Source organism: Thermochaetoides thermophila, assembly GCF_000221225.1.
Source record: "Thermochaetoides thermophila DSM 1495 unplaced genomic scaffold scf7180000011818, whole genome shotgun sequence".
NCBI classification, from domain to species: domain Eukaryota; kingdom Fungi; phylum Ascomycota; class Sordariomycetes; order Sordariales; family Chaetomiaceae; genus Thermochaetoides; species Thermochaetoides thermophila.
The window spans coordinates 1,181,853-1,290,989 of NW_006383034.1; the positions used below are offsets into that span (position 1 = coordinate 1,181,853).

The following is a 109,137-nucleotide window of genomic DNA, read 5'->3' on the forward strand; positions in this document are numbered from 1 at the left end:
CTTTTGCCTTGAAATATTTTCTGGCCGTTCTCTTCTCTTTTCCCAGTGTCTTGCATGCGAAACGTTGAAAGCTGACCCACGGTTTTGAACCTTAGAAAAGTTATCAAGAGTGTCACAAGATGTACAAACAAGCAGTCAGAGCATGGTAAACAAGACATATTCAGTTCATCGCAAAACACTTGACAATGTTTTACACTCCTTTTTTGGACTGAAGTCATACAGATTGTCACCTGCTCTCAACTCTCCCGAAACGTTCTATTTGTTTTCATATGCCCCCTAGCCGATCTCTTCTCCGTCTTTTTTTCAGACAAAGGCAGTTTGCACGAGGTTAAAACAATTGTTCCTCACATGACCCATATCAGGCACTCTGGCTGGTCACTTAAACAAGTTATACTGATGGTACAAATGACGTCTCTCTATGGGCAGCATTCTAGTCACAAGTTACTTCTACATAATGGCGGGCATTGTTGCTTACCTCTCGCCAGCAACGGGAGGAAAGACATTAGTATTTGCACGGCAGTCAGGAGTAGATAAGAGTCACAAGGCTACTTGTGCTGAAGCCAAGACAGCCAACTGTTGATGAGCCGCCGGAAGGATGCCCCAGATCTGACTGTTTTAGGGATATGTTGACAAGCTGAAGATGCCACTCAAATCAGGAGTAGAAGTCACAGTTCATTAAAGGACCAAACTTTTGTTTTTGAAGCTACAACTTTATTCAAAACGAAACAATGCTACAGCTAACTTAAACCTTCCACTCGATCCAAAAAAAAAAAGCTTGCTGCCGAACGCTGGGTATGTATCATGCGGCAATATGTACACAAGAAACCTTGCTTTCCAACTCATCAACTCAGACACTCATCACGAGTTTTTTGGTGGTTGTCAGTCATCAATGCACGAGGACACATCTTCTCCCCCCTTTAGTTCTTGGGCTTGTAACCCTTGGGAACCAGGTTGACGTTGTACTCGAGCTCGAGGACGGCGCCGTTCTCGTCAGAGAAGGGTTTGAACTCGACAACGAGATCATCCTTGACAGCGAAGACAGTGTCGCTCTTGACCCAGGGGTCGTCCTTGGGGTAGAGCTGGGAGGTGCAGCCGAGGTAATCCGGGTGGGTGACCATGATGTGGATGTGCGCAGGGCGCATGGGGTGGCGGTCCATGAGCTGCAGGAGCTGCCACGAGGGACCGTCGCGGGGCAGGCTGTAGGCAGTCGGGTGCAGGCAGTAGAACCAGTAGCGGCCCTCCTCGTCGGCGCGGAATTTGCCGCGGAGGTTGTTGGGAGTCTGGTTCTCAGGGTCCTGGAAGTCGTACTTGCCGTTGGCGGAAGCCTGCCAGATGTCGAAGACGGCACCGGGGATGCCCTTGCCGGTGGTGATGTCACGGATGACACCGTGCATCTTGACGACGCGGCCGTTGGGAGGAACGCCATCTTGGAAGATGACGCCGCCGAGAGGGCGGAAGGGAGCATTGGGGGACCAGAAGGGTCCCAGGATGGACGAGGAGGTAGGGTCAATGCCAGTGTCAGAGACGATCTTGTGGGCGATCTCGTCGATGAGGCTATTGTCTGTTAGTAAAGGGCACGGAAAAAGGGCGGATAGAAGCCAGGAGGGAAAGACATACGACTCGAAGCCCAGGATATCACAGATGCGGTGAGTCTCATTGCGAGTCTTGTTGCTGGTGAGGTAGATAGCGCCCAGCTCGTTGATGAACTTCATGCCAGCCATCCACTCGTCGACGGTGAGCTCAACCTCGCGGGCGAAGTCGTGCAGATGGCGGATGAGGGCACCCAGGACCTGGCGGTTGCGAGGAGTGGTGTTGGGGCCCATGCCGTTGATCACCATGTCGGTGAAGTTGGGGTCAAAGCGGCTCTTCTGCTCGGCGGCCATTGTGACGGTGTTGTTTGTGTAAGTTGTAAGTGATAAGTTAAGGGATGGTGGAAGCAGAGATGTTCAAGAGCGAGCTGAGTGAAGCTGGCGATGCTGATGATCGAGAGTGAGATTGGGAGCAGATCCGGGGAAGGACCGGCGTCTTATATAGAGAGAAGGAGGGAGGGAGAACGCTTGCTCGGAGAAGACATGTTACGGTGTTGCCTTTGCCTCTGTCTCTCGGCCAGCAGTCCATCCGAGCCTCTCCCGCAATCCCCAGTTTCGCGGCTGACCCAGGAAGATCCATGGCCCCTCCATGGGAACCCCAGACGGTCAGCCATCCCGTCTCATCCACAGCCTCGCAGCCTGGAGATGCCAATTGCGGCACCAGTGATAGGTCGCTAGCATCATTTTTTTTTCCCGCTGGCGGGCAATCGGGGAGCTGTCACGGCATATCACCGCACCGGTGCAACGTGCGTTGCCCCGGACGGCTGGTGAGGGCGCACAAGCGCAAGAGGGCTGTTTGCGTTGTGGAAGTGGGGTCGGCTAAGGGAGAATCTCTGTGACGCTCTATGTCCAGCGGGACAAATTTAGCCCTGTGGCCCCGCTGCTCCCCGCGGTTTTCAGCGATGTGCCCGCCAAGACCGCAGACCAAGACCCCGCCGTGGTTCCACGACAGTCCCACGCGTCTGGGGTCGCAAGGATTGCATCCAACAGCCTTCCTGGTTGTGATACCGCGCTCCCACTTCTACTCCGGCAGAGGGGTCCCAGACCAACTCCAGATGGTCCCTAAAATGCTCTAGATGCTCCAGACGGCGCTCGTCTGGCGAGTCTCATGAGTCGCCATCACCATCCTGGCAGCTCACGGGGTTCACGAGTTGTCTGCTCGATCTGTGTGCGCTCTCATACAGATCGGCGCTTCTTGCAATTCCTGGTCGGGCCGTCCGTCCACCTGGCATAGCAGTTTATTGAAGTCCATCCACTTTCCCCTCAGGGTTTCCGCCGTGCATGTGCACGGGGCTGGGTGATGGCACCATGTCTGCAATAGGAATGGATGAAAGGGCTGGATAGAGCTCGGCCTCGCGGCGGCGTGGGGCGTTCGACGGCAGATTGCGATGGCGTTGTTGCCGGGATGAGCGTTTCCCCTGCCATCGGCCCCATTCAGCCCGGCAGCTAGCCATCGCCCCTCCATTGAATCGCCCCAATCACAACGAACCTGCATCTGGGCTTGGAACAAGGTTTTGCGACATCCAGCCGCCAGCCAACCATTTGTGCTCCCAATTCATCTCCCGCTGCCGCTTCCGAGACCCCCCTGTGGCCCGAAAGTATGCCCCGGCTGCCATCTGGAGCGATCAGGCCGGTTGGTTTGACCTGCAGTGCCCATCTGCAAACCCCACATCGCAATCCGACCGCTGGGACGCCAAGGGCGGCGGGCTCATCATGGCCGTGCCCGGGGCCAAACACACGGCATGAGGAGAAACGTTTGTAGATAGACCCGTGGAAAATTATCCTGGATCTCAATTGCGCCTCTCTCGGCCATCTACACCAAGATCTGACATCGTACGATCTCGATATCGCTTCTGCGCTTCTCCCTCTGTGTTGCTCTGTCTCGTCTCCCACACACTCCCGTCACATCCAGCCGACGTCATCTGCAGTCTAACCGACAGCCACAATGCCCCTCCACCACTTGATGTGCGGCACCTGGACCCCTCCGGGTGCCATCTTCACCGTCGTCTTCGACGATGAGAACCTAACGCTTGAGCTGGTTAAGCGCACGGAGATCCCCTATGATGAGCCCATCTCGTGGATGACCTTTGACGTACGCCTGCCACTTTCACTTAGACCAATTGGCCTTCCGTCATGACATGAGCAAAGCTCACCCACAACGCACACAGCATGCCAAGAAGAACCTCTACGGCGCGGCCATGAAAAAATGGTCCAGCTTCGCCGTCCGCAGCCCGACTGAGATCGTCCATGAGGTGTCACACCCCATGGGCGGCGATCGTAAGCTCTCCTCAACGCTCCAGAGGTGATATCATCCCTAACTTAGCTCTCCTCCAGCCCAAGCCAACAGCCCCGACACCAACACTCGTGCCATCTTCCTCCTTGCCGCCAAACAGCCCCCCTACTGTGTCTACGCCAACCCCTTCTACAACCACGCCGGCTACGGCAATGTCTTCTCCGTCTCTGAGACGGGAAAGCTCGACAAGAACATTCAAAATTACCCTTACCTCCCCAACACCGGTATCCATGGCATGGTCTTCGACCCAACTGAGACTTACCTCTACTCAGCCGATCTAACCGCCAACAAGCTGTGGTGCCACCGCAAACTCCCCTCTGGTGAGGTCGAGCTCGTCGGCAGTATCGATGCCCCCTCCCCTGACGATCACCCACGTTGGGTCGCCATGCACCCCTCGGGCAACTACCTCTACGCGCTGATGGAAGCCGGCAACCGCCTGTGTGAGTACGTCATCGACCCGATCACACACATGCCGGTGTACACACACCACAGCTACCCCTTGATTCCGCCGGGCATCCCGCGCAAGGACAAGGAGACAGGCAAGGGCCTGTACCGGGCCGACGTCGTCGCGCTGACCTTCAGCGGCAAGTACATGTTTGCGTCGTCGCGCGCCAACAAATTTGAACTGCAGGGTTACATCAGCGCGTTCAAGCTACGCGACTGCGGCAGCATCGAAAAGCAACTTTGCCTGCAGCCGACGCCGACGAGCGGCGGTCATAGCAACTGCGTGTCGCCTTGTGACTTTAGCGATGAGTGGGTTGCCATCACGGATGATCAGGAGGGCTGGCTAGAAATCTATAGGTGGCAGGAGGAGTGCCTGCATCGGGTTGCCAGGGTGAGGATTCCCGAGCCAGGGTTCGGGATGAATGCCATTTGGTATGATTAAGTTGCGTGGTAGGAGAGATAGAACGAAAAAAATATTGGCCCGTCAAGGTCACAGACGAATCACTGCGCTTGATGAGAATCCAAAAAAATTATCGTTGATTGTGACGTAGTCGTTAGAAAGCTGCAAAAAAATGGCACTTCAGTGTAAGAAACAGAGCATTTGGCAGTTAGAGCACTAGAAATCTCGCTATCGCTGGTTGTGCCTCCCTATGATTTATGGTAATTATCTTTGAAATATAGTGACGAAAGTCCGCTCTCAAATGTATGTGACTATGGACACTTATCCTCAAAACATGACCCCCAGTGTTTAACACGTTGAGCCACCCACCTTCCAACTCTTCCCTCTCCTGGCACGCTTTAGCCCCCCCCCCCCCGGTAAGACCGCCGCACTTCTATCCAGCCCGGCCCAAAAGAATATGGGAAAAAGTAAAAATTTGGGCGTTCCCGGAATCGAACCGGGGTTTCTTCGGTTCTGTTGTGATGCCCCAAACTTTCTTCAGAATTCCAAGCCAAGCAACCACAACGAAGCGTCCTGACCACTAGACTAAACACCCGTGAAGTGTGTGAATTGATATCAGCCACGACGGTTCTGTCATCTTTGTTCGAGTGCATATCCAGTAGATGGGAAAGTTTAACAGAAAACGGGAAAGTTTGTGGCATCAAATTTAGGTGTTGGAAAGATCGAGAACGGCTGACAGTCCATAGGCAAGACTGCGCTTGGTAGAAGTTCGTTCTGGGAGCTTTGTAGAAGGAAAATGATAACTGTAACCCAGTCATGTATTGCGGTGTGGCGTTTTTCTAGCTGTGCGTATGCTTTGTCCTAAACCGTTTTGTTTTCCTGTTCCTCAAGCCAGACTAGGAACGAAGCAAACCTCAGCAAATGAAACAGAAAAGAAATGTCGTAAGAAATTTAGCAAGAGCCTCCCTTAAATCCCCAAACTCCCAACTCCGTCCGTCATGCAAATACCCGATCATGATTTAGGTGTGAGTACCACCAATTTCCTTCCTCATTAGTCTCATGGCCAATGACAATTGACCCAATGATTAATCAGGCCAATGGTCAGGACATATCGGCCCTCAGAGTGAGCCAGTAATGGATACGTTTGCTACAGCCTGTTGTGCCTGCGCAAAACTCAAGAGCTCACTCAACCGGCTGTAAGAGGAGAACGCCAACCCGATCATCTCGCCTAGCGCGAGTAACCCGATGTTCCGCAGCACACTTGGCGCAAGCCCATATGAGCCCATGATTAAGGAAGCGGTGGGAAAGACAACGAGTGGCCACCAGCTATGTGCAGTAGCCCGTGAAAGAAACGACTCATTCATGGACGACGCCAACTTCGCGGTCTCCTCGAGAGCGTCCAGGATATCATTGGTGATATTGTTCGCCTGTAAGAGCAGGGAGGACTGGTCCTCAAACTTGGTCGAAAGGGCTTCGGTTGTCGCGAGAAGTCGGTCCATCCCTTGCTCGAGGGCATCTTGTCGCTGAGCAAGATGTGCGGTGTGGAGAAAAGATAGTTGCTGTGAATGTCAGATGCTGTTGGGCTGGAGAGTGGATGGGGTAACATACCAGTTGTTGTTGGAGGGAAGTCGAAGATGCAATGGCTGTCGAGACAACCGCCACAAAAGCCTCCATATTCTCTTGAACCTTCTCGGTTGCATGCTGGAGCGACTGTTCGTGAGCGAAAGCCAATTGCGACTGGCCTTGAATGACATTTGTGAGGAGGATGTTGAGCACCTGTTGAAGGTTCTCAGCATGCTCATGGCTGGCATGCATTGCTTCCGAGGTTTTTTTCATTGCCATATCCAAGTTGCCAGAGAAATAGTGCTCGATCCTTTGCAGCCCCTCATTGAGCAGACTGATTTTGGGAGCTAGTTCATCCAGCTTCTCCGCCGACTGCCGGGCACGATTGTCAAGATCGTCCATTAAGCGTTGCAGTTCGGCTTCGACACCGTCGGTCAATTTTGCGATAACTTTGGTCAGGCGTTGGTAGAGCAAGATATGCTGAGCTGTTGTTTGGTTAATCGACATGCGATCTCCCAAAATATAGAGAACAGAGAACACCTACCCTTCTCATTATCCGCCCGGGCCGCTTCACAAAACCTCAATGCCTTATGCCGATAGCTGACCCAAGTGCTCCACGCCGCATCCGAAGCCGCAAGCGCGGACAGGCAGAGACTAATCTCCTTTGAACTCACATGTAACTGGGGCGTATTGCGGATGGCGATCTGTGTGAGCGATGGCTCGCGGAATTTGGCACATTCATTTGGAATGATGAAGCTTCCGCGCTCAAGGTCGCATATAGCGAGGCTGGCAGCATAAGAGTCGACAAAGTCGCGAATCTGGCGGCCACTATCGGTGAGAATGGTCGTCTCATCCTTGCCGTCGACGAGTTGACAATTGTTGACAAGGAGACGAGCGGCCACACGATGACAAAGAGGTTCTTGTTCGAGTTCTTGAAGTTCACTGAGAGCGACGGCATAAATGTTAGGAAGGCGAGATTTTTGGAGGAGTTCGGAGGGTTTTTCGGGAACCGGCTCTGCGAGAGAGGTCAGTATGCGATTTAGTCTGGCTTGCCAGCCCAGACGTACCGACTCCTTGATCGCTAGCACCCCATGAGAAACCGTAGATCCTGGATACCAGGAGGTAACCCAGAAGAAGCTGGGCCTTCATCTTGGTCACAGCGTGTTTGATTATGAAGGCCTTTAACCCAAGCCACTCTCTTACAATGGCGTAGAAGTCTTGTGAAGGAACCTAAGTAAAAGAGTAAGAATGAGAGATTGTTGTTAAAGAAGCCAGGGTTCATGTGTGTGTGGTTTGTTGACTAGAGAAAGTACCAAAGGCAGAAATTGAGTGAGAAAATATTGGGAAAGAGAGAGGGCTAGGCAGATGGAATAGGAAAGAACAGACGTAAAGCGGCTGGCGTCCAGGGCAACACCACGATCTGCGAAATAATGCTTTCAGCTGAAGTTGGCATCGCGGTTCAAGAAGTGTCCTTGTCAATGGTGATGAAACTTATGGCATACTGCAATCACACTATATTATCGTTGGATGCTGAGGACATCAATAGGGGCACCACACAACAGTCCTTTCTGAGTTGGCCGAGAGACTTTGCAAGTCCATTTTGGAACTCTGTCCAAGTTTCCTAGCAGTATTGGAAAATTCATAGTGCTTTTCCTCCATGGACTCTGTGATATGTTCTCACACCTAAGTTCTGATAAGGAGCTCAAGAGGCTGCGCCCTGAGGAGTGAGGAAAAGTTACTGGGGCTAAACAAAGCGTTGGGGCTTTCATGGCAAGGCCCTGGTTCAAAGTGACCATGTGAGCTGTAGATTTAATGCACATTTGCTATTGAAACCATGAGTGTCGTAGCTTATCCAGAGAATTTGTTGACTGTCATGACTTTTAACGAGTTATCGTCTGCAGAGCTTCTGAGGGGCCGGGACTTGGGATGGTGGTGCTGGTTCCTTGGTTGTTGTTTATGCGCCAAGACGCCAAGATTGCTTAGTCGCTTGCTGACTAAGCAAAGCCCCACGAACCATTGACCGAAGCTTTCCCGGGCCCGATCTTTTTCAGATGATATCGCAGCCGCCGGGCATCGCACCACAAACCGAGACGGGTCGAGTGGGAGCAGTGCGCCAGCAGCCCGACCGCCAATTGCTGTCGAAGTCGATCCGATCCTCCCGACTGGAACTCTCCTCCATGATGCTGGCTCCCCGGACAACAGCCTCAGGGCTGCGCCAGGCCCTAGGGAGGATTTCCACACCCACTACCTCCTCGACGACCACCACACAGACACTCCTCCAGAGGACGACACCACTACTATCACAACGGCGCAACTTTTCTGTCACCAATGTGCAACAATCCAAGTTGGGGCGCACACCGATCACGGTGCCGCCGGGGGTCGAGTTGCAGGTCAGCGACCTGTATGTGAAGAAGGACATGACTTCGTATAAGAAGGAGTACAAGCGGAGGATTACAGTTAAGGGACCATTAGGTGAGCGGACCTGGCTTGGAAGAACTGGGCTTTTGAAGGAGGGATTGGAAGTGCGCTGACCATGTATGGTGCAGGGCAACTCGAGCTCGAAATCCCAGACTTTGTTAATGTCAACCAGGACCCGGAGACGCGACAGGTCCGGTTGACCGTCGCCGACCGCAATGAGAGGAGGCAGCGTGAGATGTGGGGTATGCAAGCACACAGCAACTACACCATTCGCATAGCGCAAGCAGAACGCTGACATACCCTTTAGGAACCACCTGGGCGTACCTCAACAACTACATCATGGGCGTATCAGAAGGTCACACGGCCGTCCTGCGGTTGGTTGGTATTGGTTACAGGGCAACGGTCGAGTCGCGGCCGGATCTGGAGGAGTATCCCGGGCAGCAGTTCGTGTCGCTCAAGCTGGGCTTCTCGCACCCGGTTGAAATGGGCCTGCCCAAAGGCATGAAGGCCAGTGCGCCTCAGCCGACGCGCGTGTTGCTTGAAGGCATCGACAAGGAGCAAATCATGCAATTCGCCGCCAACCTGCGCAAATGGCGTAAGCCCGAGCCGTACAAGGGCAAGGGTATCTTTATCAACGATGAGACTATCAAGCTGAAGCAGAAGAAGATCAAATAGACAGGAGAATACTGGATGGTTATGGCGGTGGTGTTGGTGTGCTTGTACGTTTAGCAGCGGCGTGGGTACATGGGATTGGGTTGCATATATGTGTATGTATTTGTACAGTACTTGTATCTTGAGGTAAGAGGGAAACATCAGCGGCCTTATTTCTTGAGCCCGAGAACCTCCTGAACGGCGTCGAGAACCTGACTGTGCACAGCTGATGGCGCGGCCACCACGCCGCTGTTGCTGGCCAGCGTTCGCCCGACGCCAAAGTCTAACCGGTTGCCTCGGGTGTCCGTGACCAGGCCTCCGGCTTCGCGGACAATCAAGTCACCTGCAGCATGGTCCCAGATCTTCTCCTGGTACGACTTGGACGTCGGCAGGCGAAGGTAGATATCACCCGCACCGCGGGCGATGGAGCCGTACTTGGCCTGAGAATCCATCCGCACACTGGGCTTTGTAATCCCCAACTTTTGCGCAATCTTCGCTGCCTCTGACTGGTTTGAGTGGCCAGCTTCGACGCTCTCACAGAAGCAGGCATTTTTCATGTCTATAAGCGGCTTCATGTGAATCTTGTGCCCCTCTGCGAGGGTCCCCGTCCCAAGCGGCCGACTTGTCGCACCCTCCCCCTTGACTGCAGCAAACAGCACACCCCTCCCCTTATCATTGCCTACTTCAAGACCAATATTCTCAGTCAGCGGTGCTGAGTCGTCCACAGGCAGGTTAGGGCACCCCAGCACGCCAACTTTGACGTCCCCATCCTCCAACAACGCCAGAGCCACCGCGTACTGTCCGCCGCGCAGGAAGCCTTTGGTGCCATCAATCGGGTCAATAGTCCACACACGCCCTATCCTGCCACCTTGACTCTGTCCCTGGTCCAGCAGGTGCAGCATGGAGTCGACGTCGGGCACCGCGCCGCCCAGCAGGCCCTCCGCACCTATATCAGAGAGCTTGGTGTCCCGGACCAGACCCCAGACCCGGTCGCGCAGGCGGGTGTCTTCGCGCAGCACGGATGCTTCCTCTTCGGCAACGATGGCGTCGCGCGGGAAGTTGTGGCGCAGCGCTGAGATAATGAGGGCTTGCGCGCCGAAGTCGCCTACTGTCACGGGGGAAGCATCGTCCTTGGAGACGGTGCCCTTTTGCTCGGCTGACTCGCGGAAGACGCGCCGTGTTAAAAGCGCCGCGCGCTGCACGGCCAGAAGAGCAATTTCGAGCTCTCTGGCGTAGAGTGTTGTCATGTTGTCGGTTGTAATCAGGGTTGTGGTTGGTGTGGCAGCTTTGGTGGTGACGTGGCTCAGTAGGAGGGTAAGGCGTGGTAGGATGTGTGATGGGCTGGCCAACTTGGTTGTTGTTGACAGTAAAACTGCAATGATGATTGGAAAACCAAGAAGAAGAGCAAGTGAACGGAGTCTATAATTCTGCAAGAGGGTCATGAAATCTCTGCTCGCTGCCCTCCGTTGTGGATGCCAATGAGCTTCTGCAGTTCCCCGCACTGAAGTTGCGATGTGTAAGTTGACGTCGTTCTTTCTCTGTTTTCATCCGAGTGCGGAGCATTGTGCAGCAGCCCCGCTGTGGGGCTATTGATTACAGGCTGCTCTTTTGTTAGTGTGACATCTTGCCCACAGCAGCTAGGTAGTTTGCTTAGACCTTTCATCTTTGTCCAGAACTTAATTAGGGGTTGGTTAAAGGAAATTATTAGGCCTAAGTATCTCATAAAACGTTATGAAATGTTCCTAAGTTGATTTTCGTTTATTCATATTTCCACTGTTTCATCTACAGTCTCAGCTCAAGTGTTCTACGTGAAAGCTAAGATACCAACGAAGTGACACAAGCTGAACGACAGGACTTGGGACCAGGGTTTTGAGGGGCGGCAACAGCTTGGCCGTTGCTTGGATCTGGCTCCTGACTCTCAATCTTTCTTCTAGAATATGAACAGAATCCATGGAACATCAGGACTTGTCATAGACCTACGTTTTGATAAGCAACCTCTCCAATCATGGCATGACAATGGCTTCAAGAAGTACTTCAGGAAGACCGGATTTGTCACCGAACAATCAGCCCCCCCCCCGGCACTTTAATGGCTGAATGCATGAGAATGCATGAGAACGGCTGAAGAAGCCCCGATGATGCGCGACCATTCGGCTGAGGCGATCTGTGGCTGGAGTCAGCCTTGCTGTTCTAACGACATGCCAGCATGCAAAGTGGGACTGGACATTACTAAGGTTGGCCAACACCGCGATGCTGATAACAAAAAAAAACCCCACGGTGTGGCTAATCGTACGGCAGGGTGCAGTCTCCCTGCCCTTCGATGTGTGTTCCATGGGAGTTCTCGAACCCAGCTACATGCATCTCTGTTTAGATGCCACAGTTCCCCACGTCATATGGACCATCTCGTTATCTGTTACCGGCTCTTGATCCCTCAGTCATTCATGCTCGTTCTGCTTCATTAGAAAGTATCCTTGAACGCTTGATGTCCAGCGGATGCTGTTATAGCGAGTGTGGGATTGTTTCGCTTTGGAAAAACTTGCAGGTTGTCAGTCGAGGTGAGGCCGAATGGCTTTTGGGGGAGTCGAGCATTCAGCTTCTCGCAGCTGGTCAGCCTATCACTCTCGACCAGGGATCCTTACGGCAGGCGTCGCAATGGTCGACCTATTCCATGAGAGGTGACAAATGGAGAGGAAAAGAGGCAGGCAGAAAGTCTACAAATACTGCCGTTGACTCCCCTCTGCTATCATGATGAAGGAGCAGGAGTGCTCTACACATCAGCGAGTTCATGACTTCCTTAGCAACGTACACAATGCTGTCTTTTAAGGGGCTCTCCTTGTTCCTGACTTTTGTACCAATTCTCTTCCCTGTCCCTGTCCAGGCCGAGGCTGAGGACAATGTTCAGTGTTACTTCCCTGGCGGCACCCCCGCGTATGGCTATGTTCCATGTGACGTGTCTGATACGCCAGTGAAGCTGTGCTGCCAACCAGGCTGGACCTGTTTTAGCAATTCCCTGTGTGTTCTCACCAATGAAACAAGCATCACTCCCAAATCACCCTTGGGTTCCGTCCAACGAGGAGCATGTACTGCGCCGGAATGGAACAACGCAATCTGCGGGGATGTTTGCTTAGGTATGCGCTTCTCCCATTACCATTATCAGTTTGTCCCGTTGCAACTAAGAAGACAAACTCTAACCTCTTCATAGAGCCTCCGTACGAGCAAGGCCACCTTGCATACTGTACCGACAGTCGCTATTGCTGCCTGGGTGCCTACCTAAAGGGTGACCGCAAGTGCTGGAAGAACACTCATGGTCACAATATCTCATGGGGATTGCCACAAACCATCATTTCAGCCACGGAAACTTTTAGTGGGACGAAGCCACCTCTTATCAAAGCGACAAAGACAAGATCATATCATGTCACTGATATCACGGCTATTCCGACAGTCACCCCCGCTCCATGGGAAGGGATGGAGACCTTCCAGGGAGATGTCTGTCCTAAGGTACCGGAAGGGTTTCCGGTTTGGGCGATAATAGTGTTGGTGATGCTGCCCATTGAGCTTCACATCTTACGTCTGTTATTGAGCTATGTGTTGTGGTGTCTCATGAACCGAATCTTTCCATGTTTCATGCATTTATTTCTCTCATTCACCAAGCTCTTCAAAAAGTTCGGAAAGAACAGGCAAAAAAGGCCAGAGAGCAGAGAGAAGAAGAACTCTAATCAATCTTGGGAGCTCGCGTCATCTACAGAAGCTCAAGACGCAGGCAGGGCGGCGAGACTCCCTGCCGCACCTCCTCCTGTTGCTACCCCACATAGTACCCGAGAGAGCTTGTCTAGGGCAGCGACTTTGGTCGAGTTTTAGGAGATCATGTTAGGTAGTGAGGGTAATCAATACACAAACACTCCACATAGCCTCCACGAAGCTTGACCATCAAAGTAAAGGACCCTACATACTGTACCTCTTCATGTCCCAACTCTAACCACTAAAACCAACAGGGTATCCACCCATACATTACAAACAACTCGCTACCCAACCCCCACACACTCATCTCCTCCGTCTCTCTTCAATCCTCTCGTGCAGCCATTTTCTCACCAACTCCCCCGTCTCCCCATCAAAAGGTTGATCCACTTCCCCTCCCTCGTCCTGCCCCCCCTCTCTCACGAAAACCTCCTCTGCCCTCACATCCTCCATCAACCGCGCCATGTTAATCTCCTGCTCCTCCAGAAATTTTCTTGCTTCTTCTGCCTCTGGCCCCACACTCGGCGTATTCAAGAATGTTCGCGCTTTTTCGATGCCTCTGCGTAGCTCGTACTCCCCGCCTGCGATTCGCAAAAGTGACGCCAGATCCTGTGCTTGGTGAGCGAATGAGTTAAGATAGTGCTTGCTGTGGTCGGGGGGTTTGGCTCTTTTCCGGCTCTTGCGGGCTTTCATGTGGGAGGGCGCTTGGACTGAGTAGAGGAGGAGGGTTGGCGGGAGGGAGAGATCGGATTCGGCCGGTGGATATTTGAGGAGCGATTTGCGGGCGGGTTTGGCAAGTTTCATGCGGGTAACAACCTTGCGGATGAGGCTGTGGAGGTCTTCGGAGATGTCTTCGGGGTTGAGCGGCGGTTGGGTTTTGTTGTCGGAGAGGATGTTGACGAGTTTGTTAAGGGACGGGGGAAGCTCGGTATCTTCGTCAGTCAACGGGGTATAGAAATCGTCGGGAACGTGGAGATTTGGTGTGTGGAAGAAGAAACAAACGGACGCAAATGGGTCGAAGAGGTTCTCGGGGTTGTCGCCGAACAGTCCAGGGATTTGGGACTTGATAGTTGTAAAGACACCCTCTTCCTCGTAGGGCGGGGGGCCATCTTCTGGGTTGGTTTTGCTAGTTGCCAATCGTTTTCTCTTGGCTGCCTTTGCGTGAAGAGGATGGTCGGGCAAAAATGTCGTCCAGTTGTAGATCCCATTGTATGCGATGAGCCCTTGGACAGACATATGATAATTATTTTCACCCATTGGCCGATGACACTCAGTCATCGCCAGCGCCGCGGCGAGGCTCGCGCCCAGGTAACTTCCTACAACATAGGCTGGGCGTGGAATCAGCTTGTCACCACCACTTGCAGGTTTGTAATTGGTAGATGCGCCAAGGTTCTCTGCCAGCCAGTTGTAGGCGAAGGTGACATCGTGGAGGGGGATTGGCCAGTATAGCGGTGTGCTTCCCGGCTCAAGTTTAGTGGTGAAGGGAGACCAACGGTAATTGATAACTGCGACGGGGTGGTCCTGCAGACACCTGGGCAAAGGGGCAACCGTGTTGGCGCCACGGTAGAAGGGAGGAAGGTAGATGGCAATCGGCGTGGTAGCAGAGTGGTTGGCAATGTTATGTAGACTATGGATATGTGAGGCTGATGAGTGTGCATTGATGTGAGAAGAAGAATACTCACCTCACAGTGATCTCGCCTGCTGAGGCACACGGCACCTTGATATGCTCAACGTAGCTGGAGCTCGAGCTGAAGCGTTGGCATTGTTGTTGCCATTGCCATTTGTAAGATGAGAGTCGTTGAGGTTGCACATGAGAAAACCGACAGACTCTTGCTGAGTAGAAGAGCTGTCTCATGGTCTGGGTACGATCACAATTGTCGGTTCATCACCATACTGAGAGGGATGAGGTTGAGGCTTGACAGAGGGTTTGGCGACAATCAAACCTGAAGCTCAAGGGCAAGGGACAATGCTGCGATTGCGAGGTGAGGTTTTGATCTAAGAGGCCGGCACGTATCGACGAATCAGGATTCACCAGTGGAGGGCTTATGGCTTGGCCAACGTCATGCTGGTCGTAATCTAACAAAGTCACTGTTGTGAGTGGATCCCCTCACCCCACTTGCAGAGACAGCCCAACCCTTTGCCGCCATCATATCCTACCGGACTTGGAAACCTTGCAACAGGCTTGCTCCTATCAATCCATCTGTAACTATAACATTATGCTAGTTGTTAAACTGCTTGCTCCACAGGCTTAATGTGAACCTCACACCTCTATCTTTAGGCCACTGCTAATGATAGGGTCTTATCAGAGTTGAGATTTTAATGTAGCATTTAGAGTCCACGTTTGGTATCAATCTTCTGATAGCTATCCAAACTATGTATTGTGCCGAGGAATGTTCACAACCTTTTCATACTTTTAAAGCACGCTCAGCCAATGTTTTCTACGATACCACCGTCCCCCATGATCAGCAAATTTGCAGAGACAACACGCTGGACTTCTGCAGAGGATGACATAGGCAAAGGCTGGTTGACGACAGAGACCTCTGCCTGTGGATTTTTTGTCCCGATTCCGATCACCCTTACGTTATCGCCCACTACTGCCGTGTTTCGAGCAACAGTACTTCCAACTCGAGAAGTGTGACCTGAGTACTCATCCCTCATAACCCCGGTGACGGCTTTGGTGCTGGTTTTGGTGGGCTCTGGATTGCTGGCTTCGTGTTCAGTAGGCGCGAACAATAATAGCAGCTCATTCAGCATTGCCTTGTACTTTGCATCCTCCCTGCTGGAGCATCTTGCCATCTCCCTGTGATCGGCACCGAGTTGCTTAACTTGCTCGATGTGATCTTCTAGGCCAAGTTTCGAGAATTGGTCGTCAACAACCTACAGCGAAAAAAGGTCAGTTACTTATCGTATCCATTGTTATAGACGAGTAACTTTACCTTCTTTTCTTATGACCCTGCTGTAAAAATACCATTAGTTTCCTGGAAGGAGCGAATTTGGATGCATTGCTTGGTTACAATATCTTTAAATGCTTGGTTGATCTCTTCAAGAAGCTTACTATTCACGAGCCCTTGAAAAAAGTCTTCTATCATCATCTGAAATCAACGCTAGGTTCTTTGCAATTCTTGACAAGATGACTTCCGGCCCATGGTGTGGTGTGCCAAGGAAGATGACAAGCTTAGTTCTGTTGTTGAAGGCCCCCGACTTATTGATTGCCTGCCATGCGTCATGAGTATGATTGACAAGTTACTCTTGTGGACACTCTCACATACGTGTTTGATGACAAGACCACCGACACTGTGTGCTATGAAAACGATCGGATCCTTGTTCTGAGACAGAACTCTCTGTTCCAGGCTGTGCTCGAGGTTCTCACCATGGTCCGTGATGATGTTTGGAATACGTTCCTTTGGGATTGAATTGTGGCCATACACCCAGATTCTTGCCTTGCCATTGACATCCATGGCAAGCAAATCCCGAGGCCAGAAGATTCCGGCATTCTTGTTCTCAGTCTGCCAAGTATATTGCGGGTGTCCATTCAATCCTGGAACAAAAACGATGCTAAGTCTAAGTTAGCCCCCGATGTTATCCAATGCACAATTAGCTTTAACATACTTAAGTTCAGCCTGAGTGTTTGCAGTAGAGCCATCTTCTGGGTATATCAATGTCAAGCCAGTTGGACTGACTGTTGAAAGGGGTGGTGTTTGGACCACAGTTTCAGAAGCCATCTCTGCCTGGGATTGCTTGCGAAACTTGGTTACGAAGGAGGACAAAGATTTTGAAGCGGAAGGCATGGTTTTATGTCTCATTGGAACCATGACATAGAAAGAGAGAATGCTGTGTTCCCTGAAAAGGGGGACCAGAGAGCATGAGAGGTGGAGATACTGTTGAGACAAGCGGCTACTGATATATAGCGCGTGTGAAGTCGGATGACTAAATGGAGTAGAATACATTCCCCAACTGGAAATGTTGACGAATCCACACCATTTCTGCCCAATGTCTCAGGAAGGCTAATGTGGCGGCAATGTGTGCATAGAGTCTTGGATTCCTGGCTACAGGATGATTGTTGTCTGCAATACAGTCTGAGTGGTCTTGCTTGGAATCATCTTCAGCCAACCACAGTTAACAGCCCACCTGCCTCAACTAGGGTTCGTTAGGGATAGTAAATCATCGACATGCAATGTACATCGGGCTCGAAAAGCCAGACTGCTGCTAGTGTATTGCATTTCAGCCATTTAAGCTCTAAAAAGGGGATTCCAAGACCTATCAGCGAGAGTCATCAAAGCTAAGCAACTGGAGTGCGCTCAACGTGCATTTGGGCGAAGACTCGATAGCAAATTATACATTCTGCTGAAGGTATCCCATGGAAACACGAGCATTGACACGGGGCAGAGGGTTGTTAGACTCAACGTCTATAGCTGACAAGGCTTAAGAGTAATGGGCGAGTATCTGCCACGAGATTAGAAAGATTGTTATGGTATCTCTTCTTTTGAGTTTTGACAACATGAAAAGAGCCTCACTCAGGTACTGCTTGGTACCTTAACCTTCGTTGCATATCTGTAGCAATCCGCTTCGAGTGATGTGAGGTGTGTAGCAACAGCCCCGATCATTGTTCGATTTCCATTTGTATCCAGTAGTTGCATTATGCTCCAATCAAGCCTTTGGACTTCCGAAGATAATAATGACCATTTTGGTGCCGCAATTCCCAAATCCTACCCATTCGTCGAGCTACCGTTTGTCTAGATGCTGCAGTGTAACTGTGAAGATTTAACTAAGTTGGTGCCTAATGGTTACGACAAGCACACATCAAGGCTTTAGATTTGTATCTGCCGCACTGGGGTCAGAGTGCAGCTTCAAAATGTCTTTTTTTGGGGGGGGGGGCGGGGGGAAGGAGTAATGTTTCCATACCTTTAGGATACGTGAAGTTTCTTACTACGTTACCAGGTAACTTTACGCTATCTACTTTGTCTCCACGATTGGTAGGTACAACCGAATGCATTTCTTTTCCTTTTTCTACTTCTGGAACTTTCCGGAGCAACCGCAGTTAAAGCTGATAACTGGATGACATGGTGAAGCAGGAAAATGCTCATTGTAAAAGTGTAGATCAATCGATGGATGAGGGCAAGGACTGATCTGGTCTCCATGGGGGGATATTGTAGGGCGCTGCTCTCTCCTCATCCTTTTGAGCACTCATCGTTAATAATCGGGCTACTGCGCATCACACTATGCCGGAAGTTAAATGCAAGCCTTTGCATCTGCGTGTTTGAGTGGATAAACAAAATTATCTCACATACTTGCCAGGCTATGCACCTTTTTGAGAGGGTTGACCTCCTTATGAACATCTAAGTCATCACCAGAATGCGAGCCAGAGCGGGTCACCAAATGCCAGGCCAGTCTTATTTGTTGTCCGTTTGTTTTATATTCGAAGCTTTTTTGCTGTTGTATACATACAAAGAAATGTCACAGAACAACACCAACAGCCTACCATTTGACTTGCATTCTGAACTATCCCTTTTTTATCAGTGTACGTTTGCATCCAGCAGACTATCCTTGTGACCAATGTGTTGCTCAATGATATCACATAATAGTGCAATGAAGATTGCTGCAACAGACCACGTTGTTTGTGATAACAGTACCACTACTACCGGAGTACTTTGTGGCTGTTCCTCCTTCAGGCATCATACTCTTTCTAGAATGCTGTTCCTCCCTGACACGGTCCCACTGGCCTGTATAGTTCCAGGGATATTCTCAAGTGCGTCGATTGTTTGCGTCAATGTATACTTTCCCTCCTTTCTCCTGAAAAACTATGTTGCGCCCAGTGGCTCTTCCAACCCGCCCTGCATAAGGGAACTGACATCCAGTTCCTCTCAATAGCGGGGGAGATTCTTGATTCGCTCTTTCCTCTGGGGGCTCAGACGTCTCTTTACACCATGCTCGACCTTTCGAAAGCTGACTCAGTTCATGCTAGTCCTGCTCTGCTGCATGAGTTGAACTCCTATGACTCTGGGTGGAGTAATATATACTAGATTCAGAAAAAGAGAGACTTCCAGTGTGCTGACGTGCCAGATGTGAACTCTCGGGTTGCTGAGCTACCCAGCTACCTGAAGACGGTTGTTCTCCACCCGGTACATGGTTTATTGAAGTTTCGCGCTGCAGAGTTTTGTTGGCGAAGAATTCTTGAAGAATCGATTTGATGTTAGCATAAACTGGATGCTGAGGTGTATCGATGTCGGTCACACGCCAATAATCAACATCTGAAAGTGCGGGAGCCTGTAAAGCTGTGCGGAAGGACAGATGGCGAGTGTTATAAGTCAGCATGCTTCGCCCCCAATGCTGAAATCCAGCATGTACATGCTTACGCGTACTACCATCATTTTAAACGGGCATTCCTCCTTTCCGTACGCACAAGCCATGCTACTACTTGTTGGGCACCTGTAATGGGTTTGGCGGCTGCCCTACAGATGGCAAAGGAGCGACCAATAGGAGGATTCCTAATGGGGGGAGGAGCATTATCACCGTCATCACCATCGTGATAATCTTGAATAGTGATAAACATGCCGAGTGCGCCTTCAAATCTACAGTAGGTATGCCAATGACCTGAGTATAGATACGTATATGAAAATTGCCAATCCATAGGACTACGATGAGGATCACCTTATTCAGCAATAGGAATGTGACGATTTCACAACCTCCTGCGATGGTTCAAAGGTAGTGGCTAAGTTGTAGAACCTGAGTGACTGGGGTCCTCACACAATAGTGTATGTGGCTTACTGCGGTCACCAGTTTTGGTTAACAACTTTTTCTATTGCTGACTAAGGAAATTTCTGTCATAACAGCCATTCAATATCTCATGTCGGTTTTTCTCCCACGTGGGTTTTCCTCCGGCGTCACCTATAGTTAATTTATCTTAGACAGCTCTTGCCCGCTGGCACCGTGGGTACGACTTAGCACCCTCAGTGGTGAAACAGTCGGAAAATATAAATGAATGGATAAATTAATAAATGGACCTTAAGTTGGCGGCAATCTACCAATAGCAGCCCGAGAAACCCTGGACTACTGCGAAGCATTCCTTCCTCGCTTCTGCTATGTAATGACACACTTGAAGGGTGTGATCAAATCTTTGCTCCAATATTCATTTAAGCCGCTAATCAAATAACATTCATGTCTTCCTTAAAGCTTCAAGAGACCATATGAACAATTCTTCATCAATATTCTTGATAATAATCTGTGAAATTGGTCACCTATGCTAGTAACAAATGTCGATTTATCTAGTAGCTTCCCACGCATATGCTTTCCTAAGTACGGGTTGACCTTGATGCATGGGGCCTGCACTGGATACAGCCTCAATCTTTGCATGTTAGGTGGACTCCTTGTTCTTTGTCTAGAGACGCATAGGATATCGGGCCTGACCCACGTTGAGTCAAAAGAAAGCCTCATTATCATCTTTTCTTAATCTCCCACTCTTTGTGTATGATCGACATTAGAAGTCTGCGCTTGCTTCATTTGCTGCCAGCGAGTACAGATTGCCGGGCTAAGAAACAAAATACCGAAGGAGCACAGGTCCGTCAGTTCACACCCTACACAAGCCCGCAAGCTGTCTCAAACAGGCTGGGGTAATCTCCAGCCAATAAGACGGCAACACACTCTTCCGCAATTTTGGATGCCTGACCATTAGGCAATCTTTCAGTGTTTGACTCATGTGGGATTTGGGGTGACGAACAAAGAAATTGTAACAACTCTTTGCCTGGTATTCCAACCATGCGAAGGTATTTGTCTCATGCTTTCAACTCATGGGGTTCTCGAGAACGTGATCCAAAGCAGGCGACAGATCAAGGCAAAGATGGGTCAAGCTCCTATCCCCGCTTCAGGAGACTCAGGCCTGGGTCCTGCTCAACAACAGCAAGAACAACCAGTTGGGCCGCCAAATCCCAGACTTTGCTAGGCACGGAAGAATCTGAAGTCAACAATGATAGCAACACTGGCTTGCTTCTGCTCACCACGGACGACAACATCAGCACGTGCGATGATGGCACTGAGTAAGAGATCTGGCATATGGAACCTCTACTGCGTCTTATTTCCTCTCATTACTAATGAACAAGTTTACAGCATAGTTTTTGTTCATGGTTTACGAGGTCATCGATTGCGCACGTGGCAATACCAGAAGTCCTCACAAACATTAATATGGCCCCGTGACCTTCCTGCAAAGGAGCTCTCTGGACAAGCACGGGTTTGGACATATGGCTACAATGCTGCTATATTTGAGAACGACGTGAAATGTGGGAACAATAAAAACACCATCACACAGCACGGTGAAGACCTCAAATTGCATCTGGAACGCGAGATGTTACAAAGACTTAGGGGGCATATAAATTTTGTTGCCCATAGCCTTGGCGGCCTGCTTGTTAAATGTGTATGTGTCTTTCTTCTTCGTGGACTTCTTCCACCATGAGCCAATGTTCCATCTGAGCAGTCGATAATCAGAAACTGATATGGAGGAGATAGGCCATCAACCAATCGTCGACCTGTGCTGACCGAACCATTGGAGTCATATTCCTAGGCACTCCTCATCGAGGTCCACAACAGGCTTGGTATACCATTGGCAAAAATCTAGCTCTTATATTTGCCACCAATCGAGAGCTCTTAAATGGGCTAGACAACAAGGAACTTCTGGATATGATACACAAAGACTTCGTCAAGAAACGCATCCCTGTGCATTCGTTTCAAGAGGGACGGTCTATCGTAGGAGCCCACGGATTAAACAGCAAGGTATGGATTTTGATATGTGCATCCAGCAGTAAAATCATAAACCAAACTCGGACGGAGATCGGTTATCTAATGTTTTTTAAGGTTGTTAATGATTCCTCTTCAACACTTGGTGTGGGGGAACCATTAGAGAAAGTGGAAACTCTCGACGCAAATCACGTAGATATGGTAAGGTGCTTCGGCAACGAAGATCCCAAGTACCGCGCAATATTCGGAGTTATTCAAGGGTTCATAGAATTTGCGAAGTCTAGACGTGGGATGTCGGCGCCTATCCATTCAACCACAGGCCTTACCCCATCCTGGAGACCTCAGTTACTCTCCATTTCCCCCACTCCATCCGTTTCAGCACCCCCATATGGCTGCGGTACCTCTACGCAAGACTACAATCATATGTCGCAGTCAGGACCAGCGCCTGGATATGGAAGAACTCAAGACCACAAGCACCAGGTGGGTTTTGCGCTGGTTCGAAGGGGAACACTGATGGGAAATGGGTCTTACGTTCATACCATTGCTCTACAAGATGGATCGGGATTCCCAGAGACTCTTCCTGAGGGATTGCCATCACCTGATGAGCTACCACCAGCGCAAGTAGGTGTGCTTGTGGGAGCTAATTTAGTGGTAATGGGATCTGATGTGGTGTTGAGAGGATTGGTTAGACAAGTCTCTGGAAATTTCAGGCATTTGAAAAAATGGCTTGGTGAAACTAACGCGAGTTGTAGTTTAACAATGAGGTTTGGAGAACCCTCTACATGCGGGTCAGCTAAGTTCATGATGGAGAAGGGGATAATAGGGGACGACTAAGCCTTTCCTTATGCAAAGATTGAGTAGAGACGAAATATGGAAATAAAGTGAGTTTTGAGCCTATTTCATGGTGTTATTGTTGTGGAAAAAAAAAGAACACCTAGTCCCTTCTTGATTAACCTGATTATGATATACTTCTTGAGTTGCTATAAAACACTATTATTAAAGGCAGATATAAAGAGCAGTGAGTAGCAAAAGGTTGACATTACAGTAATATGTAGGAAAGTATTGTCAAATCGTGCCATAATAAGATTTCTAAGGTGCCCAGGCTAATGGCATTAGGGCCTTTTTATGAAGGTTTATCAAATACCATATCTGACTGTAGGGTTGCCTGGCGTCAACTTATGCAACGCCTTTCCGAGACCTCTTTGAGAATTGCCTAGTTAGTGATATTTTCTCAACTTTCTCAAAGTTCCTGTTTCTATTAATCATTTTTCTGGCAAATAGTATCGTCATGAAATGTTGCTAAGCATCGACTTGATATGATATTCCAGTTACAATAAATTTTTAAGATTCTTCCACCAGATGTCCAATTCTAACGATCTCCTATTCAGCTTTGTATCTCACTGTACACAGCTGCACGAGCTCCAATCCCGAAACCTAGCAGCTTTGTAGAACATCATACACCTAATCCGCCGAGGTCAGCAGAACAAACCACAGTTCAAGATGAAGCTTGGGCATTGGTTGGGCAGCGTTGACTCTAACCTATAGAATTTGATGTCATTGATGCCCAAGAATTGTGCTTCAGACATGGAGCTGGATCAATGGTGCTTTTGGAAGCTCGTGAAAGATTACACAACTGAGGAATAGCGTAACACAAAACTCTTATTTTCACGATGATAGACTGGACGTATTGGTAATGAGGCCACACTCGAGAGAGAGATGAGCATGTATTAGCGTATTCTATCAAGACAATAGACAACTCTAAGTGTTTATTGTCATTCCGATGGTCAATAGACATCTTGAATCGTAAGAAAAAAAAGCATCGACCCGGAGCTGTATTCAAATCAGGTGCGCTCAGTGTCTTTCCTTCTTACCTGGGCCTGAAACTTCCGGTCTTATGAACTGATAATTCAGTGAATGCCTAGCCAAATTTGATACAGCACTCTCAGTGAACCTCTTGCCAAATGGAAGGACTGCGCTCTCCAGCTGCCTTGGCTAAAAGATAAAGCTTTGGTTGTGTGACCTTGACACAGAATGCGCAGCCAGTGGGGGGCTGACACCTACCATGCCAACAGAAATTTGCATAATTGAAAGGATCTAAGCTGTTCCTTCGCTGAAGCATGAAGTCTGGATGTTTCCTCAGGAAATGTCTCCCGGAGGGTTAGACAAATCTTATCTTTGGCATGAATATATTGATAACCTTGGAGAGCAACTTATAAAAGCAACCTGTCTCTACTTGGGCGAGCGTTTTTCCATAATGCCATCACTCAGTGTTCCTTTTTGTCCTCAAACAAAACAAACACAAGAAGCAGCACGAGGTAGAAGTGGAGAGAAGAGCAAGTCAATCAATCTAAGATCACTCAGGAGATTATTGAGAAAAGTCATGTCGAAAGCAACATCAGCACAGAAGGCTACACTAGAACATTCTGCCAAGAACGACAGGCTCGGATTCCAACTTCTGTCACCTCAAGATGGGTCTGATATATACGACCAGGGGAAAGCAAAGTATGATTATTAGCCAGATTTTCCTAAGATGCTGTAATAATACTCTTACTAACAGCTTCTTTAATCCAGCATTATCTTGATTCATGGATTGCGAGGCCATCGAATTCTTACCTGGAAGCACCCAGATTCGGAGATATTCTGGCCTAAAGAACTCCTTGCTAATGACCTTGTTGGTCAAGCCAGAGTCTGGACATACGGGTACAATGCGACTGTGTTTGCGAACACGGTGACCGGTGGAAACAGCAAAACAACGATCACACAACATGGAAGAGACTTAAAACACAAGCTGGAGCGTGAGATTCTTGATAAGTCAACTGGCCCAATCATCTTTGTTGCACATAGTCTTGGTGGTATCCTAGCCAAATTGGTATGCTGCCAAATCTCTTTAATGAGCCTTGTTATCTCTCGTTCTTCTGCCACTTGAAAGCTTACCAGTTAAGTGTAGGTCATTAATCATTCATGAAAATGCCGTGAAAGAACAGCTGGAATTATATTTCTCGGCACACCGCATCGAGGTCCTGCTCAAGCATGGACAAAGATAGCAAACAGCTTAGCCACCCTCCTTCCCACTAATTGTGAACTTCTCAGCGGGCTAGATAATGCTGAGCTTTTGGAACTGATCAATGAACAATTTGTGGGATTCGTAAAAAACCAGATACCAATTCACTCGTTCCAAGAGGGACGTGGAGCTTTGGGACAAATCGGTGTCCGAGAAATTGAAAACAAGGTACGTTACATACAACATGCTTAAGGTTGAAATGAAAGCATTCTCACACGAACTTACTTCAGGTAGTGGATGATTATTCATCCAAACTTGGCCTTGGTGAACCTTACGAAAAGGTTGAAACAATAGATGAAAACCATATGAATATGGTTCGGTGCTTCAGTCGAGAGGACGTGAAGTACAAGGCTATCTTGGGGGTGATCCAAGAGTTCTTGGGCATGCCCATAGGTGACACTGCTGTTGGAATAGCACATTACCCTGCGACATCTCCCCCGTCAATTGCAGCTGCTGAAACAGGGCTCCATCCTGATTCGGTGGTAGACATAATGGGGGATGGACCGACGTTCACTCAGCCTGCACATCAACCTAGAAACATCACGAGATCTTGCATGACCCACAAGGATCAAGATGACCTACAACGCAGGCACCAAGTGGCCCACGTGCATGCTAACAAAGCTGTAATCTTGGGAAATGAGGCACATATCAAGAATGTTTCCGTCACTAAAGTGCTGGAGGATCAAGCCCCCTATCTGTTCCCGCTCGATTGCCTCCCCCAAACATGGTGCAACCGTCGCAAGTTGGTGTCCTTGTCGCAAAGCAAGCCACCATAGCAGGGGACCGAACAGTGATTGACATAATCGAGTAGGGAATGTGCAAGACTCGGTTGAGATAATGGTGCAGCTACTTACATGGGGCACAAAGTTCTCTTGTCAAAGCGAGTTTTGAAGGCGTTGCTATGGAAACCGAATTAGTGAATTTGGTAGCATGAAATCCGAGCCTTTCCCTTCACTCTTATGCTTGTAGAACTTTCTCCGTTATTTCTTTCCCTCCCATCATTTACTCCTTCGCTGATGTTAGCCACGGTGTGGTCACCGTTGACCTACCTCGGTCAGCCCGGGCTCCACTGAGGTCCGGGGCATACTTGACCTTATATAAGAGCCATGATCATCCACCTTCACGCGTGTGTAGTTTAGAAAGTAGAGCGTTGTTATTCTGCGGCACCCATTGTGCTTGACAGTTTCCCCCAGGGCCGAGTGTTCTGCAGGGCAACGCCCAAGTAAATACTTCCATCCACATCCACCATTTTCCTTTACATCCAACAGCTGATGACAGTACTTCCTGGCTGGTGCTCTCGGAAAGAAGACTGCATTATAGAACTACCACCTTCTCGAATTCTCGATGTTATGTTATTGAAGTTTCTTTGATTCAATCCCTGGTTAATAATGTCTTCGACTCTTCCTTTGCCCCAGGCTTTCTTGGCATCTGTTTGACAGCAAAAGAATATTATACTCTCGCCTTCGCTAACGCCTTCGATACAGCCTAATCTCCTACTTTCGGTCATAAGAGCTGCAATAGTATTGTGAACTTCCATATTCTTCTCATCTCCTCGATACTTAATTTTCGGTCGTTCAACTGCAGTTGGTTCGCTTTCTGTTTATAGTTTTTCGATCTGAGTATAATAGCTTTTTCATTATAATCATTGTTGCTTTGGTTAAGAGGATGGAGGAGTCGGAGGGGAGATGGGCAAGGTAAGCCTTGTGCGCTAAGCGCGTTGCTTGCTGGATGTAGGGGTTGGTGTAACGGGTGACTTGGTCTGGTGCAGGCAGAGATCGACAATGGGTCAAATGGGTTAGATAATGGCCACTGACGATGCTGGGTGCACAGAAAAGTCAATTGATACGTGTAATAATCTTTCTTGGTCCTCAGTGTCCTTGTCTTAGGGAGAGGAGGAACCAAGAGAAGTCTATCATGACCGGGCAGCTTCCTTTACAGAATCTTCATTATGCCTCGGCCATATGGCTCATTCTTTTCGGTCATCCGGCTCTAGACATCTTCCGGGATCAATCACGTATTCGTGCCGCTCACAATCACCCTGTCTCTGGTGTCCCTTGTGTTGGCAGTCAGCGATTTCCCTTTCCTTGGACTGCCGTGTCTATGTGACAGTTGGAGTTTCATTGTGCGGCTTCGGCGTTGAAGAGGGCGTTGTTGGCGTCAGTCATGGTGGGGTTAGTGGGTGAGACGTGATAGGTACAGTGCTGGGTACATGTAAGTTGAAGGGAGGAAGATAACGTTTGCTGGCGAAGGGCATTGTTGGTTTTCAGGAAGAAAGAAGGGCAGTTGGTAAAAAGGTTTTGTCCTGGTGCAGAGGGTCTGAGAATGATTATCTCCACTGTTCAAGAGGGGCAGGTGTCGAGAGAAGCGTGACGTTGCGTTAGTAAGACGACATATCCGGCTGTCTGGAGCCGAAGGGCTACCTGCTAGCGGTGCACCATGTGGAAATTTATTTATTTATCTATTCATTTCAATCTCCTGAACGTTTCACCACTAGGGGTGCTAAGTCGTGCCTACAATACCGCCGGGCAAGAGCTATCTAAGTTGTATTAATTACAAGTGACGCCGGAGAAAAAAATCCGCGGGGAAGAAACCGACGCGAGATATTGAAGGGCTGTTATGTCGCATGGCTAAGGGGAGAGAGAGTAGTCCAGGGGGCCGTGTCCGGCCCCCGGGTTCGAAGGGGGTGTTTGAGGAAAAGGATGAATGTAGGGTGAGGGAGAGCCGTCACTAGACGGGATTCGCAGGCTGCCCCCCGAATTCGGCTCAGGAGACTCTAGATTCAAAGAGTTGGAAGGATGACCAGAAGATCCTAGGGTCCATCCTTCCCGCGAATGGGCTGTCAAGGAAAACAAGAGGGCAGGAGAAGAAGTGTCCCCTGGATACCACCGCCCCGCAGGGACACTTTTTGACAGCCTCCGGCGGGTGGTTGAAGCGCATATGGTGCTCTAAGAAATTACCGTGGCCTTGAGGCTTCAGCCAACCAGCCCAACAGGCATTGATGGGAGAACCTCTCAACGAATGGTTTAGCACTGTGGCTAGCCCAGCAGGCCGAGGGGGTTTTGTTAGTGCACCAGCAGCTACGCATATCCGGGGGAGGCACTCGTCGTTTCTTGGGAGGGACAGAGGGGAGGTCGAGCCACACCCTGATCCTTAGGTACCTTGGCTCCCATAAGGGCTTAGCCCTGAGCCCGATCATGTGGAAATGCGGAGAGGGAAAGTCTACTGGACCCCAAAACTCAAGCATAGGTAGGTACTTTCCATCACAAATGCCCATAGGGATCTTCTCAAACCATGTGCAAATGTTGCAAGATAATGCGAATTGAGAGTCCTGGTGCTGCTATGAACGACGTTTTGCCAGACGCAGAACCAAAGTCAACTTCCAATAAGAGGAGCACAGGACTTGGGATCGTGTGAGCTCGGTTTCTGATAATCTTAATCCCGTTGACTTACGGAGGTGCCTATTCATATCAATTATCAACACATATTTTCTTGGCCTGTAGGATCTATGCGTTTCGCTTCATGGACCTTTAGACGTGATCTTGACTCATGGTTATGATAGTGCACAGTGAAGCAACTTCATGTAGCACTATGGTTCATGTCATAATTTATCATTATTGTGGATGGCCATACAAAGTAACTAAGCAAGAGTTGGTGTGATCCAGAAGGGCTATCCCCGAAAAGCGAGAGCGGAGAGAAAGATGCGACAGTGGCGATGCCTGGCGAGCTGTCTTTCCATGAAGCGAGTGCCCATACTCGCCTTTAATGGCCCGATTTTCCAAGAGCTAAAAGCACCGAGACGATGGGCGGGTTAAGAACAACAACAAAAAGCAAGACGATTCGAAGTTTCAAGGATATAATAACAGTGTGAGATCTCGAGATACTAGCTAATCAAAATACCCATTTGATCCATCACATATGTAGCAGAATGGCAACATGGATCCGGTTGTAAGCAAAGAGAGATACGGCTTAAACCCGATGTGCCTGTTGATGACTGGATTTTTACTCTCGTTTTTAACTCAAAGACACGTCGCAAGACCATCTTGTCGAGAGTTTCACGTGGGATCGGAAGTTCGAACCGCTCTTCCTCTGGAGTGGCATAATGCTCCTGGAGGTAGAAGAAAGGAAAAAACTTCATTTTAGCACAGCGTTTTAAGAGCCATCCCAAGCCCTCGATATTTGGATTGCCGTTCTCGAACTTGCATTTGATTACGCCTAATAGAACTTGTCAGTGGCTCCCAGCACTGGAAAATGGTTTCAGGGGTTGAACATGCCGTAGCATGTGGGGCGCCCTTCGGCTCGATATTGTCCCTCTTTCTGAAAGTAGAAGCAACTTGCAATTAGTCTATGTGCCACTTCTTTGATCTCCGGGCTCCGACTAAAATAGCTTTGAGCATCCTTGGCCAACTGCAAGATTCTGTCCACATCATCAAGCTTGGGTGGTGTTCCCTTTAATGAAACATTGATCCGGACGTGCCGTCTCTTTGACTCCCTAGAAAGGGTTTCATTTCGCTGGAGACTAACTTTAGAGAAGTGTTCTCCCCAAGTTTGCTCACAGTCTATTTAGTTGTCGAGCATGCTGTTAACGGTCCTCCAGAGATACAAGATTCCCCCGACGCGTTTGACTGCTTTCTGGAGCTTCCTGCCGGCGCTCTTGAGATCCTGGTGGTCGCCACGTGCTTTATACCGAATTCCTGTTCCGATCGACAACAGAAGGTCGGGTTCGTGGTGCCGCATGTCAGCCCAAATCAGTTGATACTCCCTATCTGCCACATTGACTGGACAGTTATGATGGATAGCCCCGTCAATGAAGGACATTCCGGTTACTTCCTGGACAAAGGGCCTGAAGTATCGTGGGGCCGCGGATGTCGCTCGCGTCTTAGGACAATATTAGTTTTGCCATTGCATGGATTAACAGGAAGAATCTCACTAGGAGAGGATTTTCTTGACGTACGCTTCCCACACTTTCAACTCTTCTGAGGGATCTCGAGACCTCAAAAAGTAATAGGGTCCTTTGTCAAGTATAGATCTGTACGTAACTTTCTCTCTGCGATGCCTGCTTAATGACCAGTTGGAACGTACGAGTTCCACCAGTAACGTCAGGCCTGTTGTAATTTGCCAATACAATCGGTCGGTATTCTATCGCCTCAGTTGATGTAACAGCAACCTTTATGCGATTGCCTTGGAGTTCAGATTTCTGGAGGCTCCCATCGCTCGATGCAGAGTAAGACTTACCTCCAAAAGGGAGGCTTCACCCAACGCTTCCTTGAGAGTTTCTTCCAGAGGAGTTGACTTGTAATAGCTGTGGTGATTAACGAGGGCCAATGGTTTCAAGGGCTCGATATTGCGGGGTGTAAATGCTTCATTGCAGAGTTCTCAGAAGATTTTCCTGAACTGAGATACTGAACATGGTTAACACCTAAGCCGGGAGCAATAATCCCGCCAGAGCTTAAGAGCAACATACATAATCAGCATCTGCCCTGAACATACTTCAAGTTTGAGGACCACAAGATGAAGCTATACACTTACCTTGTGCCCACAATGGGGTCAAAGAGATGTTGTATTGGAATCAGATGGCCAAGTTGCTTTTCAATTTCTTGGAGGGCAACCAATTCGACAATGCCACGGATACCACCACTAAATAGATACATATCAGTCGGCTTTGAACTCAAAAAAGGAACATCCTTGAACTTATCGAAGTGACTTACCTATCAAGGCAGAGAATGCGAACCCCCGCACCCGTTGGCTTAAAATATATGCGGACTGGGGAGAAAGAATGTGACTCTTGATTGCAAGCGAATGGACAAGAGCATATTGCATAGATGTTGTCGTCCACTTGTTTTCCAAACACACCGACGCAAGAGGTGAATACAACATGTCCACAAGGTAGTGGGTGTTCTGGAATATTGCAAATGCAGCATAAGCAAGTCGAATTACTGAAGAATCTAGCATTTTCGCCGAACACCGCGGATAATTGTTGTAGTGATTCCAAATGCAACTGAGGGATATCCTTCTTTGGCTGATTGTGACTCTCCGGTTTCTGTAATTCTGATTCAAGTTTATCGAGACAATCAGCAATCATCTGTTCCCATTCGGTGTAGAAGATATCTTGCTGAAAATCTGACTGGAAGTCTCCATTGTCAAGGATTTTTCCACTCTCGGATTGATGACCTTTAGTGTGACAGTTTTTGACGTTGACACAAGTAACGTCCCCTATCCTGAATTTGCATGGAAGCTAATGTTCACAGAACTGATCAAAGGCCTCCTTGATTGGAATGGAAAATGCTTCCCTTGCGTAGGAAGGGTTAAGCGACCTTTACATAGATAGATAGATACTTTATTAATTCTAATTTTCGACCGGGTTCACCCCGAGGGTGCTGGGTCGTGCCCACGACGTCGGCGGGCAAAAGCTACCTGAGTTGAACTAAATACAGGTAACGCCGGGAAAAAGCCGCATAGGGTAAAACCGGCGTGGGTTAGAGGGAGTGCAGTGTACTATGTACAGGGGAAGGTTCTTGAAACCGGCCAGCCCTAGGTATGTACCTTGTTGGGACCTACCCCGGGTCGTTAGGCTCAGAGTCTAGATGATTAGCACGCGGGGCTTGGGGCGGGATTGCGAGAGGGGAGCGAGGGAGGCGTGGTAATGGGATAGGGTGCCCTGTGGAAGCGTCCTAGGCTTGCCAGATAGATACTTTATGAAATGGACGAGAATGTTTTCCTGCCTTGCAATAGAAAGTACCAGTCAAGTATAGCTGCAGCCCAATGCATCTCCATCCAGTAGACCACCCGCTATGGGGAAGGCTACAGACTTCCCAGCACAAAGGCTGGTCTCGTCTGCATCAGGCAGCTCAAGGCATCTAATCAGGCCCTCTGGGAGTCACGCCTTCCGGGGCCTAGAGCTTGGCTCGGACTTCCCCCAGCCTCGCCCAGGCCGCAAAAAGTCCCGCCTCCGGATATGGCATTATGGTGGAGGGCCAATAAACCACAATCCAGCCTATGGGACGGCCCTTTGGCCAAACCTTTCCTCTGCCTGTTTGACAGGCTGAGGTCCTGGAAGCTAAACCCGGGAACGTCCCGGATAACTTCAGCGAGCTTGAAGGCAGCAAGGTTGGTGCCGCCCGAGATGCCGTCAACCATAACTTCCAATGGACCAGCTCCGCATTGGTTGACCTGCATCACCGTGTTAGCTTGCATTGAACTACCAAGATCGTTCTTGGGGGCCTGTCTTTGCCGTAGCCCCAAGAACTGCGGTGAGAATTCCTCAGTCAGCAATACAAACAGTTATATACCTACAACTGGTGACTAGAGTAAGCAATTCATTCTGGTGTATGAGGACCTTAGTCCCTCAGATTCTACAGCCCGACCACTACCTTCGAACCCATTTCGGGAGGTTGTGGAATCGTCAGAGTTTCCTAGTCCTTTGGAAACTAAGCCATCAAAGCTGCACTGCTCAGGGAGGTAGGCAAGGGGTACAGCAACCTTACACCTTAGCCTTCGATAGTATCTAATATCGATAATGACTTAGATAATATAACGATGATATTACATCCTCCAAAAGCTCAGTTGTTTCTGAGCAAAGCAAGGATATGATGTGTTTCATCAGCAGGGCTGCGTACCTATACAGGAAAGGGCTTTTTTTTTGCAACATCAACCCTTTTGTAGAACTATCGTCTAAACTTTGCAGCCGCTACCAACCCCATGGCTCTGTTGGCTGGCTTGCCTGTACCCTGAGTACCTGCTCGAGAGGGAGAGGGCACGGTGGAAGAACCGTGTCGAGATGTTGCCGGCCAACCACCCCCTACAGGTCAGGCTGGCCCGACCCCCTACCACTGCTGGTCTCGTCTGCATCAAGCGGCCTCTAGTCTGGGGGCCAGACACTGATGAGAGCCTAAACGCCCAGGAACCATGGCGTGGCTCGCCCTGCCCCCCGATTCCCCTAGGAGACGACGCGTGCCCTTTCCAGATATGTGTGGGTGGTAGCAGGCTAATAAATCCCCTTCGGCGCGCTCGAATGGGCACACAGCAAAGCCCTTACTCGAGAGCTTCTCTCGACCGCGCCTCTCCTGCTGGCTAGCGGAGGCCTCGGGCCACGGCGATTTCCTGGAGTGCCTCTGCGGCAGGGTCGTGTCCAGGAGCCACTTCTTCTTCTGTCCCCTCACCACCTTCAACAACCCACTTTCTGGTAGGCTGGATCGAGGGCATTCTGGTCCTCCTTCCAATTTTTCAGGTCCAGGGCCTCCCAGATCGAGCTCAGGGCCAGGTCTGGGACACTGCTACAGGGCTCCCCATCCCGACGTGGCGCCCCTCCCGCTCCCCTCTACGTGCTCAACCCCGGCCCCATGTGGGCGGCGACCCCGATAGCGACTCGTCCGAGTTGGTGTCGGAGCTGGAGAGTCATATCCCGGGGATCGCGCGAGAGTGACCCCCGCCCGACCCACGACACACAACCCCTGCATTCCTTCCCTCTTATTCATAGCGGTTTTGCCCCGGCACGGGCCGTTCCCCGGTGTTACATGTGTGAAGGTTATTAGTTAACTATTGTCTGTCGTCTTCGTGAATATAACCTAACACCCTCAAGAGTGGGATCGGTCGAACATTAGAATTCAAATCAATTCTGTAGATACAAATTCTAAATCCACAATTTCCGGGTACTAGACCCTGACGCTGAGTCTACCTTGCAAGCCTACTACTTGTTCAATGCCTTAATGCAGTAGGCATCATATGAGTTGGGGATTCTCAGCTGCATCCTCTTATGTCTTCGTATCGCATGTATACTCAATGTAAACCAAAGTAAAGTCTTTAGTACCTTGAACCTTTGCTGATGCGTCATATTGCTCGCTAAAAGACTTCGTAGTTGTTGAGATGTTGTACGATCCGGTTACAAGGGTCTCCTACTTTACAATACAACCGTGTTATTTTTTTTCTTTTTTCTTTTTTTTTTTGGCGTGGAGACTTGAAATCTTTACATTGCGAGTCGTTGCTCAGTTCAGAGCCCATCCCAGAGACTTCCTCTTGGCTTATCGTAGCCGTACTGGCAGCCTTCAAACCTTCTCGAGACAGGCTAATGCCTCTCACTCGAGCACCGGATTCGATCAGCTTGATTCCCTGATAAATACCCTTGCTGTGGCTTGTAGAAAGTGCCGCGCTAATAAAGCAGTGCTGTATTACAGTATATATTGTAGCTTTAGTCATCACGGCATGTACACAGATAACCCATCTAATAGGAATCAACATCAAATGCCTGCAACTCTGACCATCATCCCTTGACCCTACCTCCTTTTCCAAATGGCCGAGAAATCCCACCACCTCTTCTCCTTCTCAGCTTCATACCCTTCCTCGCGTACATTATGCTTGCCCACAACCGCCAAGAACACCTCATCCAACGTCGCCGGACTAACACTGTAATGCTCGATACCTAACGCGGCACGCTGCTCCTCGAGCAGCACCACCATCCTGCCGATGACACTGCCGCTGCTTCCAACAGTATCATTTTGCTTCTCAGAGGACATGATTGCCTGAATCGGCACACTGAACCTAACCTGCCCCAGGAAACTCCTCTCCTCCATCTCCACACCATCACCAAACCTCTTCTTGACCCAGCTCCTGACCCTCTCAACATCAACGCCATCGGCACACACCACATGGCAGTACAACCTCTCACCCCACTTGCGTCTCAGGCCCTCCACGCTGCCCATAGCAAGCATCCTCCTCGCGAGGATACCCACCTTCGACGCGAGCGCATCTGCTTCTTCCATACTATGCGTGGTCAACAACAAACTGCGCCCCTTACCTGTCGCAGCCAGCGTGCGCCACATGACTCTCTTCGCGGCCGCGTCCAAGCCAGACGAGGGCTCATCCAGTAGGACAACAGCCGGATTACCCATGAGCGCGATGCCCAAGGATAACTTGCGCTTGTTACCCCCAGAAAGGGCGTGCGCAGCACGGGTACGGAACGGCTCGAGGCCGACGGCGCGAATGACGGCGTCCACGTTGTGCTTGACATCGGGCACGCCGCGGACGCGGGCGTAGAACTCGAGGTGTTCCTGGACAGTCATGAGATCGATGGCGTCGAACTGGGGGCAGACACCGAGATGGGCGCGCGCGGCGGCCAGGTTGCGCGTGACTGATTCGTTCTCGATCAGGATGTCGCCGGAGCCGGGGGACGGCGAGATGTCGCCGCGGATGAGAGAGATGGTGGTCGACTTGCCGGCGCCGTTGGGGCCGAGCAGGGCGAAAACTGTGTCGTGCGGGATGCCGAAGGTGACGTTGTCGACGGCAGTGAGGGCGCGAGCACCGCGGCCGAAGGTCTTGGTGATGTTGAGGACGCGGAGGCCGTCGGTTGGAGGGGCATTGGCGTCAGTGGCGGTCGTCGTCGACTTGATGCGGAGGAGCTCGGCGGCGACTTCCTCGTCGGAGGGGGGATCACGAGATGAGTCGTTGGCCAGGGAAGAGGGGGCGGACAGGGAGAAGATGCGACGTAGATTGTAGCCCGCGCTGCCGCCATCAAAGTAGACGAGGGTGAAGAACAGAACGATAGACTGGCCGATGAGGTAGACAATCGGGCCTCCGTAGTACATGATGCCGCCAGGGTTGGTAGAGAGTTCCCATTCGTTGCAAGCCGTCGAGAAGATATTGAGGCCAACGAAAAGAGTCCTGACCACAGAGGTGATCGGGGCAATCAAGGACATAGTGAAGTGTACGATAACCAGCTGCTCATCGACCTTGTGGACCGGGGCGTACGCGATGACACACATGTACGCGACGATATACAGGAGAAGCGCGACAACTTGACCGGCTGCGGTGAAGGCATAAGCGGCGAGTTGGGACCGAGTAAAGAGGGCGATGTTGTATGCGAGGAGGATCGACGCCAGACCGTAGAGGATGAGAACAAGAAAGAGATACCCAACGTGGTACCACACATCAGGGTTGATGCCGGCGAACAATGCAATCCCAATCACAGCACCAACCAGTACGAAGAGGAAGTCGAACAGGGTATATGCCAGCCACAGAGGAAGGGGCCTTACACCGTTAGAGTACTGCAGGCCACGGACAAAGCGGCGGCGTTCCAGATTCGGGTACAAGGCGAAGAAGGCCGGGTAGGCGCACAAGGCAAGACCGAGATAGACGAGCAGCTGCAGCGAGTTGCCGGTGCCGGGGGCGAAGGGAGTGTCGAAGACAACGAACGACGAAGCGATCGTGGTATTGGCAAGCATCATGTCCATGAGCCACTGACCGAGCCAAGCGTTGACCATTTGGGCACCATTACCGCGATAAGCAAGGAGAGGGGGAGAGCTGCCATCGCCGAGCCAGACGGCAGCCGGGGTGATGTTTTTGCGATAGTCGACAACGGCCTGGTTGAAAGCGTCAAGCGAGGGAACAGCTGTGATGTTGCGCAAGAAAGCCGTCGGGTCGATGGTGTCCCTGGCGAACAAGCTGCCGCCGGCAGAGTTGATAAAGATCGGAGCGAACAGCCGAGCCAGATTCTCCCTCGTAAATCTGTTATCCGGACCGCCGACCACAAAGAGCTCGAAGTCGCTGGCAAATATATTGACCGACTCTTCCTTGGACGACTGTTCAACCGGAGAGCATCCGACAGCCTTCTGGTCCTTGACAAACTGCATGACCAAGCCCGCAGCTATAACTGGAATGGCAAACGCCGCCAGGGTCGGGAACCAGTTCGACTTGAGAACAACAACCCTCTTGCGGAAAAGCACCCAAGCTTGCTGGAGGAACCCAACCGGCTGACCAGACAACAGCTGCAGGTCCTCACACTTATCGGCCTCCTCCCCAGTGACAGTCTGTTCCTGCGTAGTCGACTTTTCATCATCAGCAGAACTCGGGAGCGCGCTCTGCTGTCCAGCCTGCATCTCCTCGGCTAACGTCAAAAACACATCCTCAATCGTCGGGCCCGAAAACCGATAATCCGTGATGCCAGCAGCCTCAAGCTGCTTGATGACAGCAGCCGCCATGGTCGATGAGGGCGCGACATACGCAGCCTCCTCACGAGAAGCCTTCTTCGTGACGCCCTCTATCTCCGGCAGACTGGCGATTCCGCGCAGGTTGTTGACATGGATCCGGTAGCCACCGCCAAGACGAGCCTTCAGTTCAGCCGAAGAGCCATGTGCGCGCAGCGTGCCACGCGACATGACCGCGATGTAATCTGCCAGAAGGTCGGCCTCGTCAAGGAAGTGTGTTGTGAGCAGGATGGTCCGCTTGCCACGTTCAGCGAGCAGGATGTCCCAGATCTTGCGCCGACTGAGAGGATCCAGACCAGACGAGACTTCGTCGACGCAGCAGACGGCACTGCCGCCCGTGAGCATCATACCAAGCTGGAGCTTGCGCTTCTGACCGCCAGAGAGGGTGCGCGACTGGGCCTTGCGCTTCTGTTCCAGGTCGATGGATTTGACCAACTCCCGAATTTCTTCCTTCGTGGCAGGCTTGTCGGGAGACTTGAGACGGTTAAAGATGCGAATGTGTTCCTCCACAGTGAGCTCATCCCACAAAACATTCTTCTGCGGAGCAATTCCGAGACCGCCGGTGCCGTCAATGGTGATGGAACCAGCCGTTGCCTTATTGATGCCGGCGATCGTATCGAGCGTGGTGCTCTTGCCGCTGCCGTTGGCGCCGAGCAGAGCAAGGATCTGTCCACGGCGGGCAGAAAGACTGAGCTTATTGACGGCGATGACGGGATCTTTGGGCTTGGAGATGAAGGCGAAGGTGCGACGCAGGGGACCGGGGCTGTAGATCTTGGTGAACTCGTTAAGACGGACCGCAACATCAGGGTCGAGATCCCCGCGGTTGTTCTCAGTGACGATGTTGCGGCTACTGGAAGCCGTACCATGAAGCCAGCGCTCGACAAAGGCGCCAATGATCGGGTAAACAAAAATCTGGATGATGAGGAATATCCAAAACACGATACCAGGCACGTTCCACGGCGACTCAGGCGCAACTTTGCTCAGATCTGCGCTCAACTGCTCCTTCTCCCAGCGCGAAAGGTAGATGATGAAGAAGGTGAAGTTGCACGGGGCAAAGAGCAAGCTAAGTACCACAACCGTCGCGGTGTTTGGCTCTGACACAAGTTGTGCAATGATGGCTAACACGAGCAAAATGATCGTAATCGACACGCCGCTAAGCTGAGCCTTCTTGAAGAAAGAAGCCCCTAAGATGGCTAGGGAAGCGAGCGCCAGACCAGACAGCACAAAGTGTATGAGAACAATGGCGGCACTGGTATGGCGGTAGACGTTCGACCACAACGTCAGCGACGAGACTATCCAGCCGGGGAGGTAGACGAGCGAGAAGGCGATGTGGTTCGACATCAAACGCGCGGCCTGGGGCAGCCAGGGGCTTGGAGCGGCCATCATGGCGTCGATCAGTGTCGAAATTCCAGACTCCCGTTCGGTAGCTACGAAACCGGCCAGATGGTAGACCACAAAGATCGGTGCGACAATGAAGGTAACACCCAGCCAGTTGATCAGCACATCCTGGAACAGCTGCCGGATGTAGTCCCTGCGTTCATCCTGGGTCATCGACGTGAACGGATACTCGTCCTGCAGCTCCGGAAACTCAATGCCGCTAACCTTTGCGATGGCCATGTCGACAGCCCGCTGTAGAGGAAGCATGTAAACCTCAGCGTCGTTGTCATCATTCTTGACATAGATTCGTCCAAAACCCAGGGCGCCATCAGCACGAATAGTGTAATTCCACATGCCCTGTCCATCCTCTCCGGGAGCTCCCTTGAACTGAATCGCACCAAAGCAAGGAGTCACGCCCCTGAGCGATGCGCGGCACAGCCAGGGAAGCTGGCTGTCGTCCCTCCAAACAGTGACACTTGCTCCGGAAACCGTCTCGGCCTGCTGCTTCAGCAGGTCGATGACCTGATCGACAGCCTGACTGCCAACCCCATCATGCACTTGGTTGATAAAAACGATGTTCTTCCTTCCTGCATCGATGCCAATCTTCAGGGCCTCGGGCAGGGACTTCAAAGGACGGACGTGACCGATACCGAATTGGGCATCAGGCACAAACAGGTTGCGAGCGAAAGCAAGAAATGCAGTCAAGATGATTGGGATAATGAAAGCGACCAGCCAGGAACGGGTGCGATGGCGAGAGAGGGTAATGAGAAGGGTCTTGCAGACCAAAGTATGCGTTTGGCGCAGGAGGAGCATTTTGGCGATGGTTATCCTTCGATTATCCTCCTGATTTTTCCGTATATTTCAGATCAAAATGTATGGGGTATCAACCCCGGCAGGCCGGGCGCACGAAGGCGCTAAGGTCGGCGACGATGGTGATGATCGATGAAGGTGTTGATATCGTTATTGATGATATTTCAGTCTCAATCGCCTAGGAGGCGCGAGATGGGACTGCAGGATGGCGTTGCGCGGACGGATTGATTGGTCAGGCAGCGTCAGGGTCTCGCTCAGGGTCGCTATTGTTGTGTCTCAACTACTTGACGTCTCTGCGACCATGTATTCCCGTGTGATAAATCGAATCGAAAGTCAATAAAACCCGAAAAAAAAAAAAAAAAAGACTAACTCGTTGTGCTCGTGTCCCACGGCAGCGCCACAAGGGACATGGTGCACGATTTAAACTGAATAAATCGTCGTCAGCGACGGTGATGAACGAGTGTGCTGGGCAGTGCAAAGCAGAAAAAAACCCGAGTAAAGCGAACGATGGAATTCAGGATTCGAGGCTGTTCTGGCCTTGTCACCCTCGGCGTGGGGAAACCTTAGATTTGGGCAATTAACACGCGTCCCGCAGATGGATGGCACGTTCAAGGCCTTTGGGTCATGATACGATGAATGCGACGGATTTGACGAGTGCAACGAAGGCTGTGTTCCACCTGCATCCTGGGGTGATGAGCTCGTCTTTTGTGCTTTTCGTTGGTTGGACGTTTGGCCCCGTCTCATCGTTATGCTGCTTGGCGATCGGAGGGGGGTCATCGACTCGATGAATACGGTTAGTACGCCGTCGCTAGGCCGATGCGGGAATCTAATTCCCGAAGCGAACAACTGGTCGTTTTCACCATCATCGGAGAGCCATTATGTCTCCATTTCATTACAAAACTCTCGTAGGAAGCCCAATCCAGCCCCAGCGACGTCAACCTGGCAGTTTTCCCTGCTTACTCCAAAGCTGACGAACACATGGGAGGCTGTGCCTATGGCACTTTCGCAACGCGCGCGATGCCTTGCATGATGGAAAATGCCCCTAGGCTTCTGGAAGCCAGCCCCACCTTGCTAAGTAAGCACCATGCCAATCACACCAGCAGCCAGGGCTGCTGACGGATCCACTGGCCCGAGATTGCACTCCCCTTGTCCCCGTTACGGGCAAATCACCACATCGGCACTCGGCGTTGGTAAAACCCCGATGCCAACGGCACCCGCATTGTCGTCAGCCCCGGGCAGTTGGATATAAGCTCTCAGCCTCTTCTTCTCTCGAGGGGCAAAGCGTTCACCAATCATACTATAAACAAGGAAAATGGCCTCAAGGGCCAGACTTGCGCCTGTGTACTCGGGCGTTTCGCTATCCACAACCATATGGTCGATGTAGAGACAGTTGCCAAATACTGTCGACTCGGTAGACATTTGAAGGCTCGAATTTTCAAAGCGCCTGAGGCCCTTGACATCCTTTATTCTATAAGGAGCCACCGGGCTATATTCTGAACCAGTCGACAGTGGTATCGGGAGACTGCATTAACTGTAACCTTGGCTACATGTAGATATATATATTGTTCCCTCAAACTTGCGATCTCTGCTTTCGTTCTTACATGTTCTTTTCTTAATTGATCTGCTAGCCAATTCACCGTTTCGCACCTAGCTTTAGTCTTTTATCAAACAAGTGAACTCTAGCTCAAGCTCTCATCTCATGTTTTCAAATATTTCATGTTAGGAAATGCTAACACTAGGTTGGTCAAAATCTCGCAAGGTCATTGTACTGTTGATTTGCCTACATACAAATGAGCACTTTTGATTTATCTGCACTGCCATCCTTGGGGAGGGATTCACCGCGAAACCCCACGCATGAATTGAAAAGACGGCCAATTACGAAGCCATGACTCTCACATCATATTGCAATGCCTTCACATTATAACATGTGCCCAGTCAGCCACTGCCACAATTACAGTCATTCTTGTCTCATCTTGGTCGAGTTGATCGTTGTCGACATGATGAATTGTGCTTATCTTCAGTGCACAGCGATATGGTATTTTCACGCCTGCGCAGACCAGCACACTTTGAAGGCAACCAGACTTGTCAATCCTGCACAGCCATAGTGATGGAGTGGGATCCCACCGCGAAGATATCATAGGTAGCCCCTACGCCTAATAATTCACCTTCGGGGACATTTAGATACTTGGGCTGCTCGTCGTATTCATTCCCAATTCTGCCTGCATCTACGTTGGCTCCGGCGCCTGCGCTTAATGCAAGAAACAGAGCTCATCTTTTTCTTCCACACCATGCCGGGCTAAATGCATCGATTTCGAAACGCCCTCGAGGCAGTAGCGTCTACCCTAGGAGCCACGAAGCATGACACACGACAATCAGACTCATTATTCAGTCTGCTTCTCAGTGGACTCGATATTGATCCCAATCGCAAAAACATGGATGAGAGAGCGCCGCTTCACCAGACTGGCGACTGTAAGCCCGGGGAATTACAAGGTTACTCTTCAATCATCCGTTTATCCAAGTTAACGCAAGGGATCAGCTTGGCCAAGCGCCACTCCATCGTGCAAGAGATCCATCAAGCTTGATTGCGCTCACCAGCGCACCAGGCATCGATATCAACTGCCAAGATGAAGATGGTGAAACTCTTCTGCACCGCATCATCGCAATTCGCCAAGACCAGAGATTCGAAAAACAAGTCAGTTTGGTAAACATTCTTCTCCACGCACAGGGCATCGATCAAACATTCAGGACAAATTTGGTAGAACACCACTCCACGTTGCTGTGAACGGGCAATACGATGCTATACTTGGCACCCTCTTGAAAATACCGAACGTTGATGTCAACTGCGGAGGCTCCGGCGGCAGAACTCCGCTACACTTGGCCGTCAAAGATGGGCTTCAATACAATGATTGGCTGCCTAATGCAGAGGTCCTACGAGCGTGGACATACAGACCCAAACCTTGAAAGGCTACTCGGCCATCAAAGGATCGATATCAACTGTAAAAACTGTAATGGCGAAACAGAATTGCACTTTGCAGTCAGGCGCTTGCTCAAGCTGTACACGCTTGAACATTGCTGTATAGAGTCCTTTCTGAATCTGCTTCTTAGGGCTCCAGGAATCGACCCACACTGTACAAACAACAATGGGCTAACTCCTCTACACATGACTGCTCGGGAGATCACATTATCAATCCGTATCATTTTTCAACTGCTTCTCGATGCAGTTATGGCAAAAGCACATAACCTCGACTCCAAAAGCAACAGTAAGCAAACGACAAGGACGACCAGGCCGATGGACAAGAATCTGTGCATATAGGAAAAGACAACGAGTGAACTACTGCATGAAGTCATTCGCTACCAGAACTCACTTTCCTTCGGCATGATCTTAACTAGCCCTCACATGATTTAGAATGGCCCTTTTATCAAGTTCATCCATCGTCAACGGGAAACAGCACAATGGTGAGACGCCACTCCACCATGCTGTCAAGCAGCAGCACTAAGCTATCCTCCAGCTGCTTCTCAGTCACCCAGCAGTTGCTGCTAATTGTCGCGACTGGCAGGGTTCGCACACCTTCCATAATTGCCTTAACGACCCAATCAAAGGAAGGAGACCGGGATTCCCTCAAGATCCAAACGATCCAACTATTGCTTTCCCACCCAGGCCTCGATGTCAACTGTGGAGACATAAAAGAGACTACTCCTCTCATGTGCGCTGCCCGATAAGAATACATTACACTGGTAACATGGTCTCCTATTATCCATGTCTCCATCCAAGACGATGGATGTGCCACTGAGAAGCATCTGGGTTTAGTCGAGCCTACCATCCTATTCAGGGGCCACGTGAAGGCACAGTTGGCGGAGCTTCTCAAGACCTCCCTTTTGGTGATTCAGGCCAACCGCACGGCTGTCCAGTCCGTTGCCTTGCAAACGGTCTGCGCACAGGTTGTCCTTGCTGAGCCGGTTGTCTGACAGCGCGGGGTCGCCCATCCACAGGAGCGAGCCCACGCTGCAGCCCTGGTTGCCTTGGCATGGATTGCGGTTGTCGAGCATGTGGCTTAGCTGGCTGCAGGATGGGGACTCTGGGTTGGATAGGTGGTAGCTGAGCGACGGACGAGACAAGGGGGACAGCTGCCGCCAAAGCAGCTAGAATGATTAGTACAGAGACGATGAGTGCAGTAACAATGCGCTGTCTATGGAGTGATCTCGGGTTTTTATTGACATCGGGATTCCATGAACGATAATGATGGATTCCCTCCCATGCTGTAGAGGCAGGGCCAGCTGAATTGCGCAGGAGAACCCGGGCCTGCCTGGCCAGGAGACGAATAACTGGATTGTTTCCATATTCTCGTCGGTCCCTGCGTCTCTGAAGCCCGTGTAAGAAGAAGGCAAATAATTTTCCAGAGGCTCCCAAAACCAAGGACAGCGAAGAATGTCCGGATGGTGAGCAAGGCGTTAGCGCCTCTAGTTAAAAGTGTGAGAACCAAGCCATTAGGAAACGCAGAATATTGAGAATAATCCCGCCAAATTCCAGTTTGGATGTCCACCATAACTAGGCGAGAGAGGGGTGAAGAGGATTGATGATGATGAGCACTTAAGACATGATAATAGAGACCAGCTCTAGCCACTTAGGCAATAATGAAGCCGCGGAACTTGTATAATTATACATATGCTCGGGCAAGGACTCTCCTCGGTGATTTTTCTGACTGTGCTGCAAGCCAGAACGTTTTCTAGCACTTGGGTCCTTTGCAGAAAAAAATTGGCTGTCCAGGTTTTCAAAAACCAGCCGCATGCTTACTCTTTGCAGACAGCAACTAGGAGCTTGACAGATTGGATGTCGGCACTCTGTCAGCTGGTTGGCGCTCACCGCTCAGCCTTGCGATCGAGAGACACCGCATTTCCCGTTTATGTTCCATGGCGCTTGCTGAAACTGTGAAACGAACGTCGAGTGTGTTCTTGCAACCGCAGCAAATGAATGGTAGAGAGGCTCTCAACAAGTGGTGGCCTTTCTAAACCCTGGCCATATCCCAGACCAGGCGAACTGGTCAAAGTGAGCAGTCACTGGGAAACCACAAGTATAAACGCTCATGAGGACCATCAAAATGGGTACGCAACTTCCTGGGAGTGTTAACTACGCTCGGAATAATTTACTCAAGCGCAATAGGTGAGCATGTGAAATGAGTTGGACGAATGAGAGGCGGTGAGGGGCAAGTTTTCAAGGAGCAGAGTCGCGGATCGACAGTGGTTGAGCAGCTCTGCTTTGGAAGCCCTCTGCTTAAGAGAGTTAAGATGATACTGACTTGACTTCATAGACATTAACAAAGCGCCGTATGACTTTTGCCTTTTTGGTGGATGCTCATCGTTGATACGATGTAATCCCTGCCTTCTTCGAGTTTATTCAGTCCCAAGGTTGACCCTGTCAGACAAATCTTGGAAAGTCTTGGAAGAATGTTATGCCTAAGATGTTTATGATCTTCTTCCGGGATGGGCCTTTGGATGCCATCCGCTATCATCGACGTACCAGAGTTGGTTCAGGACTGAACGGTCGAGGGGTCTCCAGCAAAGTGGGCTGAGTCTCATGAAGTTTTGTTGTCAACCAGGGTTCCGTGGATCATGGAGGAGTAATAGGAGGGCGCTTGTACACAGCAGGGAATCAAAGGTCGTAGAGACATAGTCTGTGTGAAAAGTTGAAGCAAAAATTGTACCCAGGGCCTTAGAGATGGAAGAAAGAGCGCGTCAAAGGCCCAATGTCAAGCATGGCCATCTGCTGAGGCATTCATTGCTCCTAAACATGTGGTCAGCCTCATTTTCGGTTTCTTTGGGGCACCTCTGGGCCTTTCTTATGTCTTCTGGGGTCCTTGGCAGACTAACCAGGATAGGCTAGCGCCAAGACCCTCGCCGCGCAAGGTGGGCCTGTCAGCGAGTTCTGGCAGGCGGCGGCCAGATGCTCGTCGGGCAGGTCGCTGTCCAACCACGGGAAGAGAAAGCGGCGAACAAGCCGCAGGCAAAAAGACGTGGACCAGGAGGACCGGGGCCAGAGCCCAGCGCTGGAACTGCATTGCACGAAGCACCAAACAAAAAGCCAATCCCAGAGCTCCAACCCGGAAGGCAAAGCCTCACCTGGCACCTCAGAGGTCCCTCCCACCATCCGTAGAACTGCTCGGGCGTTTTCGAAAAATCAACCAAGCTCACAGGCACCCTGCCCAGTCAACCGACTTCATCGCCAGCCTCGTCCGCAGCAACCGCCCCCCCTCCTCGAGATTCGAGATTCGAGATTCGATCGTAATCGAGAGCCAAGACCAGCCTTCGGTTTCCTGCGTGACTCTGCCTTCTACTTTTTCCTACAATCCCCAGCTGCTGCCTCGATCCGGCGCCGTGTTTCCATTCCGTCTTTCTTTTTAGTTGATACCCCTCCATCTGGTTGTGGCAGCTAACTTGCTTGGCCACCAAGCTTGGAACTGTTTTTTACTTTCTTTCTCCTTTGCTGCCAGGACGGCATCGACAGCACACTGGTTGCGACCGCAGAGATTCCAATACCTACTACCACAGCTGCTACTGAGGAGCATCACCCTCACCCAGCTGCTTGGCTCCTCTGATCTTGACACTCCCCCGCCCATCGACTTCTTTTCCCCCCCACATACCTTCAACCGTCCATCGAGTCGATTCACAGGATGGCTTCGGTGAGCTCCCTCCTCGACTTTGCCTGCCTTTATTGGGTTCGGTACCGCCCCGGCGTGTTGCTGCTCCTCCTCAGACAACTTTTAACGCTGCGGGACCTCCCCTCCTTGCTGCCTCCTCCCCGTCTGCCCCCAAATCCTGTGCTAATCTGCGACAGCAACCTCAGGGCCCCTACAATCCGGGCTACCTGCCCAATGGCGCCAATGTCCCTCGTCCTAATCCTGTGCCCGGCGCAATCCCGCTTCTGCCCAACCAAGGGCGTATCCTCAAGGAGGGCCCCACCAGGGTCCTGTGCATTGCAGATGTTCGAGGTGCGCACATCGGATGCTGATGGAAGAGGGAAGTATGCGTGTTGACATGCCCAGGCAACCTCCGGTCGCTGAACGAGCTCGCCAAGCAGGCTCGCGCCGACTACATCATCCACACGGGCGACTTCGGCTTCTACGACGACACATCTTTGGAGCGCATCGCTGAGAAGTAAGTGGGCCCTCTTTCGCTCGATAATCTTGAGCAGTTGCTGACGGACGCAGGACCCTCAAGCATGTTGCTCAATACTCGCCGCTCATCTCGGAGCAGACCAAGAAGGCGATCGCTGCTGCTGGCCCCGGCCCGATCAAGGGCAAGTTCCCGCCCAGCGAACTTCCCCTCTCCGAGCTCCCCCTGCTGCTCAGCGGCGAGCTGAAGCTCGATGTGCCTGTCTATACTGTCTGGGGCGCCTGCGAGGACGTGCGCGTGCTGGAGAAGTTCCGCTCCAAGGAATACAAGGTGCCAAATCTCTACATCATCGACGAGGCACAGTCGATGCTGCTCGAGGTGGGTGGCGTCAAGTTGCGTTTGCTGGGCTTGGGCGGCGCTGTCGTCATGCACAAGCTCTTTGACAATGGCGAGGGCCGCACCACCATCGCCGGCGGCCAGGGCACCATGTGGACCACTCTCCTCCAAATGGGCGAGCTTGTCGACACGGCCAACCGCGTCTACGACCCGACCGAGACCCGTATCTTCATTACCCATGCCTCACCTGCCCGCGAGGGTTTGCTCAACCAGCTCTCAGTCACCCTCAAGGCGGATTTCTCCATCTCGGCTGGCTTGCATTTCCGCTACGGTAGCTCTTACAACGAATTCAGCGTCAACCCGACCCTCGATCATTATCGTGGCAAGCTGGCTGCTTCCAAGGCTTCGTTCAACGATGTTTGGGAGACCGTCAAAGGTGAGGTTGAGCCGGCCATTGAGAAGAATGAGGCTCAGCAGACACTTCTTCGTAACGCCTTGAGCGTTGTTGAGAAGATGCCGTCAACTGCTGCTGGTGGTAACCCCTTCGGTGGCGCCCCTGCTGGCGCTTCGGCCGCTGCTCTTGGCCAGGTCGACGAGAGCGCTTTCAAGAACATGTGGAATTTCAACCTTGCCGATGCCGCCTTTGGCTGGCTCGTGTTGGAAATCCAGGATGGCCGGATTGGTACAGAGATGCGTGCGCAGGGCTTCAACTTCTCTCATCGAACCGCCAAGCAGCCGCTGCATCCTCCCGCTTCGACTCATTCCTCCATCCCGAGCAGCACGGCTGCTAGCCAGCCGTCGACTCAAGCCCCTGCTGGACCATCGTCCACAACATCGACTACTACTCCTGCTGCTGCCCAGCCTCCGGCGTCTAAGCCCACCCCCCCGCCCGCGGTTCCCCAGCAGGCTCCTAAGCCTGCCGTCCCAACACCCGCGCCAGTTCCCAAGCCTGCCACGCCGCAGCCGGTACCATCATCTGCCTCACCGGCTCCGAAGGAGGAGAAGCCTGCATCCGCACCCGCTAATGGCGCGTCAACGGGCTCTACCGCCCCGGCCGAGTCGTCCTCTGCCCCATCCCCGGTACCGCGTACCCCTGCCGAGAACATGATCGGCCTGTTCGTGATGAATGCTCAGTCTGACGATCAGGTTCGCGACCTTTTTTCCGAGGAGGACAAGCCTAAAATCCTCAAGATCGACCGTTGGGGCGCCAACAAGGTTGCACTTTTCAAGACGGTTGAGGACCGCGACGCGGCCATGGAGCGCATCGCTGACGAGTTCAAGACCCGTGCTCCTGGCCAAGAGGACCGCTCCAAGCCTCTCGTGAAGATCTTCCAGCCCCCTGCGCCGAGGCAGTTCTCTCGTACCAGTGCCGGCAACTGGGGCAGCTCTAGGAGCGCCGGTGGTGCTAAGGGTGGTGATGGGAATGCCCAGAGCGGCTACCGCAGTGCCGGCGGTGGTGGAGCCAGTGATAGCGAGGGCGCCGGACGTCGCGGTGGTCGGGGCGGTGGGCGTGGCGGCCGTTCGGGCGGTGAGAGAGGTCGCGGACGCGGTCCCCGTGGCGGCGGCAAGGAGGGCGGGTCTTCTGGTCAAGGGGAGGCTTGAGTGTCAGGTGCTGAGTTGATTTTGTGGGGCTCTGAGGATCTTGCGATTTGTCCTCGCCTGACTTGGCCTGTTTTCTCGTCTACTTGCTGCCATGTCCTCTCTCTCTCACGGCACACTAGAACACGACACCGACATCCCTGTTATGGACGGTTTTTGGTGTGTGGGTTTTCGTCGTCACGGCTTGATGATGGATGACAATCGATGGATGCTATGTGATGGTAATTACTTTGCCTTTTTTTATTACCTCTACTACTCTATTAGACGGCTTTTCTCCTTCTCTACTTCTTCCCAGCCCATTATGTCGTCTAGTTGTCCCCCGTTTTCGGTCTCGCCTTCTTTAATCTTTGGCTGTATGTAGGGCTCGGAGGAATGAACGGAGGGAAGTAAGGACAAAAAAGGGTGGACCGACAGACAGGAATGAGTGGGGAAAAGAGAGAAGGGAAGGGTAGGTGGACTGTTGAGTCGATGTTATCTTGCGTTGGTGCTAATGTCCATCTTCATGATCATATCCATGATATGGGATGGTACATGGACCTCTACTTAGGTAATTCTAGCCCCCATTCCTTCGAGCGTGTAGTTAATTGGCGAGGAAGGGAGAACGAGTATCTGATGAGAACGGGCCATGTCTGGTCGTGTCAACCTGTGTGTGTGTATGTGTTGTGCGAGACAGGGGGATGGTAGAAGAAATAAGGGCAGGAGGGTCCGTCAAGACTGGACAGAAAGGGATTAGGCTGGTCGTGGGGGAATAACAATGATAAAAAAAAATGATGAAATTTTTTTCTGGTGACTTTGCTGGTACATATGGCTGGATGATTGGTAAGCAGGTAGATGGGCGGTAGGTAGGACGGATCGGTGAATGGAAGGCTTCGTTGATATCCAGATCTCATGGATAAACATGGCTTGCAAGGTTCGACGATGGTCAACTTTAACCTTGGTTTTTCCTATTATTGTCTTCCTAGAGGGCAAGATGCTTCTAGGCAAATATAGATCAGCGCAGAGATGCACGGGATGAGGGTTGACTGCTTAAACCACCATGGCTTCAGTTGTGACACGGTAGGGCAGACAGTGAGTGCGGAGTTTACTGGGACACAGCATGGGAGAGAACAACTGTTGAGGTACATATGAGAACATTCAAACACACTTTTACATAACCCACCAATTGGTATCCCATCCATTGGTATACTACAGACAAAGCGGTACAATATTATACAGGTATATGCTCATTACTCAACCCCACTCAAGTGCGAGGCTTCATGCCCTTATGAATAGCCGCCACACCACCTGTCAGATCCTCATAGCCCTCGCCTGCAATCACAAAGCCAGCATCCAGAATCATATCCCTAAATTCTTCCTGCGAAGGGAACCTCTCAATACTCTCAACCAGATATTGGTAGCTATCCCGATCCGCTGCAACCAGCTGCCCGATCAACGGGATTGCCCTGAACGACCACTCCTTATACACGGCATTGAACAGCGGGTGCTTGTCCGCCTTGCTGAACTCCAGGCAGGCAAACACACCGCCGGGCTTGAGCACGCGATACGCTTCCCTTAACGCGGCGGGGATGTTGCTGAAGTTACGGATGCCGAAAGCTACGGTATACAGGTCGATGGAATTATCAGGAATAGAGGTGGTCGCCGTAGTGGGATCGAAGAACGGCTTCTCTTCCGAGGCGGGGTCGGCAGGGGGGTAAGGGACCAACGGCCGGGCCTTGGTCAGGTCCTCGGCATTCGCCTCGAGGAAGCTTAGCGCCGCCTGCTGCGACGCAGGAAGCGACTCGGAGCGGTGTTTGCCGACCGTCAGCATCGCCCGGTTAATGTCGGACATGATAACGCGCACGTCGGGGTTGCGGTTCACCACGTGCGCCGTGTGCAGCATGCGGAAGGCAATGTCACCCGTGCCGCCGGCAATGTCAAGGATTTGCTGCGGTCCCCTGGGATCTGGACCCGCCGTGAGAGGGGAGAAGCCTGGGTTCAGCGTGCGCACAAAGTGGTCTTTCCAGACGCGATGCCAGCCGAAGGACATGAGGTCGTTCATGCGGTCGTAGGCTTCGGCGACGGAGGTGAAGACACGGGCGACCTTTTCGCGCTTCTCGGATTCGGTCACGGTCTGGAAGCCGAAGTGGGTTGGGCGGGAGGGATCGGGGATAGCATAGTCGGGGGTAGGGGGCTTGGAGGAGGTTGATGTTGACGCATTGGCGTCGAGCGAGGGGAGGGTGGTCGAGAAGGTCCGGGAGAGCGGCGACAGTGATGATATTGATCGTAAGCTTGTCTGGTATTGGGAGGATCTGGACAGGACGGTGCTGGTCAAGTGGGGCAGTGCCCTTGTGAGAGCTGGACGGGCGGCCATGGCGGGCAAGACCTGGCCGGCGACAGCTCTAAAGATCGAGTGTAGTTGAAGATGGGTGTGTCTAATAGGTGGGATGCGCGCGGTCAGCAATCATACATGTGAGACGGCTTCAAATGGAAGGTCAGGGTCTGCGACCCAAAAATCGGGTCGGTCGGCTGGCTTGGTGTGGCTGCTCCTGTGAGGGGCTGTGGCTTGACCTTCTCGAGCCCCAGTTTCCAGCCTTGCAGGCGGGGCGCCAAGAGAATTCCCTATGGTCAGAATGGCGGGGCAGATTGTCGATCAGTGAGACACTGCGGCTCGATGACTTACGAGATATGAAATGGAAATCTCAAATACTTAGGCCTGAGCCTGAGCCTGAGCCTGGCCATGATTCTCCGATTCCCCGGCCTCATTGGCCTCCCCATGGTCAACCTGTCTGGCTGTGATGCGGCTTCTGGCGACTTGCCGAACATACTTGATACCGACGACGGCGAGGATGACAGTGATGCTCAAGACGATGAGAACAGCGATGACGACTCGGTCGTTGTTTGACATGTTTGGTACTGATTTGAGTAAGTGATTTCGGTGGGTTAGATTTCTGTAACTTTATATGGATCAACGAGAAATGGTTGGTTGGTAACTAGTTGCAGCGGTTGATGAAGTCGGGAACTGGTGTTTTGCTCTCGTCAAGGTTATGTTTGCGCGTGTGTTTGCGCGTGATCATAGTGAGGTACAAAAACTAGATTTGAATTACAGATGAAAGCAGGTATCTCTACTTGTTGACATCTAGACTTTCTGTTCCTCCCTCATACTCGCCAACATCATATTCCTGGGGGTATCTCTCCAACACACTCTTCAATTCACCCATTTGCTTCTTCAAATCTGGCGTCAGTTCCTCGTACACATCCTCAAACATTGCCCGCAATGGCGGCTTCTTCTCCCTCTCGGCCTCGGCAAATGCCTTCAGCACATCCCTGCGAATGCTCTCACGCGCCTCTTTTTCCTTGTTTTCGTCCCAAATCCCCTTCGCTTCCATCCACTTGCGCAGCCGCGCAATCGGATTATCGCGACGCTTCCAGTCTTCGACTTCAACCCGCGCGCGGTACGCAAACGAATCGTCCGACGTACTGTGGTGGCTGACCCGGTACGTCATAGCCTCGATCAAGACAGGCTTACCGCCGTCTTGCAACGCCAGGTCGCGCGCCTTCTTTGTCACCTCGCGCACTGCCCAGAAATCGTTGCCGTCCACACGGATCGTGTCGATGCCGTAGCCCAACCCGCGGCTTGCGATACCGTCGCCCCGGTACTGCTCGAGGGTTGGAGTCGAGATCGCATAGCCGTTGTTGCGGCAGATGAAGATCACGGGGCAGGAGCGCGTCGCAGCGATGTTGAGGGCTGCATGGAAGTCGCCTTCGCTGGCGGCACCTTCGCCGAAGTAGGCGGCCACGACGCGGGGCGGTATGCTGGGGTCCTGCATGCGCTGGATCTTGAGGGCGTACGCTGCTCCAGCGGCCTGCGGGAGCTGTGTTGCGAGCGGCGAAGAGATCGTGTGCTGAAAGATCAGCTAAGCTATTCGATGCCAGAAGGAATTCCGCACTTACAATATTGAGCTGCTTACTCCCATAATGCACAGGCATGTTCCTCCCCTTTCCATAATCCTTATGATTCGCAAACAGCTGGTTCATGAACTCGGCCAGGGTGAACCCCCTCTGTTGGAAAACGCCTTGCTCGCGATACTGACAGAAAACAACATCTTCTTTCGCCAATGCCGACGCTGTCCCAACGGACACGGCCTCCTCGCCCGCTGATACCATATAGAAACTCAGTCGGCCCTGCCGTTGCGCGTCAAACATAATCACGTCCATGATCGAGATTGTGAGCATGTCTCGGTACAGCTTGATCACTTCTTCATCGCTCAGGTCTGGGGTGAAAGATTGGTCGACTACTACGCCGTGTTGATCAACGACTCGGTAGGTCGGCAGCGCTGGGTAGGTCGACGGGTGCTCGAACCGCATCGTGCTGCTAAACTCTGATTTAACGGCTCCGGGGAACATGACATGCTTGGCATCGAGCCGTTGGGAAAGGGAGCTGGATCGGCGTAGTTGCCTTGTTGATGAGGCGGTCAGGATGGATGTGGGATGGCTCTGTCGCCGGAGGGCGTGTTGAAGAGCGCTGGCCGCGCCCTGGCGGCGGAGGAGTAGCGGCGCGCGGATGCTCTTCATTGTTGCTGGTGACTGAGATGAAATTGAAGGAAGGGATCAAATTAGACGATTCGGGCCCTGACAGCGATCCGGAGGAGATAAATGCGATGAACCCCCCAGCCAAGCGCAAGGGGCGGACTCTCGCATGCTGGTCAGCTGGGTCGTTAAGTGCATCGCGGCTGGTGGCTCTGCCCTGGACCGCAGTGTCCAGAGGGACCCAACGACGTCACTTGTGCCGATGGAAGCCGTTGGCCTCCTGCTATCCGCCGCCTGGGGTTGGTTGTCAGCGCGTCTTGGCGCCAGGGGCTTGGTGGCAGCGGTCCACCGTACCCCGGATTCTGGGATGGGGTTCATCGAGCGACAGGTTGTTTGAAGCGGCAGGGCTGTTTTCATATGGTAAATAATAAGGCTATGTACAAGTACCCGAGGTAGTTCTGACAAAGATGGGCGAATAGGGATCTAATTGTTGTTGCAAATTGGTATTTCTCCCTTTTTGGTATTTGCAGGAAGAGCATGGGTGGCATGGGCTTCTAGAATCTCAGATGTCCATTAGAGACTCGGGAAACAAGAGGAACCCCCTTTCAATGACTTCCATCGCCAATGATTACAGCTAAGATGAGTCTGTTCCTTCAACATTTCATGGCATATCAGCATGCTTCGAAGTGTCAATTCTCTATCAATCACGAAAAGCGAACCTATCTGCTTACTTGGGCTGCCTTGTAAACTGGAGGCCTGTGAGCTGGGTATTGGTTATTGAGACTAAGTGATCTATCTGGTTGATCTCGTTGTGTATCTTGCCTTGTTTTGTCGGGTGGGGATTTTTTTGCAATATGATAATCACAAACTTGTCACTCAGTATGAATGCTAGCTGCAGTGAGTACAAGCACAGCATATACTTGGAGAGAAAATGCCAGATATTGTTTTAGGGGATTTGGGGGTATCTTAGATTCACATTGATCATCCCCTCCTGTTTGGGCTGAAAGGGTGGCACCAAATCGACCAGACACTAAGTTGTCAGACAGCATCTTCGAGAAATGCCAATGTGATGAGAGATATTAGTGCTTCCACGGATGGCAACCTATTGGTAGGTTGACGGAAATCTACAATAACGAGTCTTACATCACGACAACATTCCACTTCCTTGATCGTTGCATGAGGATGAACATCATACAAACGAGCTGTAGGGGTGGATAATGTTGCAGTGGAACACAGTGATGGCCATGGGAGCGGTCACGCTTATTCATAGGTATTTGTATCTCTTTCTTGAAGGGTAGACAAGAGCACAGGAAGCTTCACGCACATATTCATGCAAACAGTTACTATTAAGAGGCAAGGAGAATTGAACTTCCTGCATCGTGCTGTTTCATCAGAGTCCTAGTCTTTTACTGACATTCTTGGAGCTGAACTTCCTTATCGTTATCGCAGCCCCACCGCCCCAGCCCCCAGCGTCAGCCGAAGCCGGGGAGCAGGGATCTTCGCTCATGGCAGAGCGCCAACAGGAAGCTTGGAAGTTCAGTGAAACGGTGCGCATTGGCACAAGCCACCAGCACAACTGTCTGACCGTCCGTCATCGCCCTGTCGTTGGGGAACTGAGCCTCAGGCTACTACTACGTTCTGTCAGATATCCAAGCCCAAGCTTGCTGTATCCCGAAGCACCTTACCATCTCATCAAGCCCTGAACGACTTCATCACTTCGTCGTCAAGCACATCTCGACCCCTATCTCCACATCAACCACGTTGAACAGTTGACCCATCAAGCTAGCCAATCCCGCTTTCCTAACCGCGACAAGCGACGACCGCGCGTCTGCTGTCGGCCATCTGTCTGCCCTTGTGCCCGACCCGATCCCATTCCATCAATTCCCTTTCCCTCCGCACTATCACTTCATCCCCTCTTCTTCTATCACGGTCACGCAGTGCGCAGCGAGGATTGAGCACACGCTTATGCGTTCATGAGCAACCATCCCCAAAGCGTCTCGCTGTCCGACCCGCCGCCGCACAGCTCTTCTGCCTGCCTCCCAATGGCGTAATCCATGGCAGAACGACGTCCTGCATGTCCGCATCCGCACTCGCGATCCAAATCGGCCTTTGATAACGATCCAGCGTGCCTGCCCTCGCCGTTGTCTTCGGTCACAACTGCAACTCCTTCACCATTATTTTCGGCGTCTCGATCTTCCACGACTACTACCTCAGCCACTGCTGCCTCGTCCAGGTACAGCTCCCTACACGGTTCTTTCTGTCTGTCAAGTTCCCCTCTCCATCTTGTCTTTGCTTCCAGGTCTTTCTTTCACCCAAAGCCAGGCCTTCACCTGGTACAGCTCTACTTTTTATCTTGCCCAATCACCCTGGCCATTTCGAGTTGCGGCAGCGTGACCTGCTTTTCTCCTGGCGACATCCTCGCTTCTTTCCTTTTGGCCTGGCCTGAACTGGCAACTGGTCTTGTCTCTGTGATCGGCCGGGCTGCCCTGGGCGCGTGCATCAAGTAGCAGCGCCAGCATACAAACAAACAAAAAACAAAAAAAAAAACTCGAAATCCGGGAGACGGGACAGGGAAGAAGCGTGAGAGAGCCAGGCTTCAGGAACCTGCCGCTTCCCTGGTTGCTGGAATCAGCCCGAGTGGTGCTTTTCCAGCATCAGGCATGCCCAGACCGCCCTGTTCAGGCGTGCATAACTGTGATAGACTAGCAAGTGAATGTTTGGACCGATTTACAGCCTTCCTCAGGGTGAAGTTTCGCAGAAGTTTTCGCGGCTTCATCATTTTGCAGTCTAGAGCCTTGTTCGCAGGTTTGCGGTTTCGCAATTTCCAAGAGCGCAGCGGCAGAACCAGAAGCGTTGGAGAGCCCCACATCACCAAAGAAAGAAGTGTGCGCTTCCTCCACTCCCACGAAACATCCAAGATCCATCCCACGACTGCCCTTGTGCAGTAGATGTGCAGCGGCAGCAGCAACACTCTGGCCCAGTGATATTCACATCCACAACACTAGCGCTGCCTTGAATAACAGCAGCCTAGCCAGACAACAACACCGGCTTGCGGCCACAACCATGCAACGCCGACAGTAACACTACCAGGGCCAGCACCATTTCCAACGCTATCAAAACATCAGACAACTGGCAGTCCACACCAGCACACCAGTAGCAGGCCTGCCAGCCCGCCGCATATCTTAAAACACACAACCCACTGTCGCCGACTACAGCCCACAAGAAACAGCCAAACCCCATCTATCCATCCAATCCCTCCTTCCTGCCGGCTTCTAAATTCCCCATTTCCACATTTTGCTTCGTTCCACACTCTCCCTGCTTTGGGCACCTGCACCTTACCACTCTTCTTCCTCCTCTCTTTTCGACTCTTCCTTCACACAATCTCCCGTTCTATTATCTTTGTCCTCCTGCCGGCCGCTCCATGGCCAATGACGCCTGACCACATATTTACTCATGTCGCGCAGGGTCACCCGCTCGTCCGCTCGTCAAGCAGCGAGCCAAGCGGCTTCATCAACTCCAGCTTCGTCGTCCATCCTCGGGCTTTCTTCGGCCGCCCCAACGCCCATTGCCCAAGCCCCCGCTCCCCCTCCAAGCGCTCGGAAGCGTAAGAACATTCCCGACTCGCCCCCGACCTCGACATCCGTCGACACTCCGTCGTCGGCTCGTAGGTCTAAGCGCCAACGAGTGGCACATACGTCGCCGCCTCCCCAGCCTGCACAACCGCCACCTCCTGCTCCCGCTCCTGCGGCTGCAACTGCTACATCTCGCCGTAGGAAGGGCAAAGCTGCCGCGACCATGTCGGCTCCTGCGTACGTTTTCTTCAATCTCCATATCAATATCTGTGGTTTGGCTGTTTGGAATGGCATTGCTAAACCAGCTCTTATCCAGACCCCCTGCCGGTCCTCCGGACCCCACAGAGAACCAACCGTCTGCCTCGTCTAGCCGGCGCTCTAGCCGTAACAAGAAGACGGCTGCTTCCACAGCAGGTATGTTCGGTCTGCCCTTAACCTCCAACAACTACAATGCTGACCCAGACCTCTGCAGAAGAACCGATCGTTGCGGCCTCCTCCCGATCGAGTCGGCGGTCCAATCGCACATCGAATGACGACCAGGATGTTGTCATGGGCGGCACGGATGATCACGACAAGGAGGCGTCGGCTCCGCCCCCACCGCCCCCTCCTATCCAGGAGCGGTACCCCGACGAGGATAGCGATGATCAAGACGAGGATGATCACTATGACGACGACGACGGCTACAGCTTCGGCGGCGGCTTCGGCGGCCATGGTGGTCCCTTGCACGGGCTCTCGAGCACAATTAGAACGCTTAGTGGCATGGTTAGCGGCCTGCCCGCTAGATTCAGGGATATATTACACAACTTGCGCCAGAAGCACGATCCCGATAGCCAGCTGGTCGCCCTCCAAGAACTCTCGGAGCTCCTGCTGGTCTCTAATGAAGACAGCTTGTCGGGGAACTTTTCGATCGACGCCTTCGTGAAAGAGTTGGTAACGTTAATGCAGCCAAATGAGCTGACAGGCGAGGAGAATCCCGAGATCATGCTCTGGGCGTGTCGTTGCCTGGCGAACCTTATGGAGGCACTCCCGGCCAGCACATCCAACATTGTTTACGGTCAAGCCGTGCCCATTCTCTGCCAAAAACTGCTTGAGATTTCTTTCATCGATCTAGCCGAGCAGGCCCTCAGCACCCTCGAGAAGATCTCTGTTGACTATCCGGGCTGCATTGTCCGCGAGGGCGGCATGACCGCGTGCCTTCAGTACTTGGACTTTTTCGCCACAAGCACTCAGCGTGTAGCTGTTACCACGGCTGCCAACTGCTGTCGTAACCTTGACCCCGAAAACTTCCCGGTGGTTCGGGACGTCATGCCAATTCTGCTCAACGTCTTGGGCAGCAACGACCAGAAGGTAGTCGAGCAGGCTTCTCTCTGTGTGACGCGCATCGTTGAGAGCTTCCGGTATTATCCTCACCGCCTCGAGGAGCTTGTGAGCGTCGATCTGCTAAAGGCCATCCTGCGCCTGCTGCTCCCTGGCAGCACGAACCTCATCGGCCCCCACATCCACACGCAGTTCCTACGTGTCTTAGCATTCGTGGCCCGCGCGAGCCCTCGTCTATCAGCAGAGCTTTTCAAGCTAAACGTGGTCGAAACACTCTACCAGATTCTTACAGGTGTTTCACCGCCGAGCGGAGATGATGATATCGCGTCGAAACTCGACAGCGTCCTGATCATGCAGGCTCTCATTCATCGTCCTCGCGAACAGATTATCGAAACCCTGAATGTCATTTGCGAGCTACTGCCAAATCTTCCTGGCTCGGCCGATCCGGCTGCTGGCGACTTCGTGGAGATTTCAGAGTCGGTCCTTACGCCGTCGACCTCTGGCTCGCGGAGAAAGACGGCCAACGAGAAGCGCACCGAACTCCTCAGGACTTGCAAGGACGAGGTTCGCCGCTTCGCCATGATCCTGTTCCCTACTCTTACCGACGCCTATTCGAGCACAGTCAACTTGACTGTCCGCCAGAAGGTCTTGACGGCCCAACTCAAGATGCTTTCGAACCTCGACAAACCGATCCTTCTGGACGCCCTGAAGCCTGTCTCGTATGCCTCGTTCTTGGCATCGATCCTCTCGCAGCAGGATCATCCCTCCTTGGTTATGTATGCGCTTCAGGCTACGGAGCTTCTCGTAAGCCGTCTGGACTTGGTGTACCGATATCAACTTTACCGCGAAGGTGTTATTGCTGAGATCACCAAACTGGCTGCAGAAGCGAGGGATCAGAGCCTCTCTCCCGAATCATCCCTCGATCGCGCCGCTGATAACCAGTCGGACCGCGACTCGGAGAATGAGGATGAGGAGAATGAAGAGGGTGATGAGGAAGACGAGGATCGTTCGCGTCGCTCTTCGGACGAAGAGGATGACGAGGATGAAGACGAGGAGAGGGATCGTGACGACCAGGAGGAAGATGAGCGCCACCGAGACGATTACACTGGATCCCCGACTAGCTCTCAGGGTTCCACAATGTCTATGGGTGCGTCATCCGGCATCCGATTCGGCCTTGATAAAGCCAGAATTGCTCAGGTCGCGAAGCGGTTCCTGGAGCTTCACGAGAACGAGGAAGCGGCCAAGGGCATGCGTGAAAAGGCCGAGCAGATCTTGGCCGGTCTCTCAGCCCTCGCGTCGGATATCGAAAACTTTTACCTCTGTCGTACCTTGTTGTCTTCTAGCCAACCTCTGGACCGTGGCATCAAGCTCTTCACCAAGCTCGCTTCTTACTTTGACTCGGATATCTTGGAGAGCGTCACCAGCGCTGAGCTTCTCGCCTCCGGTATTGTGCGCGTCCTTGAGAAGGTTCTGAGTAATCCGGACGAAGAGTTGGCCATCGCCGCCCAGTCGGCCTTTCTCCAGGTTTTCATGGGATACACGGTCAAGTCGAAGCCTAAGACGGCTACGGCAGACTCACCCGCCACGCCGCTGAGCGTCTTGATTCACAAGTTGCAGGATCTGTTGAGCCGGTCCGAGCATTTTGAGGTTATCACCGTGCACCACAGTGGATCGGATCGCAGTGCGGCGTCTATGCTCGCCAAGCAGATCCGTCTCAGGCTGGCAGCGGATGACGATTCGGACATTCCTCGCAACTATCGGAACATTATGGTATCAATTCATGCCATTACGACGTTCAAGTCATTGGATGATTACCTTCGTCCTCGTATCAGCGCAACGCCACGCAACTCGAGGAGGGAGGCTCTCTCCAGGGCTTTCGACGCTCTGGCTAACACAGCCGGGATGCCGCTCAATAGCTCGGCTGCGGCACGCTTGCGACAGGCCATGGGCGGCTCATCAAGCTCTAGCTCGAGCTCAAGCTCGGCTGCTCCCCCTCCTCCGACAACGAGCGGTTCCCAGCCTTCTGCTTCATCCCCTCTGCGGTCCACGAGGAAGACCACCCGCTCGTCGAGGATGCAGCAGCCCGGCGAGGCCCCTTCGACACCGGAACCATCGACATCCCGCGAAAAGGCGGTTCTTCGCAGGTCTTCACGTCGTCAAGGCACGACCTCGTCTGAGGACCCGGCTGCTCGCCCGCCGCCCCCTGATGACGAAGATGATCTGGACAATGCCCTCGAGTGCGCTGACGAGAAGCAGCTGTCGGACGACGAGGACATGGGCGACGATGAAGCCCTTGATGTTGTAGACGAGGGTATGTCGGAGGCTCAGACACCCGATCCTCCCGCTGCCAACATGGAGATGGGTACTGGCGGCAAGGTCACTGCTCGCAGGGACGATGGCACCAAGGTCTCTACGCCATCTCACAGCCGGTCTGGTGCTACGGCCCCCAGCCGTCTGAGCGGCCTTGCAGCTGCCTTGCAGTCAACCCCTACCCCATCTTCGTCCTCACGGCCCATGTCGTATGCCGGTGCGGTTCAGTCGACCCCCAACGACTGGCACCTTGAGTTCAGCATCAATGGCAAGGTTATTCCTCTCGACATGACCATCTATCGCGCAGTTCACAATTACGCAGCTATTCAGGATGATTACACCGGTCGTGGAGTCTGGGCTGCCATCCATCCTGTCAAGTTCCGACGCGTGCCTGGTCCACCCCCGACTACCGAGTCATCGGGCTTTGGCAGTCAGAATGATGCAACCTGCGAGGTTGACGAGAATGGTGTTCCTCTCTCGCTCGCCAATTTCCCCGTCACGGCCTCAATCCTGCGCCTGCTCAAGAAATTGCACGACCTCAACGCCAACCTCGACGACGTACTGGTGGAAAATAAGGAGACGCTCCGTCTCAACGTGGAGCCGCTGTCGCAGTTTGTCAATACGAAGCTGACGGCTAAGCTCAACCGACAGCTAGAAGAGCCCCTGATTGTGGCGAGCCAGTGTCTCCCCAGCTGGAGCGAGGACCTGGCCCGGTTGTATCCGTTTCTGTTCCCGTTTGAGACGAGACATCTCTTCCTGCAGTCCACTTCGTTCGGATATGCCCGATCTATGAGTCGCTGGCAGAATGCACAGTCTCAGGAAGATTCACGCAGGGACCGTCGTGCTGATGAGAGGCCCTTCCTCGGTCGCCTGCAGCGCCAGAAGGTGCGCATCTCGCGGAACAAGATCATGGAATCGGCCGTCAAGGTCATGGAGCTGTATGGAGCTTCTCAGAGCATCTTGGAGGTTGAGTATTTCGACGAGGTGGGCACAGGCCTAGGTCCGACGCTCGAGTTTTACTCGACGGTGTCGAAGGAGTTCTGCAAGAAGAAGCTCAAGATGTGGCGGGACAACGACCCCAACGGTGACGACGAATACGTGTCCGGCTCGAACGGCCTGTTTCCGCGACCCATCAGCGACGACTTTGCCGCGTCGGAGGAAGGCCAGAAGGTCCTGCAGCTTTTCAAGACGCTGGGAAAGTTTGTTGCTCGATCCATGATCGACTCGCGCATCATTGACATTAACTTCAACCCAATCTTCTTCCGAATTGGAGATGAGTCGACTGCCGTTCGACCTTCGCTTGGAGCCATCAAGCAGGTTGACCCAGTCGTGGCGCGGTCTCTCATGCTGATCAAGAAGTTTGCGTTAGCCAAGAAAGAGATCGATGAGGACCCAACCCGCTCGCCAGCCCAAAAGGTCGTCGACATGGAGAATATTGTCATCGACAAGATCAAGATTGACGACCTTTACCTCGACTTCACACTGCCTGGTTATCCCGAGATTGAGCTCATCCCGAACGGCTCGCAAACCCGTTTGACCATCGACAATGTCGAGGAATACCTCGAGCGTGTTATCGATATGACACTGGGCAGCGGTGTTCGCCGGCAGGTTGACGCCTTCCGCCAGGGCTTTTCGCAGGTTTTCCCTTACTCGGCGCTCAGCGCCTTCACACCCGATGAGCTCTGTTCGTTGTTCGGCCGAGTCGAGGAGGATTGGTCGTTGGAGAGTAAGTCACCCATGGATTGCGGTAGGAAAGCTTGGACAGTGGGCTAACGTTCGCAGCGCTCATGGACTCGGTCAAGGCGGATCACGGCTATAACATGGACAGCAAGACGGTCAAGAACCTGCTGCAGGTCATGAGCGAGATGACGCCCCAGCAGCGCCGGGACTTCTTGCAGTTTACGACCGGCAGCCCGAAGCTGCCTATTGGAGGTCAGTCCTGTTGACACCCAAAGTCATTGCTGCACTAGCTAACATATCATCAACAACAGGCTTCAAGAAGCTCACCCCCATGTTCACGGTAGTCTGCAAGGCCAGCGAGCCGCCGTACACGTCGGACGATTACCTGCCCAGCGTCATGACGTGTGTCAATTACCTTAAGCTGCCGGATTACTCGAGCATCGATATCCTGCGTCAGCGACTGTTTACTGCCATTAAGGAGGGACAGGGCGCATTCCACCTGTCTTAATCCAGCTTCGAAGACAACAAAGAAGGTATTGGCGTTGGGAATCGGTTACGTAAACAGGTTTTAGGTTTGGTGCTGATGAAGGATGGCGGGCTTTGTGCGTGCGTGTTTTTACTGTGTAGGTTAGGTCATTGCTTCTACTCTGCTGGGAAATGGGATTCTTCCTCTCTATGGTAGCCGCAATGGAACGGAACGGGTTAATGGTCGTAAGGGGAAGGGGGTGGTTTATGCGCTCTGCGCTGAGCTTGTGTTTCGTTTCGGCACCGCTTAAGTATCATTATCATTATTATTTCTCTCAAGTTAAGATTTCTCTATTACTTCTAGAAACAAGGGGGGTACGGAAGAAAGTAAAGGCATGGGAATGGCAAACAAGAAACATGTCTTTTTTGGGGGCGTATTCGTCGCGAGATTCCTGCTTAGATCGGTGGGATGGACAGCTGGCTGGGGAAAAGAGTTTGTGTGTATGTGTCGATCCAGGTGGGAGCAAGAAGGGATGGATGGGTGTGTCTGGACAGAAAGTTCGTTTACCTACTAGCGACATGGACTTTCCTAGGGGTTGCTGTGCTGCTGATACTGGTACTGGCATGCTGCTTGATTGCTCATTCAGCTTACTACTATTACATGGATTAGTATTATTTATGTTTGTGTCATCAGTCATTAGTCAAGTAGGCGAGGGGATGAGGAGTGAGATGAGAAGAGAATAAGACTCTCTTCCGGCTTTTCAGTTCCCATGACTCTGGGACATGGGTTGGCTTAGTGTGCTGGAGTTTTTACCAGCGGTCTACAATGCTCTCATTGATTACCTGCATGAGATAAGAGTTCGAGGTGATGAATTGCTACTACACGGCATTAGCTGGGACTTTATTGAATGGGGTTTTGTCTTAATAGTTGGTGGTTAGTGTATTGGGTATTGTTTAGTCCATCACGGAGCACTATGGCAGGAGAATGGGTGGGGAGTGAGGTTTTTTTTTTTTTTGGTTATAAGCCACACCAAAGGATCCTGGTACCTTGACGCAGCCAGCAGGCGGCACTGGTGTCTACACCGCCACATTGAGCCTAAGACTCAGCCGATAGATTCAACCAAGCATCCTTTAGCATCTCTATTTCTGGTCCTCTCTTCATTCTTTCTTCCTCCTTTCCCTGGTGCCCCCTCAAACCTTTACATGCTAGTTCATTAGCAGTGACCGACTCAAGATACAATAACAATGAATCAAGAAAACAGTCAGATTGACTTACCTCATTCTCCTAAGAAGACGTTCCCTGGTGCTTATAAAGAGTGTTCAGAGGACATCAAGGAACCATCTAACACCGACATAACCTGCAGCCTGCAAGATCTGCTTGAATGGCCTCGAATGCATCCTGATAAATCTGTGGTCTGTGCAAAATGGAATATATTGACAAAGTTCACTGCCCTATCACTTATTCTTAAGATATTTTTTGGCTCAAGCCCAACCAGGCAATGCTGTATTGTTGTGGCTGCGCAACTGCTTGAAAGATAGTTGAGCTGAAGTCTTGGGAAGTTTTAGCCCGATCCCATTCTAGTCCTGAACGTATCTTGTAGAAGGGCAAATCAACTCGTCTCTCCGGACCACAAGGAAGTTCTCAACTTCTAAGAATGCAGTACTATTTCGGTATGAATGTGACGTTGGTCGTATCTGGAATAAAAGGTTGGTAAGCCGTCATGTCCGATGTCAACGTCACCTAATGCCTATGGATGAGATGGTTTTTTAAGACAAGTAACAGCACTCAAGTGTTTGATGATATTCCTAATCGATAGAATCTTGAGAACGGGCATTTTTTCCTCAGCATAACTTCTACTGGTTGCTCAAAGTGCGATCGATTGGGTGCAGGAAGGGATAGCAACTGCAGCCCTAGGCATAATCGCGCACGTCCATAGCTTTAAGATTGGCTTCGCTTTTGCCGACACGGATCCTGATCTAAATCCCAAGAGGGGTTCAGATTATATTCGGCTTCTAGAACCACCGAGTGGAGAGAGAGGTCGTTATACTACCCTCTCCTACTCTTGGGTTGGCACGACGTACATGAAAACTACGCGAGAAACCCGGAGCGACCACAAACAAAAGAATCAAGTTGTTGAACTCCCCAAAACTTTCCAAGATGCTATCACACTTGCTCGCGGGCTTGAGTACACTCTCTATGGATTGATGCCCTATGCTTCATCCAAGACGATAAAAAGACTGGGAGAAAGAGTCCATTTGCATGGCAAATGTATGCCGAGATGTACACATCATATTCCCAGCAACATCCAACCATCCACCGCTCGATGGCTCTTTCTTCAAGCAGGAGCCGTTATGGGAATGCGCAACAAGCCGACACTGCTTCTGTGAATCTTTTGATCAAGGCAGCGTTGACCTGAGCTCCGATCACCCCATCTTCAGTGATCCGCTCGCTACAAGATGGGACTTTGCGGATGTCATCCTTTAGTCAAAAAGGCTCAATTTCTTGACAGAAAGCAATTATTTCATTTCATGACTCAGTTATGGCGTCAACTGCTAAGCATTATTCCGCTTCAAGCTCACTTTCGCCGATAAAGATAGATTGATAGCATCATCGGGAGTCGTTGATGTGATTCAGAAAACTACGAACTGGCTATGCTTGGCTGATTTCTGGAGTGAGTCACTGCTGTTGAATACAAGTTATTCTTGACGTCTCCCAACAAAGTCATGAACATCGATTAACGAATTAGTCGGTTGGTCAGGTTTCATCATCCTCATATTAGAAGATCATGCGCTTTTGGTTACTGAGGTCACTGAATATGCTAACATCATTACCGCTGGGTGCATTCCGACCACTTCCTCTGTCCTGGGCCCCGTTCAGGAAGCTTTAATTGAGTTTTAATGCTTCTTCATCCGTTTTTTTTGGAATTGAGAGCACACTCAAGGGTAAATTTTATAGATGCGTTGAATATCTTGACGTGAAACTTCCGTGCTCTCTGCTTTTCTTCACAACGAAAATGGTCCACTCTTTTTTTGTCCCGTTAGTGACTCCAACGCATGAATATGATGCAAAGTTATTGGCTGGAGTTTTGCCGAAAATATAATTAATTATCTAGTTGATACCATATAACTGATCCTATCTCCTAGGGAGGTGCCTTCTAAATACATGGTATGTGTCGGCCTTCTTGAGACATGGGAATTCTTGACTGGTGAATCTTGCAAACCAGTTGCTGAGTTATTATGGTTGGCCGCACTAAGCAGCAGGGGAAAGCAGCGGATCCGCTTAGTTCAGGAAACTTTCATCTAAACCAAAGTTGCATGGCCTACCCATAAAGGTATTAAATAATATTGAAAGCGTCAGGGTAAGATAGCCTGGGAAGATGTATGAGGATTACAGAGAAATCGCTTAAAACTACGCTTTAAGTGACCGACCTGCTTCTCTTCGCTAACTATTCTGCTAAGTCACATCTCAGTTTGAGATGAAGGGGAGGATTGCAAATAGAAAGAAGTAAAATTCTGATCCAAGGACACTTAGCATCCTTAAGATGATTCTGCACACTTTATCCGATCCCACACTTTATCCAACCCCTTAGATAATGGTAATTTCCATTTCCTCAACACCTTCAAAGCACCTACGGTTCACTCTTTGAGCAATACCAACACGCTGAAATACTCCTGACCGTCCGTGAATGGCAACAGGCACTAGGACCAGAGCATATCCGCCTAGATCGTGCATGTGCGATTCTTCATATCCCAGAAGCAAACACGTTACGGCTTTGGGCAACTGCGCTACCAAGCCAGTGCTCATATCCCAAAGCACCCTCACAAATTTGCGGCTACAATCGTAGTTGTACAACGGTAGCCCAAAGCCAATCATGCGGTCGTTATCGGTTATACACTCCACTTCTGTGGTTACCACACGTCCCCTGAGCGTGATCTCATCATCACTCATGGCCACCAATTTGCACTGATCCTTCGCCCGAGACTCCCACCTAGTGAAGATGAACAATACATAAGATTCGACGGAGGCCCACGACCACGTAGGGGCTTGGCAGCTTGTAGAGATACTCCGATCAAAAAGCTGGCGCTTGTCGCTGGGTATAGTATGCCAAGCAAGCGACCTTGGCAGCGTCCCCTCAAAGATACCCCAATGGTAAGCGCCTAGGAGGAGCGCTCTGACTGGGTCTGAGCGGAGAGCAGTTGCAATACCGAAAATGGCGGGAAGTTTGTCGGAAAGAAAAGTTAAATGGCGGGTGGCATATTGTTCGACTACCTTGCACCAGAAGTCCGAAAGGTACTCTTTGATGTTTTCTGGATCTGATATGTATTCTTCAATGTCGTCTGCATCCAAGAACCTGGGGAGTAGAGTCATAATTTCAACAAACGACCCTTCGTCGATATTAAACAAACTATCGAAGCTCAGTGCTTTAGCTAAAGCGTCCATGCCAGGAGTTGGGTCGAGCGATGGCCAAAGTTCAGTCGCAGTAGCACAGCGACAGGACCATACAATTTCGTCCCGGGAGTAGCAGAGCACGCGTGGCGACAGGATTCGTTCTTGAAATGTCCAGGCACGTTTGTCCACAGGCCAAAGTCTTTGGTAACGGGACCACATCCTTCTAGCGTAGATACGACCAGGGAGAAGTTCGTCAGAGTAGAAAATCTTGACCTCATCTCCCTTCTGGTCGGGAAGCGGCGGCCAAACTTGGATATGTTCAATTGAGGCGTCGCGCCGGTTAAGGATGCCGTAGTGGCAATCGACGGATTCCGCGGCAGAAATCGTGAAGTACGCATTGCTGTAAATGTCAGCCATCTTTTTTGCCTCGACCTCCCAGTCATTTCGGTCGTCTTGGATGATTGTCAGTGAGTCGATCCAGATATACCGAAGTCCGACTCGATGAGCAATAATCATCGCATCCTGTAGTGTCTTTGGAATCTTTTCCCATGGGATGGAAGACTTGAAAGCATTCAAGCTCTGTTTTGTTAATTTCAAGGGGAGTCCATTGCCCCACATATAGGACAAAGCAACATATCTTCCCAAAGCGCCTTGAGTTTCTAAGAGAAACGGGGAAAGGCCGTTTGGTGTAGGATTTACATCGACAACGCGGGTTGGCAGGGGCACCATCCCGTCGCGTAACTCCCGTCCTCGTGGTTTGCACCGTGGGTGAATGGCCTCACATTCTGCAATCCACTGTCTAATCTGCTCATAACATTCTGGAGAGTCGGGGGTCATAGGCATAATATAAGTCGAGTCCAGGAGTCTGGACCATGGTTTCGGAAGGGCATCATTTGGTGAAAGCGAGAGGAGGGTGATCCGTATGCTTCTGGTATCCATGTGAACCGCAGGGAGCTCGATTCTCCATGGCCCCTCTAGGTCAAGGGTTGTTCCGGTACAGCTGAATGTGACTGGGGGGTTTCGTCGTTCGTAGTGCTCGTGCCAACCCAGCTTCTGACCGAAACCGAAAAGAGAGCGCCATATCACAAGGCAGGCGTCACATCCGTTCTGTCCTGATTTGCGGTATTCAAGATATGTTCCACGCTCAAAAGTGCCTTCAGAGGACAGTTTCTCTTCGAAATCCTCAAAATGATTACAAACCGGACAGGACATGCTGGCAAAACACTGATAGACCTTTCTGGCAGCGTAATTCAGGCTTGTCAATTTGAGAACGTTGATATTGCTCGATTCTGGCCACCCCGAAAGGAAAGGCATCAGCGTTTGTTGATGACCCCTCTAAGCTGAGCCTCACCTACCCCTGAGCTGAGCTGCGGGTTGTTCCCCAGGGGTATGTAGATAAGATAAGAGATAAGATAATCCTGCACCCCTCCCTTAGGTCTGGAAATTACCCAGCCTTCGTTGTCTTGTCACTTGATGGCCGGAGGAAACGCCCCGGTGAGAGACGTCTGGTTACTGTGAAAAACTATCTATCAAGCTGGGCAGGCAGTTTTATCTCGATGTTCTCTTACAGTACCATTTACCTACCTCCGGCCCCTAGTGCTCAAGCCCATGCTCAAGATGTCGAGTGCGTATGGCGGCATCCAGGTTTGATCAGATAACCAGCATGAAATTCCATACACGATAAACAAATCTGAACTACATCCCTCGTCTAAAGTTCAATGCTTCTTCTCACTTGTGAGAAACCCCTCATCCGGCAACACCAACGGCCTAAGCTCGAACTGTGTAATAAAGTTGTGCTGCTTAACGAACCAGGCATTGACAATCTCCCATTCCCTGTTGGGATCATCGAAGGTGATCTGCTGGATGTCAGCTTTTTGTCCTAGATGATTTTCGGGGCTAAGCTTACCTCAAACCTTCTCAACATAGTCGGAACCAGCTTGTAGATCTCCAGCAAGCTAATATTCTTCCCAATGCACGTCCTGCTGCCCATGCCAAATTGCAGCATCATGCCGTTCATAACCTTAACACGACCCTCATCCTCAGGCCCCTTAGGCTCCCACCTCTCAGGCCAGTACTCATCTACCCTTTCACCAAAAATCTTCTCATCTCGATGCAGCACCCACGCCGAGCAACCAACAATCGTGCCGCCCTTGATCCAGTGACCGGCAATCTCAATCCCATCCTTGGGCACAATCCTCTCCATGGGAAGCCCAGGAGCAGGGTGCAGCCTAAATGCCTCTTTGATGCACATATCCAGATACGGCAGCTGCTGCGCTTCGTGCCAGGTGACCAGGCCCGTCTCGTAGTCAGAGAAGAGGCCCGCACGAGCAGCGTCGTCAATTTCCTTGCGCAAACGGGCCATCGCGGCTGGGTTGCGCAGCAGGAAGTAGAAGACGGCGGAGAGAGAAATGGCGGTGGTCTCGGAGCCGGCGAAGGCCATGGAAACGGCCATAGTCTGGACAAGGTTGTGCGTCATGAATTCGGGGCGAGCCTCGTGGGCAGCAATAAATTTGGAAAGGAGGTCGGGCGTGCGGGTCTCAGAGGTCGGGAGGATGGATTTACCTTGTTTCTTGGCTTCTTTCTCGCGCTCGAGTTCAGGCAACCGTTCAGACATGCGGGCTCGGGCAAACTTGGCGACCGGGAAGGTCGCGTCGATGAGACCCCAATCGGAGAGCTTGAGGTAGATGGGGTTCTTCAGGAAGAGCTTGTCGAGAAGGGGGATTTGGCCGATCTGACAGGATAGTCAGCGCTTGAGGTCAAACAGTAAAGGGCAAGCGCCATACCGGTGCCACGTAGAGGAAAAGTTTGGTCAGATAGGCGACAATACCATCGACATCTTCGTTCTTCTCGATGAACCCGTGCCGCTTGCTGTACGTAATCTCACCAATTACATCGAAGGCATAGAACTGCAGCCAGCGAGTGAAGTCGCAGGCCTGAGGGTTGTCGATGTACAGCTTCTTGGTCTGCTCGAGGAACAGGCGCGTAGTGTTGTCGACAAAGGGCTCGTATTGCACGAGGGCCGACATGGCAAAGGCGCCGTTGACGCAGCGCCGAAACTGCATGTGGAAGTCATTGTCCGTTGTGCTGAACAGCGACGGCATCGGCTTCCCCTTCACCACGGCCTGCTGGACGACATAGAAGTCGGACTGCTGTTGTTAGCCCCTGACTTTGTTTTTCTCTGTTAAGACATACCTTGATAAACCCCTTGTTCAGCCCATAGATCGTCTTCAGAGCGTCAGGGTCAGCAAACGAGAGGCTATTCGGCCCCAAGCGAACAACAGGGCCGTATTTCTTGTGCAGCGCGATGTGTGTAAGCTCCGGTCGACGACCATAGACGTTGAAGAAGCGCCACCAGTCCGTGAAGTGGGCGAGGAATGGCCCTGGGTACTTGTTGAGGCCATTGTAGAAGTAGTTGCGCACATGCCAGGCGACGAGGCAGAAAGCTAGGATGCCAGGCCAGTACTGCCGAAGGAACTCGGCTGCCGCTGGCCCGTACTGGCGAGAGAGCTGGATCACTTGGTCCGTGATCATGACGACCTTGTGCTAGGTTTAGGTCTCAAAGTCGTGAAGTGTCTTCCTGTCCTGATACACAACTGTTATCTTCCGATAGGGTGTTTGTACCAGGCAGTGTGTGGGGTAAGAAACAGGTAGGGAAGGCAAGTCCTTGTTGATGAGGCCGGACCCGTTAGGTGAGCAAGGTGAAGAGATGGAAGACAAGATATCAAGAGACGAGAGGAGGACACAAAGGTCGGGAAGATGTTAGAATGTGGATAGCATTACCATTACTAGGGCACCGGATAGACCGAACAGAGATAAGGTCAGGCACACAGGACTGGAGAGCGCCCCTAAACAGGTAGATATGCCCTGGACTAAGTAACGGCCATTATGGATCATAGGACAGGTAGCATGTTAGATGCCGAGCTGATCAGCTTGGGGCTCGGGTCGGGGTATGGTAAGGGGGTTGCGGGCTTCACTCCCCGGAGCAACAGCAGACGGGCCCGCCAAGGAGGCTAGAACACAGGATGTGAATCCCGATGGCTCGGGTGCCAAAATAATATTTGCTTGTGGCGCCTCCCGACAGACATAATACGACAGGATGATCGAGTGATGGACTGAGCTTGCCTGGCTGGCGGTGCGCTGGCATGCTGTTGCTGCAAGTCAACATACCGGCATCCCACGGAGGGAGGACACTGCATACTCACGGCTATGAGTCTGTGACCATCACGCAGATGGTAAGTTGGCCTCTTCCCGGAACCATTAGGTTGGTGTGGTTGAGTAATGCTGACTTCCCGCGACTCGGGACCAGCTGGCCGGCCGGGTCAGTGACAGCCAAAAAAAAAAATTAACTTCCCATTCAGTCTCGTCTCCGATGAGCTGTGTGCGGTTTCTCATACAAGAATATTTGATAACATCTGTCCAGCAAGCAACCATCGACGATGCTCATCATCAACCATGTTGGCGTCTTCTCAACTTTCAATCTTGCTGACCTCACTAGTCAGCAGCGAGTTGGGGTTGATGATCAAGGATCTTGTTTGCCGGGCCCACGGACCCAAGCTGTAATCATCAGCAGTGGGGCTTCCGTAACGCAGCAACGTGGGGAACGGGAGCCGATACATCCCCCCAGACCAAGGCACACACCCCTCTCTCAAGCTCCATAACCTTGTCCAACCAAGCATTCAGCGAGCATTCAAGCATGACCGGCATACCGCGGTGAGGGGCACGGAGGGGAAACGGCGCCCCAATCTCCATCGGCAGATGTCACGTCCAATCGTGCGGCTACCGCGTCCACCGGCACACCCGCGTCAGGAGCTAGCCGCCTGCCTACTAACTGCTCGCGTGGCCTTGCCGGCGCCTTGGCATTTCCGGCAGCTACTTAGCTATGCTGGAGGAGGCTTCGATGACGACGTCCTGTTTGGCTCAAGCCCTTGCTGAGTAAAGTGACCGCCTATCCCTCTAATGTTTCTTGCGCCGTAGGGCCGTTGCACAGCATCTGCGACAAAGTATGTAAGTATAAGGTAAGTCATCCTCCTCCATGCCTTCGGGAAAAATCCAACGCCAACGGGTGAGACCGCATGTGTTGCGAAGCCCTGCCGGCCGCAATCTTAGATCCTTGTGCGCCTCGAGATCCTCTCATCCCAATCCCAAAGAGTTGCCGACCTGCAGTCAGCGGAAATCAGCTCACCAGAAGCGCTGCCGTCCCGAAAAGCTGCGGCGCTGGAAACGGACCGTTGGATAAACGGGGCCGGTCCAGCGCCATGCCGTCGGGATATGGGGCCTAGGCAATCTAGCGAGGTGTGCAGCTGCCAATGCATCATCGGAATAGTTGAGATGAAAAGCACAAAAGTGCGCGAATAAGAGACGGGCCGTCGCAGACTTGCAGATTGGCTCGCGGTGCTAATCGGAGTGACGGGAAGTTGAACGAGGTGTTGTCGAAGTTGCTGTTCTCGTCAACACACACTCCCGGCCACCAATTTGCTTGCAAGACCATCCAGAAGGAAGAGAGGGGGGTCGCAATGCATCGTCACCCTGGAACCAACAGATTGGCACGCTGACACCTGGTAACGAGTGACAAATGGCTGGCACACATGCCGACGTTGCTGTCCCCTCCTCTGTTCCCTCCCTCGCATTGGCGCGTGGCACCGGAGCTCCACACGGCTGTCGAAGACCTGGATAGAAGATCGTCCGTTCGGCAGATGGTTTGCGAACGGCAGGCTGACCTTGCTTAGTCAGCTTGTAAACTTATTTTCAGCAGGTGTTCCATGTTGCCGTAACTTACACATTTTCAGGGCCCAAAAGATTCCCAAACTAAGGGGCCAGAAGGCGGAAATGTGATCGCCAACTGGTTCCAGGCTCGATCATGAGATCCCGGAATTAGATGGTCATATTGTGTCTATAACTAAAAAAGCATTGTCCATCCAACTCCCCCGTTTCTTCACGCCTGTAAGGTTTCCAGCATACGGCTCCTCAAGCCCTTCAAGACAGCAACCGGCTCCCAGCATACATCTCCCCTAAAGAACTCCCACGCAAGCTGATATGTCTTCGCGGCGAACAAACTTTCCCCCAGCCAACTGATCATCCCTCCCTTGAGGAAATTAGTCAAGGACTCCCGTTGAAGTTCAATGGCGTACCTGAACAAATCAATATCCCACTTGTACCGGCGATTAATCCTCATCCTTATTCTCCTTGGCAACGGCGCCTTCAGGAGTAACGTTCTTGTCTACCTCACTAGACGGCTTCTTCCCTGTCTTCCTCACATTACCCAACTTTGATTGCCGCCCAGATCTGATCAGCAGTCATGTCCATATCCTGCGTGATGCCCTTGCTCTGGTTACAGCCGTTTGTACCCATACTTGGCCCCTTCCTCGCACCAGATCTTCTCGATGCAGAGTTGTTCGCGCCAAGCGGTCTTGCACCCTGGTATAAGCACGGAGTGGCAGATGAAAGGGAATAGATGGTACAAGCGGGTTGAAAAGGCGGGAAGAGGCCGGTTGGGGGATGGGTAATAGGAAGCTAGCTTGCGGAGATGTTGCGGCGCAGGGCGTAGAATAGACGGGCTTCTGCTGGAAGGTGGAGTATGGGAGCGCGGTAGGCTGCTCGTGCTGCTGCTGCTGCTGCTGCTGGGCTTGCTGGGCGGAGATGACCAGTTCAGGGTGCGGGAGTAACCCATGACCTCCGAGGGACAAGCCTCTCTTCTGGTTGCGGTTGTGTCCGCGGCTGAGGCCGTCATAACTCTTCCGCGAAAGTTGATCTGACTTCCTCGGTATATTCCATTCACTAGTCGTCCGTCAGATCTGGGCAAATCACCGGTTGAACTTTCCTCTTCTTGGCTTCATCCATATCATTCAAATCGAGCGTTGCATATATCAGGTAATTGCGAACATAATGGTTCGGGACAACAGCCAATATATAGTCTTGACCCAAACGCCCCCCTTAACTACTTTGCCCCAGACCAACAAGCAATTCGCCTTGCCCTTGCCTTCGGCACAGCCATCGTTCAAAGTTATACGATACTTAATGTTCATAATCCTCCATTCGGGGTAGGTCAAGGGGGGAGCAGAGGCTTCGATAAGCTGCTCGTTGGAGAAGACCTCGTCCGGGAACTTAGCCCGCCAAAATTGCCATATCCATCAACGATGGCTCAAAACATTAACAACCTACTGCCCTCGAGGCAGACCACTTTGTCTTCGGATTCGGTGGTTCCGTTTCCGCAAGCCACTTGGGCTCTTCAACATAACCCCTTCCTCTTCATAGACTTTCCGAAAAGTGCCAGCACGCGTTTCGTAGGGCAGCTTCTTCGAGTTGTAATCGTCCTCCTCAATAATTAGTCTCACCTCATATCCTTCCAGGCGTGCAAGTTTTCATCGTGGTGGTATTGTGGCAGGCCAAAAATTATCGAGCCGCCGCATTGATTGTGACAGCGAAGTCGACTGTGATGAGAAAGGCTTTGAAGAGTTGCATCTTGCTGGCATCTTTTAGGTCATGCTGGACCAGCCTCTCGAGGAGTTGGCGTTCCTGCGATCAAAGGTTAGAACTGTGAAGAGTCGAAATTGCGGTAGGCATGCGTGGTGCTGCAAAGAAAGAAGCCTCGAGAGCAAAGAGGACACGTTGAGGCACACATCCTCTTCCATACTCTCATGTTGACACTCGTATCTTTCACTTAAGTTAGTTAGGGCATTTTATTAGCCTATTGTATACAATACAATCATGATGAATTCTGTAACAGAGATGGCAAATAACAGGTAAAACGCGACACGCATCATGGAATGCAAGGGATGGGATCATGATGTAGACGGCCCGCGGTTAGTGATCTCAGTCAGCACCTGTTAAGACGCGGCGAACACATATCCGGTTGCACGCGCTGTCACGTGATTTAATGGGCTTCTTGTCAACTTTCGCTCACATGATGAGCTCACATCTGCGAAGGCAACCTTACGTAGCAACTTCGAAAATCGAAGCCAGCGCGAGTCTACGAATTTCACTGTCATCTTGCCGATTATATTTACTTATTTAATAGTATGAAGCCCTCGAATCTATATCAGGGTAACGATAGCCTGCTTTCCACGAAGAGCCAAAGCCGCTAATGATTTCCTCGGAAATCGCAACCTTCCGCGCTTATCGACAGAGTTCTGGGTCTTAACCATACCGATCCGAACCAGCCAGTGAGATCCCTCTGCACGTCCAGTCACCAATAGCGTAAACATGTTGGCTATGCCTTCTTTCTGAGGGTTGTCAAGATCGAAAGTGTGGGTAACCACCAGCGGCAACAAATAGACGGGCGCAGCAACACCGTCCCAAAGATCATACCCTTCTTCAACCACTGCCATCTTGCAGTCAGAAAAATTCCGTAGCTTGCCCAACATCACATCACGTTTGCGATGCTGCGGCTCAAGGAAGAGACTAATATGTTGAACATTCAACTCCAGATATCGACTTCGTATCGGGGGCCTGCTATAGTCCAAGGTTTCTGGGAAGACTTGGGTTTGGGAGCCAAGGACTGTCGCAAGCAAAATGTCTCTCTGCATATCTGAACTGGGGGAGAACCTTTCCTGGGGCCACCAGACAGGTCCGTCAATTGAAACCCAAGACCAGGATGGTGGAATGAAAGGCAAATCGTCGTGTGCAATGGAGTTCCAATCCCAAAACGGAGGGATCTCCTTCCACCAAGTAGACCAAGGAAGACGCTGGCATGTCTGAAGAGAAGACTCCCGAACCCCCGGGATCCAACACAAATCTGTCAGCAGAGTGTCTGCCCAAAGACCAACGCAATATGTCCACTTCGTCACTTGTTCTATCTTGTCAGCTAACCCTGCAATAGCCGCAAGCTTGTCAGACTTATAAGTTAACTCCAGTGCTGAAAATCTCGAAGCGATTTGACACCATAGTTCCGAAAACTCTTTGGTAGAGGTGATGAATGCTTCTGCTGGCAAGTCATAGCGGCCGAAGAGGATTTCAGTACCACCTCGATCGGAAGTCACTGAGACTACTCTATCATTCTCATCCATTTTTAGGAATCTTTTGCGAAAGAAGACGTCGGATGTTTGATTTCGTAAGGATTCCAGATGGCTGATTCCGCGGCTGGGATCAAAGGATCCGCATTGGCAGGTGAGTGTGTCCATGCAGTCCCAGAGAACCTCCTGTTGGGAGAAGTGAAGCGTGCGCGCAGAGAGCATACGCTCTTGGAATGTCCAGCCTCGGGTAAGCAATGGAAAGCCGCGAGATATCTGTTCGTCTTTTGTCGCATCAAAAGGGTGTTGTGTTTTAAATACCATGACAGGACCAACGCGGCGGACTTGCGGCTCGGAAAAGAGGCCGCTATGGGGAGAGGTATTGAAGACGGCCGAAATTGTGAGAAATGATTGCCGATAAATCTCGCCCATACTCCTCGAGTGCCCCTTCCAATCATCTGTGTCGTCTTGGATGATGCAAAGCGCATCAATCCAAAGGTAGCGGACCCCAAGAAAGCGACATATCCTGATCGCATCCTGAAACGTCCGTGGGAGGTCATCGAACCTAATCCCCTGCTTATGCCGCTCCAGGGTATCTCGTACGGTCTTAATGAAGCTGGTGCCTCCCCATGGATAGGAGAGGGCAATATAGCGCTCGTGCTGATCCCCAGGTTCAATCAGACAAACCAGGTGCGTCTCTTGATCTGATCCTAGATCAAGAACTCTTGGTGGCATCGTCGGCGGCCCGATGAGGTCGTGATACACCGAAGTGCACTGCGCGTGGTTCGACAAGCAATTTGTCAACCAATTCTTAATATGATTCAGAGTCTCGGCAGATCCAGTTGATGAATAAGAACGTGGCCTACTGTCCCAGGGATTGGGCATCCCTTGAAAGAGACATGCATCATTAGGCCCATCCAAAAAGTCAGTGGTAGCAGGCAAACTGACCTTGAATTCCAGAAATTATCACATGCTCCCTATTATCCACTCGAGGTGCATACTCCAATGCCACGGTGGACATACTTTGGTAAGGTTGTCGTGCGCTAACTCTCACAGCTTGGCCAGCTTGTCTGCTGGCACGCGTTGCAGGTTCCATGATGTGCCAAGCGATTGCACAACCCCAACAGCACTGACCCTGTGTATGTTGACACTTTGTGTCAAACTCAAGCAATGAAGGGTCCGACAACGACTCTCGAGCGTTCTTCCATTTCTCCCATCTTTCGCACAAAGCAGGTTTATCCCCATTTACCAGCGGCCAGTTGGAAAGGTCAAAGTCAGGATCATTCGACGCATTTCTGGCTTCTTCAGGCGGGTCCAGAGGGGGTGAAGCACCTTGTGCAACCAACTGTTGTTTTCCGAGCAGCCTGAAAATGTGTCGTCTAAGGTGCTCTCCGAAAGTCATGTTTATTGACGTGAAAGAGAGCGAAGGCGGAGAGCTATCACGTGTCTAAGGGTTGGAACTGTGTGGGTTTAGTCTCGTTATGTGGCAAGTTTATATACACATATATTGTCAAACTAAAATCCTTGTCAGGGGTAAGGCAGACTCTCCTAGTCAAAGCATCCCAGCTAGCTCAAGAGGCTATCTCTCACGTCCTTGAATGGAAGTTGATGATTGGCTGTTATATCCCAGTACGCCTTGCATGAGCCTATGATCGATTCGTACGACCTCAGGATGTAATTTTCCTTATCTTACTTGCTTCTTCAGCAAGGCACACAATGTCATCAGAAGCTGATGAGAGATCAAGAGCTAAGGTCAAGGAAAAACTGGCAAATTTTACCGTTTCTTCATCAAGAGACTCCGTTACACCAGTACGAATTGAATTGGAGTAGCCCCGGATTGCTTAGTAATCATCCTAGGCACTCTGTCGCACACACCAACATTGTGCGCCGATGTCAAGCATCGAGTCCTTATTGGCTCCATGAAATTCCTATGACCCGCTCGAGAATCGATAGACTGGAATCTCCCCGATGTGCTCGCTTGGCTGATTTTACCTTGCCTTAGCCGTAACCGCTCAGGGGACAGATCTTTTCCGAAAGATTTTGTGTTTAACAAACACAAGCGCTTCGCGTGAAATTCAATTCGTAACATGTAAGGGCGTATTAGTTGTATCTTGATGTCCGTGGAAGATGCTAGGGTGGGTTTTGGGCCACCGTATGATATCAGTTTTGAGAACCTCGAGAGCTGGCGTTCTTACTGGTAGTTGTGGTCTCCATTGTACAGCAAAACACTGGTAGGTTAAAAGAAAATTTCTGAGATTCCAGGATATCAGCATTGCTCCATTCTATCTATACTAGCCTAGCTTTAACTTTGTTCCCCTTGGTTGCGAACTTTGCCAGTGACTGGCCTTGCTCTCGGAGCTGGATCTCATCCTTCTCAACAAAGAAGTCATCCCTCCTCACAAAAGCCATTCCAATGCGGATCATGTCCTGTGACCCATTTGTAGCAGGGGTAACAATCAGAAGTCTCATACAATAGAACCCTTTGTCCAATCCATGCTTTGTCCAGGAATAAGTCGACAGCACAGGTAGCAAGTAAAAAGGCCCTTGGTACTTTTTCAGAGCAGCTTCTCCCTCGTCGAACCACACCGCTTTACAGTCCCAGAATTGAGCTAAGATGCCACCAAGCTCCGAAGAATTGTTCGAAACAAAGGCCAGGTAGCCTTCTACTTCCAGAAAAGCATCATGCACTGGACCCGTCGGGGAGGGTGTAGACAGAGTAGATCCACAAGACAGGATTCTGATAAGTTCAAGGCCCGGCTCGTCATGACTCGCAGAGATCCAAGAGAATGATCCATCTACGGAAAACCAAGACCAAGTCGGCTTCCGGCGAGTTTCTTGAGGAGGATCAGGGAAGCTAGTAGCGAACCAATACAGATCCCCTACTAACGTCTCCTTCCAGAGCCCAGCAAGGTAGTTCCACTTGGTTGCTCGTTGTATCAAGGTAGCTATCCCTGAGATGGCTACTGTCCTGTCCGATTTGACGGTAAAATCCGTCTCTGAGTACTCAGTGACAATATCTTTCCAGAGCTGAGAGAAGTCCCACGTATCGAAGGCATCATTCCATGACAAGTCACTTTTGTTGAGAACCACATGTGAGAATTCATAACGAGTTTGAGAGTTGCGTCGAAGCTTAGTGTTCGCATCCTGATACCGGCCTCCACATTGGCAATAAGTGGCTTCCCTGCAATCCCAGATCATTTCATGCTTGGTAAAGTGAAGCACGCGGGGTGAGAGCATCCTCTCCTGAAAAGTCCAACCTCGGGTAAGTAATGGAAAGCCTAAAGCGATGGTCTCATTCTTTTCCAACGCAGTCCAATAAGGGTGGCGTGTTTCCTGGGTTGTAACAGGACCAACGCAGCGGACTTGCGCGTCAGAAAAAAGACCGCCATATGGGGAGGTGTTGAAGAGTGCTGAAACGGTAAGGAAGGCATTCTGGTAGACGTCTGCCATGCGCACAGACTCGTGCTTCCAATCATTCCGATCGTCCTGAATAATGCAAAGGGAATCTATCCAAAGGTAACGGATTTCAAGAGTATGACAAAGTTCAATTACATCCTGGAAGGTTGGAGGAAGCTCGTCCAACGCGATGCCTTGTTTTTGGTATCGTTCATATGTATCGATCTTTGTCTTGATGAACTCGGCACCACCCCAGGCGTAGGATAAAGCGATGTACCGGCCTTTGAGTTGCCCATTAGTCTCAATCAAGCGTATCAGGCCTTTTTCTGGGTTGGAACCCAAGTCAAGAACCCTTGTCGGGAGAGCTGACTCGCCAGAAGACTCCTTGAGGCATTGTGAATGAGTGTTGATACATTTGGAGACCCATAACTTAAGGCACTCCATTGCATCATGAGATTTGGTTGAGATTGCCGGTAGTGGCTTAACGTTCCAGGGGTTAGGAATGCCTGTAAGTGATAGAGGTTAATTATTGTTTGTCATTGTTTTACTCACCAAATAGGGCCTTGCAATTATGAATTCGACTACTTACCCTCGATTCCTGTGAGTATCACCCTCCTTCGCTCACTCGTCCCGTCATCTTCAATGAAGTCCAACGCAATGGCTTGGATATTGCCAGGAGGAAAGGGGACCTCGATAGGAAAGTAAAATCGGGCTGCATAATCTCCTGGCTTCATGAGGTGCCAAAATGGCACATCCCCAGCAGCATTCCATATCCTTGCTCTTCTCCTCTAAAAATATTTGCCCTTGTTCACGCCACTTTGGTCCTCCCCTGTTCGTCCAGTCTTCACAGAGCGTGGGCTTATCTGGATTTACCACAGGCCACCCAAACAGATCGATATCATCAAACATGCTTGTTGACACCTCGGGTGAAGTAGAGCAACTGAGTTCGCTTCCATCGGTGTTTGCTGAGTCTGAGGATTCAAGCTTCGGAGATTCATCGGGTGCCCCTTTGCGAGGGGTCAAGCTTATCGACATTGAAACGTACATACTCTGCTGGCAGCAGTTCAAGATGGCTCACGTATAATGAGATAAAAGCTTGTTGATAACCAGCTAAGTAGTCTCCGGATGTATCGGCATTGATACTTCAAAAGGTCTTAGAAAAGCTCTCAGGACAAGGGCACGTTGTTAGAGAGCGCAGTTGACGATAATGCAATGAATTGCATGCGGGGTTCTTGGCAAGGCTGGATCACGATATTAGAGCTTGGCTGTCATCTGTTTGACAGCGTGATTGTCTTTATGACCATCACTAAGTAGGAAACAGGTGATTATGTGTTATCATTGACTGTTCATGACTCCATTACTGCTCGATCCTGATGATAACCTTTTTGTCGTTGATGGCTACATTCCGCAACTTCAACGACATCTTAGCTGGCCTTTTCATTTGCAGACTGTCCGTTATTAAGGTGACTTTTTTCCGTTCTGCCTGATATCTTCGATCCAGCTATCATCCATGATTTCAATAACTCCGAGTCTCTTGATAATTAATGGCCGATTATTGTGAAGGTTCTTAGAAATAGTCACAACCTGTAGCATCCACCATCGTAGAGTGTGAAAAGAGGAGTCATGTAAACGAAGCCATCAGTTTGGGAGAATTGCTGCGTGCGCATGCAATTTCGGGCGTTCGGGTTGTCATGAACTAATGCGTATAGACTGCATTACTCCACATTCGAGTTCATGAACTTCATCCCTCACGAAAGTGTTTTGACATTAGCCTGTGACGCTTTATGAGACACCTAGAACCCTGACATGCTCAGTCACAATGAAACAAGGGGTTAGGGTTATTCATCCATTTAGGCCACCCACTGTATGTTCTTATCAACAGCAGCCCGTGTCCCATGGAGGTCTGTCCGAACTGTAACAGGGGACTTGATCTGGTACAGGCAGGGATCAACAATGGGTCAAATGGGTTAAATGATAGCCCAGACGACATGGGGTGCATACGAATTCAATTGATACGTGTAATAATCAATCTTACTCCTCAGTGTCCTTGTATTGGGGAGAGAAAAAACTAAGAGAAATCCTTCATCGTGTCTGGGCAGCTTCCTTTATGGAATCCTCTTGCCCTTGTGAGTCCCTCGGCCTGCCAGGCTTTTCAGGGGTCTCGTCCTCCTGCCCCGGCCATCTGGCTCATTCGGTTGTGTGGCCCCATATATCTTCCAGGATCAACGACGTATATTTGTCCTCCACAATTATTCTATCTTTGGTGTCCTTGCGTTGGCAGTCGGGGATTCCCCTTTCCTTGGACTGACGTGTCTGTGCGACACCAACGGGTCTGGAGATGAGCCCACAGTTGATTGTTACCGTGCCAAATCTGAAATCACGTTCTCTTTCCAAGGCCTAAGCAGTACTTTCAGTTAGTCTTCTAGGATACTTTGGAGAAGTCATCAATGGCGGCAAGTTTATTCTTTTCTGGATAGGTACGGGCGAGATGTGGGCAGTCGATGAGAAGCCTGCTTCACTCTGCAGCCATATTTATTAAGAATGATGGCCCAGGAATTAAATTGTCGAGAGCGGGTTGCAATTGCGACCTGCATAACATATTGGCTAAGTTATGCTTTCCTGAGGGTGAGTCATCATCTTTCGATGGACACCGCGTGTGCTAGGTTCTGTACTGTTCGCGAACAAGGTGCCCATATTCGCATATCCGGATATCCATGCAATCTCACACTATCTCCTCGGCGCAGAAGTGAAATACTCTGGGAACAAGCATTCACTCTTGGAATATCCGTGCTCTTAACAGTGCTGGTGTGCGAGCTCACGACCGCCTATGGCAATAATCGTTCCAAAAAGGTACTCCTGGAAAGTTCGCCAATTGGTGAACCACAACTGATCCGATTTTGAATCCAGTTGTCTTCCAGAAGAGGCCTGAGCAAGGTAATATTCCCACACAGCTGAGATGGTTAACAACGAGTGTCGGTAAATATGGGCCATGGGAATGCATTCTCGCTTCTAACCAGCACCGTCAATGTTGCTCTGGCTTGTGCAGACCGCGTCCATCCTAAAATATTACACTCCGAGCGTACGACAACCGAAAGTGCAATCTTGAAAGTTTTTGGGGGTTGCTTGATGCTGATGCCTTGCTTATGCTTGTTAATACTTACAATTGTCTTGATAAATATTGCAGTTCCCCAGCAGTAGAATAGTGAGATAAAGTGTCCTTTTGCACCACCAATTTCCCAAAGCCGAATAGTATCGGAACCTTCAAGCCCTAGATCAAGCGCTTTGGTCAGAGATACTATCACGGAGTCTCCGAAAGGAGATGCAGAACTGCGTCTTGCATGCAATTTGATGCAATCTTGTAACCAAGTCTGTGCTAGAGATATGCCTTTCGCTGAGTTGTCAACGTAGATGGGCGCTCGGAAAGGGCCCATGGCCTGGAGTTTAAGATAACGGAAAACCTAGTCAGTAACATAAGCAAGCCAATGAACGCGACAGCACAAGAGAAAAGAATTCCTGAGTGAGACCTCTCTGGATGATACAACCTTCAATTCCGGAGACCCGCAGTTATAGTTCTCTCACAACTAATAGTTCCCTTACCAAGCGCATCGACCGCCGGCGGATTCAAAGGAAGAATGTTACTGCCATGAATCAACCGCATATAGGACGAGTTAGCAAGTGCCAAAACGATGTCGCGAATCAATTGAAAACCCAATTCACTGGCAGAGCTTAGATTCATCAAGCTGACATACACACCCATCATCAGTCGGGACCAGTTCGTCCCTGTACTGACAATGAGTTGGTGTCGGAAAGAGCTCGGACAGTCACAGGTCGTGTTCTTGACAATGTTGCCAATTGTCCCCCTCACTGCAAAGGAAATCACATATGGCTTTGGCTTGTGAGTGAGTATTCTTCAAGGTTGTGCTTTGGCTGTCGCTATCAATCCAGTTCCTTGGGGATCGACAATCTGAAGACTGTTGTGGATGTCTTTATTATCAAGTTAAGGGCATTTACAACGTGTCTGGAGAGATTGCAACTTTTACCCGCGCTCGTTGCATGGACAATCCTGCTCCGTAACTGGTGACTGACAATGATATAGGAACGGGCTGTCAAAGCTCGGACCACAAATTGAGAACCTTAATCATGAGAAGGAGAGGGTCACCACTTGATGTGAGCCTAAGGAATGGCGAGGTATGCTTTGTGTGCCGCGGCCCGCCCTTGAAATCCCAACAGTAAAAGATGCTACGTGAGCCAATCATACAGAAAGAGGGTCATATTAGCTTCAGTAAGCTGCATGATATGAGTGGCTGCCTAGGCATCTGTGTTGGATATCAAGGTGACACTCGAACCCTTGGGACTGAGAAAGTACTTGTCAGAGTGGGCGAATAATATCTCATTGGAAGTATCAACAACTAGGCTAGAATATTACAACACTCCTCCTCATGATACAGCCGTTCTAAATACCTAAGTAATGGCCGTAAAACATGACCCTTCTTGATGCCTCCAAGCAGCAGGCAGAAACCACAGGAAAGTATCAACCAACCCCTCACACCTTAGCCATCTCCCAATCCTCCAAAAATCTCACCCTCTCCCTAACCCCCTTCCACTTCCACCTCTCAACCACCCTCCAAAACCCCCTACATAGCTCCGCATCCCCTCCACACCACGCTGCACCATCCTCCCATCTCGGCATTTTCCCCTTCAACTTTTGCAGGTATTTCATCACCCCCCTGAGGATCTCATCCTCTCTCTCGGTCCACACCTCCGGTATCTCCATCTCGACGCGGCCATACTGCTCGAGATGTGAGAGGACCGAAGGGAAGTGTGGGACGTGACGGAGGGAGGTAGCACGAAGTGCGCGGGAGATGTCGGAGGGTCTGTGGCCTAGGGAGGTGTAATATTTTATGATGGATTCAAAGGCTTCGAGGTTTGCGGCTGCGTTGGACGAGGGGGAGTCGGGAGGAGGAGGGTAGGAAGGGCGGCGAGGGATGGTTCCATGGTTTTGAGGGAGGGCGGAGGAGAGTGGGAAACGGTTGGGGATAGGGGTGAAGGGATTTTGGTGTGGATAAGAGGAGTGGGAGAGGGGGAAAGTTGGAGGGGAACTGGAAAGAACGGTTTGCTTGCTCTGGCCTTTGTCGAGGCGGGCAGGCAGAGGTTGAGCACGGTGGGTGGAGAGACGGTTTGTTGCTACCTGTTTGTGTTGAAAAGCTGGGTGCTGCTTTGGCAAGGCCTCGAAAGCATCTTCATAGTCGTCGTCATCAACTTCATCGTCCTCTTCGTCTTCTTCTCGGGGGAGGGGAGGGGACGGTGAGAAGCTGGCGAAAGCGGATTCTTTGCCTTTCCCCTCGTCGAGACGGGAATATTGGGGGTTATAACGTGGTTCGACTGGAGCTCGGTGGGTTACGAGACCGGCTGCAGCTGTTTGCTTGCGCTGGGTGGTTGAGCTGTACCTCGGTAAGGTTTCGAAGGCCTCTTCATCCTCATCTTCCTCGTCATCCTCATCGTCTTCGTCCTCATCTGGTTGTTTCTCCTCCGGCTCGAACTGTGGATCAACAGCTTCGATACTAAGCAGCGGTCTGTCAGGAGAGCCATCTGGAGCATGTTCACCCAGCTCGGATAGCAGCTGTCGTGAGGGCGCCAGCCAGTCATCGTCATCATCCTGAAGGAGGTTATCACCATCTTGGACGAGGCCATTTTCATTTCGAGGAAAGCTATAGTACTGAGTCCCTGGTTCTGCGCATTCGGAGCCGTTCTCTTGGGTTGGAGCGCTGAAGTACTGAGATGCATCGGCGCTCTTAGAGTCCACATTGGTGCGGGAGAAGAGCTGTGAACCTTTTTGGGTGTTCTTAGAACCTTGTCGATAGGATGAAGCGGCAGTCTTGTGCGGCGGCGTCTCTTGGATCTCAGGTGAGCTCGGCCGGTCATTGGGCCGAAATTGCGTTTCCGGAATCTCTTCGTCGCGATCATAGCGGCGTCGCTTCCGAGCTGACAAGCTCGAGGAACCTCCCATCTTGGAGAAGGTTCTCTTCGTGCTAGGTGCTGGAGGCGAGGGAGCAATGTGTAGAGTTCGCAAGTGTCTGGCTCGGGTGGGCGTAGGCTCTTCCTCTGCTTCCTCCCAAACATCCTCTTCCTCCTCGCTTTTGGATTCAACTCCTTCGATGACCACTTCTTCCTTCTCATCGGCGCTCATATCAGCCTCACTATCAGGTTCAATCCCTTCGGTATCTTGCTCATACTCCTCATCTTCCTCATCACTCTCGCTCCCTCCCATCCTTTGCCCCAATTCTTCTTCCTCAGCCTCCATCCTCAACTCCTCAACCGAATACTCCTTAATCGCCGCCTCAAGCTGCATCAGCTCACGCTCATACACTTCCTTCACCTTATCAGGAAGATCCCGATCCTCGATCCAGTTCAGCCCTAGGTCCTCACAAATCTTCCACCAGTTGCGTGATGCGTGATGATCCTCCTTCGTCACGGCTACCCACAAGTTGTAATAATCGACCGTGTGCCTGCCGATCTGGGCCCAAAAGGAACGACGCGCTGATGGGCCGAAGGCGATGTTGCGGAACTGGTTGAAGGCATACCAGAAGACTTTGCGGTCAATATTGAGGTTGGGCGGTGCTTCCTGGATCGGCCGGGAAGTGGGTCTCGGTTGAGAGCAAGAGCTCGCGGCTTGGGAGGATTGTCTCGACTGTGCTGAGGCTGGCTGAAGGAGAGTCTCCTCAATCGGCAACGATTCATCATCTTGGGTCTCTCGCTCATCTTCTGATGGGGAAGGCTCACGAGTAGATGCTCGAACCTCCGCGTCTTCCACCTCATCCTCTGCTCGCGGGAGTTCCAATGCCGAGGTTTCGCCCGCATCATGGTCTTCTCCTTTTTCACCAAGGTCAGGACTAGGGCCTTCGTACCCGTCTTGGGTCTCTCCCTCCTGCTGAGACTGCTCACGCGCTGAATATTCCTCCTCAGAAGAATCGGCTGCTTCTTCTTGAGTATAATGAAGTACAGCTTCTTCATCAGCGCCCGCTTCTTCCCCTAATTGATGCTGTTGTAGTTGTCTCTCATGTTCGCGAACCTGTTTTCTAGCCAAAAGCTCTTGCTTCTTCCGCTCAAGCTCTGCGAAGCGGCGTTCCCTAGCTTCATGAGCGGACTCAAAGTCTTCGTGCTCTGATTCTCCCTCTCCTGGTACCGCATTGTCTTCACTCCCTGAGTCCTGCGATACTATTCGCTTCCCCTTCCCTTTGTTTGCACCCGGCTGGTGACTCACTGAGGAGGGCTTATGATTTTCTTCTGGTTCCACCTTCCTATCTACTTCTCCCTCCTTCTTCTCCGAGTCTTTTCGGGCTGGTTGCTTCCCTTTCGCTTTCTCTGAGCTTGACTCGCGACTCACGGCAGAAGATCTGGGCTCTTCCCGTTCAGCTTCTGCCTGCCCTTCTACCTCTTCACCCTCTTCGTCTGAGTCTTGCGTTACCGGCTCCTTCCCCTTCACCCTTCTCGTACCTGGTTGGTGCCCCGAGAGATGTTTATACCATCTCGTGCGCCACGCCTGCCACGTGTGTTGGGGGTGCTGTGCGGGTTAGCAGAGCTTGGAGCAGGCCTGGGGACACAACAAGGGTACATACCTTTTCGGCAAAAGTTTGGTATATCTTGTTCCCATAAATATGCAAACCCTCATTCTCACATTCTTTGACATACGCGACGAGCATCTCGTCTTCTTGCGCCGTGAAATGGTTTCTCTTAGGCGAGGCTAAGCCAGGGGAAGAAGTAGAGCGCATCTGGTTGTCTTGTCTCTCTCGTGGTGGAGTGGCATGCGGTGAAGGACCCTCAGCCTCGGATGAGCTGGACTCTGATACGTCCTGCTGTGATGCAGTTGTTTGTGATGCGGTAGCCTGTTGTTCCCGAATTGGCGTTACTCGAGTCGGTGCTCCCCGACCTTGCGCTCTTTGAACCTGTTTGCGCCAACCCTCCGGGGCCTCCCGCGCAAGAGCCTGTATCTCCTTCTTGGAATAATACGCGAGCCTTTTCACCCAGCGGTCTCTCCACGACTGCCAGGTGTGGCCGCTGTTGGGGTACTGGAAGATGGTAAGAAAGGGAACTGAACAAACACGGAATCACTCAATCTCAGCTCATACCTCTTGATCAAGCTTTTTGTAAACCTCATTCCCACTGATCCTGTCCTGAAGAGCATGGTTGAGGACCCAAGCAGCCAGGATACGGTCATCGTCCTTCGTAAATGGGTTCCGGGCGTGCTTTCTCGGTGCGGTCTTACCTCGCACCCGGGAAGGCTGTGCATCTGAAGCTGAGGCTAAGGTTGAAGCTCCATGTTGGATGATATAACTGTCTTTGTTGAGACGCTGGCCCTGCTGAATGGACTCTGTGACGAACTTCCATGAGACGGAGCCTTCAGGAGCGTCCTTGCGGGCATGATCGGCAATGAGAATATCAGCCTGCTTTTCGAGCCGAACAACCTCACCCCCGTTGTCCTATCGAACGGTCAGTGGCTTGATACGATGAGACTAGTGTAGCTGAGTGTAACAAAAAGCTTTATGGGGACACATACCTTGATCATTTTGAGGATATCATTGCGTATCGGGACACGCTGGGCAACCCAGAATTTCATCCCTTTAAACAGCGTTCCATGGACCTCTCCATCTTCAAGCTCATAAGCGATATGGGCTGCCATGGTTATTGATTGATGTCATGCTTCTGGGAAGCTCGTCAATAAGACAAGGGGAAAGCGATGATATGACGGTGGTGATTAGATGACAATGCGGTTGGAATGAGACGAGAATGGTGAAAGCAGTGGCTAAATTTATGTGTTACTGGCTCAGGAAAACAAGAATTAGTGAGACAGAATGAACAATTGAGTTTCTGATGCCAATCCTCAAACTGTTTGTCGTTGTCGAGCAATCGCAATCGTAGAGGGTTGGGGTTGGCAGACATCAGGGTTGTGACGCGTCAGGGTTCAAGAACGCGGTCGACGCTGCTCGGTGGTTAGGGTTGGTTGGGGTTGTTTAGGTTTGCGTCATGAGTGGGTGAACCTGTGGAGAGAGGATGCGGGGAAGGAAACCGCAACTACACTGTTTCCGGAGTCGCAGCATACTGTGTAGTAGCACTGTATCCAGACCCGAAGCGCTTGGCAAACTTGAACATCCCAACTTCAACGTCACAGCCGCAACTCAACTCGACTTAAAACAATTCACATCTCTGTGTCCAGGCCAAAAGACAACCTTGATGGTACTCTGTTGATTTAGAGCAGGACCCCAGGTGTTTTTATTTAAATTTATAGTCCTAGGGTTTTTCTGCCGATCTTGTTTAATTCCATAAAACTTCAGAGCCCATCTTCTGCTTCTGGGACTGGAAGGCCTCTCGCAGTCTCACTCATACAGTACATCTTCCAACGACCCAAGCTATTGTATCCCACTGTCGATGGCATTATGCAGCTCTTGACCACTGGATATATGGTTACTTACTTCTAGCAATAATCAGCCATGGGCTCCTTCGCCAAACTGGCTTTCGGCGTGCTAGCCATCTCTTTCATGGTCTTTGTGACCTTCTTCGGCCGACTGCCTGCTCTCAGGTCAGTCTCCTTTGTCTTTCTGGACTTCAGCGCATTTCATCTCACTTTCTCCCAGACACACACCAATCGCTTGGTTGTACCGTGTAATATGGGTAACCATCCCGCGTGCCTTTCAGCGTCTTGACTCCCGATTCTTCCACGGTCGAATCTCCTCCTCCGTCTCCCGCTTCACGAATTACATGATGTACGACCGGCACCCAACCGTGCTCGTATTCTTCCTCGTCCTACTCGTCGGCGGCGAGTACCTCTATCTTCCGGTAGTCTGGCCCCAAATAAGCACTCTCACCAAAGTAACCGGTACTATCTCGATCATTCTCCCCTACCTCTTCCTCTACCTCTCCGCCTTCTCCGATCCAGGCTACATCACCTCTGCCAACCATGCTTCCGAAATGGCGCGCTACCCCTACGACTTCACCCTCTTCCATCCAGGCTACACCTGCTCAACGTGCACTTTCCTCAAGCCCGCTCGCTCCAAGCACTGCCGCGTCTGCAAGCGCTGCGTCGCCCGCGCCGACCACCACTGCATCTTCATCAACAACTGCGTCGGTGCCAAGAACTACCACTGGTTCCTTCTGCTCCTCCTCACAACCGCCATTGTGACGCTCTACGGAGGACTCCTCGGCATGAGCATCATGACCTTCCACATCCGGCGTCGTTTCCCTGAGTTCTCTCTCCTCCCTTGGAGGGCAAACCGCGGCCGGGGCATGACCCTGTCGCGCTGGCTGCTAGCCTGGAGTTGGGGGTTTAATGCGACCGCTGGTCCCTACGCAAGCAGTACCGATGGGATACTGATGAGCGCCGTGACACTGCTCGCGCTGATGACGACGCCGCTGGTCTGGGGCCTGTTGGGCTATCACCTGTGGCTGGTGTACAGCGGGACGACGATCAATGAGAGCATGAAGTGGAGCGATTGGCAGGCGGATATGGATGAAGGGACTGTGTTTAAGAGGAGGTTTGATGCGGCTGGGAGGGCGAAGAATTTGCAGATCGAGCCCGCGTGGACGAGGTGGCCTGTTGAGGCCGAGCAGGTGCTCGTAAGGAGTGGGGATGGGTTGCCGCCGGGGAAGGATGAGACAAGGTGGCCCGGTCAAGGGCCGTGGAAGAGGGTGAGGAAGTTGAGGGAGGTGGAGAATTTGTATGACATTGGGTTGTGGGATAATTTGCTGGATGTGTTTGTGCCGGGGTTTATGTTTCGTGATCCGCAGGTGCCGGCGGCAGAGAGTAAGACAAGAGGGAGGAAGAAACGAAGAGCAAAGAGGATATACCTTGCGTAGCGTTATGCCTTCACAAAATTAAATTGTTTGGTCTAGCCAGGATTTGTTCCCAAGGGTATCATACATAATATACATTTCTGATATACACCATCTTCCCTTCATACACTCCGCTCCATCAGCTCGATGCTGGCCGTTGCGCGAGAGAATGAACCCACGGAATGTCATCAAACTTAACAATCTCCCCCGACGTCACCTTCGCCGCTCCTGGCACAATAGTCAACTTCCTCTCCTCCTCAACCGCCCCAGCCATCCGGCTGATCAAATACCTCACCCCAGCAACCCCAAACCCAGTACTCTGCGGATCACCCGCCCCGGTAACCCAAATCTCCCTCTCCCACCCCTTTTCTCCCCCTTCAACCCACTCACTCCCCCTCTCCAACCGTCTCAACTCCCGCCACACACTCAAACACACCTCCTTCATCTGCCGATCCGCCGCAGCCGGGCTGGGCAACTTCCTCAATTTATCCGCCTTGGTCAACACGACTGCCGTCCTAACCCCACAATCCCTCAACATCTGGAGCACCGCCCGATCCAGCTCCTTCATCCCCACCACCGCATCAATCAACAACACGGCGCCATGCAAGATTTTGCGTCTAGAAAGATACTTCTCAATCTCAATTCCCCACTCCGTCTGGCTGCCCAATCCGTACCCGGGCAAATCGACCACGCACAACCGGTGCTCGGGCATCTTCTCCAACTTCTTGACCGCATCTCTCTTCTCTTTGCGTGTCTTGAGCCCCGTAAAAACGACGCCTTTGTTCTCGTCCAATTCGTCAATCCACTTCTGCTTTTGCGCCTTGACGGCGTCGCCGAACAGGTACCCGCTCATGAGCTTCGTGCTGCCGCTCCATTTGCTGACGATGGCCAGGCCACGAGATTTAGCCTGTTGTCCGTGTAAAGCGCCTGCGCGCGCGGTGTCAACTCCCGAGAGGGCGTTAATGAGTGTGGATTTGCCCACGTTGGAGCGGCCGAGGAGACAGATCTCGGGGATGTAGTTGTTGCGGGGGATGTCTTTGAAGCGGGCTACTCTGAAGAGGGTCTCTGGTTTTTTCTCCGTAAATATCTTCGACGTCTGATCGAGTATATTGGGTTTTATTTGCGGCGAGGGATGCGCCGTCGGGTGAGGATCATTGGACGGGGGAGGGAGGAATGAAAAGGCGGATTGGACTTTGCTGGACGGGCCGTGATACAGCTTGATTGTGTTGACTGGTGGAGGGCGCTGTGGACGGCGTGGCGGCGTGTTGTTGAGTTCTTCCTCGGTGACTTGGATGTTTTCGAATTGCCCGGAGATGGTGGTGGAGGGGTCGAAGTCGGGGTCGTCCTCGGAAAGGAAGAGACGCTTGCGCTCGGGGAAGCCCAGGTTAGGGCCTGGCGGCTGGACGGTGTTGATGAGGCGGGAAATGGGAGGGGCCCGGAGGAGGCGGGCCGGTGATGGCCTTGTGATGAAGCTAGTTATCCTTGTTGGGGGCATGGTGGTTGAGATGAGGTGGTATGGGACGTTGTTGTCGGAGTCGAGATGAAATTCAGGATGTCGTAAAGATAAGATCTCACTTGCCGCGATAAGGGTTCGGGTTATGAGAACCCTTCCTTGTCCATTAAGAGGGTTAGGGGAATCGCATTTTGCTCGACTTTGCGATCACCTTTTCAACATAAGATATCTCTCACAACCTCGCTCGTCAACACCCCTACACCAACCAAACACATTCCACAATACACACACATACACACGTCAGCAAAGGCCCAAATCATAAAATGACTTCGCAAACCCCATCTCCCACCCACCTCCGGACTCTCTATCGCAACCTCCTCCGCCACCTTCCCCCTAGACCCGTCCTCTCCTCCCCGCGCGCTCCCCTCCACCAAGCCCTGCGCTCAGCCTTTGAACAACCGCTCCCCGTCTCTCCTCCCGTCTCAACGGCTGCCACGACCTCTGCGACTCCAGCCGAATACACGCGCGCGGTTCAAGCCGCACAGGCGGAGCAATACCTGGCGTTCTTAAAGGCGCAGCAGACATATGTCGAGTTGCTGGAGAGGTATAACCCGGGGATGTACATGGAGCAAGATGAGAAGGTGAGGTTGTCGGCTAGGAAGGTGGGGTTGGAGTTGCCGAAGCAGTTTGGGGAGGAGGGTGAGGGGGAGGATGGGGAGAAGCAATGAGACGGGAGAGCTGAGGGCTAGGAAGTGGAAGCTTGAAAGAGATCCGCCGGAACTATGTCACTCATCGAGGAGGAATTGGGCACGGCGTTTAGGCGTGGATTTACCGATTGTACGGGGTCGGGTTGAAAAACTAGAAATGTCGAGACGTCTCAGCGTGGTGTGTCTTACATCATCTCCAACCACGCAAGAAAACCGCTTGCTGACATGATAAAACAGATGAGCGCTATCAAATGTACCAGCACTATACAACACCCACACTACACATACCCAAACTACATAGACGGGTCGCAGGCGGCGATTAGGTATATCGCCAGAGGGGATACCATTGGGGCAACCCCACGATCAGAATATGACGATCCCAGGGAAATACCAGTCTCTGGGAAACCAAAACTCATATGCTCGGTTACCAGTGTTTCATCTCCCGCGGAAGCCACGGAATTGCGATAGACGGCATTTGGCCTGGAAAATTAGATTCAGTTCAATATTCTTCTTCTAATGTACTATGAAAGCTCGAGCAGAAAGACAGGCTAGCCCAATCCCTTCGAACAAAACGGACAAACCTTCCAACCCTTTGCTTTCCTATACTCCGTAGTACACATGTCTCAATCCAAGAAATAGGTATAAACGACAGTAGGGGGGGGGGTATCAAATACACTCCTTACTCTGCCCCCATCATTTAAGTTTCAGGGCTTCAACCCCTCTTAAACACCACCAACATCTCCCTCCTCAAAACTCTCATCCCACCCGCCCGTCTCAAGCAAATACTCTCCCACTCTCTCCTTCACGCTCTTCATGGTCTCCCCCAACCCGCTATTCCACTGCTCCTGTACCACCCTAACCTTATCCTTCAAATCCTCCGTCAGCCTCCTCAACTCCTCCTGCTTAAACTCCTTAACCCTCGCCGGATCCCTCCCATCCCGTTCCATCACAACCCCCCTAGCCCTGACACACGCCTCCTTGACCTCATGTAACAGACACAGCAAATTCGTCTGGCTCTCAATAAACTGGTATGTGCTCTTCTCCGCATGCAGCAACAGGCTATACAAATACTGCAGCGGGTGCTGGTGATAGGCTGGATTCTCCGCAAACTCGGCCGGTGGGATCTGGATCTTGAAATCCGACAGGTCTCCTGACATGGGGATTTTGTCGAGTAACCTCTTCAACGGCGGCGCAATGTCCCAAAAGGCATTCAACTGCACCTGCACGCCGCGCGAAACCGTTTCCTCGACCACATCGCGGAACTCTTGCGTGCGATGGAGCGACTCCTCGCTGAACTGAAGTGCGCGTTTCGCGGTGTCGTCGGCGAAGAAGGCCTCGGCGGAGGCAATCTTTTCGGTATCATTTGCGAGCCGGTACGGGACAAGCACCATGTCGCGGTAGCGGTCGTTGCGGTCGGTGAGCAGGTCGAAGAGAGCGCGGTGCAAGGCCTCGCGGGCCTCGAAAATCCATTTGAGGAGGGTGAGTTTCTCGAGGAGTTCTGGTTGCTCGTCGCCTTCTTCCTGGGGCAGATTGGGGTTCGATTCGGCGGTTTCGTCAAAGAGCTGGTTGCGCAGGGAGTCGAAAAGCTCGGTAGCTTTGGCGATGCGAGTTTGCAGGATCTCGTTGACGGGGATGACGACGTCAGTTTGAAATTGCTCAAAATCTCTCTTTTCCATCTCGCGGAGGGCCGTGTGTTCTTCCTGTTTGGCGTCGGCCTCGATCTGAGCGGCTTCAGAGTAGCTAAGGTTGCCGGAGGATATTTGTTGCTGGAGGTGCTGGCGCAGGGCTTGACGCCTCTTCTTGGTCGCCTCGAGGGCTTCGGCACGCATCTTGCTACTTGCTTCGACGAAGCGCTTCTTGATTTCCTCCACCTCACTCATGTTGCTTAATGACCTAACTGCACTCCTCGTCTCGGCCAGCTCAGGATGGTTATTATTCACGGCCGGATGATGCCTAGGATATGGCGGCGGTAAAGTCACCAGCCTTGAAATATCCAAATGATCCGGGCTGGGTGTACTCGGCACAGAAGCGGTCGACGACGCCAACGAACTTCGTGATTTATCCTTCGCCGTGCTATCCGACTTCTCGTCATGCCAGCCCGTCTTCTCGGGCGGATAGGACGTGCGCTGGCTCGACCTAGGCGAAGAATGGGGATCATCACACCATTGCAGCGCCTCTCTCGCCTCTTTAACCACACCCATGTACTTGCTCTCCCTCTTCGACCGCTCAATCCGCATCGACGGCGCTCCATTTGACTCAGCTTCCCACCAGCGACTCGCCGGCCGGCCCCGGGAATCCTCCTCATCCAGCGCATCACTCACACTCATACTCAGAATGGGTGACAGTGACGGCATATACGTCGACGTTGCCCACCCACCTGGAGTCGGGTTCGTCGGGCCCATACTCGGCGAAGGCTGCACACTAGACGCAGGCGTATGCACACCAAACGATCCGCCACGCGACCTCGGCTCCGACGACTGCGGCGTCAAATCCACAGCAGTCCCGCTCGTCGCGGACTCCGACTCCCGCCTAACCGGCATCGGCCGGAACAAGTCGCGCGTGAGATCGAAAATCTCGGATCCCATCGCGGCGATGGCAGCCCCATACCTCTCCCTGCGTATCCTGGACTCGCTGACGAAGAACTCGGCAAATAACCGCACACGTTCGGCGTCGGTTGTCGCTTCGGCCTCGCGCTGCGCAAACGCTGTGAACCGCTCGATCGTGCCGCACATGAACTGCTCAGTCGATTGAGAGATGGCGGCTTGCTTTGTCATTGGCAGCACGGCCTCGCTATGGAGAGTTGTGGTGTCCACTGTCAGGTTGCGGACGGTCGATGAGGCTCGGCTGCCAGTCGGGGGGGTTGGCAGAGCCTTGGGAGCGAGCGTCTGGGGCGCGTTGTCCGGCTGCTTCTCCGCATCGGGGGATAGCCTCGTGGGCGTCACCTGCCCCGTCATCACATGTGTCGCTAAAGCCCGGGGGGTAGTAGAATCCTGCTCTATCGACTCGGCTGTCTGGGGAGTGTCGCACGAGCGACCTGTCCTCTGGGTACCGCGAGTGATGGTCAACCGCCTCTGCAAGCCGTTTCCTTGCTGGGGAATCGTGATATCAGAAAGGTGCTGAGGAGGGCGTGCTGTTGCGTCAACCGAACCGCGACTCGCTGCCCTCGTTCGACTCTCGCTCCTCCTCTCAAGGATGGTCTTCTCCCGTTCACCTCGGACGGCAGGGCTCCTCGTCAGGCCACTGCCGAGAGTCGAGCTCGTGGCTGAGGATACCGAAGCAGCAGAATCAATCTGGTGTGCGCCGTTTGGCATCTCCCTAGGTTGTGTCGTGCTCAATGTCGTGTTTGCAGTGGTCGCGATGGTAGCCGTGCTGGTCGAGTCTGTCTCTGACGTGGTACTCCCTCCTCCAGCGGCCTGGGCCGTAGAATCTGGACCTGGCATGGCATCACCTTCCCTCCAGTTCGCTGGCGTTGGGGGCACGGGGCCGAGGGCAGAAACCCCGCTCGGGGGAGGGCGTCTAGTCGGCGGCGAGACGATAGGGTCGCTTCCGGAAGACACACGCTGGACGCTCTGGGACCGGATGGCCGACGGCGGCGGGCCTGGGGGTGGCGGGGGCAAAGGCATAGAAGGATCCCACCTGACCTGGGATGATGAACGAGATCTCGCCGAAGTTGGAGTCGACGGGGCAGGCGTCGATGCGGCCCTCCGAGCACCTGGGGGTCCTAGGGCCGAAGCTGGCTCTGGCTCAGCAGGTCGCGTGGGAATCTGTAACGTCAGTGGCCGGTTGTTGCTTGCTCTACCAAGCAAACTAAACGATCGAGATGCCGAAGCCTGCTCCGACGGGGATGTATTCATCTCAGGGGATCGCTTTCGTCCCAAAGTTGGAAAGTTAAATCGCCTCTCGCGCGAACTACCCCTAGACGTCGGAGGGGGCGGAAAGGATGTTGTCACGGGAGTTTCTGGAGCAGGCCTTTGTAATTGAGGTCGGGGCGGTGCATTTGCCGTCCCGTTGGGATCAGCTGCCGTGCCCGGAGTGCCCAGTGGTGGTCCGCTACGCGGCGGAGAATAAGGAGGGGGAGGGGGAGGAGCTGCCGAGGGTTAGTCACGGATCTCATATTGCGGAGACAAACAGACGGCTTACTTTGAGGTTCCGAAGAGACCATGGGAGAAGCGACCCATTCTTGAGGATTATACGGCTGGATAGCGCTGATAGGGGTTTGTGCCGAAGAAAACGCGCCGTGAGAGCCGATGGAGAGGGCCGAGATGGGAGTGTTACCCGGGTTCTGAGGGTAGCCAACAATGGATGCCGTCAGGATGGGGTTTAACCCAGCGCGAAGTCGCGCGGGGTCTCTCGGAGCACTCATCATGGTTGGTTTCTATTCCCTCGTTGCCTTCCCTTCCCAGATCTCTCTCTCCCTCTCGTTTTTTTTTTTTTTTTCTTACAAGTGCCCGACAAGACGTCGACGGCGACGCCGGCGACGTTGATGATCCTTGGGCTGTCTCAAACCAACGCCAGAGACAACCTCCTGTCCGTCACCATACCATTCACAATATCCTCCACGATGTGTCGCGCTGTGACACAAGTTCCCTGAAGTCCGATATCGAACAAATAATTCCTCACACGAGCCGATGGATAGATTGAAAACAGCGTGAGACTGTGTCTTTGATGCTGTCGCGGGTGTCCAGATTGCCAGCTCGACTCGGGCTGCGGCGCATCCAGGTCGGCTGCAGCTGGCGTCGAGGTTGAACAGCTAAACAGACGAACGGCTAAGAGAGTTGCAGAAAGAGAAAAGGACACTCAATAGCACTAGGTCGCAGCGCTGGAACAAGCAATGGCGAATACGGATTGCAAAAGAAGGGTGTACAGAGAATGTGGCCTATTAGGTCTCCGGTTCTTGCGGGACGTTAGCCACGGGAAGCAGGCAGATTGCTGTAGAAGCGATGATGCAGTACCAATGCCTGCATCAAGCGGGAGCCACCCTCCCGTTTCTGCAGTCGACGTTGACGGCGGCCAGGATAGCAGCGGGGGCCCAAAATCGAGGGGAGCTTGGCGATTTGACTTCTGCCCTTCTCTGGTGCTTCGGAGGGTTTTCCAGGATAGGGTAGGGTAGGAAAGGGAGGGGTTGTATTCCCGGAGGAGAACCTCATCGGCTGGCCAGACCAGGCTGTGGTGCTGCTGTCCTTTTGCGGTGCTGCCACGACGGAGGAACAGACATCCAACCAGCCAATGGGCCAATATCGCGAACCGTGAATCACTCTTGTTGCTACTTTGCTAGCGGACACACCGGGACGATGCTCGTCCTACGCTATATTGCGGTTACAGCCGAGCGTCGCCGCGGTCACTGGGTCGCGTAGGTTTATGATGAATCCTGGGTTGAGCAGCGCTTCATGAAGAAGTCGGCTGCACGACACGACGGGGCATGCCATGCAGCAGCAAGCGGGATTTCGTAGCAGTCTACACTAGCAGATGCAAAGCTGCTCCGATCAGAGAGACCTCTGGACCTTCCTACTGCAGCACGATTCTGACAAAAGTGCGCCTCTCGTCTTGTCCCATGCAAAACCTGGAAGTGGTGTCCCGGCCTGTTGATAAGTCGACGACACCACAAAAACTTGCAAAGACCGTCCGTCCCTCATACATCCGCATGCTGCGACCCCTCTCTCCCGATCTATTCTTGGGACTGAGCTCTGGGCAAAAATTCTGGACGGCGCGTCTGATTCGCTGGGTTCAGGACGCTGGCTGTGATGCATGCTGCCGGCGCTTAGCCCCCCCTGCTTGATTCCGGGCCCATGATTTGTCCCGTTCCATTTACGTCGACTTAGCATATGGAACACCCTTCCCAATCCGTGTTAGTTCGGCGACCCTCTCCGCAGCCCACGACAGCCGAGACGGCGAACAGAAGGCGGGAAAAAACGTCACTGGCTTGTTCGCCGGGCTGGCATGCTGGGGGAGGGGGCAGCAGGGCAGCAGGGCAGCAGGGCGGGAGATGATATGCCGTTAACGCGGACACTGCCTGTTCCTGCGGGCATGGCGATAAAGTACTATCCCGCGTGCGGGTTGCCATCCTCGGAGGGAAAGCCGTGAACTAGGACAATGCAACGCTGGACTGTGAGAAGCTGTTGCTGTTGTGCCAACCGTGTCCGTGACCAACAACATCGAGCCTCGCTGATACATATCGTTGTTGACGGCGACCTTCATGCACTCACGATGATGGAGAAAACTCAAATCTGCCCGAAGATTGCCACACAGACGGTCGTCATCCGATTGGAAACTGAAGACCACATCAGCCCTGGGCTGCAAGCTGCACAAGACTGGTGCGGGAGCTGGCTTAACCCCACAGCTAGCCAGATCTTTGGGGTCTGTGTGATAGTTATTTTTAGGCACTTTTTTTCATCGCTCGACCATTCTCCTGATCGTTCACAGTTTCCATGTGCGTCTACTGTCTGCTGAAAAGTTGACAGGCCATCGCAGACATTCCGAATCAACGAGGCCTTGATCACAACAATGGCAGCGTTGACATAATCTTAGGGTCCAATATTCGCCGTCTGATCCCGGTAAGTCCGTCAGCAAACACGTCGTTGATGAAAGAGACGTGCTGCTGGACCGCAGGCTGGCTGTGGATAATGGAGCTGCCGGTGGTGATGTGGTCGGCCCATTTGTCAACAACACTCCGCGTTGCCGGTAAGCATATGCAATGGCAAGTTGGATCTCGCATTTCGGGTTTAATGCACGGTACATCAGCCCAATGCTTCAAATCAACGGACGTGTGGGCTTTATCAATCTGGATATGGATCAAGCCTGTCGAAAGCTTGCTGACAAAAGCCCATTTTGTGCTGATGGCCTTGGCGGACGTCTTCCCAACCTGCCGGGACCAAGGTCGTTCTTTGGGTATTTTTGGTCTCCAGCCTTTACCGACCTTCAGGCCGAAGGAGTCCAGATTTACGGGATTAGCATCCCTTCACAGCTTCTTGTTTATTGGCGGATTCCACAAGCCGAAGTGTGAACGACGGCGACCCGTTTCATGATTTGCTGGATTTGGGAATCCTGTCAAATAGTACCGTCTCGTCTGAGGAGAGAAGCCGGGCCTCGCGGCTTTGTGGACTCGAGAAGCCAGGTGACAGTGTGGGTATATAGTGTACTTAATCAGACAACACTGTAGAGAACTTCGCCAAGTTCCCACTTCGCATCTTCTCAGAAGCCAGCCAAGCCGAAAACAGAGTCCAAGATGACAGATTGAGAGCATTCATTATACACCAAATACAGCATCTGACACTCAATGACCTATTTTTTTCTAGCGTTTTAATCAATAGTACTTAACGCCTTCCTGAAGCTTCTTGCCTTCATCATCATCATCCGCAACTAACACGGCACGGTTAGTTCCTGGCTGAGTCCTAATACAAACTCGCCGGCTGAATGGTGAGTTCTTGAGGTTTCTCCAACTCCAGAAAAAGAGATATTCCCAGATGTACGCAGTTCCATGAAGGATACTTGATGCGTCCTGCGGATGCCCCTGTCTCGTAAGCATCGGCGGCGAATTCCACGCGAGCAAGACAAGGTCGGACACCTCCTGCCACGCCTCGATTATCCTCACTCTCCGTACGTTTCCAGGAAGTTTGACCCGGAACTTATGGAGGACAAGTGGGATGAAGATTCCAAATATGAAGTATGAAACAGCAACGGAAAGATGAAAAACAACGATGCCAATACAGAACCAGAAGTTCAGCCGGTCATCAAACTTCCCCCATCCATAGTACTCTCCCCGGACCTCAAAGTGCACAAGTTGGCCTGTGTACTGTATGTCTGGACTTTCTTTTTGGATTCGGGCCAGCTGCGTTTGGTTCCCAGCAATCCAAACTTTTTCGGGAGGGGAATACAAAGTAACTCTTGCTAAAGCCTCTGCTACCATTGAGCCCAGAACTCTTTCAAACCCCTGGCTGATGTATATCTGGTAGTGTCCATAGTGCTGATTTCGGATCCTCAGTGGTGCAAGCGCGAGGAAAGGTTCAATAAGGGTTTGCACGGGTGAGCCTATTTCCTTCGTACCATCAGGGTGTGGTGTTATGTTTGCGAAGAGGTAAGGCAGCCAGTCGTTGTCGATCTTAATCATGGGTCCAACTGTACCGGTAGTATTCCAAGCAAATTCTTTCAAGTGACTCGTGAGGTTGCTGACGGCAACCTCAACAGAGTTTGACCCTCCAGGATTACCATTTGGTTCATTGACGAAAGAGATAGACACCGGAATCCAATGTGCTATGACACTGCATGTGATGACGGCCGCATTGTACTCTTGAATCGGACTGAACTTCAAATTATCTGGTAGCGGGACCACAGCGGATATAAGCAAAGGCCTGGGTTTACCGTTGCTCGTGTCTGATGCCTGGTAGTTGTAAAACACTTTCCTTTCAGGGAAGTCCCTGGAAAAGCTGTAACGATAGTTAGCTTTCAACCTAAATTCAAGATCAAGAAGTCTACGTAGGTAGAGGAAACTTACGTTAGGACTTCATCCGGTACTCTAATTGTTTGGTTCAACATAGCTTGGCACTCATGATCCCCAAAGCACTTCAGCCCCTTCGTTGGGAAGATTGCCTGAGAACTGTTTGTAACCAGTTCATAGCGCCCCCGGCTAGAACAGCTGCTTTGAACGAGTGGCTGGAAAATGGCTGAATGGTTGGTGCTTTTTACTTCGTATTTTGTTCCTAATTCTTTGAAGCGGATCGCTGGGTTATGCTGTCGTAAGAACAACGTCAGAGCCATCGGCAGCTTTGCTGACGAAACGGTTGTCCACGTTCCTGCTGGGGCATTGGATGAAAAAGCCACCTTCGTCATGTACATAGAAAGCTTTCGCGTGGGTGAGGGGATGGCATTGTCTGCAATTGGTATCTCCAATGAGAACTCCGGTGCGGTCTTCCAATGATCCTCGAACACATCCGGCAGGAACCTGTAACCATTAACGGGACACCAGGAAAACTCAGATACGGCGTTTTCGTTACACCACTTGAGTCGATTACTTGCATATTGACCCATTTGACTTAATCCCGCTGCGCTCACGACGGTAGGCCATGTTTCGTTAACGTCGACACGGTACATAAGCCCTGGGGGCAAGGAGTACACTGCTCGACCAGGTACAACAAGCCGATAAAGAGAGGGTATAACGAGGGCGTAGATAATAGCCTCGCCAAACAGGGTTAGTTTAAGAAACCAATCCTTCTTAAGATTCGAAGGAGACCAAAAGGTACTCAGGAAGGGCGATGAGACGAAGTAGCCAAGTGAGGGGTCATCATAGGCGCCCACAAGCAATCCAAGTGGTAGACTGGACTCGACAGCACATCGCCGGACAAGCCTAATACCAAGATCTTTGATCGAGGTCCTGACACACAGAACGTAGGCCAGGGAGATGTAGAAAAAGATTGAAATTTTCCAAGGATTCTTCGCGACTTCGTCCACTGACAGATAGTACGACTGCGTAACGTTAAGATAGAGAAAGGTGAAGGAAGTGATCACGGGTGGCAGGTGAAAACCAACTGCCTTGATGATCGGCCAGATGGCATGTTTCGTGGTTGGGTGGATGACAACTCTTTGCCCCTCTTCCCAGTTTTCCTTTCCGTGACTCTCGTCTGAAATGGTTGATAGATAACTCTCCTTCGAGGCAGCCGATTGCGCGATGGAGTTGTCAGCCAACAAGTGAGTGTATTCATATATCGTCTGAGCAGACTCCGGTGTGGCCTGAGTTTTAACGCGAACAGCATTAGGCATAAATGACGGTTCATTAGAAGTTGTTGTCAAGTTGTCATGCTGTCCTGGAGCCATCCTAACCGTCACTGCTGCTGTCCAGCGAAGTGTCTGTTGTTCTGTCAGCTGGAACCACCATCTGTGGGAGGGAGGTACACAAAAAAAAAAACTTTAGGAAGCTGAATGGGTAAATAAGATAGAACAAGAGAGGGCGTAACCGAACTGGGCTGGCGCGGTTGTTTCTGATGGCTCCGTTACTTGCTGACAGGTCCCATGCTTGGCATATATATATAGACCGAGTCCAAGGCTAGCCGAAATCCTGCTGGATTCATCGCCACATTCATGCTCATGGCATTTGGGGCTTGGTCAGGTACTGACCATTTGGAACAAATGTGAGTACTATGACCGCGCATCTCGTTAGTATATTTGACACAAATGTTAGTTGAGGAGACCCAGATGAGTGGCTGAGAGTTCATTGACTAGTTGACCTTCTGACATTGTACGAAACTTGGGGTCACTCGATGCATAAGGGATTTAGACTAATTGTTACATCACAGCCTTTGGCAATCGGTAATTCTAAGAATGGCTCGATCGGCCTGTTATTGCTTTTCCCTATGGCCATGCAGAAAACACTAATCTCCAACTTTGGATCATGAGGAGGTGAGCGTCCCAAGTTGTATACACTACAGATCACATCAAGCAAGCTCGAGTCTGGCTAAAAACTTGGCATATCTGCCCATGGTTTCACACATAGCTGCGTCGGCAGCCGGCGAGAATTACATCTGCAAGCTGTCGTTGGTGTTGCAAACCCGAAGACCGATGGATGATTAGAGTACGGGGCCCTAAGTGCTTTCCGGTCCGAGTAAACCACAAAGGATTCATCTGTTGATAAACTGACATATAAGGCATAGAAAAGTAGTCTGCTCACGGGGTTAAGAAAGACTCCGGCCGACGGATGGTGAATGAGATGCGAAAGCAACAGTGTGGAAACTTGGGGAAATATCCCATACCTGATTTCCAGAAGCAAAAGATGCACCCAGGCAACATTGAGGATTCTGCCGCAGCGGGACGCCCCGCGCCTGCTTGTGAATGTGAGCTTTCTCCTATTTACACAGTACAGTTTTGCCCCACATGTATAACCCCGCGAAAGGCGGTCAATCAACCACGAATTCTGCCGCTACTCGTTCTGCCCTCGCTCTCCGCCCAACTGGAGCCTGGCTGAGTTTTCTAGAGGTTTCCAGGCCGGTCCCTGACACTTCCCCATTTCTTGCATTTGGGCTTCGCCCCCGCGTTGCTCTAACACTCACTCCGCAGCAACACCATCGACATCAATATCGCCAGTGAAACGAAGGTACGTGCGGTGAGATGTGACCCTGTCCTTGAAGTGTCGTCGCCAGTTGCCCTCTTCTATGATGATCTCTGTCAGCTGGCACCAGTCATAGGGTGACTTGTACTCCCTCCGTTGATGACAAGCTGTGGCTCACCAGGCCATTTCTGATTGAGCGAGCACTTTGTTTGGCTTATCTGCTTTCAATTTGTTACTGGAACTTGGGGAATTGGGCAATTGCTGATCCTTAACCAGCTTGCGACCTTCCTCCGGACGCTCGAGACATAGATACCCCTCAAAAATGGTTCTGCACAATCCCAACAACTGGCATTGGGTTAACAAGGATGCCGGGGCGTGGACGAAGAAGTGGCTCGAGGAGAACCTCACCAAGCTCGAGGCGAAGGAGGGAGATGTGACAGCCAAGATCTCCAGGGTCATTAACATGGATGGTGATGTCGAGGTGGCGCAGCGCAAGGGCAAGGTGATTACCATTTATGATTTCAAGCTTACTCTGGAATTTTCAGGTACGTGCGGCTATAGAATAGAGTATTGCTTTGCTTTTGGCCCATGTTGCTACCACTCCACGCGTCCCGCATGTGTGATCGTAGGCTAAGATTCGTATGTCAGGGTCCACCCCCGAGGACGACGATATCACGGGCACCATCACGGTCCCTGAGGTTACCCATGATCTCACGGAGGACGAGTTTGTGTTCGATATCGATGTCTATGCTGAGAACAAGGAGAAACAGGCCGTCAAGGACCTCGTGAGGTCCAAGATTGTCCCTCAGCTCCGCGCCGAGTTCATGAAGCTTTCCCCCGCACTTGTTGCTGAGCACGGAAAGGATATCCAGCACGCTCCCGGAGAGAATCCGTCTAGCGGTTTTGCTACCCCTAAGTACCATCCGCCGACCGGCATCAATGCCGCCAAGGCCGCCACAGACGTTGCCCCTAAGACCCAAGCCAACAAGACTGGTACTTTGGTCAACACCACTAGCCTGTCCATTGACCCGGAGGAGTTCCGCACCACTGCCGAGGAGGTGTATCTTACCTTTACTGATCCGCAGCGGGTAGCTGCCTTTACTCGCGCCCCGCCCAAGGTCTGGGAAGGTGCTAAGGTAGGCGGCAAGTTCGCGCTGTTCGATGGCAACGTCGAGGGTGAATTCCTCGAGCTCGAGGAAAACAAGAAGATTGTTCAGAGCTGGCGCCTCAGGCAGTGGCCTGCGGGCCACTACTCAAAGTTGCAACTTGAGTTTGACCAGAACGACATCGACCGCGTTACTGTCATGCGCGTCGAGTGGACTGGTATCCCCATTGGCGAGGAGGATGCCACAAAGCGCAACTGGCTTGAGTATTATATTCGCAGCATCAAGGCTACTTTTGGGTGAGTCTTCACAGGTCGTGACAGCAACTTCACTCTCAGCGCTAACAATCCCAGTTTCGGCACAATTCTTTAAGCAATATATGGCATTGCGTAGCAGGTCGGCGTTCGGGTGGATCAGGACATGTGTGCGAGGACCAACTTTTGATGAAAGGTAAAGGGCGGTTTCTACACAGGGATGAACGAGCATAGAAAATGGCTGGGCAGCGTTTGGCAGGCTTGTTAGACACTGCCTGAAGCGTGTTAATATACCAGGTACCTGCAAGGAATGACAGGACATGGTTATAGAGCAGTGCGTCGTGAGCGTGAGTTCATTGGCTCTTCGTGACAATTGCAGCCAGTCAGCTGCGCCACTCGTTGGTTTCACTTGCAAGCCCCCAAGAACACCCATTCACCTGGCAGAGTATATGACAGTCATCAGTTTCCCCGAATCCTGCCTTACAGGAACCTCCAGACATGGCACCCTAAGTTCCGTGAGGTTACTTATCAACTAGAAATGGCACCAAACTACAAGATCGCTGATTCAATTTCGCCCAATGGTTAGTAGCACCGCGAGTCTCATCTTAACGAATGGGCAATGAGAAAGACCTGTGCAAAGACCCTTTCCTAAAATGAAGATCCAGGACTGAATGATCTAACCCGTTCCAGGATCTGTTCCTTGATAATAACTTCGCTATCGCATCATCGTACATCCGTCGGGCAGCCGCCGAGGGGGCTCACCTCGCCGTGCTCCCAGAGTACCACCTCACGGGATGGTGCCCCGAGCGTCGGGAATTCCTGTCCGCCTGTTCGCGCTCGTCTTTGTACCTCCCAAGATACCAGGCACTCGCAAGGGGGTTGAGAATCAACATCGTCCCTGGGACATTCTGCGAGGTTCACCGTCACGATCCCATGCCCATCAGCGAGATGCCAGGCGGGACGGAGATCCGCAATATGGCCTACTGGATTGCTGCCGGTACGGGAGAGTTGATCGGGTCTTATCAAAAGGTTAACCTGTGGCATCCCGAACGCAAGGTCCTTGCTGCTCCAGAACCGCCAGATGGTGATCCTTCCAGAAAAGTGCACAAGGCGTTTGATACGCCACTGATCTGGGCTGCTGGCGACGGGACTGAGACCAAGCCGATCCGCGCCGGCATGCTCATTTGTTGGGACACCATCTTTCCCGAGGCGTTTCGCGCCCTCGCAGCTGAGGGTGCTGAGCTGGTTGTCGTCCCATCCTTTTGGCTTACTGATCCGAAGGACGAGTCATTCGAGGGAGTGGACACGGTGAAGATCAATCCGGACTGCGAGAAGGTGCTTCTGTCCAATGTGGTAGTGACAAGGGCATTTAAGAACGAGTGCGTCGTGGTGTTTTGCAATGCGGGAGGTGTCAGCCAGGTCGCGGTACCTGTGGTGGGGAGAGCGCCTGCTGAGAAGATTGTGAAGGGAAGCCAGGAAATGACACCGGCACGCGAGGGCTGGATTGCAGGAACGAAGACGGAGGAGATGGCGATTGTCGAAGTTGACTTTCAGGCTGTCAAGGTTCTGAAGGGGGAGTACAAGACTCTGGAGGACATGGAAAAGAGAGGATGGAAGTACTATGGAGGGCCCTGGATGAAACGTAAAGAGTAGATTCTGACAAGGCATCGAGAGCCCTGACGGAAATGCGTTGAGGTTATGTGCACGCTAGATACCGTACCTAGTAATCACCAAGCTTAGAAAGCCTTTGGAGAGGCAGGCGAACGGAATATGTCAGTGTTGCATGACGGACGAGTGGAAAGGGCTTGATCAAATAACGCTTCTTGTTGGTAAAGGGCCAAAAATGATCGTCGAAATGTTGGTATGATCAATAAAATGTTGCATTACCGCATAATAAAACAGCGAAGGCGGGATGGCTGAGTGGTCTAAAGCGCCAGACTCGAAATCTGGTCTCTTCGGAGGCGTCGGTTCGAATCCGGCTCCCGTCGCTCTCTTTTTCCATTTCCTAATCCTATCCCAGACAATTTTTTTTGGGGAAAACCGGGCAGATCCCATCATAAACAAACTGCGGCATCTTGTTCATCCCATGCTGTTATTAACAACATCCATTCTTCGGAGTGCTTACGACTGCCCTCCAGGTAGCCGCTGGCATCACGCAGTCACGTAATATCTCGTTGACCTGGTCTTCACCGAGACTCCGCCCAAACGGCAACTAGGGTCTTGGCAGCATCTTAGAGATATCCGCCATGTCAACCTCCGGGTGCGGTTCCATTGAACTTTTATGAAGTCCCTTCCCTTCTCTATTCCTATTGAATATCAGGGCCTATCTTGCATCTGGGCCTCAACACTAACCACTGGCTAGATCTAGGAATTGATCCTATGGCCAACAATCTCGCCAGCTTCTCTTCTTGACGCGAGCACTCTTCCATGCTGACAACCCTCGACCTGCGACTTTCCTCCTCGTGATGATTTGGCTCAAAACCGTGACCTCTTGACGCAGGATTGGTCGAATGTGGCTTGAAAATCTTCGAAGAAGGAGAGATAATGAAACGATCTTGGTTGTTGTAAATTCGCCATATACCACAACTGGGCTGAATGCGTCGTGTATCCCGTTACCCTAGTACCACCCCGATGGTAGTTTGCACACATGAGACGACATTCGATGATCATATGTCCTTGAAGAAGCGCACGAGCAGTTTCCCCGGCCCTCAGCCGACCACATCACCTATGCACTGGAACAGCTCCGTCCGGGGGCCGTTTTAGAGAGTCCATGAATCAAACTTGGGATCTTTTACCGTGAGCCTAACTTCTAAACGGCTCATGGTCTCGATACGGGATCATGCGGAGCTTAACCATAATTACCCAAAGTAGGTCATTAGCGTGAATGCCTTAGGTGACTTTGCAGAAGGGCGCACGGGTTTTCTTCTCTTCGTCCTGGGTTTGGGCCGAGGGCCCTATCCACGCAAGTCCTCTGTCCGGAGCGCGGGACGAAGCACGTAAATGACGAATACCAAATCAGCCCTTAGGTATACTAATCCTATTTAAGCCTAATGAATCGGCAACCAATTCTTTCTTTGCATCCAACCAGGAAACGATTCTGCCTGTTAGTTAGGGTTGTATTTCTGTTCGATCTTCGTCACCTACAATATCAGTGCCAAGTTCACTGCTCAGTCTGCGAAATTCGTTCCACAAATTCGTCGGATTTACTTCTTTCATTTTCTCTCGATTGAATGATGGCATTTCGTCAATTCGATATGTCTGACAGCTAGTTGACCAATATGCACGTGCTGTTCTCGTCGATAGCGAAAAGTGCTGCAGAAACCTCGCGCACTCTTCTCTACAAATGTTTTTTATGGATGCCGAAGAATCCGCTTCCTTAGAACAGGATTAAGAAGACATAAAAAACAACATGAAGAAATCGGCAATTCAGATGACTATAAAGACCCAAATACTCTTCTCGTTAGGTCTGGTGTGATGTTAGCTTCGGGAGCGGATGGCTTACTTTGTTATTTGGTTGAGGAGATGCTGTGTCCCAGTTCCCGAGCTGTTGCATTATCAGTATCTCCGAACGAGAACTGGCCATGAGACTGTAACTATTATAACGTTAACCAGAAACCAATAACGAACTTTGGATATTATCAAGTTACCACAGGGTGAATTCCACGGTCACATCGAGGTTTTGGTGCTGAAAATAAGTACATAGCCACGTGGTTGCTATATGGTTCAAGTGGTGTGGTTTTCTGCCCATCTGCTATTCTAGGCCCAAGCCACGAAATGTATGCGTTACCTCTAGCAGACAACTTCACTTGATCAGGCTCACTATGGTCAGTTTGTCTTCACTCCTCCCATAAGGAAGTTTTTGAGCCATACTTGAGGTGCTGTCGAGAGCAGGGCCGGTTTCCGTCGTTCAAAGGAGGTAGTGCGGGCTTCAAGAAACGACGTCTCACTGTCATGTGTCACTGGCTCGTAGTCTTGGCAGATACGTTTGCCTTAATCGTAATCTGTGATGTTGGCTTGTCGGTTTTCTACAGAGATGAGTTTGGCCGTGTCTCTGACTGGGCAGCACGGGGTTTCATCGTTAGGGGGCCAAATTCCGACTTCCACCTCATGCAATCAGTTATCCATCGCTTTCTAAGAGTTTGAGAGCAGGAATGATCCAAATATTTGGATGTACTTGAAGGTTCGCTCAGCACTAAAGCGAGTGTGGGCAAAACTTGATATACTTGTTTCAGGTTCACTGACTGTGATGAAAGCCTACTGAGGATATGGGGATTGTGCAGGGGGCCAATGCACACCGTGTGTGGGTTCCTCGATACGAAGACTGCAACTCTGTAAAGGAAGTCATTGTGAAAAGTAGAAAGTGGTAAACACAGCGCAGGCTTCGGGTGCAGAAAATGGCCATGCTGAACTACTGTATAACACGCCCAAACATCGGATGTGGATCCAGACTCGAGTGTGGAAACGCTGCACCAAAGAGCGAACAAGGTCGTCGAGGCTATACGGACAGGCATTCGACGACAGACATCAGCTCAGTCGCAGTATGAGATGGATAACTTGCCGCAGCAATGATGAATAACAAGTGGATGGGCCATTAGTCAAGGACGGCATGCTCGAGGAAGCACCTCGGTACTTGGTGGTTGGTGTTCTTTCTTCGCTTAGGGAGTAGGTAGGAAAATAGTAAGTAATCTGATGACTGCTAACAGAATGGCTGTCCTAGATCGAACCAGGATGGTTAGTTGCTCCCATGCAACATCTGCACCGTGTTATGTTACGAGTTAGCCCGTCAGAGGTCGGCTTGGTATGTGTCCAGTCTCCATCATCCAGCGGCTACCGTCCCCACCGTTCCCAAACAGGAAATAAGTAAACAAACCCACACTAAAGACCCAGATCCCCCTCTCTGATCGGCTTGTTATATTGTCTATTCGCATGACAAAACTACATGTATCAGTTGCAGACGAAAGAGATCACTCACTCGAAAGCCGTTTAGTTTCACTAAAGAACCAGAATGATATGTAACTCAACGAACAATGATCCTTAATTCTCATCCTGGTGAGCGGACAACTCTGCCCAAATATCTCAGCTAAGCTACCTCTTAAAGACGTAAACT

General features: G+C 51.6%; 21 protein-coding genes and 2 non-coding genes across 23 annotated transcripts; 8 read left to right on the forward strand and 15 right to left on the reverse strand.

The window, feature by feature from the left end:
• Positions 1-917: 917 nt before the first annotated feature.
• On the reverse strand, positions 918-1,883 carry CTHT_0043420 (uncharacterized protein; the record flags this gene model as incomplete). The annotated part of the gene is made up of 2 exons (XM_006694675.1): positions 918-1,554; positions 1,618-1,883. The coding sequence occupies 2 exons, from the start codon at positions 1,881-1,883 to the stop codon at positions 918-920; spliced, it is 903 nt and encodes a 300-aa protein (XP_006694738.1).
• Positions 1,884-3,534: 1,651 nt separating this feature from the next.
• On the forward strand, positions 3,535-4,768 carry CTHT_0043430 (carboxy-cis,cis-muconate cyclase-like protein; the record flags this gene model as incomplete). The annotated part of the gene is made up of 3 exons (XM_006694676.1): positions 3,535-3,681; positions 3,758-3,866; positions 3,924-4,768. The coding sequence occupies 3 exons, from the start codon at positions 3,535-3,537 to the stop codon at positions 4,766-4,768; spliced, it is 1,101 nt and encodes a 366-aa protein (XP_006694739.1).
• A 434-nt stretch (positions 4,769-5,202) lies between these two features.
• CTHT_0043440 lies at positions 5,203-5,321 on the reverse strand. The gene is made up of 2 exons: positions 5,283-5,321; positions 5,203-5,239 (listed from the first exon to the last, which is right to left on the reverse strand). It is a non-coding gene; the product is annotated as a tRNA-His (tRNA).
• Positions 5,322-5,844: 523 nt separating this feature from the next.
• CTHT_0043450 (uncharacterized protein) lies at positions 5,845-7,438 on the reverse strand (the record flags this gene model as incomplete). Its single annotated transcript, XM_006694677.1, has 4 exons — positions 5,845-6,249; positions 6,335-6,774; positions 6,834-7,304; positions 7,357-7,438. 4 exons carry the CDS (start codon positions 7,436-7,438, stop codon positions 5,845-5,847), a joined length of 1,398 nt encoding a protein of 465 aa, XP_006694740.1.
• A 1,031-nt stretch (positions 7,439-8,469) lies between these two features.
• Positions 8,470-9,382, forward strand: CTHT_0043460 (mitochondrial 54S ribosomal protein uL6m; the record flags this gene model as incomplete). Its single annotated transcript, XM_006694678.1, has 3 exons — positions 8,470-8,761; positions 8,836-8,949; positions 9,015-9,382. 3 exons carry the CDS (start codon positions 8,470-8,472, stop codon positions 9,380-9,382), a joined length of 774 nt encoding a protein of 257 aa, XP_006694741.1.
• A 146-nt stretch (positions 9,383-9,528) lies between these two features.
• On the reverse strand, positions 9,529-10,605 carry CTHT_0043470 (uncharacterized protein; the record flags this gene model as incomplete). Its single annotated transcript, XM_006694679.1, has 1 exon — positions 9,529-10,605. The coding sequence occupies one exon, from the start codon at positions 10,603-10,605 to the stop codon at positions 9,529-9,531; it is 1,077 nt and encodes a 358-aa protein (XP_006694742.1).
• Positions 10,606-13,396: 2,791 nt separating this feature from the next.
• On the reverse strand, positions 13,397-16,733 carry CTHT_0043480 (uncharacterized protein; the record flags this gene model as incomplete). The annotated part of the gene is made up of 5 exons (XM_006694680.1): positions 13,397-14,717; positions 14,773-14,948; positions 15,671-15,967; positions 16,360-16,628; positions 16,700-16,733. 5 exons carry the CDS (start codon positions 16,731-16,733, stop codon positions 13,397-13,399), a joined length of 2,097 nt encoding a protein of 698 aa, XP_006694743.1.
• Positions 16,734-34,141: 17,408 nt separating this feature from the next.
• Positions 34,142-39,037, reverse strand: CTHT_0043490 (uncharacterized protein; the record flags this gene model as incomplete). The annotated part of the gene is made up of 1 exon (XM_006694681.1): positions 34,142-39,037. The coding sequence occupies one exon, from the start codon at positions 39,035-39,037 to the stop codon at positions 34,142-34,144; it is 4,896 nt and encodes a 1,631-aa protein (XP_006694744.1).
• Positions 39,038-42,856: 3,819 nt separating this feature from the next.
• CTHT_0043500 (uncharacterized protein) lies at positions 42,857-43,081 on the reverse strand (the record flags this gene model as incomplete). The annotated part of the gene is made up of 1 exon (XM_006694682.1): positions 42,857-43,081. One exon carries the CDS (start codon positions 43,079-43,081, stop codon positions 42,857-42,859), a length of 225 nt encoding a protein of 74 aa, XP_006694745.1.
• Positions 43,082-44,130: 1,049 nt separating this feature from the next.
• Positions 44,131-48,079, forward strand: CTHT_0043510 (uncharacterized protein; the record flags this gene model as incomplete). Its single annotated transcript, XM_006694683.1, has 5 exons — positions 44,131-44,192; positions 44,913-45,162; positions 45,873-46,017; positions 46,072-46,183; positions 46,237-48,079. 5 exons carry the CDS (start codon positions 44,131-44,133, stop codon positions 48,077-48,079), a joined length of 2,412 nt encoding a protein of 803 aa, XP_006694746.1.
• Positions 48,080-49,316: 1,237 nt separating this feature from the next.
• CTHT_0043520 (ubiquinone biosynthesis methyltransferase coq5-like protein) lies at positions 49,317-50,426 on the reverse strand (the record flags this gene model as incomplete). Its single annotated transcript, XM_006694684.1, has 1 exon — positions 49,317-50,426. One exon carries the CDS (start codon positions 50,424-50,426, stop codon positions 49,317-49,319), a length of 1,110 nt encoding a protein of 369 aa, XP_006694747.1.
• A 336-nt stretch (positions 50,427-50,762) lies between these two features.
• On the reverse strand, positions 50,763-52,627 carry CTHT_0043530 (alpha subunit-like protein; the record flags this gene model as incomplete). Its single annotated transcript, XM_006694685.1, has 3 exons — positions 50,763-50,968; positions 51,258-51,957; positions 52,007-52,627. The coding sequence occupies 3 exons, from the start codon at positions 52,625-52,627 to the stop codon at positions 50,763-50,765; spliced, it is 1,527 nt and encodes a 508-aa protein (XP_006694748.1).
• Positions 52,628-56,035: 3,408 nt separating this feature from the next.
• CTHT_0043540 (ubiquitin-protein ligase-like protein) lies at positions 56,036-61,969 on the forward strand (the record flags this gene model as incomplete). The annotated part of the gene is made up of 5 exons (XM_006694686.1): positions 56,036-56,391; positions 56,471-56,568; positions 56,627-61,507; positions 61,564-61,713; positions 61,773-61,969. The coding sequence occupies 5 exons, from the start codon at positions 56,036-56,038 to the stop codon at positions 61,967-61,969; spliced, it is 5,682 nt and encodes a 1,893-aa protein (XP_006694749.1).
• Positions 61,970-65,512: 3,543 nt separating this feature from the next.
• On the reverse strand, positions 65,513-66,733 carry CTHT_0043550 (uncharacterized protein; the record flags this gene model as incomplete). Its single annotated transcript, XM_006694687.1, has 1 exon — positions 65,513-66,733. The coding sequence occupies one exon, from the start codon at positions 66,731-66,733 to the stop codon at positions 65,513-65,515; it is 1,221 nt and encodes a 406-aa protein (XP_006694750.1).
• Positions 66,734-68,031: 1,298 nt separating this feature from the next.
• CTHT_0043560 (uncharacterized protein) lies at positions 68,032-69,847 on the reverse strand (the record flags this gene model as incomplete). The annotated part of the gene is made up of 4 exons (XM_006694688.1): positions 68,032-68,172; positions 68,223-69,047; positions 69,100-69,441; positions 69,509-69,847. 4 exons carry the CDS (start codon positions 69,845-69,847, stop codon positions 68,032-68,034), a joined length of 1,647 nt encoding a protein of 548 aa, XP_006694751.1.
• A 2,630-nt stretch (positions 69,848-72,477) lies between these two features.
• CTHT_0043570 (uncharacterized protein) lies at positions 72,478-73,043 on the reverse strand (the record flags this gene model as incomplete). Its single annotated transcript, XM_006694689.1, has 2 exons — positions 72,478-72,598; positions 72,661-73,043. 2 exons carry the CDS (start codon positions 73,041-73,043, stop codon positions 72,478-72,480), a joined length of 504 nt encoding a protein of 167 aa, XP_006694752.1.
• Positions 73,044-83,200: 10,157 nt separating this feature from the next.
• On the reverse strand, positions 83,201-87,334 carry CTHT_0043580 (uncharacterized protein; the record flags this gene model as incomplete). Its single annotated transcript, XM_006694690.1, has 4 exons — positions 83,201-86,218; positions 86,274-86,723; positions 86,784-87,134; positions 87,212-87,334. The coding sequence occupies 4 exons, from the start codon at positions 87,332-87,334 to the stop codon at positions 83,201-83,203; spliced, it is 3,942 nt and encodes a 1,313-aa protein (XP_006694753.1).
• An 808-nt stretch (positions 87,335-88,142) lies between these two features.
• On the forward strand, positions 88,143-89,505 carry CTHT_0043590 (palmitoyltransferase-like protein; the record flags this gene model as incomplete). Its single annotated transcript, XM_006694691.1, has 2 exons — positions 88,143-88,231; positions 88,287-89,505. The coding sequence occupies 2 exons, from the start codon at positions 88,143-88,145 to the stop codon at positions 89,503-89,505; spliced, it is 1,308 nt and encodes a 435-aa protein (XP_006694754.1).
• A 115-nt stretch (positions 89,506-89,620) lies between these two features.
• CTHT_0043600 (uncharacterized protein) lies at positions 89,621-90,976 on the reverse strand (the record flags this gene model as incomplete). The annotated part of the gene is made up of 1 exon (XM_006694692.1): positions 89,621-90,976. The coding sequence occupies one exon, from the start codon at positions 90,974-90,976 to the stop codon at positions 89,621-89,623; it is 1,356 nt and encodes a 451-aa protein (XP_006694755.1).
• A 281-nt stretch (positions 90,977-91,257) lies between these two features.
• CTHT_0043610 (uncharacterized protein) lies at positions 91,258-91,662 on the forward strand (the record flags this gene model as incomplete). Its single annotated transcript, XM_006694693.1, has 1 exon — positions 91,258-91,662. One exon carries the CDS (start codon positions 91,258-91,260, stop codon positions 91,660-91,662), a length of 405 nt encoding a protein of 134 aa, XP_006694756.1.
• Positions 91,663-92,363: 701 nt separating this feature from the next.
• On the reverse strand, positions 92,364-96,007 carry CTHT_0043620 (uncharacterized protein; the record flags this gene model as incomplete). The annotated part of the gene is made up of 2 exons (XM_006694694.1): positions 92,364-95,728; positions 95,782-96,007. 2 exons carry the CDS (start codon positions 96,005-96,007, stop codon positions 92,364-92,366), a joined length of 3,591 nt encoding a protein of 1,196 aa, XP_006694757.1.
• A 6,988-nt stretch (positions 96,008-102,995) lies between these two features.
• CTHT_0043630 (putative chaperone binding protein) lies at positions 102,996-105,683 on the forward strand (the record flags this gene model as incomplete). The annotated part of the gene is made up of 4 exons (XM_006694695.1): positions 102,996-103,218; positions 103,322-104,075; positions 104,587-104,611; positions 104,721-105,683. The coding sequence occupies 4 exons, from the start codon at positions 102,996-102,998 to the stop codon at positions 105,681-105,683; spliced, it is 1,965 nt and encodes a 654-aa protein (XP_006694758.1).
• A 253-nt stretch (positions 105,684-105,936) lies between these two features.
• On the forward strand, positions 105,937-106,018 carry CTHT_0043640. Its single transcript has one exon. It is a non-coding gene; the product is annotated as a tRNA-Ser (tRNA).
• Positions 106,019-109,137: the final 3,119 nt, after the last annotated feature.